Below are 144,179 nucleotides of genomic sequence, written 5' to 3'. Positions count from 1 at the left end.
GAGCAGGGCCCGCCGGAGTCGGGGCAGATGTGTCTTAAGAGATGATCTGTTTTCAGGGAACAGAACCCTGGGCTTCCTTGAGGAAGCTGCGTCGGCCCACAGGCCCCGCTTGGTTCACAAGGTTCTCAATTGGAATCTGTGCAGAGGCCTTGTTACCCATGTCGGCTGGAAAAGGTCCCACCTGAGTCTAACTTCTTCCTAGGGCTGCTCCAGCATTCACAGGTAGGAACATTGATGATGGATGATTGGGGACATTGTCTGCCCCACATGGGATGTCCCCCACACCAGTCCCAGCACGTTTTCTGAAATGTTCCCATTCCATACTGAATTCTTTACACTTTTTAGGATGATGGTATGTGGTGAAAGTTGCAGATTGTCTCTTTAAAATTTCCGTGTTTGCTTGCACACACGAACACCCAGAGCTCCAGAGGCTGCCCACAAGGCCAAGAGGCCGCGATCAAGCTTTTCCTCTTGGATTAAAACCACGCTGTTCTAGAAGCATGCCTTGAGGATGGAGCCCCCTGTAGGGTGTGGTACCCAAACGAAGACTTGGCCTTCCAGACGTGGCTCTATCAGAAATCAGCAAACCAGACACGGCTTGATTCTGACAGAGAACGGTTTCCTTGGCAGAGAAGAAAAGGCCTTTTAGAAGGAAAAAAAGATCCTGAGCCCCTGGCTGGGCTTCGGGATGGTGTCAGCAGACACCCCAGGCAGAGGCATCTCTTCCAGATCCTCTTTCCTCACCCCCTCCTTCCTTCCCACTCACCTTGAAGGCACCAAGGTCAAGCTGCGTGTGGTTCCAAGGACCACAGCCACCTTCTACACCCCAGACACTAGCTAGCTCTGACAGCACTTCCACCATTTTACAGATTAATAAACCAAGGCCCTGAAGTTCAAGTGGCTCAGGCAGGTCACCTAAGGAGTGAGTCACAAGCTGCAATTCAACCTTGGTCCTTCTTGGAATCAGCCTGCAGGTGTGTGCAACACATATGCAAGACTCAAGAACTGTCCACATAACTGAGGTGACATCACGAGCAGAACATGCCAGTACCTGCCCTTTTGAGGGAACTGCACTAATCCTACATGTGAAATAACTAAGAAATAAAACAGGTGGTAGAGTAGCTCTCCTTGAGCTATTTTCCATCTAATTAGGAAAACAAGATTAACCCACATGAACTTAGAATAGTGATTCACATCTGTGGCTTCTGTGATGGGCCTTGGATTTTTCAAAACTGTGCAAATATTATCTGGATTAACCATGGAAATAAGTAATTCCATGCAGTTCCGTTTTTACGCAGGACTGAAGAGAAGTTCGTGCATGACCTGGTAAGTGGACCGTACAGGATTTTTAAAGTCAACGTACCTGAGTGTAAGTTCTCACAGTGGTGGGGCTTCCTGAGGCCCTGTGGGCATTCAATACAGGAGTCTGGTGACAGTGAAAGGTGGTCTAGTACCTTGACGCTCCTTGCAAGCATGCTCACCTGTGGGCAGGAGGACTCCAGTCATGTGACACTAGGCAGGAGGACTCCAGTCATGTGACACCAGCCTGGAGTTAAGATTCTGATTGCTGCTTTTTTTTTTGTTCTTTTTACTTTCAAGCCATAAATAGCACTTGATCAACCTAAAATGAGGAGAAGGGAATGTGCACCTTAGGAGTGTTTATGCCTGCAGTTCTATGATAACCAACCCTTATGGGCTTCTGAATTGTACCTGAAGACGTCAGTCACTCTCATGTTAGTACTGATGATAAGTGACCCATGAATCATTCGGGTACAGTGGTATGTCACTGTGTTTTCTCACATAAAGTTGGCTCTCGACCTGTTCTTCTGTGAAGTCCTCCTATTCCTGCTAACCATCAACTAGCCGTGAATAAAAGTTGTTTGATAATTTTTGCACTAAAAATATAAGATGACACACATGAACTCCTGCAGTGCTGGCCTTAGATGTCGATGAGATTAAGGAGGATCATCTTCACCTGAGCCAGCTGCACTGAGGGGGTGAAACTGGAGTGCTGTGCGTTTGCATAGGAACTGATTGATGATTGATTGGTTGACTGGCTTGAACCGGACCTTGCTAGGCCAGAAGTGGCCACAGTCTAGTGGGGAGAGAAGGCACTTTAAGCGAAGGGGCTCAAGCCAGGATTTGGTAGAACAAGTGAGTCCTCTGCAAAGTGGTGAGAGGATGAGAGCCGTTTACCAGGAGCCACAGCCTGCCAGGAGTGGGGTGGGCAGTGCCCAGTGCGCACGTGCATCGTCCTGTCGGCAACTGTCCACCTGAAGCCATGGGACTCATTAACTGTCAACTCTACCTCCACAAGGTAATTGTGGGAGGGACTTGTCCACAGATGACCAGCAGTGGCCTTCTTTCCAGAAGAGTTAAAATAGCACACCAACCCAGTTGTAGCATTTGAGGGACTGTAGCAGGCCATCCCCCTCCAAGTGGGATCTCACACTGCCTCTGGGCCTTTCCCTTTGGGAGTGCAGCCCCTGAGCCCCTGGGAGCTGGGTGGGCACTGAGTGACAGACACATCTCAGGAAGGGAAGCAGGAAGAGAGGCTCAGGGGACACCTTTAGCTGCATTGTGAACCATGTGTGAGTTCGCCTCAGGGAGAAGATTCTCAGGGGCAGAGAGCATCTCCCAGCCAAGACAGCACGGGAGAGTGTCTGAGGCCGAGTAGGGAGTGAAGGGGAGGCAGTCTCCACAACTGCCCTTGAGTTTCCACCCCGAGCCCCCGGCCTCCCCTAGAGACTTCTTGGATACTGGAGGGGAGAGGGGAGAAAGACTTGAGATGCTCTGAAGAGGAGTTGGTACTTGGACAGTCTCTGAAAGGTTCAAATTAGGGAGTGATAGCACATGGTCTCTGTTTTAGAAGGAAATTCTGGAATTCTGATTCTGGCATATGATAAAACTAAATATCTTAATATTTAAGACTAATAATCAATTTCAGTAATTTTAGAGATGAGTTCTAAATCTGGTTTTGTTTTGCAGATCAGAATGCTGGTGAAATTCTGTACTTTCCATCTTTTTTGTTCAATACAGTAACCAGCAACTTCACATTCTGGACCACTTCACAAATGGACCACTGTGGGAGCTGTCTCCACGGCCTGCCCTTCTGTCTGTCTGTCTCTCTCTCTCTCCCTCTCTCTCTTTCCCCCTCTCCCTCATGTCCTAGTTAGTATCCCTGCATGCCAGACTTTGATGGAAAATTCCAGATGGTCTGAGAGGACTTCCTTCCAGCAGGCATTAATAGCAGGTCTACTTGATCCAATAATGCACTTAGAGTCTCGAGCTTGATTTCTCTGGGGGGATGATTTGTTCTTCCTGCTGGGTCCTCGCCTCCTGGTGTGATGGAGTCTAGGGTGTCTCTAGCACCCTGACTTCAGGGCCCCTCGCCAGAGGTGTAAGCCAGACCCCCTAGGAGTCAGCCCTGCCTCAGCAACCTCCTCTCTAGCATTGACCCTGAGACCTTGCTGCCACAACTCATCTCCAACATCTTCAATGGCTGGCAGTTTCTTTTATCCTTTATTGAGAGTTTGTGAATATTCTTGGTCAGAGATTTGGTCTGATATGATCGACTACATCACAGCCAGATACAGAGTTCCTGGTGCCTCTTCTGCCCCCTGGGGGTTTCTCTTCAGCTTGTTCCCATTTCATAAGGGCATTGCCCTTCTCTTATAATCCCAGATACATTTAAATTTGCATAACAGAATTTGTGTTTTGTATTGGAAAAGTCTTCTAAGGATAGATGGACAGTGGAAAGCAGTGGAATGTGTTACTTTTATACATTTTTATATGTCAGATATTTCATAACTCACAAAATATTTTATGATGGTGACTAGAGTATCATCAGGCAGTGGAAAAAACCTTTAAGCAGAAAGATTTTGGAATAATGCAGACACCTTAAAGGGAATGAATGAGGGTCATGATCATTAAAATGGAGTGTTTTAAATAATGAAGATTTTCAAAGGAGATCAATAGAGGAAAGGAACCAGGGGTAGAAGTCGGAGGTGCAGGGGAGAGATATTGGCCAGATTGTACTGTCATATTGTGTGCATGGGTGACTATGTAACATCAAATCCCATCATTATGTATAACTGGAATGCACCAATGAAATATGTGGAAAGAGAAAAGGTAATGAAGAATTTGGAGAGAAATCTTCTCTTAAGGTTAAAGGAAATAACCTTAAGAGGTTAAATTAAATGTGGTGGTTGGACTACTTAGGTCTCTAGAGGAAGAAGAGTGTGGGTGCTAGTAGCCCACGGGAAATGGAAGGTCTTTTTCCAAGATAAGGGGTAGTTCAGGAGGATTAAACGGCATGGAGGAGGGGTAGGGATGTGGGTTCACACTGCCCTGGAGTCACCTGCGGTGGCCTTGCTGGTGTTAGTGAGTGGTAACACCCCAGGTCTGGATGGTTAACAGAAGCCTGCCTTCTAGTGGTGTTGAGTCATGTTGCACGGAACTGCAGAAGACAGGCTCGGGCTGTGGGAGACAGGGGACCTGGGAGGGGAAGAGGAAGCGGGGATTTCAGCAGCAATTCACCCCAATGGGCAGCCACCCGCATTGGGGTTTTGCAAGATGGTTCCATGCGGTGTGTTAAGACCTCCCGACATCAGAGGAGGAGTTGTGTGTTTGACACTTCTTGGTCATTGCATGTTTGGGGTGACATGTGAACTGAAGGGATGCTAATTCTGGTCTTCTGATCTCCAGTTTCATATGGGCAGTTCCGCCCTTGCCTCCAGGCCAAGCCTTGGCTGTGCCATCACCCACCCTGGGAGCCCACCACCTACCACTTCCCACAAGCAGCCATGGCCACGGCCCTCCTGTCCCTGTCTCCTCCCTGTCCGTCACCTTTTCCCTCTTACACCCCCGCATGGCTGAGTGCTGGACCTCAGTGCTGCCCACAGGTCAGCTGCACAATACACGTTTGTTGGACAAATACACGGATTTTAAGCCTGGCTAGGAGTCCTACTGTGAAACGGTCACTGTCCTGGATCCAAGTTGAACTGGTGTGATTTTACCCAAACATGGAGATCAGAGTGCTGGAAGGAGAGGGCAAGGGGGGCTTCTCTGCCTTCCCCAGAGGGGCGGACCATCACGACACCCTGCCCCTGTGCTCAGACGAAGCCCTTGTAAGATACAGCTCGAGTTGGCAGCAGGTCCATAAAGAGGACTCTGTTCTCTTCCAGTTACTCGGAAAGAACGGAGATACTAATGGGGACAAGAATCAAAGTTGCAAGTAAGTACACAAAATATACTGCCAAGAGGCTCACGCTGAAGAACATTAGCCATATCATTAGGAAACCTGCTTAAATATTTATGTAGCTTCTTATTTTTATCTGAGGCAAAAGAATTCACAATAACTAAGACTCTTTTCTTTCTTTCCTATGAAAAAAAATGTGGGTGTCCACATTAGAATAACATAATAAGCCCTTTTATAGATATTTTATTCATGCAACTCTTGTGTTTATCCATATTTGCCTGGATTCTAGATATTATTTGTGCATGTCTTTTGAATGGATGGGTTTTATTAATATTACCAGTTCTGCTATGACCCTGCCCAATGCCCAGAGGTGGTCTTTTCCCAGGGCCAGTCTTCTGAACGAACCAGGGCGGGGACTGCCTATGTGCCCTACACAGACAATGGCCAGAACATCCCTCCACCGAGGAAGACCTTTCCTTGAGCCTTTGCAGTTTGCCGTGGGTGAGACACAATGACGGTGGCGGGTAACTTCAGGCTGAAATGATCTACAGACCTGGTGTGGGTCAGTAATGCCTAAGGAACAAAAGGAGATGAAACCAGCGAGCTGGGCTGGGGCCGTGTTGGGAACGGCTTTACAAGTCACACCGCGGAGCTTGCATTTTACCTTGCAGGTGTTTCAGAAGCCTCTGAGATGTTCGAGAAGCTCAGCTTTGCAGAGACGTGACTCTTTTTGCAATGTGAAGAATAAGAGCACAGGGAAGGTCTCCGGAAGGAATGGCGAGGCACTCAGTCAAGTCAGGGAGAGCGGAAACTGGGTAGATGTAATCCACCCAGGACATTCATGAATCAACAGTAGTAGATAAGGGTGAGGAAGCTGTGGAGAAAGACTTGGCACTTCCTAAGTGACCAGGCAGGTAGGTGGTGGTGTCATAAAAGGAGATGGAGAAGAAGACAGAGAATATTGGAAAGGGGCTCTTGGATTTAGGAGCGCCTGGTGGTGCCAATATAAGAAAAAACAATCTTAAGCTCCTTACATTGATCATTTAATGTATACATTCAAAAATATTTAAACAGTTTTGTTGAGATATAAGTGACATAATTGTTTTGTGCAGCTCCGCAAATGTTGCTGTACCACTGCTCCCATGACTCTGTGTTCACAAGCCACACAGGAACACCGCTGCCCTCCCCAGCTCTGCTCCCCTTCCCCTGGCCCACCCCAGCTGCTGAGGTGACCTCCCTCCACTCTCTGTCATTGCAAGCTTGTGTCTAGCTTCCAGAGCTTCAGGCAGGTGCGAGCACAGGCTGTGCACTCTGTTTTTGCACAGATTTCTCCATTTGTGAGCCTCAAAAGACATTCCTTTCTTTTCCAGTTCACTGTAATCCTCCTTTCCATCAGTCGTCCAGTCGCATCAGTTGGTTTTTGAAGGCTGAATTAGCTTTGCCTTCCTGGTCTGAGATGCACTTGCTCAGGACTCACTGGCCTGCTGTACACTGTGGGGTTTCTCTGCCAAAGCTTAGGGACCAGGCCTTGCTCTGTGTATGAGGGATGCTGAGCAGGAGTCTTCTTATTTCCCAGTGTCTTTATCTAATTCCGGAACCTGGGAAGTGGATCTTACATCTTCCTTAAATGTTTGCAAATGTTTGAAGCCATCCAGTGGGATTTCCACTGTGAGAAGGTTTCCTAAAGAGCAGGTGTGATTTCTTGAACAGATCTAGAGCTGTTCAGATGGCCTGTTCTTTTGAAGCGATGTTTAATGGACTCATCCATACAGCTGTCCATCATGTGCCCTGGCTCTCCTTTCTAATGACCACAGATCGTCCACATGACTGTTTCATTCCTGACTTTGGCAATCTGCATTTTCTCCATCCTTTTTTTTTCTATTCAGTCTAACTAGAGATTTATCAATCTCACACCTCTTCCCAAAGAATGAGCTCTTGATTTCATGGATTGTCTTGTTGATTTCCAGTCTGTATTTCCTTTTCTACTTTTATCCCAGTTGCTAAAGTAATTGAATTAAAGTCTAGTTAACATAGATGGTTATCACCAACGTTTTCTAAGCACCTTTTCCACAGTAGCCCCCAAACTTTGATAGATTATGAAAACACAATAGTTTAATTCACTTTTGCCAGTACACCTTTCGATTTCTTCTTATACCACTTGTTATTTAGGAGTGTGTTGTTTGCTTTAAAATACTAATGAATTGCCCCAAAATTTATTCCTTATTAATTTCTAATTTCATTCTTTGTGGTCATGGATCTCATTTCCATGGCTTGAATCCTTCAATTCAGATTAAGGATTATTGAATCCTTCAATACAGATCAATAAGATCTATCTTGGTCAACATTCTGCATGACTTGAAGGTAACATCTATGCTGCGTATTTTCAGTGCTAGCATGGTCAACGTCTTCCATACCTCCCTGCTTTAGTGACTACGTCTGTTAGCTTTCTGCTCCTGATCAGAGACCTGTAAGGAAAAAAGATTCAACATGACTCAGGGTTTCAGAGGTTTCTGTCCATACTCCCTTGGCCCCTGGCTTTGGCCTGTGGCACAGGAGAGCATCACATGGGAAGAATGGGGAGAAGGAGCTGCCGAGCACACAGCAGTTAGGAAGCAAGGAGAGAAGAGGGCTGGGATCCCAGAGTCCCTTCACAGTCCCCAGTGACCTGACCTCCTCCACCAGACTCATGGCCCAAGGCCTCCACCTTGCCTCTAACATGTGCCTTCTGGGGGCCATTGCAGGTCCAGGCCATAGCACTCTGTCTCCTTTGTCTTATTTAAAGATGAATGTTTAAAAACTCTTGTTGTGGATAAGGCTTTTAATTCTTGAATTGTTCTAGTTTGTGTTTCATATATATTGAAATTATGTTTTTTAATATTTTTTCAGTTGTTTATTCATTTATTTGTATGTGATGCTAAGAATTAACCCAGTGCCTCCCACAGGCTAGGTCAGCCTTCTACCACTGAACCACAACCCCAGCCCTGAAATTACGCTATTTGGTGCAGAAAGGCTTGGAAAGTCCTCTTGACCCCCTTTATCAATAAGGCATGGCTCACTTCCCCTCGTCACATTCTTTGATCTGAAATCTATTCCATCGGATATTAATATGGCCACTGCACCTTTCTTTTGATTTCATAATTTCCACCATTGAATATTTTTCATCTTTTTACTTTTAGTCGATTTTTATTTTTATATTTAATGTGGCTTTATAATAAGTAGATTGTAGTTGGGGCTTGCTTATCTCTGCCTTGTAGTGAGGTCATTAGGACATTTACAGTTAATGAGATGGTTTCTATTGTTAAATTGAAACACATTGTTTTACTTTTTAAAATATTTTTCCCATTTGTTCTTTGTCTCATTTCTTCTCTCTGTTTGCCTCCTTTTGGATTAGGCATATTTCGTAGCTTCATTGATTCTCCGTGGTTGGGTTAGTGCAGTAGTTACCACAAGGTGTATAGCACATATTTGTACCACCATAGTCTGTTTCTTTATTTGTGTTTTGTACCAGGGATTGAACCTGGTGGTGCTTAACCACTGAGCAACATCCCCAGTGCTTTTTATTTTTGTATTTAGAGACAGGGCCTGGCTAAGTTTCTCAGGGCCTCACTTACTTGCTGAGGCTGGCTTTGAACTTGTGATCCTCCTGCCTCAGGCTCCTGAACTGCTCATATTACAGGTGTGTGCCACTGGGCCGGGCTCTTAGCCTCGTTTTCACTGATAAGTGTACTACTCAGAGCACAGGGCATTTTTATCAGCACATTGCCACTCCCCAACCACGTTGCCGCTCTTGTCCTCTGTTTTACTTCTGCTATTACATAATAAATCCCTACATACATTGAGACAGGGGAGTGGGGGAGATTGGAGGCAGGGGAGGTGGGGGACACTGGAGGCAGGGAAGTAGGGGAGGCTGGAGGCAGGGGAGTGTGGGAGACTGGAGGCAGGGGAGTGGGGGAGGCTGGAGGCAGAGGAGGTGGGGAAGGCTGGAGGCAGGGGAGTGGGGGACACTGGAGGCAGGGGAGTGGGGGACACTGGAGGCAGGGGAGGTGGGGGACACTGGAGGCAGGGGAGGTGGGGAAGGCTGGCCCTGGGTGCTAGGCACAGTTAGAGGAGGGAGAAGCTCTGGGACAGGAGTGCACAGCAAACTGGAGCAGACAGCAATGACGGACTGTTTCAAAAAGCCAGAAGAAAAGAGTTTGGATGTTTTCCCATGAAGAAATAATAAATGAGGAGCAAACATTACGTAATATATGAATGTATTAGAATATCACGTGGTATCTCATAAATAGGTCTAATTTTTACATTTTTATATATCAGTTAAGATAAATCTAAATTCAAGTTTTTTAAAGAGTATGAATGCCAAAATTAAAGTTTCTAAGGATCTAGATTTTAATTGCCTATGATAAATATCCATTTTTATCAGAATATTTGGACATTGACTTCCAGGTAGGATACACAGAGAAGGAAACACCGAATAATTCTGTAGGGATAACAGGGGAGAATCCATGGGAGACTTGGAAAGCCCTGGCTGACGAGGGAGCCCGTGGCTGTCTGAGCCCAGAGCATCGGAAGGTTCTTCAAGAGGAGCCATGACAGAGAGCTTCCTTCAGATGCTGGCTCCTCCCGGGCAGTCCGTGGAGCGTGATTAACCCCATCCCTGGCTCTGACAGCTGTACAGGAGCAAGGCCTCCTTGGGCCCCTTTCCAGCTCTGGCACCTCAGCTGCAGGGGGATCCCCATGGTGGCAGCTGGGTCAGAAAGAGCTGCCCACTCAGGTTCCGGTCTGTACAGGTGAGTCCCACACCCTGATGGGCCCAGCAGAGAAGGGAACGCAGTGTGCATGGGGAGGGGCTTGGGTCCCATCAACAGGGTCCATATCAGCCCTGTGGCGAGGGGTGGGGGTGGTCAGAGGGGAAGGCAGTGTCCTCTCCTTCCAGAAGTGCCTCCACGTGGGGACCATTATGTAGCTGTTTTAAGTAGACATTCTTTATATATATATATTTTTTTTTCCAGTTGTTGGTGGAACTGTATTTTCATCTGTTTATGTGGTGCTGACAATCAAATCCAGTGCCCCCCCTGTGCTAGGCAAGCGCTCCACCACTGAGCTACATCCCCAGCCCCAGGAAACCTTCTGTTTACCTTTAAGGAGCGAACAGTGTAAATGTCCTGAGTTTGTCCACATTTGTCTCTTTGGGCCCCACTTTCCTCCACGGCAGCCTCCCTGAAGCCTGGGCTTTGGGAGGATATGTTCCATATACGTTCTGAAAGTGGAAGGAGAAACATGAGCTGGAGCCATTAGAAGAGCCGTCACCTAAGGGCCGATGAGCCCCTACGGTCATCCGGACTGATGCCCAGAGCCAGGTGGGAGGGGAGTGTGCCCAGGGGAGCAGAAATCTGGCCTCTCAGTGGGCTGACCCGCGTCAGCTAAGCAGAGGAGGAGAGAGGCTTCAAGGCCACCCTTTGTCTCCCACCCAGAGGGCACTGTTCTGGGGACATGGGGACAATATCTGGACTCCCATGCTCTGAGAGGAAACCTGGATACACAATCTGCCTTCGGCATCTCCTCTCTGCATTTTCTTTTGAGGAGTTTGATATGTGTGAACACATGCTGTACTTATTGTTTTTGATATGTCAAAACAAAAGATGTTTCCTTTCATCTAAGTTGCTTGTATTTACTGCAAAATCATTCAAATTTAGTGTAGAAAAGAAAAATATTGGAGTGAATACAATCGGGTCGCATTGTCTGCGCGGTTCTGTGTGATGGTTCCTCATGCCGCCTCCTTTTTGGCATCACACATCTCAGCCAAAAAACAACCCTTAGTTTTTCTTGGTGACTTTCTGCAGCTCGCCCTGCTTCCTGGGGGTGTGAAGTCTTGGGGTGAAGTGACAGACCGACCTCTGGTTGTCGAGGGCCTGAGCTCCCTTCCCCATGGGAGTTGTTCTGGGAGAGTCTGAGACTGAGTGGCCACATTGAGAGGACTGGGCTTTGTGTCAAGGTCAAGGGAAGTCCTGAGGACAAAGCCCCCACCCAGTGTTGGGGTGGTGGTCCTGACACTCATCCTGGCCGAGCATCCTTTCTGGGAGCTGTGGGGCAGGGCTGATTTCAGCAGGAAGAGGAGGACAGCACCTCACACCGACTTCATCAGGTGTGTCACGGGCACCACACTGTCCAAACAAACCTCAGTATGCTGTTGTGGGTGGGTCGATGGAAAGATCCACCCTGATGCAAGGGCCAGATAGCTAGCAAGTATTCTGCAAATCAAATAAATTGATGTGCAAAAGAAATAAAGGAAAGAAGGAAGTAAGAGAGAGAAAGAATGTGGTGTTTTCAAGCTTCAGAATATACCAAATGTTCAATGGAAGGCTTGTTAGACACTGACAGCTAGGTCCTGCTCCTGAGTTCTGGCTATGCTGCAGTGGGATTCTTCAGAAGTTAGGCCACAGCTGGGTGCACTGGTACAAACCTTGAATCCCAATGATTCAGGAGGCCGAGGTAGGAGGATGAAAATTTTGAGGCCCACCTCAGCAACTCAGAGTTCAATCAGCACCCAAAAAATAAAGACAAAGAAGTTCGCTCCAACAAGGTTCAGTGACACTGATACTGTTGACCCAAGGTCCACACTTTAAGAGCCCAGCCCAGCAGGTTTTAAACAGAAAGGTTTGACTCAGATCACAGGGGACTCAAAGTCTCCAGCCAGGTCAAGTCTGAGCATGTGAAATGACGTCACCTTGACCCTGGAAGCCCCACTCAGCATTCCCATTTTGCTCTCCCCTGGGTCCTGGTTTTATCCTCAGCCCTCTTCCACCTGTGTCACCACCCTGATGGCAAAACCAGTGTAAGCTCCAGGCCTTGCGTCTCCTCAGCTTCACCTCCATTAAGAAAATCAACTTTCTCTCTCCTAATATTAAACTAACATTTATTGGCTTAAACTGGAAAACATATCCATTTTCCCCTAAAAACCTCCAGAACCAAGGGATACTGGCTACAACCCGCGGGGCCAATCCTTGGTGCTGACGGAGGTCAGCTTTATTTCATCCCAAGAACAGAGCTGGGGGAAGGACGGTCACTGCGGAACTCCAGCACAGGGTTTTCCGGGACAAAGTGAAATGGATGGCAGCCACCTGGGCGGATGGGGCCACAACAGCTCTCCTCTGGAAGGCTCAACTGATCTTGCAGTAAAAGAGCAAGTGAACCAGTGTCAGAACCCGAGAGTTCTGCAAAGACAGCTCGCTGGGTAAGGACGGGAGGAGAGCGTCTTCCAGTCAGGGCTGGCTCTGGACACTGTGGGGCTCGGCAGATGGGGCTTTCTGGGAATTACTGGGCCTAAAGACTGTGGGTCATTGTGGTCCCCAGGCATGAGTTCCGGGCCTGGCCCTGACAGAGTTTTGCCGAATGCCTTCCCTGCCTTGGGGGAAGAAGGGCCATGGTCCGTTCCGATTCTCAAGGATTCTCTGTCACTGACACTGGAACCACTATCAATATTCACTTAGGAGGTAGGTCTCCACTCTCCCAAGCACAAGCGGAGGCTGGCAGTTTTCAAACGCCAAAGCCTTTCGGTGTGGATAACAAAATTCCTAACTCTAGGGGACAAAAAAGAGACATTCTGGGGGGGCAGCAGGGTGGGGAGTTGGCTGTCAGGACTCAGGTCCTTCCTGGCACTGGGGCTGTCAGCCCTCCAGATACCCTTCACAGACCCCCCCTTCCCCTAGGTGTGCCTAAGAAGAGAAAGAGTACCATGGGACCCCCATAGTAGAAATTACCTCACCACATTCACACAGACACCCACCAAGCCCCACTGTCACCAGAACGCACATCTAAGGGTAAAGCAGGTCTCCAGTGAGCTCGCGTGGCTGTGTTCCTGGCAGCGAGCTGGCTCCCTGGCTCCCTGGGGGCCCTCCTCTCATCCCACAGGATTGCCGCAGCCTTCATCCCTGTCTGTCACAGACACGCGGCTCTGTCAACCGCAGCCAAGCCACCATTAGGAAGCCGAAGAGCAGCCTCTTCCTCAACCTCCAGCCGGCTCCAGGCACCTCTCCCTCAAAGACCGGGGTGGAGGGGCCTGCTCTGTGCAAGCCTGCAGGGGTAAAGCCCGGGTCTCCCCTTCTTTGTTTCCCAGGGAGCTCCTGTGTGCACTCCTGAGTTGGAGCCCTGGGGGAAACAATGGTCGCAGAGGATCAGCCAGGAGGGGAGTAGGCATTGTGGGGGCCGAGCATGGATGCGATGCGGCAGGCGGGCAAAGGTGGCCGCAGATGACAGGGCTGAGCAGCCGCGTGGGCAGGAGGGAGATCACAGGCTCCGCAGTGAGGCTGCAGGATGCTTCCCTGCCTTCAGGTGGAATTTTTTCTTCATTCAACCGAAAAATACATCTACCCACTGTGGCAATTTTACAGCTATTAGATTTGAGCCAGGAATTTCTACCTTGCAGAGATGATGCAGTAACAGGGCCAGGAAATAAAAACGGAGAGTGGGAAGATCCGGTGCTATATGGAGCCTAGATTTCGCAAGGGGCTCACATACACTTTAGTATCTGTAGCAGAGTACACGCTATTATCCCAGCAGTGTATGCTAACTGCACACACCCAGGAAACAGAACAGGGAGTGAGGAGGAAAAACATACTCCTATCACCAAGTAATATTTATTTGTTCGTTCATAATCCATTCATTTTTCAATTCTGGGGATAGACTGAGGGCCTCATGCATGCCAGGCAAATTCTCCACCACTGAGCCCATTCCTCAGCTAGATAATTATTATAATTATTTTATTGTATTTCCCTCTAGCCCTTATACTATTCAAAAGTTGTTAATTTTTTTGTGGTTTTTTTTCACATGTTTAAGATCACATTTTTTGAGACTTAAAAAAGCAGGATATGAAATTGCAATTTATTACAATTTTATGATTAGTTCAGAGAAGACAATGTACTTCCTTCACTCTGAGATTACCCAGCGTCTTGGTTTGTGGTGTTGTGACTTGTCCAGGGGAAAACATCCAGCAGACCCTTCACACTCAAGAAGAGATTGTCTCAATTATTCACTATCCAAATTAGTAAAAGACTCACAAATTTTAGCAAATGCTCCATTAGGCATGCTTTAGCCTTAAGATAATTATCACTTAAGTGACCCATTTTGAATTTGCCAAATCTGGCAATAAAATTTTAAAAATTAAGCATTGATCCTGCCTCACTGAGCCCTGTGCAGTGAAGACCCCTGAGGACTTCAGCACTGTGTCCCTGCAGAGATTCAACCTTCTCAGAAATGAGAACAGCCACCACTCCCACCCCTGGCCTCAAGGTATTCCTCAAAGCCTGTCTCCCCCTGGCCCTGTGTGACCTGCTGCCACGTGGCATATTCAGCTGTTGACCATCGGCTCCTACACCACCCGGTCCTTCCTGGTCACCTCAGTCTGTAGTCCAGCACTGGAAGAGTCTAGCATACAAAATTGCCTCAAAAAATATTTGTTGAATAAAGACTGAATTTTTAAAGGATTTAATCTCCTCCAAGAATATTCCAGAGGTGGGTGGGAAAGGAGATTCAAAATTTTAGTCTAATCTGGTAAATTTACTTGGATGCAATAATTTAAGCAATGTCTTTAGGCAAACTCTGGCTCTTCAGATAAGCTGTTGTGGTCGGGATGTGAGGTGTCCCCCAAAATCTCACGTGTGAGATAACGCAAGAGGGTTCAGAGGAGAAATGATTGGGTGGCGAGAGCCTTAACCCAATCAGTGAATTATCCCCTGGTGGGATTAACTGAATGATAACTGCAGGAGGCAGGTGGCATGAGGCTGAAGAAGGTGGGGTATTGAGACGTGGCTTTGGGGTACATATTTGTATCTGTCTAGTAAAGATCTCTATGTCTGGGCTTTCTGGTCATCACCTGAGCTTCCTCCCTCCGCCACACTCTTGTCTTATGATGTTTGGCTTCACCTCCAGGAATGGAGCCTGCTGTCGATGGACTGAGTCCTCTGAAACTGTGAGCCCCCAAATCAACTTCTCCTCCTCTAAAGTTGTTCTGATTGGGTTTGTAAGTCACAGCAGGGAAAAACCTGACCAAAACATGAGCGAACCTTGTAGCTTACTTGTGTCCCTCTTTTCCTCTGAAATGGCGACTGAATCAAGGGGGACACGTCAGATATTCTCTTTTTAATCCCCAGCCCAGATCTATCCTCCATCCTTTTCTGGAAGGATGGACGCCCTGAAGGGCTCCACTGGGCTCCCCTGCATGCCAGCTTCTGGGTTTGACCAGTGGACGTCGCTGCCACGGGAAGGAAGACAGGAGAGATCATGCGTGGGGCACCTTCCTCCCACCCCCTTGCTCCTGACAGCGGCTGAGTCACTTCACCCCCCTCTTGGGCAGGCCTTCTTCCAGGGCTCTCACCCTCAAGGGCCATATCCCCTTCAGGCCTCCCACTGGCCCCAGAGGGTTCGACCTCTCTGCTGGTTCCTGAAGACTGCTCACCCAGCTGAAGCAGCCACATCATCAAATCCTCTTCAAGTTCTGACTTGCTGTACCTTCTCTTTCCTCCTGGAACCTGAAGGGCACAAGGAGCCAGGGGTCCTCCTGGTCACGTTGCCTCCTGCCTTGGTTCCAGTAAACTGAGAAGCAGACACCAAGATGAGACTGGGGGTGCTTGTAGGGAGGGTGCAGAGGAGGTGGGCACGTCTGTGGGGGAGAGGGAAAGAAACACTGGATCCTGGGTCTTAGACTGCAGTGCAGCTCCAAGGGCAACTGTGCTGGGCTGAGGAGTCCTCAAGCCCAGGTCCTCCTCCAGAAGAATCCCATCCTTTGCCCAAAGGGGCCTGCCCTTCCTGCCCACATCTGCTCAGCCAATGTCGGGGCAGTCCATGGAAGACATGGCTTCAGTGCTTAGGGTGAGGGACAAGGGCAGCAGCTGAGCCATTGGTCAGCTGTCCCACAGCAGAGGTCTGAGGGGCTGGTTTTGCTGCTGTCGCGTGGCCCATCAGTGCACCATCTCCACAAGGACGTAGCTTCACCCATGTACCCTCCATGTCCCCCACCATCCCAGTGCGTGCCTCCAGAGCCCTTCTCTACGCAGAGAGCTGAAAAGTGCTGACCATGCTGGGCTCTATAGAGGCTTTTTTTTTTTAGTTGGGAAGACAGTTTTTAAAAGTTAAAAGAAGAGAAATAACTTTCAAAGTGATGTTTGTAGCTGTATGTATGAGGAATTCCCAACTGTGAAATACCAAAGGGCAAACTGGAAGGAAAAGTGTTCCATTGTTGGATTTTGCTGTATGTTTTCTTACTGGTTACATTTACACTATTAATATGTGTAAAGAGGTGGCAATTTTCTTTTTCACTGGTGAAGATGGGGGCTATCTGAATGGACAGGTGAGAGGAGGAAGCGTTTACTGTTACAAAGGGTGAAATTCAGCTGTGGATATAACCCTTGACTGGGATTTCACTTTGGAATTATATGATTGCTATAAAGAAATTGCACCAGGGTTATTGAGAAGAATGAATTTGTCAGAATGTGCATCTGTTTACAGAAACAGTAAGTCCATGTTCTCACAGAAGTTGGGAGTTTTAGTTTGGTGAGCAGTTGTGTAATAGAGTCTGGGCTACATAGATTTATTTGTTTTTACTTTCCAAAACATTTTTAAATGTTTCAGTGTGATCCAACATTTTATTAGAGTAACCCTTCTATGGGCATTGGAAACCACAACATGAAGCCTGTTTAGAATATCCAGAACACGTCCATGCTGCCAATTCCCCAGACATATAAGCAGCACAAGTCTCATGGAACTGATTCCACTGTCGTTTCCTCCACTCCTGAGGGAGGAGAGGTGTTTGGGACCCAGGAAGGCCTGTAACAGTGTAGCTCCATATTTTGTGTGTGTGCACACGATGATTCACTGAACTCCACAAACCAGCCCTGCACTAGCACCTAGACAGTCCGGATGTGCGGACCTGGGTCCTGCCTGGTATTGGAAAGGTGGATCCAGATTGAGTTGTGTAACAACAACAACAATCCTAACAGTGGGAAACATCTTCCACACAGAAATGAGTCACTCGAGGAATGAGCCCCACACCACACTTATTTAGGTTCTCTACTTCTATGGGGAAAACTCCCAGGAAGTTAAATATGAGCCTGTAGCTAAGGGAGTGAAAATAGCCTCTTTATGTGATTTTCCAGCAGATGGGCCAGAAGTTGTATCCACTCTGTAAATACGATCAATATGGTGGGGAAACTGGGAATCCTTACCATGCAGGTTATGTGACAGTCATTACAATGACCCAACAGTGTTTCATGAAACAGATATTCCATTACCACCGAGTCTACTATCAAAGAAGAGCTGTCAGTGAAGCACCTGTTGATCACACTCCATTCATATTGCACACTGAGCTTGCCCGTGGCTGTGCCATACATGCAAACCTATGGATTTTTATCAGATTTAGAATTAGTAGAAATTTAACACTAACAGGAAATTTATAAAGAATTTGACCTTCCATTCTTTCCTACCTTGACTTCTGCCTTTGTTTCCCTAAATCTCTGCAGTCAATACTACCCTTCTGGGGAAAGTATTGGTGAGTCACATTTGTCTTTGACTTTGAGTCCAATTTATGTTCCCAAACCTTTGAATTTTTTTGTCACTCTCATCTCCCCCACACATACTCCCCGTGGCTCCCAAGGTCCATCCATTTGGCCTCATTCTTCCCCTTTTTAATTAAAATTGATAATTAGCTCCTGTATCATGCATATCATGATCCTGATATCATGCATTTCAAAAAAGTATCATCCAACAACTATTGAGCATTTACTATTGGAGCAAATGTCACCCTCCTGGAAGAAACAGAGAAGAAAAAATTCATCAGACCATAAAGCACTCTCTCTTTGATTACTAGATCCAATTCAGTCTCCAGAGGCCTCCTGGGACCTCACAGGAGTGAAGGCACCTAGACCCACCAGTCACCATTTTGAGGAGAACTGCCCAGGAAGACTGTCTGATGGGACGTCTGCACAGGAATATGCAAGAACAAGAAATAGGCTTTCACTTTTTTTTTTTTTTTGTAATCAGGGATTGAGCTCAGGGACACTTGACCACTGAGCCACATCCCCAGCCCTATTTTGTATTTTATTTAGAGACAAGGTCTCACTGAGTTGCTTAGTGCCTCACCATTGATGAGGCTGGCTTTGAACTTTTACCTCAGCCTCCCAAGCCACAGGGATTACAGGCGTGCATCACTGCACCCGGCCAGTCTTTCACTCTTCTAAGCCACTGAGCTTGGGGGCCAGCAGTCCCAGAAATCATGCTATCATGACCAGTATAGAAATTAGAACCAGGAGTGGGGTTTGGCAAGAAGTTAAGAAGGGAGAGAATATCTAAAATATAGGAAAATAACTTCATGATTGAGCACAAGGGGAAAACTGGCATAAGAATTATTGTACAGTAATAAACATTTACTAAAGCTGCTGCTTGCCACAGATCAGGGAGCAGACAGCGTGTCTACTGAGTCAGCAACCTCAGCTGACATGATTGGGAAAGATGAAAGTCCTGGTATGGGGACGTTTATTGGATGCATTTATCAAAGTGTCGTCAGAAAAACGTATTTCAAAAACCTATAACATGAGAAAGAGTTCAGAACACAGAACATGGAGGCCTAAATGGCTGGCCTGCTCCTGAACTCAGTCAGAGAGGAGGGGAGTCTTGGAGCAACACTGGGAGTCAAGCCCCAGCCTTCCCACAAAGACCATAACCACTTTTCCATTCTTCCCTGATGACCAAACTTGCATGAGGCCCCTTTAAGCCCTGTGAGAACTATGCTCCTATGGCCTCCTTGCACCTGGTTCCCCAGCTGAAGTGGATCCCTGCATGTCAAAGGCAGCCTCTGCTGCTCTCCGAATCCCAAGACTGTGTAAGAGTCAGTCTGCCCATAAAGCCCTACCCTGCACGGCTGAGCACTTCTAGGTAAAACGCTGCTGTGTCTCGCCCCCTGCTTCCTGCACTCTAGCCAATAGGAATGCCAGGAGAGAGCCCTATTCACTCAGAGAAGGAGCTGGTAGACACTGATCCTTTGTGACCCGTGTGAAAGGCACTGCATTTTACATTCTCCCTCTTACTGATGGCCAGACACCCACCCTACTGGAGGCCCCTCTGCACAGCAGCAATACTGCAGTTTACCTCTAAATAAGAGCAAAGCATGTGGACAACGTCTGCATTGAGTACTGGGAAATACCCCCTAGAAGGAAATTGCCAGGTCCAGAGCCTAGAATAAGAGTTGCACATGTTATTTGAGCAACTAAGTGATAGTCAATATAAGAGATGCAAAAAGAAGCCACAAAGTTGAGGGACAAAGCACTGTCATATCTAGAAATCATTTTCAGTTCAACCTGGGACTCTTCCCCTCACTGGTGGTCACCCCACCCTCCCGATGGAGGAAGCCAGTCTCTGACCTACCCCTCTCCTTTAGCTTAGAAGCATGGACTGTGCATATTATGTTACCCCAGAGGATCTGGATGAGAGTTTGTATTTCCAGGCCATAATTTACTATTTCAATATCAAGGTGAATATGTAGGTGTAAAAGTTAATCCTGCTTTGTACCTGGGAGAGGTTCCTCAGAACTTAAAGTGTCTAGTTAGGCATCACCTCCACAGGAGCATGTTCTGCCAGTGGCTGAGACGGGCCAGACCTGGGCTTCCCCCCACTCTATAGCTTTGGCTTACAGTAACTCAACAGTCTGGCTGTCAAACAGAGCTTTGTGATTCTGAGTTATCCTCTTTTTCTCTCTTCATATATTCTCAGTTTTGAAACTCTTTCTCCACTATGGATCAAACAAGTCAGTTTTCAGACTAAAATTTCATTCTGCATGCCAAAAGCTTAACACCATAGATGTAGATATATGGATGATGGTTCTATAGATAGATGATAGGTAGACGATAGGTATATAGAGAGATGATAGATAGATATTCTGTCTTTGCGTGTAGGTGTGACAATCCTAAAACTGCCAGAGGCAACTGAATTTCTCTAATGGAACAGGAGAGATCACCAACAAGGAAATGCAAAAGGGGAGTCTCTCAAAGTCATTTAGAGAAATGCTGTTCTTATTAAACTATGGTCAGTAAAATGCATATAATTCATCTTCTAAAACACATTGAAAATGGTAAAAAGCTACATGAAAGAGCTTCTCACAAATGAAATGGTAAAAGAAAGCCTAGTAGTTTATCACTGAGAAACTTTCAAGAGAAAAAAGTGGGGCCTTGGGGCCTTCGGAGATAAGACACTGACCTAGGTTTCCTCTTCCTTCTGATCATCAGGACTGAGCAAAAGATAGAGAGAAAAATTTCCCTGCTCCCCCAAATCCTAATTTAAGCTTTTGTTTGCATCCTGGTGCTGATTTCCGTAGGGACTAAAGAGTCACAGGGTCAGGCTGTCCACTTCTCAGTGCCGTGTCCCTGGAGTGGTGGGAAGCGGCAATTTCACCTTCAAGGGTGGTTCTGTTTGCAGCATCTGTTTTTCCATGGCCCGACTGCCCTGGCTCTTCGCCCCCTCTCTTCTGCTCTCAGGGCCCAGATCCCGTCCTGCCCCCGGTCACAGGAAGCAAGCACATTGCCTGCCATCTTGAGTGTGGTTGAGACTTAGGGAGTTTCAGAAATCATGGTGGAATCTCTTACCCACACACCAAGCAGCCATAGGGATTAGATGGCAAAAAAAAAAAAAAAGGGACGATTAAAAAACTGGAACTTACATATCCAAAGAAATGATTTTTTAAATTGATGCTGTGTTCTTTATCAGCATTGCTTGAGGCTCTGGGCACACTGCAGCATGCCTGGTTTGCCTCCCACTTGGAATCAATAGCAAAATGCAGTAGAGCTGTGGGGACTCTTGCCCAGGAGGCTGGAGTGAGTGACTTTGCTTGACAAAGGGGATCCCTAACGTTGGCGCCCTGGTCCTGCTGCCACTCTCCTCTTTCCACTTTGCCATGAGACCACAGAGCAAAGACAGGAGGGGGGGGGATCCAGGACTCATTGGACTCTGCACATCACCAACAATCACATTCTGAACACAACCTCCTCAGCTCTTGTGTGTTGCTGAGTGATGAGAGGAAGAAAAAGAGAGGGAGTGGGGAAGAGAGACAGAAGGAGGGAGAAGGGGGGGCAACAGAAGTGGAGAATGGACAGAGGAAGAAAGAGAAAGTTTTCCAAGGAAGTTCTGGGGTTTTTAAGTTTTGATGCACTTAAAGTTGATGAAAAAGTTAAAATTTCCCTATTTCCTATAAAAATTGGCCAGACAATAAAGAAAATCAAAATGTAGATCAAAGCACCAAGAATATATTGAAGTCAACTCAAATGCTATTTGAAATGTAATGTTTCCATCCGTGAACCAAAAATATCTTCTTGGGAACAAGAACTGTGGCAGGGAAGAGTCTGGCAGCCGACAAGCAGCCAGGGGACAGCAAGCCCAGAGTGCCCTTGGCTGTGCCACTCCCCTGGATGTGGTGCTAGGGCGCCAAGTCCACAGGGACCCAGGAGGCAAAGTGGAAAAAAATAAATGGTTTCCCAAGGTCGGGACATTGTGCCCCCTTCTTCCCTACCCATCAGCTCTAGAAGGTCACGCTCCACTCCCACTCCTTACTGCCCCCTCCTCCCGCACTCACCTCAGGCACAGCCCGTATCCCCAGAAGGTAAAGCCCGCTGCACTGTCACCCCACCCCAGACATCCCCGTGAATCACTACGAACACTGCTACAGATGTGCCTCCTGGACATGGCGTCTAGCCAGGAAGGCGAGGAAGGAGGCCATGGGCACTAAGCTGGTGTCTAAGGTTGGGAACACGAACTCACGCTGGTGGCTTGTTCCAGCAACACGTCGACAAATCACAATAGCAAGAACAGCTGCTTGCAGGAGAGAGGAAGGGACTCTGTGCATAGGAGGGAGGATAAAACAAGGCTTCAAAGACACCCAGGTTTGTGGAGATGACTTTGAAACCAGGATGATCATTTAGAAAAACATAAAAATACAATTAAGATTTTGAAAGTTGTAAAATACTTACAAATTAACTGTGAAAAGCAACAAATGAATTCACGTGTGGACCCAACTGACAGATGATCCCAGAGGCTCTCTGCCAGCCCCCCTAGATCACAGTAGTTCCCGAGGACAAGACGAAGAGTGGGAAACGCTGAACTCTTTTCTGTCATCTTGTTGGTGGCCTGGGGTGGCGATGGTGCTGTGGTTCCTGCTGTGGGACAAAGCAAAGCATTCCTTTGTTCACGTCACTGAGACTAGGATTTTTTCAGTAAGGGAAAAAAGAAGTAAAGATGTAAAATTAATAAAATAAACAGAAAGCAAACCAATTTTAACTAGAAATACTAATGTGAACTCATGATGTGTTGTACCTTTGAATGATTCCCTAACTCCATCTGCAGAAAATGTCTGCACGTTTTTAGACACTGGCAAACCCCAGAGCACAGAGCTCCCCTAGTGCCCGGAGTGTGACCTCCAGCAATTGCCTACTAAAAACCAGGGCTCTTTGGAGAAAAACAGATTCCATGTTTGTAGCAGAAAATATACCAGGTGAGCCTGCAACGTCTTGAAACACCAGAAAGCGAGGAGGATCACCAAGACCCCCAGGTCCTGGCCAAGGACACAGGAGCCATCCCTCAGGGGCTCCCATGGACCAAAAGTGGAACAGCTGAGCAAAAGTGAATAGCGATGACCATGGCCTGAAGCACACAGTGTTTAGGTCTGAGATTTGTACTGAGGCTAACTAGGTGGAGACCTGAGGAGGGTGTGACCATCTCCTTCCCACTGTCACTTTCTCTGGTTGATTCTAATTCCCTTCCTCAAGAGGCTTTCTCCCCACACCCAGGGCTGGGTTTGTGCCCTGCATAAGCATATCCTGTGGTCACTGAGTCAGTCAGTTTCACAACTGTGACTAAAATACCTGACAAGGCACGAGAGGAGGGAAGGTTTGTCTGGCTCATGGTGTCAGAGGTCTCACTCTGGCTGGCCAACTTCATTGCAGAAACACCATGGTGGAAGGAAGCACATGTGGAGGAAAGCTGACGGCTCATGGCAGTTGTGAGGCAGAGAGAGGAGAGGCCGGGACAGAGTAAAAGCCACGCCCCAGGCCCCACTTCCTCCAGCAGGCCCGCCGGCTTGTCCTTTCAGCTCTCCACAGATTCGTCCAGCAAGTGGGTTAATGCTCAGTGAGGGCTGAGGCCTGGTCTTTTCTAAAAGCCCCACTTCTGAACCTTGCTGCATTGGGGATCATGGTCTCGGCGCATGAGCTCTGGGGGGACACCCTAGATCCAAAGCAGACACGCAAGGACATGGTGGGTACTTAACAGAGCTCAATTTCAATTAATGACCAAATGAATTAGTTCCAGGAAGGAGCAGGGGAGGAGAAAGAAGGGCAGGAAGGAGGGAGGAGAGACAGGAACATTCAGGTGTTTAATAACCTGAGACAAACTGTGGTCTGGTAAATCCTGATTATACTAAAAACCAACATAATCCTCAACTACAAATCCTCCAGTAAGTAAATTTACAAATAAATCATGTGTAATTAGCATTAAATAATGTTGCCATATAATCAGGAGAATATTCTTAAAGTGTATCAAAGCTCTATATTCATTATTTCTGGATTATCTTTAAAAGAAAAGATCCTCAAAAATCTAAGAACAAAACCATGTAGTAACAGCTGTACCAAGTTGGTATTCAACTTTACCACTGGAACCGATTTCCTAACCTGTGGTTACTTAATGCATTAGTTTCTCACCAGCAGATATTCTTTATCCTGGTGCTGGCCACAGTAAGCACAGGGAATATTTTTAAATCCTAAGGAACAATCCAGACCAAAACCAAACTTGTTTTCTTTTTTATCAGTGCCAGCGGCCTGGCTTTTGCATCTGAGCTCACTCTGTGTGGTACCCTCATTGCCAGAGGAAGGTCAGGGATACAGCTGCACGTTCATCACCAAATCAGTATCGGCAATAAACAGCTTCAGGCTGCTCCGTTATTCTCCCATGCATGATCAGCAGGAAGAGAGAAATCTTTCTAGTGAGTAAAATGAACAGTATCACAATTATTACTGCCATTGATCCTCACCCACTGTGTGGGCAACAGTGAATCCTAGCCCAGCAAGTCACGGGCACTCAGAGAAACAGCCCCCAGCAAGTACCACTTAGGGTGCGAGAGGGGCCCGTGGAGCAAAACTGGGCACTAGTGCTGGGCATCAGGGAGGCAACAAGTGGGTGAGTGCAGAGTCTGGGCCTGCAGTGTGCAGGTGATAAAGGACATGCCTGTGTAGGAGTGACTGGGAGACAGACACAGGGGAGTCAGTCACAGGAAGCCAGGCTTCTTCCTGGCTGGGGGCTGAGGCTCCCTATGAAGGCTTTCCTGGGAGGGCTCTGTGTCTCACCTCCCAGGATGCAAGGGCCCATCCCAAGAGCAGTTTAGCATAGAACCCTGTGACTTAGAGCAGTGATTGTGAGCCCCATTCTGCAGATGAGAAAACTAATAATGAAGGAAGATAAAAGTGACTTAATTTTTTAATGATATTCATAGTCAAGCCTGGAGCCCAGGGATTTGGGCGTCTTCCCTGAGATTTCACAATACAAGGGTGCGAGCTTAGGCATATGCAGAAAGACCCAGTGCTCATCTATAGGGTTTCGTTTGGGAGAAAGGTAGGAAAGGCTCCATGGCCCACCCCAAAGCACCTCCATCAGTTAAGAACCATTATGTAAAGCTGAGAGGATCGTGGGGTGGAGGGGCCAAACTCCCTCAATGTGCTTGTCAGTCATTTGTCTCTTCCTAGGTTGGTTATGGGAGAAGATAGGAACCTTTTCCCCCAGAGTGAGTGGCATAATAGTAGGGAAGGCCCTGCACAGAGAGATATTTGTGCCAGGATGCTTGCAATTCCGATAGATGACTGGATCCTGGGCAGACAGATATAGGTAGACAGACAGTCCAGTACATGGATCATGGACAGATGGATAGACCAGATGGATGGATGAATGGATAGATAGATAGATAGATAGACAGACAGACAGACAGGTGTAGGGGGACACCCTAAATAGAAAAAGAAAAATAGATGATGGGTAGAAGGACAGACTGGATGGATGAATGGATAGCTAGATGATACGTTAATAAATAGTTAGACAGATAATGTATAAAGATTGAGCTGGGCCCTGGACCAGCTGTTTGTAGCTGAACAAAAGGTCATGTTAATCCATAATCAGGGATTGGGTATCTATGGAGACAGGGCTACCTGAGGACATTAGCATCTGGAAGCAGCAAAGAGAAAGTAAGGACATTAAAATGACTTGGGCACATTATGTACTGCCTCCCTGGGCTCCTACGAGGCCGAATTATGCTCTAGACCCTTTTCCTGCAGGTGTCTTAATTTTTAACAAGATTCCGGGGCAGCTGGGTGTTGATATTGTACCACAAGTCCATAGCTCCTGATGGGTTCATTTATATTTTACTGCAGTGATATCTGTGAAGCATTATTGGGCTGCAGCTAAGAGACATTTTTTCTTATTGTTTCTTCCTTCCATTCATCTAATTGACATCTGTGTTTTTTTCTGTATTATCTCTTGGTATTTTATGGCAAAATGCTCACATTTCTCAAACAGTTACCCCAAGGTGTTTCTTGCAAGCAAAGATGATTCTTAAGAGACACGGTTTCCCAGCTCCTTCCAATTCTCCTAGGGAGTGAGTCCCAGTCCTTTGTTCAGTGAGATTTTATAGGTTTTGGGGGGATACTCTATGCATAACAACAACATACAGCAAATCATTCCAAACTGCGGGAAAATCAAACAACTCTTAACATTGATTAGCACATTCACTGGCGGGAACAAGTTGGGTGAGGTGATTGGTTAGTACAAGAAGGGGATTCCTTTGAACTGGTGGGTTTAGGCCACGAAGGGAGTACGTGCTAAACTACATGGTTTCCCAACATGTTATCAACCACCATAAACTACTGGGGGGTCATCTGGCATCCCAGATATTTCCCTGTCTCATGATGTTTGGTGGTTGCTAAGAGGTTGCTATGGGTCCTCACCTAACCTGAGTCAGGGACATCTGGCACTGCAGATCTCTCCTGCAAACAACTCAGCAGGGTGGCTATCTGCCTAGAAAAGCTCTATGGATTTTTCCAAGGACAAGGATCACGCCCCTCCTTCCTTAGGACAGGCCTTGGGGTACAAGCTGCTGTTATTTATTTTCAAAAAAGGAGTCACATTAGTTTCTCACTTTCACTTAAGGACGAGAGCTGCTTAGGACTCCAGAGAGGTCTGGGTCCTACCCCAGCTCCATTGTCACGTCACTGATGGTAGTGCTGTGTGTCTTTGGGGAGGTTATTTACCCCTCTGTGTTTGGGTTTGCTCCTCTGCAGCAGCTGTCTTGCAGGATGGCTGGAAGTGTCAGCGCTGTCCTTCAGACTGGAACATCTCCCCAAGGCCTAGGTGTTAAAGTCTTGGTCCCTGGCGTGGTGAAGGTGTGGGTGACTGAAACTTTGTGAGCTCGAGCCTCGCGGGAGGCCTCTGGTCCCTGGGCATGCCCTTGAAGGGGACTGCGGGCCCAGCTCTGCCCTCTTCTCCTGTTTTTCACTTCCTAGCCCTGAGATGAGGGTTCTGCTCCAGCATCGGCCTCCATCATGATGCGCCGCCTCAACAGCTGAGCCCACTGATCATGAACTGAACCTCCAAAACTGTGACCAAAACAAACCTTTTCCCTTTATAAGCCAGTCATCCCAGTTATTTGTTGCAGTGACAGAAAGCTGACCAACACAGTCAGAGACTTGGCAAGTCTGAACTGTTGGGCTCTCTGCCTCCTGGCAATCCATCAATCAGTCTGCTCCCGTTGCTCCCACTCCCATGCCCCCTCCTCTCACTGGGCCTTCGCATATGATGTTCCCTCTACCGGGAATGCTTTTCCCTCCCTCTCTTTGCCTAATTAATGACCACTTATCCGTCAGGATCTCTAACACTTGACTGCAACCTTCATGAAGGCAGGCCTATTTTTGTTTCAATATATAATGCACCTGGCGCTTAGCACCACTGGCATTCAGTCATCATTCACTGTTCACCGTGTGAGGGAACGGCTGCATGAGTAAATGAAGGAAGAGATCCATTATTGCTAATCTGCTCAATCAATATCCTGCAAAGGAAGATAGTAGATACCTATCTCCTATCACCATGGGGACTGAGGGCATGCATTTAAAGTGTGTGGGGTGGTGAACACCTGTGATCCCAGCTACTTGGGAGGCTGAGGCAAGAGGCAAGTTTTTAGCCAGCCTCAGCAACTTAGTGGGTCGTTATTACTTATTATTATTTCCGACAGGTATCCAGGTGGCTTCCTGGTGGCTCCAGCTCTCAGCCCTGCTCAGATGGGAGGCCCCTGCAGTCCCTCCACACCTTCACCCTGGCAGCTGGTCCACTCACCCATCCCAGCAGCCTCAGTCACACTCCAGAGGAGAGGACTGTGCCAGTCCTGAGGAAGGGAATTCTTTTTTTTTAAAATATTTATTTCTTAGTTCTCGGTGGACACAACATCGTTGTTTGTATGTGGTGCTGAGGATTGAACCCAGGCCACACGCATGCCAGGTGAGCTCACTACCGCTTGAGCCACACAGGGAACAGGAAAGAGGAGCTAGGCAGGCCAAGAAACCCAAGTACAGGGACGGAGAAGCACCATCCGCTCACTACAAAAGGCTGAGTTCTCCTAGTAGAGAGCATCTTCTTTTCAGAAATAGAAAGAAAAGTGTGCATCCAGTGGGGAAGCAACAGAGAGAATGACCAGAAAAATACACATGGCTCCTGAACATGTCGAAAGAATGCCCACAGAAAACGAAATGCAAACTAAACTACAGAGACGCTGCCTCCCTCAGCGAGGCTGGTGAAATCAGGCACCACGCACTTTGCTGCTGGGGACGTGCATGGTAGGGCCAGTGTGGCACCATCTGGCAGTGTCAATCACCACTACAGAGAGGCACCTGTTGATTCAGAAAGTCCATTTCTGGTCATTTATCCTGCAGGATATGCTACAAAGCATAGAACAGCTATGCTTTGTAACATTGTTAAGGTAAAAAGAGGTGGGGTAGAGGCTTGGGGTGGGTTAGAGGCTGGGGGTGGGTTAGAAGCTGGGGGTGGAGTAGAGGCTGGGGGTATAGCTCTGCTGTAGAGCACTAGGCCACCAGTTCTATCCCCAGCACCAGAACAGAGTTAGGAACAACCCAAATGTCTATCCCAAGACTAGTTAAACAAATTACAGTTTATCCATAAAATTGAATGCTACATGGCTATAAGAGGAATCAGGAAAGTGTAAATGCACTGGCACATTATAGGAAGGGCAAAGCAAGATGATGCTTCTTGTGTACCAGGGTGAGAGAGGAGAATCTATATTTATATTTACTTTTTTAAAAAATATTCATTTTTTAGTTGTAGTTGGACACAATACCTTTATTTTATTTATTTATTTTTATGTGGTGCTGAGGATGGAGCCCAGGGCCTCACACGTGCTAGGTGAGAGCTCTACTGCTGAGCCCCAGCCCCAGCTCTTATATTTACTTTTATATGCATGAAAACTCTGGAAAAATCCACAAGAAATGAACAATAGTGGGGTGGGGCTGTGGCTCAGTGGTAGAGTGCTCACTTAGCACATGTGGGCATTGGGTTCGAAACTTAGCACCACATTAAAAAAATGAAATAAAGATATTGTGTCCACCAACAACTAAAAAGAAATTAAAAAAAGAGAAATGAACAATAGTGGTTAGCTGTGTGTGTGTGTGTGTGTGTGTGTGTGTGTGTGTGTGTGTGTGTCATGAGAGACTTGTAGAGATGGGAATCAGTTCAATAAAATAAGTGTGGGATGGGGCAGGAGTTGAAGCTCAGCAATAGAGCACTTGCCTTATACGTGTGAGGCACTGGGTTCGGTTCATAGCACCACACATAAATAAGCAAATAAAATAAAGATCCATCAACAACTAAAAAATAAGTTGATTTATTTAAACTGGATTTAACACACACAATCTCTCTCTCTCTTTCTCTATCTACACACACACACACACACACACACACACACACACACACATATATAAATGTTATTGAGAAACATTACCCATAGCATACAATGAATCCATTTAAAATATACAATTAAAAAATAAATAAACATAGGATTCAATGCTTTTTAGTGAATTCACAGAGTTGTGCAACCACCATCAAGTTTAGAACAATCAAGTTTAGAACATTTGCATCACCCCCTCCCAAGAAACCCCACACCCGTTAGCAGCCCCCCCCACCTCCCTGCATCCCCCATCCCTAGACGACTACTATCTATAGATTTGCAGATTCTGTACATTGCCTTAAATGGACTCACACAATCTGTGTCTTCTTTCACCCAGCATAAAGCTTCCAAGATCATTCCCATAGTAGCATGGGTCAGTTCTTTCTTTCTCTTTCTTTCTTTCTTTCTTTCTTTCTTTCTTTCTTTCTTTCTTTCTTTCTTTCTTTCTTTCTTTTCTTTCTTTCTTTCTTTTTCTTCTTTTTTTTTCTTTCTTTCTTTTTCTTTTTGGCTGAATATTATTCCTTTACACTGACATAACACATTTATCTGTTCATCAGTCAATGGATATTTGGTTTTATGTTTTTGTTTTGTTTTTTGGTACTAGGGATTGAACTCAGGGGCACCCCGACCACTGAGCCACACCCCCAGCCCTATTTTGTATTTTATTTAGAGACAGGGTCTCACTGAGTTGCTTAGCACCTTGCTTTTTGCTGAGGCTGGCTTTGAACTTTCAATCCTCCTGCCTCAGCCTCCTGAGTCGCTGGGATCACAGGCCTCGGCCACGGTGCCTGAAGTCAATAGATATTTGACTTGCTTCCACTTTTTGGCTGTGATATCCAGTGCTACTCTCAACTCTCGTGTATGGTTTTTCTGTGGACGTGAGTTTCCATTTCTCTTGGGTCTACACCTAGGAGCAGAATGGCAGTCAGGGTAGCTGATTTTAACAGTTTGACAAGCACTAGTTTATTTTCCAAAGTAGCTCCATGATGTTGTAACATTTCCCCCCAGCAGGGCAGGAAGGTTCTATTTTTTTGATACTTTTTACTTTAGTTTCTGGTGTCCTGCTGGGGTTGCGGCAGCCCTGGCATGGTAAGCATGAGCTCTACCCCTGAACTGCCTCCCAATCCGGGCCCTGCTTTCCTTTGTGCACAGCATTGCTGTGTGAACAAGGTGTGGAAGAGGTGCAGGCAGGCAAGCCAGGCAAGGCTAGGGCTGGGCCTTCTTTCATTTTTTCCTCTAATATTGATGGTTCCATTGTTGGTGTGTGCCAGGCCAGCCAATGTTACCCCGCTGTGGATCTCATGTCTCGTTTTGAGCCCCCTCTTTTCTCATAACATTATAAATATCAATTACCGACACACAGGAAGTTCTAATTCATTCATTGTAACTGCTGTGTGGTGTGCCACCAAGTGACCAACCCATATTTCATTCACCATTCCCCAGGGATGGGATTTCAGCTGCCTGCAGTTTTTACTGCCGAGCTCAACCCTGTGCGGGGAAGGGGGGGGTGGGGTTGGGGTGGGGTGAGGGGGGGCAGCCCTCTATGGCTCTTCTCTGCTCACTTGGCCAGAGTGTCTTTGGAGCACATTTCTAGAAGCAGAGTTTCTGTCAATTTCTAGATGTGAGCTGGTATCTCATTATGTTTTTAAGCACATTTCTCTGAATACTTCTGAGTGGTAGCAACTTTTTATACGATGATGAGCCCTTTGGGTTTCCTAGTCTCAACAAAATGCCTTTTGAAATCCTTTATTATTTGTGATTGGACTGATGCTTTCTCTTCATCTCTCTCTCTCTCTCTCTCTCTCTCTCTCTCTCTCTCTCTCTCTCTCTCTCTCTTTGGAAGGGGTAGGTACTGGAGATTGAATCTATGAGTGCTTTACCACCGAACTACATCCCAGCTCTTTTTATATTTTTTATTTTGGGACAGAGTCTCCCTAAATTACCCAGGCTGGCCTTGAACTTGCGATTCTCCTGCCTCAGCCTCCTGAGTAGCTGTTGCAGACTTGTGCCACCTCACCTGGCTGGAATATTGAACTCTGATGTAGACAAGTGTACTATTCTTCCCCTCATAGTTTATGTTCTTTGTGCCTGGTTTAAGAAATTCCTTTCTTGGAGTGGGGTACAGCTCAGGGGTATAGCACTTGCTTAGCTCCAGCACCACGAACAAACAAAAACAAACACATTTCTTTCTGTCTCAGTTAATTTAAAGATATTCTGGATTTGCCTTCCTTAAATCATCTCAGAGCTTTTGAAGACAAAATTTTTAAAAGTATAATGTGGTGGGCTTGGTGGTGTGTGTGCCTATAATTCCAGCTACTTGGGAGGCCCAGGCAGGAGGTAAGTTCAAGACCCTCCTGGGCAATTTAGCATAACCCTGGCTAGACAATAAAATTGCATTAATGATGCCAGAGGAATCTGTAAGATGCTCTTATATTCCATAAAAGGGCGCATGGTTTAAAAACTTGAGAAGCAACAGCGATCGCCTCTTCCCATCCTCGGGCCTGGGGGGTACCAGAATATGCCACTTGAAATGTGCTTCTTTGGCATATGGATATTCTGAGTTAAAGGTCACTGAGAACCATCAGAAAAGCTTAAAAATAGGAACCACATTTTCCTTTTGTAGAGGAAATTTACATGGATAGAGGAAATTTAGTCACTTTCCTGTAAATTGCCTCCCCTCACCCCCCCAGTAGCCCCCAAGCCCTTTGTTCTATGTTTAGCACATGTTGTCACTGAAGCCCAAGTTCCACTCACCCCTGAGGTCAACAGCACTGGGAGCTCCTGCGTACACGTTAATGAGCTTGTGTTCCTGCTTCTTGTTAGTTCATCTTGACTGGTCTAGTTTAAAGCGTCCAGTGAGGAGCCTCAGATGGGTAGAGGAAAAGCTTTCTTCTCTACAGACCTCGAGCTAAGGCCAGAATTGTATTCGCTGTCATGTGGATTTGATGGATGGTGGCTGGGCTCTGGGATGTTAAGACCCTGGACTCGATTCTCTTTCCCTGCCTTTGATCAACAGCCTTCATTCCCGCTTGTGACCCTGGGGCTTAGTTGGGCTATAACTCCCTGCTCTGGCCCCATTTCAATGCTCTGGCTGGCTCAGAGCCCTCCCCTGGGACTCATGGGACACTTGTGGGGAAAGGGAAAGAGAAGCTGAAACAGCTGTTGCTCCTTCCTGAGACCGTGACAATATCTGATTCCTTCAGACACCTGCCACAGCATACTGTCCTTGGCCAATCGGCTTCCACTGTGGCCACAGGGATGGCCTTTCCTCGAAGCTGGGTGCTATCTGGAGCTCGGTCCATCTCATGAGAGTCACTCGGTGGTGAATGAACTGGGCTTGGCTTTGGGTTGTCAGCTCTCAGGGACTGGGTTGGAGAAGGGGCCATGGGTGGCTTCAAAATGGGAACTTCCCATGGAAACTTGCCTGCAGCTTCCTCCTCTAGGGCCATTTCAGGATCTTCCTGGGCCCCTCGCATTACTTTTAAGTCCCTACCACATCCTATTAAGCCTAAGAAAATTGCCTCTTCACGTTGTCAATAGGTGCAATTAGATACAATCATCTGAATCCAGAGGCAGTTGATTGATACTACATTTTGTAGACATTTTAATTAAACATTGGTTAGTTTCAATTTTACAGTGTTTTGGTTTTTTTTTTTTTTTTGAGTCAGTCTTGGTCTCCAGGTCTCCCATATCTTTATGTGTCCTTGAAATGTTCACACAGTCAGGCTCTGACTTATGGAGTCTGATGGTGAAACGGTCCAGCCACCAACGTTCATCAGACCAGACTGACCAAGATCCTGATAGCCACAGAAACGCCAAGGATTCCCCAAGCACCTTCCTGGGTTTGAAATCATGGGCTGCTTCCAAAACCCTTTATACAGAGTAAGTGGATATTGCAGAGATTCTTTCTCCCCTTGGCAGAATCAAGGAATCTTGCTGGACCCCTTCATCTGTGTAAGATCTTGGAATGGGGTCTGAACCCCCTTCTACGTACGGATAAAACCACAGGATATTTGCAGACTTTCAGATTGTGAGTACAGCCGTGGCCTGTTGGCTAGCCTCCTCCTCTGGTGAGGGGCATATTTAGAGAATGGCCTCCTATCTCTCGCATCCTGAACGCACACAGAGTCCCCCAGGTTCATACCATGGGATCCCAGATCTAAAAGAGTCGAGCAAATGAACACCTTCCTCTTGGCAGAGTTGTTCATTGTGAGGAGTTCTCTCCTGTCTTAGGATCGCGGTGTGGAATCTGCTTTGACAAAAGGTCTCCACAGCCGGTCTCTGTCTGTAGAACTATGAAATACAATAAAACCTCCTCATTATGAAATCACGAAACATTCCTGAGTACTTCCTGAGGATAGAATTTGGGGGTCGTAAAACAACTTCTTCTTCTTGTATATAGAATTTTGAAGAATAGTTAATCATGGGATGTTTGCAGAGCCCCTTCTTGTGCCTTGAGTTTTGTTCTGTTTGCAGACCGCCTGCCTGGGTAGGAAATCATGGAACGTCCACAGAACCGCTTTCCTTATCATGATGGAACATCTGCAGAGCTTCCTCATCTGTGTGGATTGGAATGTTAGCAGAAACCCCTTCTGTGTGGAATTATGGGAGGCTGATTGAGCTCTCTCCCACATATGTGCTCCGGGAACCCTGACTGAGCCCCCAACCCTGTAGGAACTCCTGAAATACTGACTGAGCCCCCAACCATGGAGAGACTCCCGAAATGCTGACTGGTCTCCTGGTGGTGTAGAATCACAGGCTGTTACTTAAGGACATTCTTCAGTATAAAATCTTGAAGTCCTCAGGAGGGCTGGAGGAAGAGAGCAGACATGGGCCATGGCTGTGCTCTATTACATGTTGGAGAGAAGCAGAGGATACAAAGTGCGTGGCCAGATCATGGAGGGTCTTAAAGACCAAATGAAGGTTAGGAATAGTTCTACAGACTATAAAGAGCCACCAATGTTTTGAGGTAGAAGAATGATGTGATGCAAATTATATTTGAAGAAGCTTGGGGCTGGCTAGCTCCATTGGTAGAGTGCTAGCCTTGCATGCACAAGGCCTTGGGTTCGATCCCCAGCACCAAAAACAAAACAAACAAATTATATTTGAAGAAGCTTAATCTGGTAAGAGAAATAGATCAAATAAACTGAAGGGTGGTAGTTTATAAAAATAATTTTAAAGACAAAACAGAAAATCGATATTTACTAAGTACAATAACCTATTGTAAATACTTTCATGAAATAAAGGCTCATCCTCTAAAGTGAGGCTCAGCAAACAATCACCTCTGGGCAAATCTGGCCCACCACTTGTCTTTGTAAATAAAATTTTATCAGAACAGTCATGCACATTTGTTCATTTACTGTCTATGGTGGCTTTTATGCTACAATAGCAGATTTAAGTAGTTGTGCCAGGGATTGTACAGCTTGTTAAAACCAACAACATTTGCTATCTGCCTTTTACAAAAGAACTTGGCTACAGAGCTATAGAAAACTAAGAACAGGGCTGGGAATGTGGATCAAGCGGTAGTGCGCTTGCCTGGTATGCGTGTGGCCCGGGTTCGATCCTCAGCACCATATACAAACAAAGATGTTGTGTCCGCCGAAAACTAAAAAATAAATATTAAAAAAATTCTCTCTCTTTAAAAAAAAAGAAAACTAAGCAAAAAATTGTAAATGACTTAAATAGACCTCATCAGAAAAATGATTTTTAAAAAAGTGTGACCTAGTTATATGATAAAATATTATATAGAAGTAGAAATAAATAAACTCAATTTTCATGTATCATTATGGATACATGTTACAGAAATGATGTCAAGAGAAAGCAAGTTGCAGAAGAGTATATTTATATTCAGTTAGGATAAGCCAGGTTATGCTGCAGTAACAAACAGCCCTGATATCTAAAGCTTAAAACAATGTTTTCTTTCTTGTTCATGCTATGAGTTCATCGCTAGTCCAAGGCAGTTGGAGGATTCCTTTTCATTCTAGAACTCAGCTGCTCTGTAGAACATGATGGTTATTTGGTAGAGAGAAAAGAATGGCATAGGACCCACTGACTTTTATAGCTGCTGACAGGAAGTGATAAGTGTCCCTTCTGCTCTGAGTCTCATTTCTCCTGAGAGTGACCGATTAGCCATAGCTCAGCTTTAGGCTACCAGGGTGAATCTCAGGGTAAACCACTGCTCAGCCTTCAGGAGTTCTTGGCACTGGGAGCCCTTGATGGCTGCAGTTATATGCATGCTTGTGCTCTTTATCTGCTGCTGCTCCTGGAGTTTGAACTGATAGTCTCTGCTCTGTGATGTTATCTTACTCCTGCATGTTTATGGATTATGCAATGGCTTCCTCAGGGCATGGGCCTGGGACCTGCTGTAGGAGAGTCGGAAGGGGTGAGCAGGGCAAGGTGATACTTATGATTTTTACCTTTAGGCTGGATCCTTCTTTTTGTGTTTGGCTTGGGCTAACCTGCAGCTGGGCGGTTAGAAGCACAGGAGGCTCAACTATGCTCTCCTGAGATCTACTCAGGGGCCTCCCTTTCTTTAGGCCATTCCCCTGCTCCAGAACCTCCAAGGGCTCTGTACAGCTCACAGAAAACAGTGTAAGAACAGCAAGGCTCTCGTGGATTGAGCACTGTTACATGCCAGGAACTGGAGGGACTCTTTCCCGAATCCTCTTGGCAACTCTAAGGCAAGGAACTATAGGATCTCCATTTTATAGTTGTGCAAATGAAGGTCCAGGAGATGAAGCAACTGGTGTGAATGAAAGAGGAAGGCCAGGAGGAGGTAGGACCGGTTGATCACCAGATATGGCTGGCTCCAGGGGCCTGCTGAGCTCCAGGGTCAAGGTCTTCCAGTCTCAGTCCTCACCTTTTCCTGTTTCTTGCAGGAACCAGCTGCTGCAGCCAGCCAGGTGCCTCCGTCACTGCCCCTTGAGCAAATCTGTCTCATGTCCCTTCAAAGTCAGTCTAGAATTTCTCAGGTTGCCTTCCCTAAGGCCAGCTACAATGAGTCCTGCCTTCACCTCCTTGTCCCAGCTTGCTCACCTCCCTGTCATCCCACAGCAGGACTACAGGAACCTTCACTTAGTCATCTCTGCCCCTGTCAGGCCCAGCATGCGCTCAAAACACATCTGGTGTCTTTCCAGCATTTGTTCAACAATTATTGAGCACCTACTGGCTCTGGACACTGTGTAACATGCAAGAATATGGCAGAAAATGAAACAAAATCCCTGCCCTTGGGGAATGTAGTTTCTGATCTGGGAGACAGAAAAACGAACAAGTGAATACATGCATGGACCATACGATGCCAAGGGATGAAAAATGCCACAGATGGGCCAGGGATGGACAGAGAGGCTGGGGACAGGGAAGCTCCCTTGGAGGAAAGTCTTGGGAGAGGTAACACTCGAGCAGGAAGCAGAATTCAAGTCTGTTTGATGGAGGGATTGAGCAGTCCAGGGAAGGAATGAATGAAAAACGAATACCCAGGTGAGCTGGAAACTTAACTTGGAGATGAAAAAGGAGCATGATGGGGGGAATTGAGACAGGGACCCCGATATCTTTTTTCTCCCTTCTTCCATTAAAAAAAAAAAGTAACCTGTAATCCTAGCTACTCAGGAGACAGAGGCAGGAGGATTGCAAGTTTGAGGCCAGTCAGACCCTGGCTCAAAATAAAATAAAATAAGATAAAAAGAGCTAGGGATACAGTTCAGCTCCTGGATCAGTCCCCAGTACTGCCAAACAGGAAGAAAAAGAGGGAGAGATGTAACAGAGGTTGGTCATCAGTATTTAGTCTGGATGTAGCAAGGCCTCCTTGTCAAGGCCTCCAGAATAGACCAGAAATTATAAGGATATGATACGATTGCTAATTTACTTGTTCTTGCTGCCCCCATTCCCCCACTGGAAATTGAACCCAGGGGCAGGCACTGTACCACCAAGCTTTATCCTTTTTATTTATTTATTTTTAAATTTTGAGACAGGGTCTTGCTAAATTGCCTAGGTTGGCCTCAAATTTGTGATCCTCCTGTCTCAGCCTCCAGACTTGCTGGGATTATAGGCATGTGCCATCGCAGCCAGCAAGGATAACAATTGTTGAATTCAGGTGGAGAGTGTACAAATGTGTTGTATGGTTCTTTTTTTTCTTTTTTTTTAAAGAGAGAGAGAGACACAGAATTTTAATATTTATTTTTTAGTTTTCGGCAGACACAACATCTTTGTTTGTATGTGGTGCTGAGGATCGAACCCGGGCCGAATGCATGCCAGGCGAGCACGCTACCACTTGAGCCACATCCCCAGCCCTTGTATTGTTCTTAAAAGTTAACTTTTCTGTGCATCTAAAAATATTTCTTAGACATGGGTGTTAAAAAGGGTTATTATATTGGCTTAAGAAAAAGTATTCAAAATCAGATTAGTTTAGAGAGTTTGGTTCAGGGCCTTTCCACCCTAACCTCACCTAATCTACATCACATCCCTGTGGGGTAGGTGGCACGGGGTGGGGTGCATTTCACAAATGAACAGAAACTCAGAGAGATAAGAGGTTTGCTCAAGGTCACACAGTAAAGTTTAGGCCAAGCCGAGAGTTGAACCCACATCTATCCAAATCAAAATTCTCTGCTTCTCTTTTTAAAGCCTCTTCTCTCCCATCCCATTTCCCAGGGCTGTTGGATAAGGCGAGACCCATGTGCATTTACCATGTGTCAGGCATTGCATGTATCAGTCAAATCCTCACAACAATCTCATATGGTCATTACTAATGACATTCCCATTGTATTAAGGTACAGAGAGTTTAACTAACTTGCTTAAGGTCACAAGCTAAGAATGGAAGAGCTGGGAGTTAAAGAACCCCGGCAGTCTGGCTGTATAGCCTCCCCTTAAAAGGGTCAAGTTAACAGTGGAAAAAGTTCAAATTGCTTTAGGAATATAGAGTAGGATTAATTTTGGTTCTCACAGAATCCCTGAAAAGTTCCCCACTCCTGGCTTCTGACATATTCCAAGACAGGGCTCTGGTTTCAGATGTGCCCACATGGGGGACACTTGCCTCTTGGATTCATCTGGGAGCTTCTTGAAGATGGTGGGGTGCTACTGTCACTCCCCATGGGTCTCTAGCTATTGCTCACTGCCTTCTGAGGTGCTCTGGATCAAGGCTGGTCTTTAGATATGGTCCCGTGCTAAAGTGATGGGATAGGGCACCAATTTGCCAACAGAATGAGCTGCAGGGTCCAGAGAGACCACTGAGGCAGTTTACGGCTCAGTAGTCAAGGGCCTGCCTTCAGAGTCAGGCCAGTTTTGCGTGGAAGGGCGTGACTTGCTTCTCCTTATAGCAATGTCAGTTTCCTCTTTGGTTCCCTGTTCCGTGGGATGTGCACCTGTCTACAGGTCTCCTACTTTACTTGCTGGCCTTGGGTTCAACCTGGGGCCAGGGTGGGCTTTCTCCACCTCAGGGCCTTTGCCCTGCTGTTCCCCCTGGTGGCACTGTTCTGTCCTCACTTGTGGCTGGCTCTTTCTCACCCTTGGTCTCAGCTGATGTCAGCTGCTTAGGGAGACCTTCCTTGTCTACTGTAGCCTGCTGCCAACACATCCTCCTGTTTTATTTTGCTCATATCTGTTATTAGTACCAGATAATTATTGATTGACTTGCGTTTATTCTCCTCCACATGAATATGTTTAAATAAGACAAGAGATTTAATCTGTTTTGTTCTCAGCACCAACAACTGCATCTGGCATCCAATAAATAAATAATGAATTGATTGAATGAATAAATAAACGAATGAATGAAAGCCGAGTCCCCCCAAGAATTACAATCCCAGTTCTTCTGCTGCAGTGGGCTATCAGACGGTCAGACTTTGCAGATGGCCCCTTGGCCCCCTTCTTGAGGAGCCCAAGCGCGAAGCCGGCTGGCTCTTGAGAGACGCTCCCTGCAAGCCTGGGCGGTGGCCCTGCGGGGAGAGGGGCTGTCGTCATTTAGTGACGCTCCCTAAAGCCGCTGCGCGGCCTCGGGGGCGAGTGGGGTCGGGTGGCCAGCGCGCGGGTCTTTTGCGACGGTGCCCGGTGGCGCTGGCCCCGCCCCTCCGCCCCTGTGCGACCGCCCGCCCCGCCCCGTCGCTGCGCTTGCTCTGGGCCGCGCGGCCCCGCCCGCTTCATGTGGCCCGTCCCACGGCGGCCGTTGGCTGGGATCCGCGAGGCGGCGGCCCGTGAGGCTCCGGAGACGGCGGCTGAGGGCCAGGCAGCAGCGCACGGGAGCGGCAGGAGCAGGCCCGGCCCTCGAGCGGCCGCCCGGCTGCAGCATGTGCGCCCGCCCCGCCGGGGGGCTGCTGTGGCTGCCGCGCCGCTCGCTGCTCGCTGCGCTCTTCTTCTTCTCGCTCTCCTCCTCGCTGCTCTACTCCGTCTACGTGGCGCCCAGCATAGGTAGGAAGGGGCCTCCGGGACCCAACCCCGACCCGGGCCGGCGCGCCTGAGGCCGCCGCACCTTCCAGCCCGGCGCGCCGCGGACCCCTTCCCGCCCCCCCCCCCCCGCCCCGCGGACCCCTTCCCCCCCCCCCCCGCCCCGCGGACCCCTTCCCCCCCCCCGCCCCGCGGACCCCTTCCCCCCCCCGCCCCGCGGACCCGTTCCCCCCCCCGCCCCGCGGACCCCTCCCCCCCTCCCCCCCCGCCCCGCGGACCCCTCCCCCCCGCCCCCCCGTGGACCCCTCCCCCCCGCCGCCCCGTGGACCCCTCCCCCCCTCCCCCCGCCGCCCCATGGACCCCTTCCCCCCCCCCGCCCCAGCGCGGCTCCCGGCATTCCGCGCACCAACCTGGCGCTGGTGGCAGAGCCCCTCCGCCCGCGCATCCTCCCCCTGCGCCGGAGCCCCCTGCCCGCCCAAGCCGCCCGCGCCGGGTCTCCAGTCCCCCGGTCCCCCGGTCCCGCCGACCCTGGCCCGCCCGCGCTGCCCACTCCCCCGCTGCCCACTCCCCCGCAGCATCGTGCAGCCTCTGGCCCCCGAGTCCGAGCCATTTCATACAGAAAAGTAAAAACTGTAAAGGTCTCATAATACCAAGGTGCTGGTAAGCAACAGAAATTCTCATACCTGTGGGTAGGAATGCATATATTTTCCTCATAAAAGTCTTATGAATCTTTTATGAGATTTATTTCTATATATTTTTCTTATAAATGATATTTCAAAATCTTATATTATGTGTTGTTCTCTGTGAGAATGAAATTGATTTTTTGGTGATTGTTGTACTTATGTTTAGCAACTTACCTGAACTGCTATAATACAACTAATGAATTATCTATAAATTCTTAGGATTTTCTTTATAGATAATTGTATCCCTAGTAGGTAATCCTAAATTTGTTAGCTTTTTAATGCTTAGTCTTTTAAAAAATTTTATTTATCTTATTTTGCTGCTGGAACCTGTAGCACAATTTTGCTAGAAATAGAGATAGCAGGCATCTTTATGTTGTTGTTATTTGTTGAAATTTTTAATCTGTCCTTTATCTGATTAAAAAAAAAACAATTGTTGAGTGCTTTCCTGCATCATTTGAGATAAATACGTTTGGTTTTTCCCTAGAATTTTCAAATATCATGAATTACATGTTATTCTTTTTGTTGTAGTTTTCAATGCTGGGGATTGAAGGGCCTTGTACACGCTAGGCAATTGCTGTACCAGTGAACTACATTCCCAGCACTTATGCTGATTTTTAAATATAATATATTTGCATACTGAGAATGAACTCAACTTTGACATGTTTTTATACATTATTAAATTTTCTTTAGAAAGGATATACATTTATGCTTCTCACTGGGTTCATAATTGAGATTGGCTTATGTTCTTCCTTTCTCATGCTGTCCCTGTCATATTTTATATGCATTTTTAGATTTAATTATAATATACAGTGTGCAAGTCATTACAGCTTCACAAAGTGATCACATTTGTGTAACAAGAAAGAAGCAGAACTTTTCTAGGACACCAAGGCCCCTTCATGTTCTCTTCTAATCAGCACTGTTTCCCTGACAGTAACCAAAATCCTAATTTCTAACACTTTAGTTTTACCTTTTACTTTAATGTTATAAAAATGAAATCCTATATTTGAGGCCATTTTAAAAAATAAATGTTCCTTGTTTGAGGCCATTTTAAAGAATAAATGTTCCTTGAAAAGAATGTGTTTGTTAGATTCAGGATTCCTTATAGGTTCGTTGGATCAAATTTTTTTTATTACATTGTTCTTACTAATGTCTAAAAATTATTTTTATCAATTATTATTTTATTAAATCTACTGTTTCACTTGCATATTATTACTTTCTTCTTGTAATTTTATATACAGATTTAGAATCACCATAGTTATTAACCCACAGCTAATTTTGAACTTCTTGTCCTAGGTTCATGCTTTGAATATCCTCAGAGCCTTGTTTAGAGATACACCTCTAGGAGAAAATATCATTCCGTATGTTGCCGATGGAGCTAAGGCTGCAATTCTGGGTTTTACCTCACCAGTCTGGGCAGTGAGTACTTTTGCCATTTACTTTCATTGATTTAATTATACCTCTGATTAAGTTTTAATAAACCTTTCACTGGATGATAAAAAAATATATATTGCATTTTATCAAGGAATTTCTCTAGGGAATAAATTCTTGGATCAGACTATATTTTGATTCTTGATGTTTTATGGCTTCATTTTATCTCTTTTGTTGGTTTATTAGACTTAAGTCTTTTATTTTAGGTGCAGTAAGCTATAACTTTAACTTATCACAGTCTACCCTTGAGTGATATTTTGCTGTGCCACTTAAAGTATAAGAACTTAATATTTTGCTTCCCTTTTCTTCTTCCTATCTTGATGCTGCTATTGTTATACATTTTACTTTTTTTGTGTGTTGTAAGCCTACCCTAGGTTGTTATTACTTTTGTTTAAAGTCAGTTATCTTTTTTTTTAAATTTGCCATTTTAACCATTTAACTTGTCATAAGTGTATACAATATTCATCACATTACACATTTTCAGAACCTTTTTGTCATCCCCAACAAAAGATCTATACTCATTAAGTTTTGACTTCCTGTATTTTCTTATCCCCGGTAACCTCTGTAATACCTTTGGATTCTATGAATTTACCTGACCTAATATCTCTTATAAGTGGAATCATAACAATATTTATTAATTTATATTTGGCTTATTTCGTTTAATATAATGTCTTTAAGTTTCAACCAAGTTGTAACGTGTCAGAATTTTATTCCTTTTTAAGTCTGCATAACATTTCATTGTATGTGTGTACTTTATTTTCTTTATCTACTCATCTGTTGATAGATTGTTTCCACATTTTACTTATTATGGTAATTCAGCAGTGAGCATTAGCATACAAGTTATCTGAGTCCCTGCTTTCAGTTAATTTGGGTGTATTATAGGGTAATTCTATGTTTAACTTTTTGAGGAACCATCAAACTCTTCCATAGAGACAGTATCATTTTACGTTCATATCAGCAATGCACAAGAGTTCCAATTTGTTTAAGTCTTCACTTAGGATTTTCATTTTTTAAAATGATAGTTCTTCCTGATGGGTGTGAAGTGGTATCCCTTTATGATTTTGCTTTGCATTTCCCTACTGATTAGTAATATTGATCTAGAAGCAGACCAACTCTTTCTTAGTATCTTAATGTATCTCTTTTTGGATGTTGTAGATTCTGTATATCATATGTTGAGTGAGTGGTACCAATATATTCTATCAAAAGTTGAAAAATCAAGCACAAAACATTAAATAGAAGTCTAAATATTGAATCACTTTTTTTTCAATATAACACTGTCCAGAAACCATTTGACTTAGAACTCTGTAAAGACTGTGAGCAGTACCTAGTGTACTTCTTAGATTTAAGAAAGGAAACTTTCATGTGTCTTTTTTCATGATTCCTTGGAGAAACCCTTATTTTTTTTCTCCTATGTCATTGTGTCTTCTAGAGTAAAGGACAATAACCTATGATTCATAGGCGCTTGACATGTGGCTTTACAAAAATGCTTGGCAAAGGGGAGGGGAGGAGCAAAGAACCTAGGTCTTAAACCCACAGAGTGGTGGGGTGTGGTGGCGCATGCCTGTGATCCCAGCAGCTTCGGAGATCTGAGGCAGGAGGATTATGAGTTCAAAGCCAGCCTCAGCAACAGTGAGGCATAAGCATCTCAGTGAGACCCTGTCTCTAAATAAAATGCAAAGTATGGCTGGGGATGTGGCTCAAGTGGTTAAGTCCCCCTGAGTTCAGTCCTTTGTAACTCGCCACCCACAACTCCCACAAACAAAACAAAATCCACAGAGTGGAGTATTTACTAGACAGGCAGGCTTTCCAATTAGTAGGCTGCACAAACCATTCCGTACCAATATAATAAGCCTCTAATTGAGATTCAGTCTGTTGCAGTGGCTGCCAAAGGCACAGACTCCCAGTGTGAGGAACACTCCTCAAGGTTGCCAACATTTGCCAGACAATTGGGCATCTTCTTGTAAGAGATGCAGACTTTTGGAATTCTGTCTAGGAGCATTGCATAACTGCCCTTGAAGGCACAGCGTTTACCTTTTACATTTATAGGAAGTAGAACAATACCCGTATACCATCAGTGTAATCAGAGATGTAGGAATGTGGCTTGATCATCAGGAAAATTAGAGATGGTAAAACTGATTGCCAACAATATTAATATTGTTTTCTTCAAGTCTAATCCAGATAATACAAGAAATATTTTCTGTGAAACGGCTTTAGCAGTGTGAAATGTGGTGATTTTCCCAACTTTTTGCCAAAGCCAAAAGTGTCAGAAACAAATGATTCCTTTGTGGAAGTCCATTTGTGAGACCCAAAACAGTAATGCATATGCCTGAAAAATTTTTTAAAATAAAGGAAAACATAAGAGAAACCTTTAAAATGAGTTACCTGTTAAGCCACCACAGAGTTATCATGATTCTGATGCATATTTTTTATCCTGTGAGTTTTATGCATGAATACTATCAATATCCATATATATATCCACAAAAGCTTGTAATAATATAAATGCTTATGATAATTTTATTAACTGGAATCTTCCTTTTTTTTTTAAAGAGAGAGTGAGAGAGGAGAGATAGAGAGAATTTTTTAATATTTATTTTTTTTTTAGTTCTCGGCGGACACAACATCTTTGTTGGTATGTGGTGCTGAGGATCGAACCCGGGCCGCACGCATGCCAGGCGAGTGCGCTACCGCTTGAGCCACATCCCCAGCCCTGGAATCTTCCTTTTGAACACTGGTTTTATAGGAATATTTTGTTTCTATTTGCTGTTCTTGCTTTGTCAGACAAAGTAACATCATACCTGTGACAATCTATACTGTTGCCATAAATTTTTTTAACTTTATAACAACAGTTTCACAGACTCCAGGCGTAGCATTGGCTGTGTTCAGTTCTGGTGATGATCTTCTTGCTTGTAGAGTCCTGAGCAAGCATGGGACTTCATGTGGGGTGGGAGGGAGCTCATGTTGCCATATGCTGATTGCTGTATTTCCTTTCTTATGAAAACCTAATGAAATTATAAGTCAACATAATCACCGGCTATGAAGAAACCTTCATTTTACAGTAACAGTTTACTATAGCATTATTTGTTGAAGTCATTTTAAAGGGTGTTTTTCCCCTAGTGCTTGTGAAATATGGTTTGATTTACAGATATTTGATTTGTGTGCATCCTCTCAGGAATATACTGTGCCTAAAGCTGGCGACATCTGTACTTTTGACTTAATTGTTTTTCGTGATAAGTTGGAGAGGCAAAAACCCAGGTAAAGTGAATTATTTGCAGTAAAGGGCCATTTTTCAGAGAGCATTCATGTATAGATTTAATGTGTTTTTATAGATTACTGGCTATTTGTATTGAGACCTTACAGGTCTTTCAATCTTTGCTACTTGGTTGGAATTTTTTAAATACAGAGAAAATGTACTATTGTAAACATTGTAGGCATTAGGCATACCTACAGTGTAGTAGATGACATATTAAGCACTGGAAATACTAATATAAATAATGTACCTGGCATCATTTATATTACATTGATTAATTTCAGTAAACTTTATTATACTTCATATTTTATATATAAATAAAATAAGGCTAAGAGACGTGAAATACCTTTGTCTAAGAATGTGCAACTATTATCTGTCTGACTTCAGAATCTGAAGTGTGGTAAAGCAGTTTTGTGTGTGATAGGATTGCAGAAAAGTTCATTTTAGCTGATTTGTAGGGCTTGGGCCCTGTGTCCTCAGAAAGCAACTGGAGGTAAGGTTTTATTGAGTGGTACAAACCCAGAGCAGCAAGAATGAAAGAAAACAATAAATAAGGCAAGAAAGGAGGAAAGATGCTACCAAGTAGGCCCTAACCTTGCAAGTAAACTGAGCTGGTTGTCTTGTCACATGGTACATCTTCTACTACGTGAAACTACCACCTCTTAGAAGAGTCCCATTGCTTGTTTCTTGTTGGTCAGAGTTTACCCCTTGGGGCATTAACCCAACTTGAACAAGTGTTGGCATAAACACTTGAAATGCAACTGTGATTCCTTCTGCTATTGAAAAGCCTATTGAAAAATCCTTCACAAGGGGGTTTTATAGCAGGGAATGATGGGTTTTTTATTAATCTAGATAAATGGGGACTTGATTCTAAGGTGGCAAGAAGGAAGGAGGAAGACCAATCAGGAAGCTATTATAATAGTTCTGCCAAAAGGTGATGATGGCCTAGAATAGAGAAATGTTAGTAAAGATGGTAAGAAATGATTATGTTTGACGTACATTTTGTAGATGAAGTTAGTTTAGTCAAAATTTAAGTTACATAAAATGACTTATAGATACATATGCATAGATCCTTAGAGTTTTCTGGGCAGTTGTTCTTTTAAAATAGCATCTGATTCTCTTTATTATGTTTAGTGACTGTTGGACACCTGATTGCCTTTCCCTAGGCAGCTCTCAGCCTTTCCAATAGAGCTTGCCAAGCAACCCAACTAGGGTCCTCCTATGACCCATCCTGAGGTTATATTTTCATCTAGAACAGTTTTATCTTGCTTCTCTCAAGTCAGTTCTGATTCACAGCATGCAGGGGATATCAGAGGAATATACAAAAAAGACACTTTCAGATCTTCCTGGCAGCACTGCCACGGTTACTTTGTGTCTTGTTGGCACCAATGACTCTGCCCTCTGGCAGTTGTGAAGTTGCTATGAAGGTTCCAGGCTTAGGGCTGTGTAGTCTTGAAATCCAGCTGTGCTCCACTCATCATGCTATGTGCCTTGGAATGGAGCTTCATTTACTCAGAGGAAGAGGTACATTTTTTCTAATTCACTTATAGATGCTGTATGGATTAGTGGAAACCCTTTCTTTACTTTTGACCTCTCATGGGAGAAGTATCTTACAGCTTTGGAAGACAGTTACCAAGAACTCAAGTATTGCTGGTCTTCTCCTTAGAAGCCCAGAAAATATGGCATGGTTTTTCTGGATTATAGGTGTAGGATTTCTTCAAAGTCACATGGCTTAGAACTCAAATCTCATTTAATTTTTTTCAAAAAATGTCTCTTTCTGCTCTAAACCTGTATCACATACCCTGGACAGAATATTAAAATGTTGTATCTTGACCCTATCCTTGACTGCCTACTAGGGGTGTATGGTGTGTCAGTGATCATGCTACATAGCAATTGCACAGGGTGGGCTCCCCTTTCATATTTTTTGAATATTTGTTAAGGGAGTTTATATGTTATGTAATTAAAAAATGAGTGTACATATGTGCTTGTACACACGCATACAACCTGGTGTAACCTAATTTTCTAATAAATTAGAGCTAATAAATTCTTCTCTTATACAAGTCTATATATAGAAGCTTTCTTATGCCAAGAAAGAAAGAAAAAAATTATCTATTCAATGAATAGAAGAGAAATACTTTGGTAACAGTTGTCACTTTGCAGCTGACTACCAAGTCCCTGCCAACCATATGTTGGAGACTCAGTGAAGAAAGAGGTAGAGAGCAGGAAGTATTCTGGTTTTCCCTGATAAAAAGAATTGTTTATAGGTAGAATTACTTGACAGTTGTTCTAATCTCTGCATTTTCAACTTTACCACTAATTCTGTCTTTAATCTTTTTTTAACTTGCCTACTCCTTCATTCATTTTTCCCCAAAGGAATTTGCTTTTATTGTATTACTGTTGCTATAGTTTGGATCTAAGAATTTCCCCAGAGGCCCATGTGTGAAAGGCTTGATCACCATCCTGTGGTACTATTGGGAAGTAATAGAACCTTTGGGAGGTGGGGCCTAGTGGGAGGAATTTAGGTCATGGAGGCGTGCTCTCGAAAATCCTGTTGGGACCTACATCCCTCCTCTCTTTTCTTTTGCTTTCTGACTCCCATAAGGTAAACAGTTGTTCTCTACTACATGCTCCCTGCCATGATGGTTTGCCTTGCCACAGTCTCAAAAATAATGGGACCAACTGACCCTTTATAATAACTATTTAGTGGTCTGTTTTTTAACTTCTACAGTTTTAAAACAGTATACATCTCAGCATAGGAAATCAGCTAATGTAACATGTAATGAATAAAGGGCAAAAATTAAATGATGTTTAAGCAGATGTAGAAAAAGCATTTGACAATAATCTAATTCCATTTCATGATTAAAAACACTCAATGAACTAGGAATGGAATTTTCTCAACCTGATCAAGAACAGCAGTGGAAAACATAGCATATACTTACTGGTGAAAAACTGAAAGCTCTCCCTTAAGATCAGTAAAAGGTCAAGGGTATACACTCTTGCCACTTATGTTCAGCATTACATTAGAACTCCTAACTAGGGCAATCAGGCCAAAATAAGATGTAATAAAGGAATGTGTAACTGTTTTTATTTTCTGATGCCATGATCTTTTATGTAGAAAATCCTAAGGAACACACTCACATAAATTAGAGCTAATAAACAAGTTCAATGAGGTGGCTGAATACAAGATAAAAGTATCAAAATCATTTTTACTTGAGCAATGAATAGTCCAAACATTAATTCAAAAAGAATTTTTAAAAAAGAATAAAAGAAGAGAAGAAAATGTATGGCATATGTACACTGCTGAGGGCCATTGCCAAGTAGAAATGACGATTCAAAATCCTTGCCAGTGTACCCCATGTTAAATGGACTTGCCTTTGAAATCCGCTGTGACCTTGCATGTGTGTTTGAGAAAGGCGACCCTGCTCAAGGTGAATGAGGGTGGATCCAGGTTTGAGGAAGTATCCTGCAGGTTTGAGGAAGTATCCGGGCTTAAGATAATTTGGGTTTAAGGCATTCCCACTTTAAGACAATAGGGGTTTTAGGGAAGTTGGAGGTTGAAGATTATTGCTGCTGGGATTAGGGTGTTCCTGCTGCGTGTTCCTGTTGAGATTCAAATTGGATTTGGAAAAAGCCTCTGTGGAGTAGGTGATTGGGGGCGGCGGGATATTGGAGATTGGAGCAGAACATGTTAGCTGGAGGCCGGTGTGAGTTCTGGAATAAAGAATTGCTATTTGAATCTACAAAGCTGTGTAGTGGCTCGTGATTCAGTGCCAGCCGAGACACTGGCAGTACACAATAGAGTTCTACTCAGCCATCAAGAAGAATGAAATTATATCATTTGCTGATAAATGGATAGAACTAGAGAACGACATGCTAAGTGAATAAGCCAGACTCAGGGAGACGAGGGTCAAATCTTTTCTCTCCTGTGTGGAAGTGAAGAGAAATAAGGAATAATAAAAGGGAATCTGATGAAAACAGAAGGGAGACTAGTATAATAGAAGAAAGTCATTGAAGGGCAGGGTGGAGTGGAGGAAGACTAAATGGACTAAATTATGCTATGTGCTGTATGCATATATCACAATGAGTCACAGTTTTATGTATAATTATAATGCACCTATTAAAAATTAAATAAATAAAGGTAATAAAATAAATAGAAGAAAGATCAGTAGAGAAAGGGGATTCAGGAAAAAAGGAAGGGAGGGAAAGGGGAAGTCTAGAGAATGAAATGGAGTAAATTACAATATATGCATGTATGTACATGTCACAAAGAATACCACTATTATGTATAACTATAATGCACTAATAAAAATATAAAGAAGAATAAAATACTTTAGAAATAAATTTAACAGAAGATGAGGCTGGGGTTGTGGCTCAGTGGTAGAGTGCTTGCCCAGCATGTGTGAGAAACTGGTTCTATTCTCAGCACCACATATAAACAAATAAATAAAGGCCCATCAATAACTAATAAAAATATTTTTTAAAAGGAAATTAATTTAACAGAAAAAGTGCAACCTTTCACACTGAAAATCTGAAAACATTATTCAGAGAAATGCAAGAGGACCAGATATCCCATGTTCATTATTGGAAGACGTTCTATCATTAAGATGATAATATTCCCCAAATTGATCTACAGATTCAACATAATTTCTGTTAAAATTACATCTGAATATTTTTTGGCATAAATTAATATTTTGGTCCTAATATATGTTAAAAAAAATACAAGGGTCCCATACTAGACAAAACAATCTTGAAAAAAAGTCAAAGGGCTCATAGGCCCCAATTTCAAAAATTACTACTAAGCAGTAGTAAATTTGATTATGGATTTGACATCAGGATAGACATATAAATCATGGAATAGGATTGATTGTCCAGAAATAAATCTCCACAAAAAATTTAAAAAATAGTGCTCAAAGATCAATGGAGAAAGAATAGTTCTTTCAACCAATAGTACTAGTACCATTAGATAGCTATAATGCAAGGGAATGAATTTCATGTTTGAGGAACTAAAAATGGATCAAAAATCTAAATGTAAGAGCTATAAAAATTTTAGAAGAAAACTTGTGTAAGTTTTTCTACCTTGGAGTGGGTTAACAGTGTCTTAGATACAACACCTAAGGTACAAGCAACAGAAAATAACATAGGTAAATTAGACTTGATCAAAATTAAGAATATACAGAAAACTCTTAGAACTCAATAATAATAAAAAGATAACCCAATTAAAAAAATGGACAATTCATTTGAATATATTTCCCCCCAAAAGATATTCAGATGGTCAATAAGTACATAAAAAGATGTTTAGCATCATTAGGGAAATGCAAATCATAGCCACAATGAGATACCATTTTGTACTCACTAAGATTAAAAAGATGGACAATAAAAGTATTGAGGAAGATGTGCAGAATCACAGAATTGGTGAAATTGAAGCCCTAATATATTGCTAATCAGAATATAAAATGGTACCACCATTTTGGCAGTTCCTACAAGCAGAGTTACTGTAATAATTTACCATACTACTTCTGGATATATACTTAAGAGAAGTGAAAACATGTTGATACAAAAATTTGTGCACAGATGTTTTCAGTAGCATTATCCATAATAGCCAAAAAATGGGAAACAAGCCAAATGTCCCATCAAATGCTGAACAGATTTAAAAAATGTGATATATCTCTATTATGGGATATTACCATAAAAAGGAAGAACATATCAAAAAATGTTAGAATATGGGTGAATCTTGAGGATATTGTGCTGAGTGAAAGAAGGCTTACATAAAAGGCCATCTGTTTCATGATCCTATGTATATGAAATGTCTGGAATAGGCAAATATTTAGAGACAGAAATAGATCAGTGCTTTCCTACTATGGGTGGAGGGAAAATGATGACTAATGTGTGCGGGGTTTCATTTTGGGGCTGTGAAAATATTGTTGATTTAGTGGTGATAGTCTCCCACTTTAGAAATATAGTAAAAACCACTGACTTGTATACTTTAAAATGGTGAATTTTACAGTATGTGTATTGTATCTCAAAGAAGGGAAAGTCATTTTTAAAATATTAAAACCAAGTATTGGGGGCTGGGGATGTGGCTCAAGCGGTAGTGCGCTCGCCTAGCGTGCATACGACCCGGGTTCGATCCTCAGCAGCACCACATACCAACAAAGATGTTGTGTCCGCCGAGAACTAAGAAAAAATAAATAAATGTTAAAATTCTCTCTCTCTCTCTCTCTGCGCCCCCCATTCTCTCTTTAAAAAAAATAAATAAATAAAACCAAGTATCATCAATTGATTACTTTTGGAGGTTTGCTCTGCCCTGAATGGAAAATTGGTTAATACATGCAAATAATTCTGTATTGAGTGAACAGGGTAACCAAATAGATGATTAGGGAAAGTTTTTAAAATTTTTTCTGGGAATGTTAAGTAATTAATGCAGAAGTTCTGATAGAGTATCACCGTTTTGCTATATGTATCAGAATAGGTATTGATCATAATTGGCTACTAAATGGAGGAATTTTATAATGGATTTCTTGGTCTGTTTGAGCTGCTATAACAAAATGCCACAGAATGGGTGACTTATAAGCAGCAAAAATTTATTTCTCATAGTTCTGGAGGCTGGGAAATCCAAGATCGATGTGCCAGCAGATTCAGTGTCTCATGAGGGCCTGCTTTTTGGTTCATAGAAGGTGCCTTATCTTGTAAAAGGTTAAAGAGGGCAATGGATCTCTCTCTCTCTCTCTCTCTCTCTCTCTCTCTCTCTCTCTCTCTCTCTCTCTGGTCTCTTTAATATGAGAATTTAATATCCCATTTATAAGTGTAAAGATTTCATAACCTAATCATATCCTAAGTACCCCACCTCCCAAAGCCATCACTTTGAAGGTTAGGATTTCTACATATGTATTTGGGGAAGGAGGCACAAACATTCAGCCTATGCAGGATGGATCAAGCTGATAGTATTGATACCCATTGGTTCATCTTTTTTTTTTTTTAATTTAGAGACAGGGTCTTACTAAGCTGCTCAGGCCTCAGTAAGTTGCTGAGGCTGGCTTTGAACTTGTAGTCCCCCTGCCTCAGCCTTTGAACTTGTGGTCCCCCGGCCTTTCTGGGATTACAGGTGTGTGTCACTGCACCCGGCTCCATTTGTCCATATTAATATTACTAAAATGCATTATCTGTCTCTTGCCCTCAGTCTATTGATTAAAAAAAAAGAATTTTATTTCTGGGTTGTGCCTGTTTCACAAAGTGAAAAAAAAACCCTATGGTTTTTTTTAAAGTGTGTATTCTCAACATCTCCAGATGTTTAACTTTAGTGCATCTGGCAGCCTTTGTCAGAGAGTTTGGTTTAGGGCAAAATGGAATTTGTGTTTCTGTTGTGTTTTGTTTATTTTTTTGTTATTACTTGTGGTGCTGGGCAAGCACTCTATCACTGAGCCCTACTTTTAACCTTTCTTTTTGTGTTTTATCATTGTTATGATTTGAGGGAAGTAATGGTGTCCTAAATGTCCTTACCAAGCCTTCTGAGACTGAGTAAGATAATCAAGACCTGTGATAGGCAGAGGTGATACTGATATTGACAGGATGGATCTATTTGTTACAGTTTGGGCATATTAGGCAGGGCATGTAGTAGGGACTCCATTAATGTTTGCTGACTATTGAATGGACCTAAGTAGATCTGTCCAAGATTAGGGTTTCATTGCAATTTTGGTATGAATTTTATTTGGACTCTATGGTCATTTTTCCACCACCCCTTTAATTTGTTGCCAACATTTCAAAATAGTGAGATTTCACATAAAAATCATGTTTCTGGCTTCTGTTAAAAAAGCAGAAGATCTGGCAACATTAGGCTTGCATTCCTTCATGGCAGCTAGTCAGCTGAAGCTGAGCAGGGACTAAATTAGACACAGTCCACTGCTGCCTCTGTTGCTCCCTGCTTCTACTGGGCGTTTGAGTTTGTGACCCTTATGCAATGGTTTCAGGAAGTGGTTTTCTAAATCTCAAGTAATTCTTTTTTAAAAAAATCTTTGTTTATTAATTTATTTTTGTGTGGTGCTGAGGATCAAACCCAGTGCCTCACATGTGCGAGGCAAGGGCTCTACCACTGAGCTATGGCTCCAGCCTGCATTATTACTTTTAATGACTTTTCTGATTATATTGCTACTTAACATACCATATGATCACTTACCTAATTAGAAAATAAGCTCTATGATGGCAGCAATTGTGTGTCTTCTATTTCTAGATATTCTCTGTGGTGCTGGTATATTGCCTTGCACACCATAAGGAAGGCAGTACATACTTAAACCTCTCTACTCTGATTTGGCAAGGTGATTGAGGAAGACCAATAATGCTAGAATATTCAAGACAGTGTCGTGAAATTCCAAAGTATCTTGATGCATTGGCTTGGAAAACATACTCTGTAGTGTCTTGGAGAAATGATCCAAGTTTATTAACATTATTCTTGCCTCTTGTTTTTATTAATCAGTTCTATCATATAATTTTAGGGTTAATATCCCTTGGCTATATTATTGGCATTGTGAAGTTAATGACATTTGGAATATTAAGTATTTTCTTGACTATTTATTACATGGATTCTTTGAAATTAAGTCTTGCAAGTATTTTCTCACAGGTAGGTAAGTACAGAAAAATAAGTGAAAAGAGTTGAGGTCTAGAATAATCATTGTCAGGAAGGATATGAAAAATAGTTTTTTTTTTCTTAAAGTACTGTTTGGTGATTCAATTCAAGGACAAAATGAAATCAATTGATAATATTAGAATAGGAAAAAACTATATTGTGTTTGGAGTTAGGGCTTAATTTAAGAGTTCATTGAGTCAATTACTATTAAGTTTTTTTTTTAAGTTGTCTCATTTTGTGAAAACAAACCATGTTTTCTTTAGTCCTACACTAGCCAATGGTATAATGATTGGAATACCTAGTTGACCATTATACATGTTGATTTCATGCCATAAATATTCCTTGACCCATATTGTGTGTTTATTTTTATAATAGGTGAGAAATTCATCCACTCTTCTCTTTCGTTCCTTGATCACAAGAATTTTTGGAGTTAAAAGGGGAAAGGACGAACTTTCCAAAACAAATAGGTAAGTAAGCTTCATCTAATGCTAACTTTTCTTTTTACACAAAATTGTCCTGGCCAAAAATAATTGTCGAAATTTTGCTTACTTTTACAGATTCATCTGTAGCATAAAACTATAAAAATGGTATAATGAATTAACCTGTGCTGCCAAATTCTAAATCCTTGGGCAAAAATATCAACTGATTACAAAGTTGACCTTTCAAATCAACAAATATAAAGCAAGGAAGCCAGGGCTGAAATATAGACTTGTTTCTCACTGCAGTAACTATTCTTTTTTCTTTGTGTCTTCTTCAAGTATTCCTGAAATGTCCTACATTCTTTTTTCCTGATGTGTTATCGAGTATTTACTATCTGTGCAGTATCTTTAATCATATAGGCGAAAGTTTAAAAGATTGTGAAACTCTTATCAGAACACCTTCCAGACTACCTGTGCATTCATTACTCTCCTAAACGAAGGGAGAAAGTTGGAGATGTTGACTGTGTGAAATAAATAATGCATTTACTTTTTGGTCTTTAATTTACTCTGTTTTTTTCAGTAAGGCTTTTTAATGTCTGGAAGGAAATCTATGGAACCATTTTGGTTATTATTATTATTATTATTTAATATAATGCACAAGTTCTGTTTGTTCTTAAAGAGAAGCTTTGGATAGTTCTTCAGCATTTGAGGATTTAATAGTAGTGTAGTTGGCTTGCAGCTGTTAACACTAGATGTCACTGTCGCTGCATGTTTAATTACTCCCTTAAATTTTTAGAATCCAATTTGACATACAAGTCATTGTCTTAAGGACCTAAACATGAATTCAAGCCCAGCTTCTCTCTTCCCTAAACAAGTTACTATGCTTTTGCTTCAAATTTAGATTTTAAACTGGTATTTATTAAAATATGTCTTCTTGTGATGAAATTAAGTTTTAAGAACTAAAAGATATGATGAAATAATTTTTTGATATGCTTGTGGTAATTCTAGTGAAACCTGCTGTGGTGGTTCTGAAAATTGCTGCTTATCAGCCTGTAAAATTCACCAAATATTTCAAAGAAAGGTAACTGGCTCTAAGTTTGAATCCCCTGAGTAAATGCAGGAATACTAAGAGATTTTTTTTCCTCCCCTGAGTTGTATTTTTAAAATAAATATTACTACTTTAGTAGCATGATTATAATTTTTACTTTATAGCCTGTTATTTTTTTAAAATATTTTTAGTTGTAGATGGACACAATACCTTTATTTATTTATTTTTAGGTGGTGCTGAGGATTGAACTCAGTGTCTTACGCATGGTAGGCAACTGCTCTACCACCAAGCCATGACACCAGCCCCTTTAGCTCATTCTTAAAGTAATTTTTCCTGTCATTAACTGAAAATTACTAGTATTTGTTTCTTTTTAACTTTGTCTAATTTGTTAATAATTCTACAGTGTGCTTAAGTTTAAAATAGTTGTATCTTTTTATGAGACCATGATGATGTTTAGTAGTATGAATAAAATATGATATTAAGTAACAATTAAAGTTAATGTTAAAATTGCTCTTCTTGAATGTGTATATAAATTTTACTGTGCACCAGAGAAAAATGATCATTAATTTCATTTAGGTTGCAACTGAAAGAGGATAGAAGAATAAAAGGGCGATGAGATCACACAGTTTTACCCTTTTAGCTAAAGTCACACTGATGGAAATTCATTTCTTTTGAATAGAGAAGATTACAAAATTAATAACTTTCCTAGAAGAAGGGAAATGGAATATTTGTATAATTATTTTGACTAATGGTGGAAAGTGAAATGAAGGAATTAGGAAGTTGATATTTTACTTAAGTGTGGTGAACATTTTTTAGTAAGAGCCTGTATTTCAATAATCAGAAGACTGGCATGTGTCATCTCCTATACAGGCTTCTCTTTTCTATTTAACTCTTGAATTATCAGTTTCTTGGCAGGTCTTCTTAGAAGTTCTGCAAAACATTTAGTTTATTAAATTTGCAATTGTTTGTGATTATTCTACTTTTGTAGTTTATTTAATTTTGTCACTTTTTGTTGAAATATTTATATACCCATTTTCTACATATTAATTCCCCGAAGGATAGGACCGTTTCCATCTATTCTTTGTATATATAAAGGGCACTTTAAGAATGCTACTTACAATGTCTTGTTGGGTGATTACTCAGTCATCAAATAACTAACCTCAGCTGATGACACCTCACAGCCAGTTAAATTTGCTTTCACAACCACAGGTTGTTCTGCATGCAATCTTGCAAATGTGTGCTCTTGGTCAGAAAGGAACTGAACATAAAAAGAACATCTGCTTTTTTTCCATCTAGTGTGAAAAGAATGTCTACCTTGGAGTAAATAAACTTGGTTTCTAGGCATTTTGCTGCCACTGGAGATGACCTTAGTAGAGTCCCTTATTCACTCCATACTTCAGTTTCTCAATCTATATGACAGGAGTAGTAAGATCTAGATTTTATCTTCATGGGGTTATTAAGAGTCTACAACAAACTATTACAACTTTATTATTAATTTTTTTAAAAATTGAAGTCCTAAACAATTAGAGATATGGTTTGCTGTTTCTGTCTGTTGCCTTGCTGTTAGACTGTGCCTTTTGAGGACAGCACCAGGGTCAGAATCCTGTGTATCTGGTACCTTGTATACTGTCTGGTGTGTAGGAAGCATATAGAAATACTTGCTTAGTAGAAAAAGTAAATTTTATTACTGGGGAGGGGGGGATAAAAAGTTTGTTTTCTACTCCTGCCTTTGTTCTCATAAAGCCACAATAACCAACGAGGTTATCCTCTCTGTGCCTTGAGTTTCTTCTTGCTCAAATAAGAGGTTGGGCCAAGCCTGAGGTGTCTTCCCTCTAAAATATGAAGCTGAGACTTTATATAATGTTACTAGAATTGCATGTTTGATAAAGTGCCAATGCCTTAGACAGTACCTGACACATAGTAGGGACCAGAAGTTTTCATTTAATATGTGGAGAAAGGACCAGGGGTCTGCCTCTCTGTATGAGTGTGTGGAATGCACTTAAGATTGAGCTTTTGAGCCCATTGGTCTGATCTAGATGTGTTCTTTGGATTATGAACAGTGAGAAAATACAAGTTTTACAGTCATGTTATTACACTGTAATTTTCTAACACTCCTTTCCTTTCTGTTTGTTGTCATTTAACTGACTTAGTCTGACAGAATGAATAATGGATTCCATGTAAAATCGGAACATGCATAGCCATGTTTTCTGGGGAAGGTGCTGTGCTTTCTGCTTTTCTATAGTAGCTGCCATCTGTATGTGAATGGATCGTCCTTGATAGCTGCTCATTCTTTATAGGGTAGCAGCTAAACCAATTGCATCTTTAACTCTGGGGCCCTTGTGTGTCTTAACCTTCAACTATGTTAGTTGCAGCTAAGTGGCAAGTGCCAATATATAGTAGTCTGAGAAGATTTATTTTTGACTTTGTGGAGTGTCTGCTTTGCCAAAACTTCATACAGGTGCTCAGTGTGCAGAATTAAATAGTATTGCTTTTACATTTTCCTTTTGCTTAAACTCAACCTGTGAGCCAATAAGAACTTAATGATGAATAAGTACTTACCTTGAATTCAGTTTAAACATGAGGGCTCCAAAACTTGGGCTTTTGAGCTTACAGTTCAGCTGGGGAGAAATAAACTGTTACTTGTGAATCAGATGAAAATAGAAGATATCATATACTAATCACCTGTGCAATGTGATTTGGGTAATGAATGCCTTGGACATCTGTAAATGGAAAAAATAGAGTGCTGTATTTTTGGGGAAATAGTATTTCTTATAAGGCTTTGGGGAAGAGTAGATTTAAGGTCATGAAATAGACTGAAAAAGAGAAATGAATAAATAATTTTGTTTACTGTGTTAAGTGCAATTTCTATTCTGTATTATTAAGAAGAGCTCATATTCAAATTAAGAGCTTAGTACAGTTTACTATAATTTAAGAAGAAAATGGGTTTGTAAAAGCATCACTAGATCCAAATAAAATAATTTCCAATGACTGTATTGGGAGATGTTAGATTTATTTTATTTTCTTGGACATAAATGACAGAATTATTAGAATTATTTTTCTTAGTGGCATAGGTCTGGAGGAACCCTTCAAGGGGCATCTAACTCAGCCCAACTTCTTGCTTATCGGCAGATTTTGAAGCCATTTCCAGACTGACTGGCTTCTTTCCTGTTCTTTGTGTTTTCTAGGAAAAGAGATTCCACAAGTTTCTGTGGTTACCCACTCCATTGTTTAGGAAAGAATTGGTTTTTCAAAACTAAAATTGAGAGCTTTAGGGCAATTGAGTTTTTTATATTTTAGAGAATGTAATTATTAGAATTCAGAATAGCTTATTTGCTTTGAACCACATAGAAGCTTGTAGTAAACACTTACCTATTTGGCCAAACTGAAAATTGGAATTTTCTTTCACTGGGTCTGGGATAATACTAACATCCTCAGACCCAAAGAATTCTCATTTTCCCCATTGAATAACGTTCATTATGTTTTCAATCTGCTGGGTACTAGCATGCAGAGATGAATCAGAAATATTCTGTGCCTAAGGGGAACTGACAGCCCAGTGAAAAATATGGCAGCTATCTGTTGCATTGGATTCTGTTCAACTTACCTTGAGGGAAGGGAGAAGTTTTGTAAGGCAGATGGCATGTCTTTTAGTGTCTTTTGCCTATTCCATGGTTGGCTTGTGCCAGGCCATTTTTATGTGTCTAATTTAACTTTCATGAGATCCCTGCAAGGTGAACAATATCATCATCACCTTACAGTGGCGTAAAACCACAGGGAGTGAATTTTAGTTATTTGCCTGCTGTCGTATAGCCAGAAAGTGGCAGGACTGGAACACAAATTATTTTCATGTACAGGGCACTTATTTATCAATACATAGAGCCTGTCATGAGTAGTATATTACTTTTTTGGTGTATGTCTTTAGATTTTACATTGCCCTAACTGTGGGAGACAAGCCACTTCATTCGTTCATTCAGAGTCTGAATGTGGGCCAATAATCACATATTTTTAATATGGTATGTTGATTTCAGTGGGGGTGGGGCACAGGGGAGAAGTTTGCTTGAGTTGACTCTAAGACCCTTTCTGTGGGTGTTGGAAGACAATATGAATTATGTAGTTTTTTTCGTTCGTGGATTTTATGTTTTTGGTGGGGAAGTTATTAGAGCAGTTTATTGCAAGTAAGAAAAAGGCAAGAGAAAATACAGTATACCCGATAGAGGGGCAGGCAGGTAGGCTATGGATGAGAATGCCCATAAGTATTCTTTTTTTGAGTGAGCCTCACTGTTTTCATGTATATAAGAGATGAGGCAAGAGTAGGCCTTAAAGTTTCTAACATTATGCTGTTAAACCAGAAAGGTAAAAATCATACTTTTCTGGTTGGCAAGTAGGGAATGAATTAAATTAGCCCAGGAGGTTATCAGTTTTACTAATAAGAAATTTACCTTTTTCATAGTTAACTCTGTAAAAATCAATTGTTTGGTGCTATCGAGAGGGGATTTGGGGTTTACAAAAATTCTTGGCTGTGGTTCAATTTCTTTTAGACTTAATGTTTTACAGAATCTTTGGTTACATTTTTCACATCTTTAATTAAAATGACATAAATGATAACAATTATTATTTGTCTTTATTTTCTAAAGGACCTAAAAAGTCACCCAATCCCATTTTCATTTAACAGATAAGAAAATTAAGGTGCAGAAAATTAAGTGATTTGCTCAAGATCACAAAGCTAGCATTAATATAATTTAATGGTTATTTTTAGCTTACAGCATGACTAGAACATTTGAAAAAAATATTTAGAAATGAAGTTTCTATTAGCAACAATAATATTCATTTGAATTTAAATGATTCTAATGTGGAATATGAGGTTCATTCTCCCAAAGAGGCACTTTACTTGTCAGAGGATTTTAAATAATAATGATTTAAAGTTAAGAGCCCCATGATTTGATATAGTCTGGAGGTGTCATTCATGCATTTACCACAAATCTTTGTAGAACATTCAATCTGTTGCTTTAGCCAGGGTAGATAAATGAGTATTTTTGGAGACTGAGAAGTACAGTACAAGTCTTGTGTAACCTTGTTGAGATGGTCTAGTCAGAATTAAGTCTGTACTGACATTTTTGTTTACTGGAGAGTTTCATGTTTCAACGTTTTGTTCATTCATAGGTTCATGGATTATAGGTAGGAAGACCACAAATGAAATTTGTAGCCAAAAAGAAGTTCTTGAAAAGAAATATGTTCATGAACTTAAAGTGGGAATTACTCATTGTATGCTTAAATATTGACTCTTGCATGGACCAAGTAATCTTTGTTCCTTAGGACTGCTTCAGGCCATTGCTCTCTCTAATAACTGAGGCATTGTTGCTCTCGTTTGAGCTTGTTCTATGGAATCTTGGCAATGCATGCATCCTCTTTCTGCATGTAAAAGCATGAGTAAATATTTTTTCTTAGCTTTGATATTTTTGTAGCTTACATTTTATATGAGCCAGACTAATATAATGTAATACCAGGATTACATAATTTAAGACGTCAGGGTTGCTTCCAGGGCTATGCGATAAAGTATTCATTTATCAGGAAGTTTACAAGCTGTATTTGTTGCTCATTCACTACCTGTAGAGAAACACCACAGAGCTGTTTTCCAAATGAGAAAATGGAGTCAAAGAACTTAAGGCCAGAGGGAATGGTTTTCTTAGAATTTAAGATAACATTTATAATTTGTTCAGAATTCAGTCCTAGTAACTATTGATTTTAGTAACATATAGTTTTGAAATTCCAGAAATTTCCAACTATTGTTGTTACACACAAAACTATTTTTGATAAAAATGTGATCAATAAAATTTTTTATGTGTGTCTAATTTAACCTTCACGAGATCCTTGCAAGGTGAGTAATATCATCATCACCTCACAATGGAGTAAAACGACAGGGAGTGAATTTTAGTTATTTGCCTGCTGTCATATAGCTGGAAAGTGGCAGGACTGGAACACAAATTATTTTCATGTACAAAGCATTTATTCACCAGTACACAGAGCCTGTCATGAGCAGTATATTACTTTTTTGGTGTTTGTCTTTACCGTTATTAGAAGAAGATACTTTCCATTTTCCTAAAGTCATGACATGGGGAAGTAGCACCGCCAGTCTGGATGATGAACTGGTCAGCAGGCTGAGGACCTAATCTGTCAGACTGTGGTATGTGTACTTATGTGTTTGCTTGTAAGTGGGGAAGGAGGGGAGGCAAGTAGTGAAGGGGGAATAGAGTAGTAAACACCTTTGAAATATAATAGACTTTAGGATTCACTAGAAGTACTGAGTTCTGTACCTTGGGCTAGATGTCCTAGTAAAAAATTAAGTAGCTATAGGTGGACACAATATCTTTATTTTATATTTGTGTGGTTAAAAAAATTAAGTAGCATACTCTTGTCATTGTCATTTTTCATCCCTCAAATAATAGCTCCATTTTTTAATATTTAAATGTAAGTTTGAAATAGTTCAGACTTAATAGTAGTTAGAATGCTTTTGGATACAACTAATAAAAAACCCAAATCAAAATTTAAACAGGGAAAAGTTATTACATATGTAACCAGGATGTTTTAAGGGGGATTTATTTCTTTCAGGTTGAAGCATGTGTTTTCTCTGTGTTTCTACTGTGTCATCCTAGACGTGAAGGCATGGACCCAGGAGGCTTTCTGGATGGTTACAAGATGGCTGCTATTATGTAGATGTTGGAGCCATCCTCCAGATGTTAGAGTTGAAACACAATATTTAGAAGCCTTGTGTTTCTTATTTCTTTTTGAAAACAATGACACTTCCTCCTGTGTGTGTTTCTATGTCCCCACCTCCACATCCTACAGATTTTTATTCATATATTATTGACCAAAGTTAATTTTTAACATGTCCCAACTTAACCCGGGTGGGGGAAATAGATCTGCCATAATTAGCTTAGACAAATCAGGGTTCTTCAGTTGGGCCTGGAATATATGTTAGCTCTTCCTGAAGCACATGACTAGTCTGAGAATGGTAAATTCTAAAAGTCAAGTTCCATTAAAAGGAAGGACAAGGTCGGGGAAAGAGTGTGAATTAAGCAATGTGTGTTACTACATTGATGTCTGATGTTCAAGGTCATCTCAAAAGCATTGAAAATGTTTTAATTAGGAACAGTGATTTAAATATAGGAAGATAATAAATATATTTTAGCCTAATATGAAAATTTATTTTCTTTACATATTTCCTACATGTAGTTGTAAAGAAATATGAAATAGTACAAGGGTCTAGATATACGGTTCTGTATAATTCATTCTTTTTAATTTTTTTATTCTTTTTATATGACAGTAGAGTGTATTTTAACACTATACATACATGGTGTATAGCTTATTCTAATTAGGATCCCATTCTTGTGGTTGTACATGATGTGGAATTATACTGGTCATGTATTCGCATATGAACATAGGAAAGTTATGTTCAGTTCATTGTACTGTCTTTCTTATTCTCCTCTCCACTCCCTTCTCTTCATTCTCCTTTATCTAATCCAGTTGAACTTCTATTCTTCTCCTCTCCACTTTCCTTCACTGTGTGTTAGCATCCACGTATTAGAGATAACATTCAACCATTGGTTTTTTGGGGGACTGGCTTATTTCACTTAGCACGACATTCTTCAGTTCCAACCATTTACCAGCCAATGCCATAATTTCACTCTTCTTTATGGCTTACTAACATTCCATTTTGTATATATACCAAATTTTCTTTATCCATTCATCTGTGGAAAGGTACCTAGGTTGGTTCCATAGCTTAGCTATTTTGAATTGAGCTGATATAAACACTGATGTGGCTATAATTCATTCTTGTAAATAGCTTGCATTTAAAAAATTTTCATGTAATTCCTTAGTCCATTTCATGTTGCTATAACAGAACACGTGATGCTAGGTAGTGCATAAAGAAAAGAGATTTATTTGGCTCATGATTCTGGTGGTGGAAGGTGGTCCAAACAGCATGGTGCTAGTATTCTGGAAAAGTTCCCTCCCCCACACCCATGGCTATCACAACATGGTCAGGAAGTAGAAAGGAAACCAATGGACTGTGTAGAAGGGCCAATTGCATGGTGTGGCTTTGCTTTCCAATAGCCCAGTTTATCAAGAACTAATTCAGTCCCATGAGGTTTGACCTATTCCAAGACATCATGAATCCATTCATGAGGGTATAAGTAACCCTGTAACCTAGTTACCTTTCATGAGGCCCTACCCCTTAAAAGTTTGACTACTCCAACATCATTTTATTGGATACCAATCTTCCAGCATATGTCCTTTTGAGGGATAAACCATATCCAAAACCATAGCACCCAGGAACAAAGTATATGTATGTCTTCACACATGAACCAAGTTTTGTAAAACATTAAAATAGAGATTCTGAATCCAAGCTTGAAAATGCTCTTTGACATTATGAATTATCTTCCTGGTTCACAGCTCATCTCTAATAAGCTAACAGTGTTAACATGTTTGTTATCACAAACTCTGGTTTACTTTTGGAATTTGTCCCATATATTGGTTTTCTTATCATAAGGCCAAATAGTGTGAAGTCAAATGGTCTTTCTAAATTTATGGGAATTGGCATTTAATTATTTTTGTTTCTGTGTCAAAAATCCCTGTTCTATTTCAATTGAATGTGGTATTTTGATGTGACTTTTTTGGCCTCTGAACTCAAATTAGGCCAATTGTTCTGAATAATCTCTCTTTCTTTTTCTGCCAAGTTTCTTTCTTTTCTGTCCTCTGAACTCTAACTGCTTTGTTCTCTACAAACTGCCTCTATAGAATTGGAACATGAGGCTGTCTGGGTCAGGGCAAACCAGCTGGGCTTGACAGAAGTTAGGGTTAGATTAGCTTCATTCGACAAGGATCAGTACGTCTGATCCAGTTGCTAAATCTTGGAAGACTAGAATTTTCCATTCTATAAGCACAATTCCATGACATCTTGCCTTTCTTTTGCTCTTACGACATCTTCATCTTAGTTGTATCTATTTCTACAACCTCTCAAATCTGAATAATTGACTTAGATCCATCTAATGGTCAGCTACATACCCCTGTCCTGTAATTCACTTGATCCCCTCTGTCACCCCTTTAATCAAAGCTTTCCTATGCCTGTGGTTCCATTTCTGTGTAACTGGTGTCCAGGTTAGGCATTCTGACATTTTTTTTCTTCATCATTCATTCAGCAAGTATACGAGGTAGGTTCAAGCACTGAGGGGATGAGGGAATGACACACATTTATAAAATAGGATGCAAATCTCTGAAGAACAATGGAAGAGGAGAGGCAAGACTTGGACTCAACTGTAAAGTTACCTATAAAGCAAGGTGGGAAGCTGAAGGTAACTGTGGACTTTGCTCTCCCTCATGGGAAGAGCCTCATTCCCGCTGCACTGTGCAGACGTGGCTGTAGCAGAGCTCTTGCTAATGTCTTTTAAACACACTTTCTCCCTGTGTCTCTTCCAGTTCTTCCATTAATGTGGGAAAATCTTCCCTCACCTTTTGTTTATATTGCTGCTAGAAAATGTGTTCAACGCAGAGCAATATTGGTGCTCTGCCTCCCCTACCTGCATTTGGAAATGGAATTATGTGTATTAAAAATACTGTGCCACTGACTTCTAAGGGTCACAAGTGCCTAGTTTCCCCCAGAAACCCAGCACAGGTCATCTTCAACTCCTTAATGCTTTAATTGAGAACTTTCCCTGAAGCTTCTATATTTCAGAGAAAAGAAGTTCTTTTAGTGGTGTTCTCCTTGATTGCTTTCCAATATTTCAATGAACTAGTTTTCAATTATTTATCATTATAAAAGTATATTGTTCCAGTGGTGAAGTAAATAACTTCTGTGGGCTACCTGCAATGCCACCATTTATAATATCATGTATTTCATTTGCCATATGACTATAAGTTGTGGCCTTCCACCAAGGAACATACTGTCCCTAAATACTTGATTGTGTATATCCTTCCTGTTTTCAGCCCTGGCTGCATTTAAAATTGTGCCCTCATGCATTGCCAAACTGGTTGGCTTGTCCATGAAAATTGAATCCCGTGGAATCCCTGGCATTTTCTGTAGACGTTTCTTCCTGCTCCCATTAAATAGAATTTTTAATGGTTTTTTAGGGCCTTCTGTATAATAACCCTCTTTTCTTTCTTTCTTTCTTCCTTTCTTTCTTTTTTTTTTTTTGGTAGTCCTAAGGACTACACCTGGGCTTCATGCCTGCTAGGCAAGTGCTCTACCACTTAGCTGTATCCCCAGCCTTCTTTATCTTTTATTTTGAGATAAGGTCTTGTTAAGTTGCCAAGGCTGGGATCCTCCTGCCTCAGCCTTCCAAGTAGCTGGGATTACAGTCATGTATAGTGACACCTGGAGTAATGTCACTCTTCGTAGAATTATTTTAAAAAATCACAGTAGCAGAAGGAATCATGTTTCTCAATTTACCTTAGTCTGGAATGACTTTGAGCACCTAGCCTGATATCTATCAATAAATATGTATTAACTATCAACTGTATACAGGGCTTAGTACTAGGTGACACCAAAAAAGATCTAAGAACAGCCTATTCTCACGGAACATATAGTGTGCTTACAATGAAATAAACTAAAACACAATCAAGGAACAGGTCAGTCTTATTGTGAAGTGACAGCAATGATAAAGAAGAAGAGAGAGGAATCAAATATTATACCATTGTTCTGGTATAATCCAAGAGGCGAGCATCTGAGGATTCTTCCCGTTTTTCTCTATGGTATATGTGATATAGCTCATGTGGTAGGAAGTGCTTAGAGGTAGGCCAGCTCTTTAAGGAGATTTCTCAGAGGGACTCCCTGATTTCTAGTGTGTATTCTTTATAATCAGAGGTACTCTGTAATTGGCAATATCTTATTCTCTATGGGGAACAATAAATGATATGTCAGAGTATTTTCTCTTCTCCTTGTTCTGTATTTTTTGATTCGTTTACTTAGAAAAATCTTGAATCTTCAGAGACCTGGGTGCATTTGTGAATTAAAAGAAAACACTGGTACATTTTCAGTAGGTCTTTGGACTCCCAAATCTTTTCCTACACTCTTTCTTTTCCAACAGTCAGCCTTGTTTTTTGGTCCTTCAGGTACTTCCTGGTTTCAGTGCCATGGCTGAGTTTTCTTTCCTTATAGTCAAAAGGTTTGCTTTCCAACTAGCATCTCTCCTCTTTGTGGCCAGTGTGTCGATTTGACATGGGGTAGTTAAGTATGGGCAGAACCTTGGTGGGGGGAAGATGATGCTGTGGTTTCCAGGACTTCACTCCTACTCTTCTGTTTCACTCTTCTTCTCTCTTTGTATGTTGAAAGTAATATGTGCTTATTAAGAAAAATATGAAAAAGTTACACAGTTTTATTGTCTTCACCTAGGCTATTGCATTGCAGTTGTCATTTTGCTGTGTTTTCTGGACCTTTTTTTTTAATTCATGAGTATTTAGTTTTTATAAAATGTATTTGTAGTTATTCTACACACACCCTTCTTTTTTCACTGGTAGGAATCACTTTTCATTTTTGTTTGATAATTTGTAATCCTCCTAGTTTAAAAAAAATTAACAGACTGCTGTGTATCTTTGTTTATAAAGTGTTTTAATGTGTAAGTCTCTTTCTGCAAGTAGAGTCTCCTGTGTGTGATTTCTAGGTCACAGGACACGACTCGTTGTTGCATTCTATACTGTTAGGTTTTACATATTGTCATATTTCTTTTCTTTTCTTTCTTCCTTTTTTTCAGAGTTCTTTATTTTATAATTTATTTATTTTTTATGTGGTGCCGAGGATCGAACCCAAGGCCTCACTTGTGCTAGGCAAGGGCTCTGCCACTGAGCCACACCCCAACCCACAAGTTGTCATATTTCTTTTTTTTTTCTTAAGAGAGAGAGAGAGAGAGAGAGAGAGAGAGAGAGAGAGAGAGAGGGAGGGGAGAGAGAGAGAGAATTTTTTAAAAATTTTTTAGTTTTTGGCGGACACAACATCTTTGTATGTGGTGCTGAGGATCGAACCCGAGCCGCACGCATGCCAGGCAAGCACGCTACCTCTTGAGCCACATCGCCAGCCCGTCATATTTCTTAATAAATTAATTTTCTTGAAAAAACAGGTTCCATTTCACTTCCAGTCACACGTTTCACTTTCCATTTCACATAGTATAAAGTTTATTGCTCTAATTGGCCTTTTTTCTTTTTAAAAGAGTTATTTTTATTTTAATCAACAATCTTGAGCATTTTATCTGATTTTTCCCCACTATAGATAGTGATGCAAGGAATATTCTCTCATGAATTTTATCTTTGTTCTTTTTTAAAAAAAATTTGTTTTTTTAGTTTGTAGTTAGATACAATACCGTTATTTTATTTATTTATCTTTATGTGGTGCTAAGGATCGAACCTAGGACCTCGCACATGTGAGGTGAGCACTCTACCACTGAGCCATAACCCCAGCCCCTGTCCATGTTTTTATGATTATTGAAAGGGAGATTGCTGGACTGAAGAATATAAACATTCCATGAAACTAATAGCCAAGTTTCTTTTAACTGATACCAATTAACACATTTACCAGCATGTGCAATCTTCCTAGTACTAAGAGTAAGCATTTTTAAAAAATATTTATTTTTTAGTTTTAGGTGGACACAGTATTTTTGTTTCACATTTATGTGGTACTGAGGATCGAACCAGTGCCTCATGCATGCTAGGAGAGCACTCTACCATTGAGCCACAACCCTAGCCCCAGAAATAAGTTTTTTTTTAATGCAAATTTCAGGGAATGTGAGAAGGAAAAGACCTTGGTGTTTCAATTTACATTGCTTTTATTACTAGGGAGGCTGAACATTTGCTCAAGTTATTTGTTGGTTAATTGCATTTTCTTCAGCTTTGCTTTCAAGGCCCTTTTCACCTTATCTCGCATTATTCAAACTTACAAATATTTATTAAAGCCTGCCAACTACCTTCTCCCATTCCAAACATATACCCACACACTAATCAAGCTAATCTCCCTATTGTTCCTTTGAATGTTAAGCTTTTACTTTGAGTGCTTTTGTTCATGGTTTTTCTGCTCCTAAATGCCTGCCTCTCCCTTCTTCTTAAGCTATGCTGATTTCCATCCTTGGGTTCAGCCCAATGGTCTTCCTAAAACTGGTTTTCTGGAGAGCAGACTCTGGGGCTTCAGCTCTGTATTAGTCCATACTGCCTTCTTCAGGCTCTGCCCTAGGAGCAGGCAAAGAAGATGAATATAGAAATAGGCATGTCTACATTTGATTTCTGGTGTAAGTGACTTAGTCCCCTGAGCCTCCATTTCTTTGTCTCAGCATCCTTATAAAATGTGAATGACAATAGAGTCTGCCTCTGGAATTGTGAGGAGCAAATGTGATAAAGCTAAGAGGGCCTAAGGCTGGTGTAGAGGGCCTAAGGCTGGTGCTTAGTATATAGGAAACTCTCCTTTAGTGCCCATTGTTTTAATTGTCATCTCAGCATTTTTTGTTGTTGTTGTTGTTGTTCCATAGGACTCTCCTGTACCACCCCAGAGGCTGTGTACTGTCTCTTTCTTGTAAATTAGTTATGTACTCTCAAGTGAACACAAGGTTCTAAAGGGGAGGGATTGCATTTTAAGTCTTTGCATGTCCTAATGCACTATGCTGCTTGAGTATAGTTGGGTAGCTTTGGTAGTGGTGGAAATTAGAGGAAGGCAGTGATGAGGACCTCATTTTCAGCTTTTCATAAGACCTTTACTAGGAGAACTTTCTCCTAGGGCCTTTTAAAAAATGTTAGCTTTTGTTGCTTATTCAGCCAACTGGAGTTACTCAGTAGAAAATGTTTAAGAGATCCAGATTATACCACCGGATTTCACTTTTCCATATAGTGTTTCAAAGTGTTGTATTCATTAGTATTTGTCAGAGGGCTGGGGATGTGGCTCAAGAGGTAGCGCGCTCTCCTGGCATGCATGTGGCCCAGGTTGGATCCTCAGCACCACATACACACAAAGATGTTGTGTCTGCCGAGAACTAAAAAATAAATATTAAAAAAAATTCTCTCTCTCTCTCTCTCTCTCCTCTCTCACTCTCTCTTTAAAAAAAATTTGTGAGAAACCTATGGTTAATGTAAAGGGGGTCCGGCGGATCATTGGAGGGAGAGACCACACAAGAGACTTACTCCATGCAATTGACAAAAGGGGATTTATTGGGGATCCATTCCAGCGCACTGGGGCTCTGTGCTCACTAAAGGAGGGAGAGCAGCCGAGAGCCCAGAGCAAAGGTCAAGCAGAGCTTAAGTACACTTTTTGGAGAGGGCGGTGGGCTTTGCATACATCAGAACAAATCATCATGAGGCGCGGGGAAATTGAACAACAACTCTGAGACGTGATTGGCAAATCCATTGGCGGGAACAGCTCGGGCAGGGGTGATTGGTCATTCCTAAGCGGGGTACACATTCAAACTGATTGGTTCGGGCCCTGTGACAAACTGCACAGGGCCCTAGGCTAAATGGCTAGTAGGGTGTAGTCTTAACTATCTCAGGAAGCTGGGTGTAACAGAGGAACTCAATAATACCTAATCTTTTGCATTTTAATTCAAGCCTTCCAGCTTAGAAACTTTACCCTTTCAGTTAATACCACAAGAAGCCATAAACTAAACCAGATTCTTTCCCCTTTTAACTTTCACATGCCCTGGATTAACGGCAATGTTACTCCCTCATTTACACCTGGTATTTCCTAGCATTCTCAAAAAGCTGAAACAATGATTCATGTTTAGTCACTGTGTAACTGGCTATTTTCATTTATTTAAAATAAAAATAACAAAAAATATCCCGGGTAAAGATCTCCACGTATTTTAGCTAGTGACAGATGCTCTGATCAGTATTTCTACTTAAGTCAGGCATTTTTTACATACACCTCAAGCCTTGCAATTAAGCTTTATGTCTTTCCAAGCATAACAGTTAACCAATAAACCAAAATATCAGCCTGGTCTGGCTTAGCTCAGTGGTCTTTTGATTTCTTCCAGTCTGTTTGATGTGGAGGTTTATTGAGATTTATCTACTGAGCTGTTCATAGTTTGTAGGGCTGGGAGCATTGACTATATTATATAAGATTCCATTAGTGACAGAAGAGTGTGGACAGTCTCTGCAGTGTAGATAGTCTAGCCAGTTGTACTGGTCATGATTTTGTTGAAATTTTTAAGACTGTTGTCGAGCTTTTTATTAAATACTCAATGGTTTTTCTTATTTCCCAGTTTATACTCCAAGCCTCAAAGCAGATGTGCTTTGATTGGTTCAATTTAGTAGAAAGTTTCTTAACTTTCAGTATGCAGATTTAAAAACTTTTCCAGTTATTTGGACTAGTTATCATCAAGGGAAGTAAAAATAAAAATATATAGTAATCAATCATAAATATTGCTAGATGGGGAGGTAAACATCATTCCATTATATTGTTTAAGGTGGAAACAGCATTGGTGTATCCAACTTTATAACAAAGCCTGCAGAGGGCTTTCTTATACTTATCTTATGTATTCCTAATAGGAATGTTCAATATGGAAAGTATTATTGTCCTCATTCTAGATGACACACTTGGAGTTTAGATGATTAATTTGCTACATGCCTCATACCTAGTGTGAAGCAGAGCTGGTGTTTGAATTCAAATGTGACTCCTAACCCAGTTATTTTTCCATTACATTAAAGTTTTTTTTTGTTCAATAATATACAGTATTTCTAAAAGTAACAAGAGTTTTGCCAAGCAGTTTTCCAGTGGTTTAATCATGTCCTCTTTCCTGAGAAGTTGAGTAGAATTACTCATGTATACCCTGCAGGAGATAAAAAAAAAGTGTCATATTAGAGGAATAATGAAACTTATCCATTTTTTTCTCCTTTAGTTGCTTCATGTACAGAATTGGGAAACTACCTGTAGGGCTTTTGTTTGATTGAGTAAGTTAGGAGTTGGCATGAGCAAATGCATGTTAGCATTCATTTGCTCATGTAGGTTTATTGACGTACTCCTGTGTACCAACAATGTGCTAAGCATTAAAAGACACATAAGTGGAAAATCTTTGCTCTTAAGCATCTCAGAATCCAGCAGAGCAGATATGTTCCAAAGTACATGACCATAGTATGGTATAGAGATGGCAAGAAGAAATTTAAAAGCTTGAAATGGAGATAAATGGTATCTCTCAGACAGGCTTCCTATAAGAGTCAGGGTCTGAGCTTGAAAGATGAGTAGAGATTAGCTAGATGAAGAAAAAACTGTGGGAAGAAAGTGAGCCAGGAGAACAGGTGTGGCATAGATGGGTTGGTGTGAATGTGTATCTTCAACCCAGGCTTTCTTGAGCACTTTAATGTGAGTACTCATTTAAAATATTGAGTCATGGAATTCTTCTTGTGGGATATTTTGCAAAGAACTGTGTTTTAAAGAACCCATTTTGGAAAACTGGATGGACCAAGTGGTGAGAAAAGAAAGTTGTGCTTTGGGGAAAATTGAGGCAGGCAAGGAGGATGGAGAGGGATATTGATTACAAGAGAGAGTATAATAGTAGATTTGATAGGACTTGATGGAAAATGAGGGGACCAGGGAAGAGGAAAGATAGTGGAGTTTTGGCTTGGATAGTTTCTGGGACCATTTGTAAAGGTGAAGATTTAGAAAGAACAGATTGTTGAGGGAAGATTTCAAGTTCAGTTTTGCAACTATGTTTTAAGATACTGAGGCATGTGGAGTGGGTCATATCCATTTGGCAGTTAGATATGTGAGTGGAGTCTGGGCTAGATGAAGGAGTCATCTGTGTGGAGATGATATACCATACCAGGAGTGAATGAGATCACCAGTGGGGTGAGGATAGATGCCAGGAGACATCAGTAAGTAAGTGATGTGTGCAGGAAGAGGATCTGTCAGCTCACAAGCATTTCAATAATCTAAAATTGTTTGGGATATGCTTTTCTGTTTCAAGATCCATCAGTTGTGTTTTATTTTGTTACAGAGTGCCTGAATCCACCCATGAAGGAAGTCTATTCTGTGGATTTGCCCTCTCAAGATTCAGGGTAGTCGTGGAGGAGGTGCTTCACCCACACCCTAAGCTCGCCAAGGAGCACAGTGTGATTCCCACCCAGCCCTTCTGAATTCAGTGGGAAAGGTGGAGCCATCTTGCATTGTTAAGTTTTTGAGTGTTGGGTTCCTTAAATGTAACTGGAGAAATAATGAAAGAGAAGTAAGTATTCCACTGGATTAAATGACTTCAATGGATTTTAATTTTCTCGATAAACTGTTATTAAGAAATTGTTTTGGAGATTTACTCCCTGAGTAGGATTAGCTAACCTACATTTTTCATTTGGATAAGTAGTTCTTTAATTAGAAAGCAAGATTGGAGTAATAGTTTCTCCTTGCTTTAAATAGTGTAGAGAAGATATGTGAAACTGCCAAATGAAGGTTTTCCTCCTCACAGTGGTGTGAAGCAGGGAAAACAAGAGGAAGTTATAATGTTAGGGGAAAGGGTTCTCTTCATCCAGTGTACCTGTTTTTATCTTCAATTCTGGAAGTCTCTATGGAAGGGTTTTTTACCCCCTTATTCTTGTCATGCTAAGAGTTGCATATTTTCTGGCAAAAAGTTCATTACTGGCTAGGAGTGCACAAGAAATCCTTTGCCAGAGAATTAAGCAAGCAGAAGTGTGTCAAAACAAATATTCTAGTTTGAAAATATAGTCCTGCAGGAGGGGCGGGGATGTGTGGGTAGTGGAGGAGGCCAGGGCATGTTCTAAGATTGAGTATTTATTTCATAAGAATTCTGTGTTCTGAAGGACTGTTGTTTGTAGGAACTCTGGAGGAATCAGGATTGTGCTGCATTAAATGTACTGATGAGCACGGATAGTTTTTCTGGGATTTGGGGTTTGCTCTTGTGTTTAGTGTGCAGCTCATATGATGACAGCCTTTACTATGAGCGAAACATTTTGATAACAGATAGCCTTTTAAATTTAATTCAAGAGGCATTTAACAAAACTTTTGTTTACATGGAAAAACTCTGAGGCTTGAGAATATTAAACACACATAAACAAACATGCACATAAACACCAGTCCACTTCATAAGCATTTATTTGGCTAGGAAATGCCAAATTTATGTAACTCCAATCTTAAAAGTATTTGTTGATTGATTCTAAAAAGCAAAACCTTGTTTTTCCTTCTAACTTTTCCTTCTACCTTTTCCTTGTTACTTTAAAAAAATCATCATATAAATGAATAAGAGCATAGACTGGGTAAATAGAAGTTTTGTATACTTCCTTGCTATATAGTTGCTCAAAACAACTACTAGAGAAGTCACTTTTCAAATTGGAGAAACATTTTTTTAAGTTAGCTGACATTTTCTTTTTTTTTTTTTGTCAGTACCCACTGGGATGGGTGTGGGCGCTAACCATGTTAAGTAAGTTTCAAGATAAAAGTTATTGCTTGCAGAAATGGACTTGAGTTCTTCTACAGGATTTCCTGACTGTATATTTACCTGCAGCTGACATTATTTTCTGAGAGAATTTTTAAAATAAAATATCTGCCTTGTAATATTGCAATAAGTGATAACACATGATAGAATGTATAGATAAAAATAAGCCCTCAAAATAATATTAATAAAATACAGACCCTTCATTCTTTTATCCTTTTGGCAGATTTTAGGTCTGTTGCCATAAGCAGTTCAAGGAACACATGCTTGCATCCAGAGCACTGGGAGGAAGTCTGCCTGCACTTTGATTCCCTGATTTGATACACGTTAGATACTGGAAGAAAGATGAATTAATGTAAATTTCTTTAGTTTTAGTAACTCAGAAGAGTAAAAAATTGTTGAGGGCTTGAAAAGATCATGGTGCACCATTGGAATTTGACTTTAGTAAATGTAACATTTGTTTTCTAAAGAATTATAACAACATACTTAAATTCCAGAACAGTAAGCAAAATAGCTTAAGTTCACTGACTTAAAAAAACATTTTTTATACTGCACGGTTCTAAAATAAATACTTAAAAGAAACAGAGAACAAGCCATTCTATCTTGGATTTCATTTTCCTTCAGATAGAACAGCTAGAACAAACATTCTTGCTAGTTAACATTGCCTGTGTTTTTATGAAGTTAATAACTGACCTGTCAGTCACGCCCTATATAAATACGTTAGTTTAATGCTTTCTGCTTTAGAAGCACTTTTATTTACAAGAGCTGCCAGCCAAGATTTCCAAAGGACTCCATGGGCTGTTTGCTTTGATCTGTTTTGAGGGCTGGTCTCTTTATACCTGTTGGTTTGCTCTTTATGATACCTTTGTGTAATCAGGTATGGGGAGAGCAGATGTGCAGAATAAACACATCTTAAGGAAACCAAAGCTCAAGAAAAATCATGTAATTATGAACCAACAGCTCTAGAAAAGAGAGAGAGAATATTTTCTTAAATCAACTTAGTTGCTATTATGAGAAGAGAACAGATGTCATGATATTCACCCCAGAGAAGCCTCAGCTTTTCTTTTAAATCTCAGCTTCTAATGGATGGAGGTTGTGTGTGTCCCTTACCCCTTAAATTTGTAACTTGCCGAGATGTTGCAGCTCTTCTCAGTTGTCTTTTACCTTTGACCTTTTTTCATTTCCCTAGGAAATGTTTACCACATGTCTCTATCCAAATAATCATTGCTCAGTGGGAATCATTACCTTTGCATTTTGAACTGGAAATGCCTTTTAATGTTTAAGGGAGGTTTCAAAACAGGAGAGCTTTGGATTAGTTGTTTTAAGATTTTGATTTTTGACTTCCCCAGCACTTGAGGGTATTGAATGCTTGATTCAATTTTTTTTTAATCCTTCAGAATGCCATACATATTAGTCAGTGAATGAAAGAATGATGGAAATAAAGAGAAACCAGAGTTCTTGTTTCCAGAATAACCTATTCACCTTTCAATTAATTGTAGCCCTAACAATTCCTATGCATTATATTCACATATTACTTTTCTTTAGGAATCTGAATGTTTGGACATGTTAATTTGATTATTTTAGTTTGCTTAAAACAGTTTCCCTTACTTTTTTTTTAAACTAGGAATTTTATCATCACTTAACTGAGCTTTAGGAGGAAACGAGATTTCCAGGCATTCAGAGCTCCACTACTTTGGGAGGTTCTCTTTATGCATTTTGTGTTGATTTCACTGACATTTTTTGGTCAGCACTTTTATCCTTTTGTAATACTGGCGTCAATTTTAGATTTCCTGTGGAAGTAAAAAGCAGGTTTTTTATTAATCAGTTTTCTCCTTTCTTGCTCACAAAACTTTCAAACTCTAGTCTTTTAACAGTTATTGCATTTTATTTTGTTTCTAGTTCATATTTTTTAAATACTGGTATCTCTAGGATAACAAAGTATAAAATGCAGCCCCAAATACCCTTGGTTCAGCAGCTTTCCTCAGATAATCACTTGCCAGAGTCAAAGTATTTGGTGAATGTAGAGGTATGTTAAAGCCAGGTTTTAAACTTTTGTTTCCTCTGCAAAGCCTTTGGGGTCAAAGGTGGGAAAGCTCTGAGGTTGCCTGGAGCCAGTGCACAGGAGCACAGTCTTAGTTGTGCTGCCTGCATTGAGGCAGAAGGGTATATAAAACTCTAAAGGTTATAAAACTGCCAAAATTATGGTTTAGCATCTTTGGGCCTTTGGTTGCAGAGCCCTTTGTCAGAAATGGTTGTTGTAGGACAGTCAGAGATCAGGCCAGAGAAGCAAATTAGGAGTAAACTAGGGCAGGACATGCTACAGACAACAAGGAAGAAACTGCCTCTACAATGCACCCAGGGACGCTCCTGAAGTCGCATGGGTCCACTTAGTTGGCAGATTAGCTGCGAGTCCCCTCCAGTGTTTTCCTTTTGCATTCATCCAAGGTTCAAACCTATAATTAAATTTTCTGAACAAAGACCCTATTAACCCACACCATCCAGACTGATGACTAACAGCTCTTCCTTCCAGGTACATAAAGAAACCTGTAATGCTTAAAGGAAAATAAAGACCCTAGTCAGGTTTGTGGGGGAGGGTGAAGTGATGGAGTAGGTGTAGGAGGATTAGATTTGCCTTTCAGAAGTCATTTTTTAGTGCTGTTTAAAATGGATCTTTCAGTAGTTATAGCTCTTATTCAGATATGTATGATTTACTGCATGATCTAAAACTTAGTCACAGTGATATGACTTTATTTAAATATCTATGAAAATATGTTGGTTTTTCAACTTTTAACACATTAAAAAAAATTTGCTCTACTTCTTTTGTGTGGACAGTGTAGACTTACATGAAACTGTTTAGGGAAGACCCAAACACAGTTCATTGTGATACTTCTGGGCCACATCATCAAGTGTCTTACCAGTAATTGGAAATAATTCATTAGTTTGGAGTTTGAGGTCTCCACAGTCTGGCCTGCTCTACACCAGAGCCTTTTGCTGTAGCCTTCCCCACCATGGCTGCTTTACACATCTCTGCCTTAGCAGTGTGTCAGTCTCTTCCTTCTCCACACATTCTCCTCTTCTTCCTTCAGCCTCGTATGGCCCAGGGAGAGGTGATTCCCATCTGTCCTTCAAGACTGAAGGGCACCTAGAACAGTGTAGGGCTCTTCTCTGCTTTTCTCAGTCTGCAAACATCCTGGTGAGTCCCACTCCTTGTGAAACCAGCCTTGCTGAGAGTCCCTCTTTGGGCTCTCACCAATTGATTTGGCCTCCAGAGCAACAATCTACCACTTCTCTGGCTCTTAGAATGCCAGCCTTTCAATCTGGTTTGCATTTTTTTTTGTTTTTCCATTCATTTCTGTCTTATTTTTTAAACTTGATTTAAAGTTCCTTAAGGCTTAGAATTATGTCTTTCTTATATGTGTGACTATGCTTCAGAGCACTTAGCATAGTACATAATACTGGCTTGTCAGTTGGTTGATGGATTGGTGCGTGTCTCAGTCCCAAGGCTTGATGTATTTGCTGTCTTTAAAGATAGTGAGCTATTTTCAGAACCACGGGTACCTTTGTACCAGGTTTATTTTTTGGCTTTGAACTTGGTAGTGGAGATGTTAGGCCCCAGTTCTGCCCAGAAAATCTGTTTTCCAAATTTTTGCATGAACAGAATGGTGTTACAGTCACATCCTGGAGCAGTTTCACCTGGGCACTGCCAACTCTTACTTATGCTGACTGGCTGACCTGTGTTGAGTGTTCCTCAGATCTTATTTCAGCTTTCTGGGTTATTTTTATTTTTAATTAAAGGAAAGCTTATTTCTAAGACTTTCTTGGACCAAAGGCAAGTGAATATTCATTAAATGTTTACTTTCTTGACTTTAATTTACTTCAGCAGGTGATAACTTAGGTAGGATTAGGCCTTGACAGTGATATGACAGGGTCCTTGTTCATGGTAGTTATTGACTTTTCCAGTATTAACCTTTTATATGTAGCACGAAGCCAGCATTCTGGTGTCCAAACCATATAAGGAACTGGCTTTCTTTTAATTTTGTGTTTTGAGTTTGAGGAAGATGCACAGTATGCCAAGTTGGGACTTTCGAGACTTCAGTGCTTAACTCATTTGATCTGAAAATTACTGGTAAAATTATGACTTTTGCCAACTATAAAACCAAGTCTAAGTAGTGAATGGCCTGGTATGACTAACACAACATGCTTTAGGCCTCTGAAAGCTTAGACCAGACTCTGAGAAGAGGTTTTCATAGGCAGTAGACAATACTTCACATTCACATAGCATCTTTTCACACTGCTGTATTTATTCATTCAGTAAGTATTTTTTGAGCACTGGCTAGGAGCGAGGCATTGTCCTAGGTTCCTGGGATATGATGATGAGCAATCACCAAATATTCTACTTCTTTGCTATTATTTTGACGTTAATTTCTAGTCTGCTTCCTCTTACTAGAATGTCATCAGCTCCATGGGGAGGAGTTCTTTGTCTTATTCCCTGTTGTATCTCAAGCACCAAGGGCCGGGTCTGACAGAGCAGAAGCTCAGTATTTGTCAAATGTATGAATGAAGGTCTTCAAGGAAGGATTTAAGTGTTGCCATGAGAGCATGTGGGAATGTATGTTAGAGCACGTGGGAATGGTCTGGGGCATCAAGGAAAACACCCAGAGAAAGAAGTAGATAATGGCAGAGAAGAAGGCCAGGAAATGTTTGCCTGGGAGAGAGTGAAGGTGGGGGTGACCGCTTCTGTGTAAAAGCCTGGGGATGAGGTGTGCACAATGCAAGGAGGGACAGCCCGAGGTGAACAGAGGACCTTGTTAGCCAGCTGAGAGCAAAGAAAGTATTTCAAAGCACAGGTATAACAGGATTAGCTTTGTTTAGTATAATAATTGTGACGGCTGCATGGATGATACACTGTAGCTGGATGAGAAGTAAAAGTTGAAGACTGGGGACATCCATTTGTTTACTTGGATGGTTTTGTTTGTTAGAACAGTATTGAGTAAGATACCCAGATTTTGAACTTTTGTGCATCAGTATTTTTTTTTTAATTTTGAAGATCAACATAAAGAATCTTTTTTCTTTTTGCTTCTCAGACTTAATACTTTCAATTGTCATAACTTCAGTTTCATTGATCTTTCTTCCTCCTATTCAAATATGTCTTTGAATCCCTGTAATGTATTTTTCATTTTGGTTACTATAACTTAGTTAATATTTCCATTTTGTTAGTGTATCATTTTCTTGTCTTTGCTCATGTCTTCCTTTAATTCTTGGAGCATCTTTTTATTTTTCGAGCCACATTCCCAGTCCTTTTAAGATTTTTTTAAATTTATTTATTTTCATTAGGTATATATGACAGCAGAATGCATTTTGATTGTATAGAATGCATTGTACACAATTGCAGCACAACTTTCAGTTTTTTGATTGTACATGATATATTATCACATCATATATATGTTATATATATATATATATATTTTCACATCATATATATACATATATATACATGATGTATTGTCACATGTCCCTAGGATAATAAAGTCCATCCCATTCTACCATCTTTCCCACCCCCATATTTCCTTCCCACCCTCCCTTCCCTTCTCTTTACCCAAAGTTTCTCCATTTTTTACATACCCCCATATGGATCAGCATCCACTTATCAGAGAGTAGATTTAGCCTTTGATTTTTTGAGGATTGGCTTAATTCGCTTAGCAGGATAAACTGATTCTTTGAGCATCTTTTAAAAATTTTTTTTGTAGTTGTAGATGGATAGAATGCCTTTATTTATTTTTATGTGGTGCTTAGGATCGAAGCCAGTGCCTCACACATGCTAGGCAAGTAGTCTGCCTGTGAGCTACAGTTCCAGCCCTTCTTTGAGTATCTTTAAGTCAGTTGTTTTAAGGTTTTTCTAGCAAACCCACCATCTATATGGTCTTTCTCAGGGAAAGTTTCTGTTGTGATGATGTTGTTTTCCTTTGAATGGGCCACACTCTCCTGTTTCTTGGGATTTTTCTTTTTTTTTTAAATCTGGACATTTAAATCTAATAATGTAGCTCTAGAAATCAGATTCTGTCTCTTCTCCAGAATGTGTTGATTTTTTTTTTTATTGTTGCTGTGCTGGAGATTAGCCTGAAGTATAAGTTTAAGTTCTTTTCAGTTCTTTTTCAACCTGCACCTTTTATTGGATGTGTGTGGTGACTTTCTAAATTTCCTTGTATATGTAGTTGCTTTTTTAAAAATGTCTGACTTTCAATAGGGTAAGAAGTAAAAAATGAATGGGTAGAAAAAATGAATGGGTAGGTTAATAAAAGAAAGAAAAAGGTCTCTGGCTCATTAAATCTCCTAGATTTTTCTTCAATCAGAGGAGGAGGAACTTGGGGGAGGATTACAACAATGGCTGCCTGCCCATGGGTTTGTGTCTCTAAAATCAGAGTTGTATCTGTCAGTAATCAGTATGTAGATCCTCAATTTTTGGACAGAGTTCTTCTTGTCCTATAAATTTGTGCAGGCTCTCCCAGAGAAGATCTGTAGTTACCTGTCGTGAGACTGGTGCATAGGCAGGTGCTACAATGCTGTGAACTGAAATTGGCCAAAATTTACTACTCTCCAAATCTTAAGGTTGACTCCAGAGTTTCAAAATACTTACATTTGATACATTCTGCCAGTGCATTTGTTGTCTGAGGAAACAAGTTCCTGGTGTTTCTTACTTAGCTATCTTCCCAGAATCCTCTCTTCATTTTTTTAAAGAGTTTTATTTTTTATTTTTATTTTTTTATTATTTCATTTTTGTTTTTAACTATTGGGATTATATTTGAGTAAAGTAGTCTATTGCTTTAAAGCTTTAGAAAACAATAGCCTTGGACTAAACTAGTATGTTCATTCTTGTGCTTAACTCTTGTCTGAGCAGTTGTGACAGGCAGAGTAATGGCCCCTAAAGAGACCAAGTCTTAATTCCTGGAACCTGTAAACGTTACCTTGTATGGAATAGATGGAGTGGGGTGTTTGTTAATGTAACTAACTTAAGGGCCTTGAGATAGGGTGATGTATTAGTCTATTTTTTTTTTTGTTACTACAAAGAAATACCTAAGGCAGACTAATATTTGGGAGGCTGAAAGTCCAAGTTCAGGTGGCCCAGTTGGTTCCGCTTCTGATGAGGGCTTAATCGTGGACAGCATGAAATGGTAGGGAACATGTGTGGGAGCCAGAGATCACATCACCAAACAGGAAGCCAGAGAGTGATTAGGGGTCTAGAGATTGGGCTTGCTCTTATAACAACTCTCGGGAGAGTTCAGGGTTTTATGAATTCTGGGAGCAGCTACTTAATATTAATATCCTTAGGACCTTCCATTAGAGCCCCCACCTCTTAAATAGTGTCTCTCAGCTCCCACCTTGCCACATTGGGACCAAATCTCCAACACGTGAACCTTTGGAGGGTAATATTTTAAAACTATATCCAAGCCATAGCAGGTGACTCTTTTGTATAATTTGGATGGGCCCTAATGTAATCACTTATAGACATGAGGTAGAGGGAGTCTTCAGAGAGAGAAGAGGAAAAAAATGGCATGATTGCAGAGGCAGAGATTGAAACAATGCGACTTCTTATGGTTTGGATATGAGGTGTTCCCCAAAAGCTCGTGATCCTGGAATGTTCAGAGGTAAAATGATCAGATTATGAGAGTTGTGAGCTAATCAATGGATTAATCATTTGAATGGGTTACTAGGTGGTAGCTAAAGGCAGGTAAAGTTGGAGAGGGTGGGTCACTAGAGGTGTGCCCATAGGGATTATGTATTCTGTCCCTGGCTCCTGCTCTCTCCCTGCTTTCTGGCTGCCATCAGCTGAGCAGTGTCCTTCTGCTACACCTCTCTGCCATAATACTCTTCCTCACCTTGGGCTCAGAGCAATTGAGTTGACTGTGGACTAAAACTTTGAAACCATAAGCCAAAAATAAATGTTTTCTCCTGTAAGTTGTTCTGGTTAGGTTTTTGTTCAGCAAATGAAATCTGATTAACATAGCTATAAGCCAAAAAGTGCTGGCAGATACTAGAAGCTGGAAGAGGTAAAGATAAGATTCTCCAGTAGAGCCTCCAGAGGTGTCATGCTGACACCTTGATTTTCATACCATTGACTGCTGGCCTCTGGAGTTGTGTTCCTTATTATCAGCTTTTCTTTTATTTATTATTACTTTTCCCTGAAGTTTAACACAATGCTTTCAGTTTTATGACTATTTCACTTACATATTGCTGCATAACAAACCATCCCTGAGTTTAATGCCTTAAAATAGCAACAATTTATGATTTCTATATTTTTCTTGGCTGACTAGATTCAGCTGGGGGTGGTGGTGGTTTCTTCACTGTGTGATGTCCTATGGAATCACTCAGAAGCTGCATTCATTTGAGACCTCAACCAAGGTTGGAAAGACCAAGATGACTTCACACTTATGTGGCTGCAACTGGAATTGCAGGCATCAGTGACTGGGGACTGACCGGGCTTTAAGAGGATAAACACGGAAGTTGCCATGCTTATTAAGTCCTAAGCCAGAACTAACACAGTGTCACTTCTGCTGCTTTCTGTTGATTAGAGCAGATCACAAGGCATCCCAAGTTGAGGAACAGGGATGAAACAAACATACAGAAAGGAGGATTGTGGGGCTGGGGATATAGCTCACTTGGCAGAGTGCTTGCCTCAAATGCCCAAGGCCCTGGGTTCAATCCCTAGCATGAGTAAAAATAATAAATAAATAAATAAGGAGGTTTACACAAGGGAAGGTAGGAATTTGCCAGTCATCTCCAGAAAGTATACAACAGACTGTTTAGAAAATGGACTTCAGCAAGAAACATTTTTTTTCTTTCTTTTTTTAAAATATTTTTTGGTAGTTGAACACAATACCTTTCTTTCTTTCTTTCTTTCTTTCTTTCTTTCTTTCTTTCTTTCTTTCTTTCTTTCTTTCTTTCTTTCTTTCTTTCTTTCTCTCTTTCTTTCTCTCTTTCTCTCTTTCTCTCTCTCTTTCTCTCTGTCTTTCTCTCTTTCTTTCTTCCTTTCTCTCTCTTTCTCTCCTCTCTTTTTCTCTCTCTTTCTCTCTTTCTTTCTTTCTTTCTATGTGGTGGTGAGCATCGAATACCCAGGGCCTTGCACATGTGAGACAAGTGCTCTACCACTGAGCCATAACCCCAGCCCCTTCAGCAAGAAGCATTTTCTAAGAAATAATTTCTGGTGTGAAAACAAATCCATAGAAACTGCCTAAATAGAAACCTGCACACATGAGGCGTTTAAGAGATGCATGTTTTCTCTGGGTGCAGTGGTGTTTACCTGTAATCCCTGTGACTTGGAGGCTGAGGCTGGAGGATTACAAAGTTTGAGGCTAGCCTCAGCAATTTAGCAAGAACCTGTATCAAAATTAACAGCTACTAGTGAAGTGAGTGCAAATATGTTTCTAGGACTGCTTCTGGACCAGTGACTTCCTTGGCAAATGGCGGAGCACTTCCAGAACTAAAACCTTTCACTCCCTCCCTGGATATGGTATTGTGATAGCCAGTTTAGCCATTTGGAAATTCCCCATCTTGAGAGCAGCTTCTGAAAGGGAAGGGTTACAAAAGCATTCACCAAGTCCAGCAATTTCTCAGTCGTCTGCAGAGGATTAGAAGGGAAATGAAGAGACTGGGAGGACAGCTAATCCGTCAGCACTTAGAGACCCTGGAGCAGATCCTTTCCTGGGCTTCCTACATGGTTTGCCTGTAGCTGAATAAAGGGACTTCCTGGTAGAACCACTGCTTGGGTACAAGGGCTTGGTTTTTCTTTTGCTTTTTTATTGCTAGGGTTGAAACCTAGGACCTTGTGTACGATGCTCTTTACTCCTGAGCTATGTCTCTAGCCCAAGGGCTTTGTTGAGTATGAGATTCTGACTGTGAGACTCCTGATTTCTTTCTAATCATTCTTTTCAGTTTCATTTCATTTCATTTAAAAGAAAATTCTTATGTAATTGTTATTCACTCCTTCTTTTACTCATTGCTGCTCTGGGGAATATGTGATGGTGTTGCCTAGTCAGTGGTAGGGATAGGATTCCAAGAACAGAGTCAGAGATGTTCCTCGTGGAGAGTTTCCAAAGCCAAATTTCTCTTTTATGAGTTGTTTCTATTTTTTTATTTTGCATTTGATCATATCCTTTGAAATGCTTGTGTGTGCTTTGTCTTCCTTTGTACGTTTGTTTCCACTTGGAGGATGTTGTTTTTCTTAAGATGAGCTTGCTATTTTATCAGCAATCAGTGTGGCAAGGAGACAGGCCCTTTTGCTGATTTCTGTCCTCTGAGTTGGTTTTATTAGCCCAAATCTAGGGAGTTGCTCCGTTTTAATAGTTTATTTGGTTTCTATTTGAAACACCAACTGAAAAGCTCTAGGTTTTTGCCTTTAGCCATTGTTTCCATCTAATGACTAGATTTATAGTGTTTGCTCCATGGCCTGTGAATAAGTCCTGTCCTTTTCAAAGCTGGGCATCACCTATGCCTTTGCTGCTGTTGCCCAGCAGTTCCTCAAGCCTGCGGGGTTTTGTTTGCCTTCTCTAGTTTTTTCCTTTTATATCTTTGTGAGTTGCTCCATTGATCTTGGTTCCTGGGATGATTGAGAATGATGTGGGATGTATATATATATAGGGACTAGGGGTGAATATACCTTCTTTTTCCTTAACACATTTTGCAAATTCTTTGTTTTTTTCATTGCATAATTGTTTTCATCATAATAATGCTTTTGTTATGAAGCATATACTTCTGGCATTTTAACTTTTTCTGTTTATGGCCAATCTAGGTTCTTTGACTGGGTTATGAATTAAATTTACATAAGACAGATTAGCAGGACAAATGCTATTTTAATTATGTGCATATACATAGGAGAGTCCCACAAAATATGAGACTGGGCCAGATGACCGAAACTTATGAAGTTTCCCAAGCTCCAGAGAGGAACAGGGATCAGGGATTCTGGGGAGATGGGAACAAATATAGCAAGGTGAGAGGAGAAATTATATAGTGAATAAAGACTGTCTTGTGTGCAGATCAGCAGTGTCTCAGGTAATAAAAATTGTCTCTGAGCAGCCCTCTTCCTGAAATAGATCCTTTCACTAACGTAGATTTCCTTTATGGACAGAAATTATTTTATGAAAGCTTTTTAAAGTTATTCCTGTGACTGTAGTTTCTCTGAAGAACCAGATGAAAATATGGCAGTGAAGCGTATGTGGTGTGAAGTGTCTGATCTGTCCTCATACGTATAGTCATACTCTTGGGTGGGATTCCCTGGGCCCAGCAGTCCTCCCTCCCGTTGTGCCTGTGTATCCTCCCTGGGGGGCTAGGGGTTTGTGCACCTCTTTCACAGTCTGGCATCCTCAACTTAAAGCTGCCTTATTCTCACCCTGTGTCCTGGCTTGTGTGTTTTCACCTATGTCTGCCTGTTTATCCCATTTACAATTTTTGGTTGTCTTTACTCTTCCTGGGAGCTTGAACTTACAGAGGTTTAGCTTTTCCCTTTTGGTTATCACTTCTATTGTTTTCATGAAGCTGCTGAACTAGTTTTGACCATATAAATAAACAGGTTTGAAATGGCTGTCACTGGAGTATTCACCCCCAGGGCTTGTTATATCTTGTGGTGGTAACATCAGTCTGTTTGCTTGTTTGGATGAAATCAAATTGAACTGTTTATAAACTGGTGAGACAAGCTTTGTCTATTTGTGTTTAAGAAAATGTCAAGCCCTGGCAGGATACTCAATTTATTGACCCGAATTATGATTCTGAATGCCATTAGATGTGGCTAATTGTGAGCTTCATGAAATTATTCTGTTCCCATCTTCATCCTAATTTCTTTCTCTTGGTCTGTCTTAAGGACTCTGTCCTTTTGTTTGCTTCATGCAGTAAGTTTGCATTGGATACAGTTGTGAACTGGACATCATACTTAGTATCAGAGAGACTGTGGAAAAAAACATTAGTTAGAATCTCTGCCTGGGCCCAATTTATCATCTGGTGGGATAAATACACAAACAAAGAGGAAGTTCAGTGTATGACATGCTGCAAGTTCTGTGATGGGGAGAGCACAGGTTGCAGTGCAAAACCAAGGACAGGTACCTAACCCAGATGCTATGGTTTGGATGTGGTTTGAGCATGTCCTCTAGGGGTTCATGTGTGGGGAGCTTGGTCCTCACTGCAGCAGTGTTTACAGGTGGTAGGACCTATAAGAGGTAGAGCTTAGAGTGAAATCATTTGGGGGTACTGCCCTCAAAAAGGATTGAGGTCATTCTCCAAAGAGTGAGTTGTTGTAAGAGTGAATATGACCCCCAAATCACTCTCTGGCTTCCTTCCTGGTGTTTTAGAGAAAGACCTCTTATCACAACAGAGTTAGATTGAAGCCGGTGGTGGGAAGCAAAAAGGGTATTATAGCATCTGGGGCAGTAGCAGTAAGGATGGAGAGAGGTTGACTCAACAGACCTTCTGGAGGTAGAAGCAGCATGATTTGCTGGTTGATTGTGCATGGGGTGTTTCGTTTCTGACTTGGGGAGTCAGATGGCTACTGGGTAGGTAACAGTCACTGAGAGAAATAAAAGGGCATTGAAGGATAGGTTTGAGATCAACCATATTAGAAAATTTTTCTTCTCTAAGTTTATTTATTCATTTATTGCCAAAATATTTTCTGGCCCAGTGGCATTTATGTAATATTGTGTTGTGTATCAGGAGGGACGTGAAGAAGTGTGAGTTCCAGTCTTCAGAAATTCAGCCATAGTTGAGGTAGCAAGGTAAACATTTAGTGAGTGACTGTTGGGTCAGCAGTTTTCTACGCTCTCTCCCTGCCTCGTCCATCTTCTTTGTTTCTCTGTGTCCTGCTCATAAACTTTTCAGGCCAGGCACAGATTTACATTTAGATAGGAGAAATAAGTCCTGGTATGTGATCGCACAGTAAGATGACTATAGTTAAAATAATGTATACATATTTCGAAATAGCTAGAAGAGAGGATTTGAATGTTTCATCATAAAGAAATAACTTGTTTGGAGTGATGGGTAGATATGCTAATCATCCTGATTTGATCATTACATAGTGTACACATGTAATGAATCATTGCATTGTATCCCATAAATTTGTACAACTCTTGTGTCAACTAGAATTTTTTTTACAAGGGAAACTTTCAAAGCCAGTAAAACATAAGTGAAGCTGCTTAGCTTGGCATTCACATTTTTAAGAAACTTTTGCCAGTCTACCTTTTCTACCTTCTCTTGTCACAAAGTCCTTTTGTCTTACATCCAGCTGGGCCTACCCACTTTGTTTTATCTTGTTTTTAATTCAGTGTTACTAGTATTTCAAGGCTCATCTTGTTTTCCCTCTTTCCCACAAAACTTTCCCTAACCTTTTTACCCCCAATGATATGTTTTCCAACTCTGAACTCTTATTATAAACATCATTCATTTGACCCTGACATATATATCTTGTTTTCTAAACAGATTTTAAGCTCCAAGAGCAGTAACTATCTTATATTGTTAGTTATCTCCCACAGGATCTAGTACAGTGCTCAATAGGAAGCTTGTAGGTACTTTTAAAAAATATTTACTACCTTTGTGAGAAAATTACAATCTAATGATAATTTTAATTAAGTAGCAAGTGAAAAACAACAGTCAGGATTCAGAGGAGAAAGATTCGTATATGACCTAAAATGGTACCATGATCTTAGCCTTTTAAAGTAAGACTGTATTACAGACCTGTATCCAGGTATGGTCACACTGCCTATAATTCCAGCTTCTCTGAGAGGAAAAGGCAGGAAGATTGCAAGTTTGCAGACAGCCTCAATAACATAGTGATACCTTATCTCAAAATAAAAAATAAAAAGGGGATGAGAATGTCCCTTGGTGGTAATCTTCCCAGGTTTTAATTCCTTGTACAAAAAAAAGGCAGACTCATAGATACCCCCAAACTTTTGAACTACGTCCACAAAGAAGCACTATTGTAAGTAGTGACTTTGCATTCAGTGTGGCCATAGAAACAAATATAGCCATTGTTACTTGGAATCTGTTATTAGCAGATTATCATTCTAAGCTCTGTATTCAAGGTGCTGTAGACTTTTGGATTTGAAAGTTATAGATGAGTGAAGTTTGAATTAAGTCCCTAAGATAACAATATCTCCCTGTCCTCTACCTCTTGGGGCTTTTTATAATACACATAACTGTTAATATTACATATCTTTCAGGCACAGTATGTAAATATTTAGCCAAGTCTTTAGGAGCTTTTGGCAGATACAGAGTTGAGATGATGCTCCCTGGCAAGCACACAGAGCTCAGCTCTTTTGTTTGTAGTAAAATGGAATCCTGGTCTTTCAAGTGAGCCGAACCAGAAATAGGGTCAACATTTTCTTACAGGATGGAGGAACCTAAGAATGGTAGTCTTGAAGAACACCTCCTATGTTCTCAGAGTGCTCAGGTGAAGTTAAAATTCACTTTAGAAAATAATTTTGGTTTTCCTTAAACACTGATAAGTGCATAGTTAATTCTTGAAAGTCCTATGCCATCTAGCATGGTGACAATGATTTTAACAGTATATAGTCGGTTCTCTGTATATACAAGTTCTGCATTCATGTATTCAACCAAGGATAAAATGAAAATATTTTGGGGAAAAATGCATCTGTGCTGAACATGTTCAGGTTTTTCTTCCTATTAGCCCCTAAACAATACAGTGTAACAACTATTTAATACATAGCATTTATATTGTATGAGGTATTATTAATCATCTAGAAATGAATTAAAGAATACAGAAAGATTTACATGGGTTATATGTAAATACTATGCCATTTTATATAAGGCATCTATATAAAATGGCATTTCAGGACCTGTGGGGGTCCTGAAATAAACCTACCCACCATGAATACTGAGATACAACTGTGTACTTTTGAAAAAATGTTGTCAAAATCCTACTTAGCTTCTAAAATAATTAAAATATCCACCAAATGTTTACCTTTGAGTAATATACCTTCTTTATATATATATATCTTCCAAGATAAACTAGTTGGTAAATATTTGATAAGGTATCTGAATGAAGTAATTTACTATTTGGGACAGTTAGCTTTAATTCAACTGTTTTAGTTGAGTTAGTTGTTTTAGTTGTTTTAATGACTTCAATCTTCAATAGTAGTTCTGCAGCCCTTTTTCATGGCAGTATTGTGGTCAACAGAGCTAGTTACCTGTCAGGACACTTTCTTAATCAAAGTGCGAAATCATATGATCTGCACATGTACAATTGCTTATTTTTCTCTCTCTCAATCAAGAGATACCAGGCAACTAAGAAATGGCTTATTCCCTTAGACATTAATAATTGAGTCCTCAAGAGGACATGTCCACTGACCTTTTTAGTTGTATATGAAGAGTTTCTATTGGGCAAGTGCATTTAGAGATCCTTCTGTGAGTTGTGATTTTGATAGGTATGTCCATCTTTACATTGAGTTTATCTTTTGCTTATTGATTCATTAAAGTTCTTTATATATTTTGGGTATTGATTATGTAACTCTTAGATACATTTATTATAAATTATCTCCTTAATTGTGACCTGACTTTTATTTTTAATTAAAAACAGTTTTATTATGAGAATTTTCAACATATGTAAAAATGAAGAGAGTAGTATAATTGACCCTTACATACTCATCACTTGGCTTCAGCAGTTAGCAACATTTTGCCAATCTTATTTCTCCCGTTTTTTACCTTCTCATAAAGGAGATTGCAGATCCATGTCAGTTTTTTTCCTGTAAATTTACTCATTATGTATTAATGAGTGATAAAGAAGTTTAAGAAGAAATACCACCGTCCTATGATCATGCCTAACGAAGTTAATAATTCCTTAATATTCAAAATTTCCCTTTTGTTCTATAAATATCTTTTTACAGTTGATTTATTGGGATGAGGAGGAACCGAAACAACTTCCACACATCGCTTTTAGTCTTTAAATTTTTTTTTTCTTTTCTTTACTGTACTGGGGTTTGAACCCAGAGGCATTCTACCACTAAACTATATCCTCAGCCTTTTAAAAATTTTTATTTTGAGACAGGGTCTTAATAAATTGCTGAGGATGGCCTTGAACGTGTAGATCTTTCTTTCTCAGCCTCAGGAGCAGCTAGATTACAGATGTGCACCACTGTACCCAAAATATTTTATAGATAGTATGTATGCTTCCTAATTCATGAACCCTTTAGATGCATATGTCATTTTTAGTAATGCTGAGGTTGATCAGTGGATTTATTGCAGATTGTGTCATCTTGATCTTTTTACAAAATTCCTTTCACTTAATAGTTTTAGCGTCCATCAGTAATCTCTGCCTAGACTCATTAGTTTGTTTTTTTTCTTTTATCAGCTGTTGTAAAATGATGATTGTATAATTGTATTTTCTTTCAACATGTATTAGCTGGATGCCCCTCTACCCATACCCTCCCAGTACTGGGTGCTCTACCTGACCTACTTCTGTAGACCTTTTTCATTTTTTCTTTTGAGAATCTCACTAAGTTGTCCAGGCTGGCTTTGGAATTGAAATCCTGCCTCAGTTGCTGGGAATATAGGAATGGGCCACTGCACCTGGCAGAATTCTTTTATAAAGGAACTATTTTTCATCAATTACTTGTTCGTATATAATGCAGGTTTTTTAGGGAATGTAGGAAAATGCTTTTATTTTTTTATTTATTTATTTTTTTTTTTAAAGAGAGAGTGAGAGACAGAGGGGGATAGAGAGAGAGAGAGAGAGAGAGAGAGAGAATTTTAACATTTATTTATTTTTTTCTTAGTTCTTGGCGGACACAACATCTTTGTTGGTATGTGGTGCTGCTGAGGATCGAACCCGGGCCGCACGCATGCTAGGCGAGCGCGCTACCGCTTGAGCCACATCCCCAGCCCCCGAAAATGCTTTTATTACTAATTTTCTTCATTTTAACTTTCATAATATTAAGTTGCTGTCTTAGCAGCCTCTAGTAACCATATGGTCAGCAATTTTATGTTAGTGTCCTCAACTCCAGTAACCACAGGAAGTATGAAGAGAGACAGAAAGTACCTGTATGCTCAGTAGGTTGCATCACAGGAGTGGATCTCAGAGTTAAGGAACCAAAATCTTTTATAATGGGTAGTATACATGTCTGCCCTTTGCTCCAGATGGAGATATTCTGTCTCCTAAGGCTATTCATTACATAAACATCCTTGAATAGAGTCCAAAACATAAGTAGCCATTGCCTTACTTTTCAAGATGTGTAGTAAGGAGAATTTTCTCTCAATTTTATCCATCCCTCATTTCTATACTATCTTGATTTTTGCAGAATTTTCCCTTGAGTACGTCATGCTGTCAGCTCTTTTGATTAATTTGACTGAAAAATTGGGACTAAGCCCATTTATTTTATCTCATACAACATTTAGTTTAGGTTACTGTCAACAGGGATCCAAGCAGCCGGATAAGTATAACTTTCAGTATAACATCAACCATGCCCACCGGCATCTCAGATCCAATCAGTTGCACAAATTTAATAAGCCAATAGAGTCTTTGGTTTTCTCTTGAATTTTCTGTATTGACCTTTCCACTTAGCCCAAGGCATTAATCCAGATAGCTTAAAATGTATTAGTGATTGCACAGGGTTTGTCTTAACATGTAAATTGGAAGTCAAGGACAGTTTTTCATCCATAAGAACCCTGTTCATGATTTGAAGCAAACCTGAGTGACCTCAGTTGAGGTACAATGAAGACTTCAGTTGAAGTCAGATGACAAATATGTTGTTTTTTAATTTTTTAAAAAAACATGTTTTTTAATTGGAGGACTCTCATAGTAGTATGTGTAAAAATTGAGTGACTTACATCTTTAGGAAGCTTCTGTGAATAACCAGCATGGCCTTGTTTTGAAGTCATCTTCACAATCATTGGAGGGCACATGATCAACTGGTGGCATTCCCTTAAACATTTGAAAGTCTTTTACAACTGCGCCTAAGTGCATATTTTGAGGAGTGAGGCAAGTTAATGCCTGCTTTCAAAAAAGAAATACAATCCCAGGACACGCATGATGCCCCTGTAAAAAGATAGCATTTGGACTTTTTGGAGCTCTCCAGGATCCTTCCAACATTACCTAACAACAAGCTCTAAATAACAAAAAACTTTAGAGTTTATCAGTGAGTCCAAGTAATTAATTCTAGTCTTTGGATTTGGAGATACTGCTTGTAGGTGGTATGTCTAAGTTGTTTTGTTATACCACCAGCTGAGAGGCATTCACCTCCCTCAGACAGTGCTTGAGTGGTGGCCTCAGAAAAGGGGAAGACATCCGGAGTTTTTGACAGGTGTTTTGCATAGAAGGGTCTGCCATTGGAGGCAGGGCCATTATGTACAGTTTTTGATAGATTTTTCAGTAAGGTTAAGGGGAAAGGAAGTCAAATTGTGAGCAGATGGAGGCTGACAGACCCAGCAGGTGAATTTAAAGTGGTCACAACAGTTTGGGAGAGACATAGCAGAGCATTTTCCTAGGTGAGGAAGACTGTAGGGGCAGTTTCTTTCTTATTTTTTTTAATTATTAAAGATATTTATGGTCTAGGGTTGTGGCTGAGCTTTAAGACTCTCGCCTAGCATGTGTGAGGCTCGGGTTTGATCCTTAGCACCACATAAAAATAAATAAATAAAATAATATAAAGGTATTATGTTCAATTACAACTAAAAAAAATTAAAAGAGATATTTATTATTCCTGATTGCATATTATAGGTATAAGTGCCAGCTACAGAGTTTCTGTTTTGTGCTCTGAGTTATATGTATGAGAACCCTACACTTTCTTCTCATTACAGTCTGTGTCCGTACCTGCTAATCTAAATCCAGCAAGGAATTTATATGGTGTGACACAGTTGACTTTATAGAGGATGCTTCTTTTTGCTGCTTCTGTTTAAAATTTTTCTTCCATGATGTCTGTTTTCTGCTTTTCCTCTTTTTGGAAACTGATTTTTTTTCCTCCTGAAGCAGTTTCAAATGACACAGAACATTGGCATTCTTCCTTCTGTTGTATCTTCTAGGTTCAGGGATGTTCCCCTCCCAGGTGTCCAAGTTGTTCTCCCTCTACCTCCAGAGAATCAACTGCCCCACTTCGTAGTGTCACCTTTCCCCCATCATTCTCTACTGCAGCAAGGCTTTTTGTCTGGAATGGTCATGTACAAGAGGGGCAAGAAACTTTTATAAAACTCCACTTTATCCCACTAGGGCTACCAAAGGATCAAGGAATGAATCAGCAGCGTACTCACAAAAGTGGTTATTATCTTATGATACAAAACTCAGCCTCGGGAGAATTCAGATGTGGTTGAACAGAATGAAGTTTGAGTCTTCTGTACACCCTTTGGCTAGAGTATGCAGAGGATGTACCAACTAGGCTGTCTCAGGATATCCTTACTGGAAAAAAAGAAGCAGGCCAGGAATAATCAGGACAGAGCCATAAATTTCCAAAATAGGGAAAAAACTTTATTTATTATTTGTTATTTTACTTTATGGCTGTTTTTGAGTCTTCAATTCAATGGAATTTAATTTTATATATAGTAAGAGGGCAGGATCCAATTTTAATTTTGTTAGATAATCTATTACCATACCATCCTTTTCTATAATCTGCAGTATCAGCTTTTCTATTAATCAAGTTTCCATGTATGTGTCTGTCCTTGTCTCTTGATCCTTTTTTATTGGCTTAATAATTGTCCCCACACTGTCCTAATTACTAAACTTTTCTAATATTTCTGGCTATCTGATTGGTGAGTCTTCCAACCTTGTTTTTTAAAATTATCTTTGCTTTTCTTAATTCTTATCCCTTGGTGTGTCTATATTAATTTTGGAATCTGCTTTTGTTAGATCACTTTCTCTCTCTCTCTCTCTCTCTCTCTCTCTCTCTCTCTCTCTCTCTCTCACACACACACACACACACACACACACACACCCATTACTGTTTATATTGGAATTGCATTGTCTTTATAACCAACTTGGGGAGAATTTCATCTTTATAATATTAAATCTTTTAAGCCATGAGCACAGCACACCTCTCCTGTTTGAGGAACATCTCCTTAAAAACATGATATACTAGTGCAGGGGGGGGAAAGAACCTGACTTCTCTGTCACCCTATACACAAAAGTTAATTTTAGATGGATCATAGACCTCAACATAAAAGCTAAATCCATAAAGGTTCTAGAAGAAAACAAGAAATGTTTTACTTTGAAGTAGGCAGAGATTTCTTAGGCCATGAAAAGCATGAGACATAAAGGGAGGAAAAGAAGGTAAAGTATTAGACTTTACCAAATATCTAAAAACCTCTGCTTATCAAAAGATTTTAGGAAGAAAATAAGTTAGCAAACTACAAACTAGGAGAAAGTATATGCAGTGCATAATTATGACTATATAAGAAAGGAAAGAAGCAACCTGTTTTTAAGATGGACAAAAATCTTGAATAATGTTAGTCAGCATCTATATATCAGAGAGAACATTTGACATTTGGTTTGGGTGAATTGGCATATTTTATTTAGCATGATAATATCCATTTCTATCCATATACCAGCAAATGCCATAATTTCATTCTTCTTTATGACTAATATTCCATTGTGTATATGTAACACATTTTCTTTATCCATTCATCTGTTGAAGGATACCTAGGTTGGTTCCATAGCTTAGCTATTATGAATTGAGTTTCTGTAAACATTGATATGGCTGTGTCACTATGGTATGCTGATTTTAAGTCTTTTGGATATATGCTGAAGAGTGGGATGACTGGGTCAAATGGTAGTTCCACTGTAAGTTTTCTGAGGAATCTCCATACTGTTTCCAATAGTGGTTGCACCAATTTGCAGTGCCACCAGCAATGTATGAGTGTACCTTTTTCTCTATATCTTCACCAACATTTATTGTTACTTATATTCTTGATAATTGCCATTCAGTCAGGGACCATTTTATTTCACTGACTACATTTGGCAATGTCTGGAAATATTTTGATTGTCATGATTGGAAGGAGGAGTGTCATGCTATTGGCATCTATTTGGTAGAGGCCACAGAGGCTGCAGGGCACAGGACATAAATAGCCTGCAGTGCACAGGATGTTGCTCCGCACTGCCCACCAAAACATAGGGTTATTTGGTCCAAAATGATTAGTACCAAGGTTGGGAAACCTTGTTCTAGAACCTACCCTTATCACCAAAGCTGAGTCAGCATCAATCAGATTTTTGACTGTACACATAGTCCAAATCAATTGCTCAGACTTGGCATTTTCACATGTTAAGTATTTCTTCCTGACAGACTTAGTATCAAATTTTCATAAATATATGTAATCTGGGCTGGGGATGTGGCTCAAGTGGTAGCGCACTCACCTGGCATGTTTGTGGCCCAGGTTCGATCCTCAACACCACATACAAACAAAGATGTTGTGTCTGCCGATAACTGAAAAATAAATATTAAAAAATTCTCTCTCCGTCTCTCTCAAAATAAATAAATAAATAAATAAATAAATAAATAAATAAATAAATAAATGTGGCCCAGGTTCGATCCTCAACACCACATACAAACAAAGATGTTGTGTCTGCCGATAACTGAAAAATAAATATTAAAAAATTCTCTCTCCGTCTCTCTCTAAATAAATAAATAAATAAATAAATAAATAAATAAATAAATAAATAAATGTAATCTTAAATTTGGAGTTAAAAGTCCACAAATCCAAACATGTCCAAAGTCAAAATTATATGTATCATTTCTGTTAAATTTAAGTTGCTATAGGTTTTGTTTTTAACTTGCATTAAGTATCCAAACAAATTACCTTTGTCACCATTCTTTAAAGTGTATGTGAGGGGAATGGATCAGGGGAAACACATGATAGTAATTGATCTTTTTTCTTTCTCCACAGAATGACAGGCAGAGAGTTTTTCTCTTGTTACCCAGAACTCTATCCCTTCCTTCTAAAACAGCTGGAAGCTGTAGCCAGTACAGTGGACAGGTAAAAAGTTTTTCAGAAGCCCATGATGATTTCTTCTGTTAAGAGTTATTTTCTGCCAGGTGCGGTGGTACAGGCCTATAATCCCAGCAGCTCAGGAGGCTGAGGCAGGAGGATTTCGAGTTCAAAGCCACCCTCAGCAAAAGTGAGGTGCTAAGTAACTCAGTTAGACCCTGCCTTTAAATAAAATACAAAACAGGGCTGGGGATGTGGCTCAGTGGTCCAGTGCCCCTGAGTTCAACCCCTAGTACCACCCCCCAGAATCCCCCAAAAAAGAGGGCTTCCAGTCTCATCAGGGCAGTTAGAGAAGTTCATCTTTGCCCTTTCAACCACACCCTATCACTGGTAGTGGGATTTTTAGTATGGACATTAGAACATGTGCCATTATATTCTGCCAGGGGTATTTGCATATTGTGTGAATATATGTGAATAGTCTGTAATAGGAAAATAAAATTATATCAATGAGTTTTTCTTCTGTTTATGATACATTTCCTCATATTAGTAGTTTGTGCAGATAGACTTTGGCCCTAGTATGTTCATGCCTTAAATACATTTGGACACCAAAAGTTTCACATTTCATACTCAAGAGTAATAGACTCTGCTTAAGCAAATGACTGACTTTGAGAAGAAAATCATGTGCAAGAGCCCAATCCCTGATTTTTCCTAGAGTTTTTTCCCTTTTGATGAATACTAGGAAGATATGAAATGAATGGAGAAAAAAGTGAAAAAAAAGGAAAACTCAAAAGAGTCTCACTTCATATACAGAATTAATTAATTACTTAATGAGAAAGGGTTTGAAGATAGTGCCTCAATTATTAAAGTTCAGATCTTTTGTGTACATCCACTTTTTTTTTCAGTGATCTGGGGCAATTGGACCATCACCCAAGCATGTTCCTGTTACTTTTGGTGCTGGAGAGACTGTACCCCTCCCTGATGGATGGCACCTCTTCTGCTCTCAGCATGGTACCTTTTGTTCCCTTCATTATGAGGTAGTATCATCCTAAGTGAAAATACTGGGGGTGGTCATGGGAATTTTGTGAGGATATTTTAGTTTGTTTTTATTTCAGAAATTATTATATAATAAGAGATGTTAATTAATTAGTTTATGTTTTTCCTTGGAAGGGATCTTGTATAGACAGGAGCAGGAGGCTTATTGCCCCTGTCCCAGACTACCCTCCAGTGTTTTAGTGGAAGGTTCTTCTCTCCTGGGTGCACCCACTGTGTAAGTAGTGTTTTCCTTGGAGACCTGCCTGCTAATGGGTGTGTGGTACTGATACAAGGTACTCTTTTGAAAAACATAGCCTGGGTATTTGCATTATCCCTGTGTTGAGCTCACCCAGCATGGTGCAGACTTGCTCCTGGCATATAGCCCCTGTTGAGCAGTTCAAGAGGACATCAGGACACCTGGTTCTTCACTTGGAGGAATGTGCTAGGGCATGCAGGGGTGGCTTGTTGATGGCAATGCCATGTAGTACAAGTTCCCACTCATCTCCTTCAAGCTTGGAGTGCCTAAAAAATGAAACATGAACATAGAATATGCATGGAATTCAGAAACAGGCTTTCCTGCTTCGGGAGCCCCTGGCCCCAGTTTTCATTTTGGATTAAACACCACAATAAGCAGGCCTTCAAAAAGTATTCACATTTTCTTGAGAAACACTCTGGAAGCCTATAGTACTGGTTAACTTTTACCTTTCTGCTTACTTCTTGACAAAACGGCAACTTCATTTTATTGTATCCACTGAAAATTGAAATGGACTTGGAGCAGAAGGATAAGAATACCAAACTCAAGAGAGTGTGTTTATTATTTATGTGGTGCTCTGGGTTCTACTTCTGGTTTCACAGAGCCGACTTATGCAGTTTATTGTGAGAAACCATTAAACATGAGATTCTGACGTGTGATTGCTGTGGCCATTTGCTTGCAACAATTCCTGGCTGTGGCTCTGTTATCTTTGATCACAGAGATGACTCACTCAAGCTGGTTTTGTTTCCTGATACACAAAGTTACCAGTCTCCTTCATTCAGCATTTGGTGATTCATTTTAGGAATTTGGGTGGTCAGTTTTACTTTCAGGTTCCCTTTTATGACTATCTGGGGGAAAAAACCCAAGATATAGTTTTAGAAAGTTAATGTAAGGGGGAAACGCAGAGAATCTCAGTGTACATTACAAACAAAAATATGCCATGGAGGGCTGGAGATGTGGCTCAAGCGGTAGCGCGCTTGCCTGGCATGCGTGCGGCCCGGGTTCGATCCTCAGCACCACATACCAACAAAGATGTTGTGTCCGCTGAGAACTAAAAAATAAATATTAAAAATTCTCTCTCTCTCTCCCCCTCTCTCATTCTCTCTTAAAAAAATATGCCATGGAACTTGGTCATCAGTCTGTGTTGAAAACATTGTTTGCAGGAGTTTTTTTTTTTCTTTTTTTTCTTTTTTCTATCAGACTATGATGTGTTGGATCCTGGAAGCCACAAATTACTGCATTAAAAATATCTTTCTAAACTTATTTGTTTACATATACTCAGAATGCACATACTACTTATTATCTTAAAAGCAAATATTATATACAACAAAATTGCATTAATATAGAAAATTTAAATACTACTTTGGAGCTACTGTACTTAGTGTGTTTTTTAAAAAACAAAAACTAAAAAGACACAAAGAAGTTTTTAATCATATTGTCCTGATGAAAATGTTGTAGTCAATAGTTGCTTTCTGCCTGAATACAGATTTATAGTGCACCACCAGAGGAGAAGCTCTGCAGTGGATTCCTTAGTTGGTCAGTAGGCTGGGATTCATTGAGGGTACGTGTGTCATAAAGCAATGTTTCTCAAATTTTAAGTTATAAAGATACCACTTGGGAATCTCATGAATTCTGATTCAGTAGAGTCTGGGATGGGCCTGAAAATCTGCCTTTCAAACAGACTTCCGGGTAATATGATCCTGCTGGTCTAAGGACCACACTTTGAGTAGCGGGATTACATTTGGGATATTAAACATCATCAGAGTCATGTACACAGAGACATTTAATAAACTAGACAGGAGTAGGGTCACACTTGGATGTACTTGGTTAGGCTATTTAAGGAGTTTTATAAAAGTAGATTTTGACTCAGAAGTGTAGAATAAGCAAAGATGTATTCTGAGCAGAGAGGTCATTAGAAAAAAGCCTGCTTTTTTTTTTTGTTTACCATGACTTCTAGAGGAGGAGTTTTCACTCCTCTTTTTCCCATTGAGGAAATTGAGGTTCAGAGAGTGAGCCAGTTGCAGAGTTGAAATTTGAACCCAAGAGTGCAGGGCTTTGTCAGGAGTATTATATGTACTCTTTCTATTACACCAAAATAACCAGCTCCCTTTTGAGTTGCCATGCACTTAAGCCACATTGAATGTGCCTGTGAGGCTTGAATGTTATGCAATGAAGAGAGACTGAAGACTATGTCTCCAGTCACTGCATCTGAATACAGGTTGTTTTCAGGGTGTATCCATTGGTGGGATTGCACATCATTTTGCTTTTCCAGTACTAAAGGTTAGTTGATTGGGTTTATCAGCCATATGTAATCAGACACACATCTGTGGGATGGTGGTCCATGGCCAAATACACTCTTGTCCCTTGACCATCTACTGTGGTAAATGGAAGGAGCCTAGATTAAAATTAGAATATCCAGTTCTGAGTAGCATCAATTTGCTATAGCAACAACCTATGCTACCCCAAAATGTTCACTGGGGAGATGAACTATAAGTGGATCTTTAAAAAATAGCAAATTTGATAAAACTGCACACATTTGATTTAATGACCTCAGAAAACATTACTCATTAAGAATGTAAAAGATTGATTATGAATCCTATTATTCCAAAGCAATGTTTGTGGTTCTGATGAAGACTGAGCAGTTTTGATTTGGGGTAGCTGTTGAAAATATGGATGTACACATGGGAAATAGGTGGTGTTTTATCTTGATAGCATCCTTAATGGGAACATAAGTACTTAGAAGAGCTCTCATTAGACCCAAGGATACTCTGAATCTAGCTAAAGAGAAAATTTTCAGGTAGTGGGAGTTGCACAGTTGCTTTGACCATACTAAAGTGAATCCTACAATGCAAAGACGATTAAAAGCCTAACAACAGCTTTTATTTCCCTTGATTTATGTATGCTTACCTGCTATTTCTATCCTCTCTGCATTGCTAAGTACCATTTGTATTTTTAGTCCTTTGTTCCACATTTAAGAATATATTCAAGCTTAAGGTTTTTGTTGTTGTTGACTGAAATCTTAGAAATCTCTGGTTTGGATTTTCTAGTTGCGTGTATGTGCTTGCGTGCACACAGTTATAATTGTTGCAACATCTTAGGACAGAAATAATAATATTAATCCCAACATCTTGTTTACAAATTTTCTTTAATCCAGTGTATTTTATGTGCCTGATGTTTTGCTGGATCCAGGTCTGCAGTCCTTTAATATATTAATATGATAACTCCGATTTAGGACTATTCACCCTTCAGTTGAAATACCACAGAGCATAGTAATTCATGTTTTCAAAGGAAATGTGTCTGGCTTTGTGACACGCTCACTAGTGCCCACTGTCTGGGGCTTTCTAGACACTAGAAGTCTTTTCAGAGACTAAAATGTCTCCTGACATGCATCTTTGAATTCCTTTTCACAGGCAAGTTTCAAGTTTCCCTTGAAGAACTGTAAGAAACCACATATGCCCCAAACCTAGGATCCTGGAGTCTTGAACAGAGCAAAGACCCAGGACTCAAAAGACTGGGTTCTGTCCAGGTTCTGCCATTTACTAGTTGTGACACTTGGACAAAGCTCTTTATTCTCTGCAACAGCCTGGTGATCTGTTTGAGGGAGCTGGGGCAGTTGGGAAAGTGGCTCTGTTGCTGAAAACTGAAATTGGAGCATCTGATTAATATCTGTGGAGAAACTCTGTCGTTGCCTTTCATTTGCTTTTGTGGTTGCTTTTAAAAGGTCTTCCCTCCCACCCTCAGCACTACACCTTTGGGCTTATTTTCATTACAAATGACTTTCAGCACCTCTTTTTCCCAATCCATTTTAGTCATTGTTCTCTTAAAGAAGTTTTCAGTGTAATCTACTCTTTTTCTGACAAACACTAAAGTACAAATAGCAATACAGTCTTAAACACATGGTATAGGAATTACCTATAGGGACCTATGTAGTAGAAACTTGTTTAGATGAAATATGAAAATCTAGCTGACAAAGAATGGAAAAGTACATGTTTTATGTATTTTTAAAATATTTCATGGAAACTTCCTCTCTTATAAGAGAGGAAGGTGGGAATATAAAAATTGAGAGAAAGGATGGGAGAGGAGGGGAGGAGTAGTGGGGATAGGAAGGGCAGCAGAATAGAATAGACATTATGATTGATGTATGTACATTCCATGTATCTATTATATGTCAAATTACATTCTGCTGTCATGTATGACTAAAAAAAAAAATAAAAATGAATCGTATGGTTAAAAAAAAATCCTCTGCAAGATTACAACCCTCCCCCCCCAAAAAATAAAATAGTTGATTTTTTTAAGATTGTGTCATTGGGAAGTAATATTGACTCTTGTTTTGTTTTCTTTGAAAGTTATATAATTCAGGTATTACCACTTTAGTCCTTACCCAGGCTATGAAGTGAAACAGCTCATTTTCCACGGTAGTGTGTTGGGGCTTTTGCAGGAGGCAGTAGCTGACTTCTCCTTCTATTTGTGATTGTAACACTGGAAACTCTCCTTCAAGATTGCACATCACATTTCTATCGGCCATATTCCCAGCATCCTTGTAGATAAATAAAGGACAAGTTTTTTTTTTTTTTTTTTTACAGAGAAATAAAGAAGCAGAGTGGCTACAGCACTGCTGAGCTGGAAGTCAGAAAAGTCCTCATTTTCTGTCCATCTCAGCTCCGGATCACCTCCCCTCCTCTATAGCCTTTGTCATTAAACCTCTTTTCTTGCCATTCATCACAACTGTAATGTGCTATCACGCTCAGTCTCCCCAAGTAAATCTTAATCTCTTTGCACACAGAAATAGTTGTGGGGTTTCTGTGTTTTTTTGTGGGTTGTGGTACTTTTCTATAATTTGTTTGGATGCAGAGCTAGACAGAGTCACGTAAAAATGAATCAAATTTTGAAATTGTGACTTTTTGTCTGAGCAGTTGTGTATCTCTGAAGTACACAAGGGATTCCTAGTCCTACTATATTAGAGCCACATTTTGTATCCCACTGGTTACTAGTTATGTAGAAAAGAGGCCCTGATAAGTTTCATATTTTACCTAGCTTTTGAGGAGTATTATGTTCTAATATAAGCTCTGACATTTTGTTTATATTGTGACTTCCCCTCTTTGACCCTGTTTCCTTTTCTGTCAAATTAAGATATTGGCCTTGTTGTTACCTAGGTCTGCTCTGGCCTCATGAGCCTGTGACCTGAGACCTTCCTGGACTGTAAACTTCTCTCCCCTGATTGCTTTTTAGGGACTCCTGTGGAAGCCCATCTTTCTGTCCCCTGCTGCATGTTTTAGAGCCATATGAGAGAAGCCTGGATTGATAAGAGTAGGAGAGGGGGTATTTTTTCTGTTTAAAATCATAGAATTATAAGTAAGCCAAAACAGGTGGGAAAATCCTCTCAGATTAATGCAGCTTGAATGGAAGACTCATGCAGGAGAGCCCTGTGTGCTTCAGGCTATAGATCAGTGTGATGGGAATAAATAATTCTGCTTATGAAATAGTGCTCCTAAGTTTGCTTATTAAGAAAAATTTTAGAGAGAGGAAGGAGTTGGTAGTATAATGGAGAGAGAGGGCACTTCCTTAAATATATTTCTTCAATATTCAGTTGATAAATGTGTATATGTAATTTACGTAGGGCAACAATGTATCCTTTCAATACATGTATACATGTATACAGAGTTAATAATCAGATCAGGGTAAGTGGCGTATCCAACACCTTATGTTTCTTTGTGTTGGTAACATTTAAAATCTGAGAACAGACTTTTTCATCCTGCTTTGGCATGTCTCTGCTAATAAACTAGAAACTCCTGAGGCTAGAAAAGAGACATTGTGGCCTATGAGTGAGACCACATACCTGTACCCAGATAAATGATGTGCAAGTGAGCCCAGAATCATGTCAGTAATTTGAGGAAAGTGTAGGATGGGAATGTTATGCCTGGGGCCTACAGAAGGATTTTTCAATAGAAAGGAAAATATTTTATTAATGACCAAACCAGTTGTGTTGATATCAGACTGGATCATTAAATGTATCACTTGCTGAGAATTAGTAAGGATTCCCAAAGAGTAAGTCATGCCTGAGTCACCTCATTGTTAATGGGATTACTAGGATGGTGGATATAGATAGTGCAGCTTTATTTAATATTTGATTTACTTAAATGAAAACAGACTAGATTGCATGTTTATCAAATTTGTGTGTGAAGTAAACATTACAGGCAAGGGAATAGAAAATCAAAATAGTTTTCAAGCATAGGCATGACAAACACAATTTCAGCCTTGTGGCCGTTACCTCTGTGTGGCTATTACTTCTGTGTGGCTGGAAGGGAAGGGTTCAGTTGAAAGCCATATACTCTAGTTTCCATTTAATTTGTGATGTGTTGTTTTTGTTTGATTGTTTATATGTCTGATATAGTCCATAATTGAAAAGTAATATTCAAAATAGCTTTAGATTGATGGGCTGAGACTATCAAGATAACATTTAATAGAGATATGTATCATATTCTGATTTTTTCAATTAAAAAATCATACACATGCAAAATGAGGGATATCTGGCTTCATGGAAGTTTTTATGAAAAGTAAACAACAAAAAAGTCTTGTGGAATGGGATTTCCTTGTGACCTGTGACAATTGTAGTGTGACAATTGCCACTTTTTGATAGCAGAGGCAATAATCCCCCTGAACTCCGTTGCTTAAACTAAACCCCACATTATTCTGTTTATTATTCTGCTCTGGGATCCCAATTTTAGAAGGGTCATTGATAAACTAATATTTATCCAGGCGAGGTGACCAACATAAGGAGGAAGCTAAACATCTGGAAATCATTAGAATGGAGAAGACTTAGAGGCAACGTGGTGATTGTCTTTACATACTTGATTGTCTTTACATACTTGAGGGCAGAAGGCACACAATTTCTTTCTTTCTTTTTTTTTTCCTTCTCGATAAAATAGTTGGAGATTTCAGCTTTTAATATAAAAAAGAGTTCTGTGAAAGTCAGCCTTCTCCATCGAGGACATAAAAATTTTCCTAATGCTGAGCTGTCCATAGTGTTTGAGGAAAACTGATCATACGTTGAGAATATTTTCTGAAGGGTTTCTGCAGTGTGTCTGTATTTGGGTTAGATGACTATCCAAGGCATCTATTTGGGATGTCTTATTTCAAAACAGTGGAACCACTCGGAATTTAGTAGATTCTAAATGGGCAGTGAATTACATGTTAGAATCTTCCTTTAATGGAAGCATATTTGATGCATATTTGCAGATTTTTAAATGGATCTTCAGTTTCCCAAAGAAAGGGGTGCAGTTTTTAACGTGGCCTGCAAGGTTATGGTGATCTGCTCCTAAATGGTGCCCTCCAGGAATTAATTCACCTAAATTTAGCTTCTAAATAACTTCTATAACTTTGTTCTGAAAACATTTTTTGGCCTATGTGATGTTATGTCTGAAAAGCATTCCTTATTAATTTAATTATCTTTTTTTTGTGTGTGGTTGCTATATTTTTCTCTATTCCAGATGTTGGCTTAAGCCACATTTGTTTTCTGAGAAGCATAAGAAACATCTGAGTCTTTGAGAAGTTAGAGATGCTTTTCTGAATTGATTGAAATAGATAACTCTTTGTGGTCCAAACTTACCAGAGGAACTTTTTGAACGGAGATCCCTGCAGAGAGAGTAGCAGAGTCCTCAAGCCTTGCCCATTACAAAAGTAGAAACACCCAAGAATAGGGCTTTCCCAGTACTGTTAATGTAGAATATCCTCTTCCCCCAGCATAGAATTCCCAGACTCCACCCTTCCTGTGGTTACCACTGATTTCCAGGAGGCTTAGGGAAACAGGGTACAGGAAATGAGTCTCTCTACACCATCCTCATTTGCTAAGAGTTGTTGGTGAAAGAAGGAACCTGCTACCTCATCAGTCTGGAAACCCTGACCTCTTGGTTTAAGTAGTGTGACTGTGTGACACCAGGCCAGGCTTTGGGCCAGATGTCAAGGTGAGATGTTCATTTCTGCTCAAGGGGTTTTCAGTTGCTCACTCTTCCTCTTTGCCTATAGACTAAATTGTGCCCACTCTTTTTTTTTTTTTCACAGACATGTCAATGACCCCAGTGTTAGTTTCTTTGAGGCTGATTGTATCACAGGGACATATATTTGAAATAAAGCCATGAGACTTTGGTGATGGCATTTTAGGACTTAAATAAAGAAGACATAGAAGCAGCGTTTGGAAGGTTCTTTCCCAGTGCTGGTGGAATCACTCTGGGCAACTGCCTACTCTGCCTCCTTACTGTGGCTCTGCCTAGTCTTTATTTGGAGAGCTGTGCTTGTGGCCTTCCGAATTCTATGTAGCAGTAGCTGAGGTTCAGCATGTGAAATGAAATCATGTTTTTTGTATTCTATGGATGTTTGCATAAAAATATACTCTGTTGTCTGACACCAATTTTTTTCCCCTCTCGGTTCCTAAAGAGGGCCCAGCCAATTTCATCTCTGACAGATCTCTTTAAGACCTTTTTCTAAGTATGTCTTTGAGCAAGAGGAATGAGGAGTTCACCTCTTATGGAATGCATTGACAAAGCAAGCTAGAAAAACAAAACTTGTAGGGAAGAGCTTTTCTTAAATGTTATCTGTTACTTTAACAGGCCAATTCAGGTCATGTTAGAACAAGTTATTTGATCTGCAAACAATCTCATTCTTAGGTGAAATTTCTTATAATGATGATAATCTGTGGCCTATTGCTGCCATTCACTCTAAAATTTAGAATCCAATCAGTTGATTGTTGGCTAAACATTCCTTGTGTACTTAGTGGTGTTAGGTCTTGGGCAAAATGCTAAGTAAAGAAAAAGGTCTTCATCCTCAAAAAAATTATCCAGTCTAGCTGGTGAGATAGAACAACAGCCTATAGGCCTGACCATGTATAGTAACCACTTCCTTATAGGATATCTTTCCTAAGGATAAGGCTTAGTGGGTTCCAGAAAGTCCAGAAAGCTTCCTCAAGTAGCAGAGCAGGGGAAAAAAGGAAATTCAGCTTGCCATCTCGAGGACTTTTAGAAGTCACTCATGGTGATTTCATGTGAGAACAAAGTCAGGCCATGCACTCTGCAGACAGTGGGGCCCAACAAGGGGGAGATTGTGATAGAGCTTTATGATTCATAACCTGGAAGTCATCATAAAGAGCTTTGCTTCCACTTGAACCATGGGTGACCCAAGAAATTCACAAAAATAAATGGCTTATTGTTTAACAGGAGAAACCATTGATATGGAATAAGAACAGTATTTGCCCCAAAGACGGCATTTTACTCTTGTGGGAATACTGAATAGTAATGGGAGAAAGTTTAAATTTAGTAATATTAAAATTTTTAAATGCTTTAGCAATATTTTTCCAAAAGGAACTGTCATTTTCTTGGCCATAAATATTTTCTCAAAAATAGTAGACAAGGTGCTCAGCAGGCATTTTAAATTCTAACTTAAGGATTTCACAGTACCAAGTTCCAAATGCTGACAATATGCAGTTTTTTTTATCCTATGTAGTAGGGATCATTTAAGTCCAGAAGTATATATGTATATTTTTCTTTTCAAACAGATATGAATTAGGGAATAAATAGGCAGGCAAAGATTAATTATAGTAGGCTTCAAATGAAGACATGGAAAAATAACATTATAGTATGTTTTGGTTATCTTTCCCTGACTGGCATAGTTTTTTTCTACTCTGCTTCTGAGTCTTGACCCTTGCTAGACTATAGTACACCCTCCTGCCCAACTTCATTCTCAGGGGACAAGTTCAAAACCCCCACTGGTGCCTGAAATTATAAAGTACCAGATCCTACGTGTACTATGTTTGTTACTATAATACCACACACTATAGCTGTAACTTGAATTGTGGCAGAAAAACTAGCATGACTTTCTTTTTTCTCTCTTTAAAGTTTCACAGGGACTACTTCATTTGTTCTTATCATAAATCTTACCACCAACCTTATTATTCTCTTTCCTTATTAAGTTGAAAACTTCTACTTTTTAGGAATCATCTTATCTTGGGCATATCTGAATTTCAAGCATCACTGTTTTTATGACTTGAACACAAGCACTCATTACTGCCATGGTCAGTCTGATAAGTGAGGTGGCTGGCTGTTCACAGGTGGGTAGCATCTATATTGTGGATATGCTGCACAAAGGGCTGACTCACGTCTCTGGTGGAACAGAGCAGGGTCGCATGAGATTTATTCATGCTATTCAAAATGGTACACAAACTAAAACGTATCAATTGTTTATTCCTGGAATTTTCCATGTGGTCCCTCAGCTAAGCAGGGACTCCTTCATTTATAATCTAGTTAAAACAAGCTTCATTAGTCACATTGGCTGGACTAGATGCATTGTGACCTGCATGCTTTTGCTTGTTCCTCCTTAGCTTATTTTTCTCACTCACCTGGAACATTGAGACATTCCGCTGCTTGGCTCCCTCCAAGCCAGTTACAGACATCCTCTTTTTTATAGTATATGTTCTCTTTTTTATGTTTATGATCAAGAAGTTTATTTATTGGCATTGGAGAATGTTTGCACTATTGCATGACTACATGAATTGAAAATATGTAAAATATATATGAAATTGGATGGGCCCCTCTCATGAAAGAGAGAAAAGAGTAAATGGTCATAGGTCAGCATTAATAAGCATTTGTTTTACCATGTGTTCTCATATCACTTGAATTTGTGACAATTCTTCATCACCATTAAATATATTTACTGAGGGCCTGTTCTGTGCCCTTGTCTAACATCCTGGGTCTCATCTCTTGTTTGAAAGAGAAGAGAGGTCTGCAGTCCATCTTCTGTGGTCAGATGTTAGAAAAAGTTCTGTGTTCATAGGCTCCTACTTCCTCCCCTCCTAATCATTCCTCAGACAACTGCAGCCAACTCCTTCTACCACTGCGCTGAAACTGTATCTAGAAAGGTGAAATTGTAGTGACCTCCTAGTTAAAAAATCCATTAGATGCTTTGCAGTCATCTTTTTTGGTTTGTATCTGGAGTTGACACTATTGCAAACTTCCTTTCATATGATACTCTTTCCTCAGTGACCTTCTCTGGCCACTTCTTTCTGCTTCCTCCTGTTGCCTTTCAGACATTGATGCACCTCTTTGTCCTGCCCTCAGCCCACTTCTTTATCGATCTTATGCACTCTGGAGTTGCCACACACCTACACTGATAAGTCAATTCTAGATCTGGAACTCATAGAATCAAATGAAGCTTGCCCACCCCCCCCTGCCCCCCACCAACTGGGAATTAAACCAGGGGTACTCTACCACTGAACCACATCCCCAGCCCTTTTATTTTATTTATTTATTTTTTGGAGACAGGATCTCACTGAGTTGCTTAGGATCTTACAAAGTTGCTGAGGCTGGCCTCAAACTTGAAATCCTATTACCTCAGTCTCCCAAATCACTGGGGTTATAGTGATGTACCACCTATTGGACAGCTTCTTCTGCCTGTGCCACAGGCACCCATAAGTTAGCAGTTTCAGTTACCTTGGCACACTGAGGGCTGAACATCCAGTCCTCTCCTCGTCACATGTAATGCCTGACATCACACTCCATCCACCTGGCAGAAGTTCCCTTCTCCAAAGAAAATGATGGAATCTGGACTCACAGAGGCTTCTCCACCGTAACTGACTGCTCATGCTTGCTCGGTTTTTTTTCTTTTATTCTCTTCCTTCTCTTCCTCCTCCTTCTTCTTTCTCTTCTTCATTTTTTGTCCCTCTAGTGCTGGGAATGGAACCCAGACCTGATGCCTGCTAGGCACTGTACCTCTCAGGGGCACTCCACCACTGAGCTACACGCCCAGCCCTCCTGCCTACTCAATAACAAAGGAACATTTGTCTTTAAAAATATATATATCACTTTCTTCCCAAAGCCCTTTAGGGAGTGTGAAATGATTTTTTTTTCTTATATTGATTATCATCAGTTTGAGGTAGCAAGTGGCAGGCATTAGTAACTTTCTTTGGAGATAAAAAAAAAAAAGATGACACTCCAGAGTCCAGAAGGAATAAATCTAATGTGTCCACAGTGAAAAAATGACTGTGGAAGGAGTCAGGGACTATGAGTCACTCACTCAACAGATATTTATTGGGAACATCAAAGTGTCAGGCACTAGAAAAATGCAGTGTTGAGTCAGACCCAGGGTTCTGTCATGATGTGCTGTGACACTTCTTGTCCCTATCTTTTGTACTCTGATTTTTTTCATCCTAATTAGTGATTAATGATAACAATTAGCAAATGTTTACCATGGGCCAGGCACTGTTTTAGAACCTTACGCATACTAACTCATTTAATCATCACAAAAGTCACTGTGAGCTTATTATCATTGTTATTATTACTGAGGGAGGGCAAAGGCTGGGCAGAAGAAAATTTAGAAATATGCCCTACCTCAGTCTGCTGGTAAGTGATAAGGCATGGATTTGAATCCAGGTGATCTGACTCCAGAACCCATCTGCCATTGTCTTGGCTATCCTAACTCCTCACCCCATAGCAAGTCCTTCCACTAGCTATCCATGATGCTCTGTGATGTAAGACAAGCTAGTTCTCCACGTGCCAGAGTTAACCTGTGGTTTTGAATAACAAATATTTAGACTTTTCTTTCTTGAAACACTTGCCCCCTTGGGCATTGCATTGGCAGTGGTCTCTTTTTCTAATCTGAAATCCACAGAAAAAGAAGAAAAAGTTGCAGTTAGGTCCAAGTGGTTGTGACAGGTTGCTAAATAAAACTGGCTTAACTGAAGTTCTGAGAATTTCTTACAAAAGAAAATTTCCTTAGTATAGGAAATCATGGGTCATTGCAGTTATAAGTGTCTTAGTAAATAGAAAATGTGGCTTGAGGCTAAGAAGCATAAAATCTTAATGAGATTATTTGTGGGTTGCTATTTATGCATACATTTTAAACCATTAAAAAATGTTTCCTATCTGTCTTCAGTGTGTCATGTTAAGTTTCCACTGTTGAAATCTTACATAATTTTTGAGAATCTTCAGAGTTGCTAAAAGGAAAGAAAAAAGCAATAGTAACAAAAATTTATGTAGAATTTGAAATTTACAAAGTACTTTCACATACAGTAACCTTTCTGATCATCCCTGTTTTTATTCTCTTAGAAAATAGAATCACAAGGCTTTCAATGAAAATTTATAAAATTACCTATGTTTTCTTATATGGTAATTCTGAACTGATTTGGAAAAACTCAAATCTGAATCAGTGATGTGTTTAAATTACTAATGTTACTCCAAATTGCAGGTGGTAACTTTGAGGAACTTCTTTGACAGATACATGACAGGAGCATTTGGCTGACCATAAGGTCTATGAAGTGGTTAAAACCTCCTTTGGTTCCTTAGTTTTGAGTTTTCCTTGTGCTTAGTCCCACTTCCCTCCTTCACCAACTTGAGGTGAGGGCACACTGAGGGCGAGGTAGGCTCCTCTGAGGCTTTTGGCAGCAGGGAGAACACTTGGCTAGGCCATTTGTGCCCCGACTACCAGCTACAAGAAATCAAAGATTTCTCTCAGCTGTAGATGAAAACTCTTAGACACATAGGAAAACTTTATATTTCTATATAAATATCATGTGTGTGTGTGTGTGTGTATGTATATATATAGTTGTAGATGGAAACAATGCTTTTGTTTTTATGTGGTGCTGAGGATCAAACCCAGGGCCTCACACTAGGCAAGCACTCTACTACTGAGCCACTACCCCAGCCCCCATAGGGAAACTTTAGTTCAGCCTTAGAAAGAAAATTAGGCATGACCCCAGTAGTGAGATTTTCCTGCTCAGTATATAAAGTGAGAGCATTAATAAAGTATATATTTGTATGAAAGGTGCTGCTCTATAAATAAATCTGCTCTTTTTTGATTATTAGAACTGTACAGGAAGAAGTCATCTGTTTTGGCACAAACTATGGAAATATATCTAGGTAGCCAAGGAAAAACTGAATTGTTACTGAAGGATGTGTCACACAGAAAAGAAATAATTTTCAAAGCAGTGGCTGGAAACTATTTTCAAACATGAATCTAGGGAGTCCCTTGAGCTGTCTGTGTGGGTGATGGGTGAGTAGTATTGGTTTGGTTCTTGCCGGGCTACTTATTTATTTATTTTCCCACAAAGACTCCTTCTTTCCTGTGAAATGAGAGTTGAAGGTGCAGCTCCATTTCGGTGTAGATTAAACAAAAAGTAGAATTCATTTATACTTACTATAACTTGTATAAATCTAGTGAAGAGAAACAGGTTTTCTTGCTAAGCTTCAGTATTATATAATTAATATAATACAATTATTTTCTTTAACCTTTTTTTAAAAACTACATGATTTAAGATATTTAAGAATTTAATTCATAAGAGATTGAAACTGGACATAGGAGAAAGACTAGAGAAGGATCAGCATTCTGCTACCTGGTTGAACACATCTCTAAAGTGGCAGCCTTAGAATACCATGTCCTGATAGAACTCCCTATTGAAAGCCAGCCAGCAGAGCCACTTCTTTATGCCCTACTCCTTACCTGAAGCACTGTGAATTGTCACCAGGGCCCTGAGTATGAACATAAATGACTCCACAGGATTGCTACTCAGCCCGAGAGAAGGGAACTAGTGTCACTGGGCAATCCACACTCTGATTTAGAAACCCCAGGCTGTGGGTTTGGAATTGGCCAGATACCCTGGCTCAACCTTGAATAAATATTCCTGAGGCCTAAATAGGATAGGGAATTCAAAGCCCTATTTTTCCCAAGTTCTTCCATAACCAATCCATGGCTGCTTGTTGTGAGATTTAAGTGGAGAGGCCATGTTTTGGAGGGGAAACAAGGCGTCATTCTTTACTATAAATTAATTCTCCCATAGCAGTTCCCTTTTCTCTTAGAAGTGAAACCATTAGAGGGGCCAGATCAAACCCACTCTAGTCATTGACCAGGGCCAGCTTTATCACACACCCTGCCCAATGTAGTAACAACCTGTGTGAAATGACTTGAGAAATCTTAGGCAGTGCCCTCTCTCCACCCAGATATCTCAAATGCAGCCTTCATCTTAAGCCAGGTCTTAAAGACTCAGGTAGGCTTTTATTCTTTTAGTATTTGGATTTCATCCCTTCTAAGAAAATGGACATCACAGTGGGAGGTAAATGACTTTTATGTTATTATAGTCACTTATGCCATGATATAAATTAGTTTAAGTTTCTTTGGTTTTGAAAGAAAGATAATTAGATGACAATGGGGAGAAGGTGCAGAATTGGAACAAAGGCGGGAAGCACAGTCATCACTCTTGTGGCCTGGCTGAGGACTCTGTGACTTCTTTCCCATTAGAACTTGCTTCTATGCTTTCAGGGAAACAGGGCATCCTATTTTCCATTTACTTCTCCCTTCTGTCAAACAAAGACTTGGAGGTCTTTTTACGGCTTTGACTCTTCCTTACCCCTTCTAGATGTAGTTCTGTTTCCTTTCCAAGATGAAAGCATGTCTTTGTCCCCTCCCAGAATAGTTCCAGGCAGCAGAACATAGTGAATCCTTCCAGATAAAGAGGATGCTGATAAAATGCCAGATTGTTATCAGAGAAGCAAAGTGAGGGGAGTCAAGTCCCTACCATTAATTACGTAATTACAGCTTTGTTTATATCCTGTTCATTTGGGGCATGTTTTTCTTGGACAGTTTCTTGTCTGTGTTCTGAACTGCAGTCTGAAGTTTGCAAAACTCCCAAAGGTCAGGAAATAGTGGGTTTCTTCTTTGCTTAATGGCAAGGAAGAGAAGATCAAAGTTTCTATTTTCATCTGGAAGGAAATAGACAAATGCTTGGTTTGGGCAGCCTATTCCTCACCTCAGTAGACAACTATACTGTGCTGATTGAGCTCTGGCTCTGAATATTGAGGAAGTTACCTGGAAATAGAATGGCATTTATCTCTGTGAAGCCATGAGCATCAAGCAGTGATTGTATATCCAGACATTGAGGCTGGAGTCCAGTTGAATCTAAAGTAATACTACTAGGTAGTTTTAGTAAATATACTTGATGCCACTGAACTGTATTCCTAAAAATGGCTAAAATGGTTGACAAAGTTATGTTTCTTTACTAAACAAGTTCATATCTGACCTCATGTTGTTTTATTTGGTTTGGTCTGCAGCCCAACCCATCTTTGCTAACAAGACTATGGACATAATTCAACCCACCCTCTCAGCTCACTGGTGATGTGGGCTTCTGAAGACCAGAACATTGTGTTTTTCATAAGACAAAATCCTACAAGCATGTTATCTGGTAATATACCTGCAGTACGAATTTGAAGAATAAAAGAAAGAAAAAGCGAATAAGAGAATATACCTCATTCTAAATCATGAAACTTAGTTCTTATTAACTCCAAAAGCCCTCGCTCAGAGCTCCAATGTAAAGTGTCTTGTTTTTACCTTGTGTACATGTCTCCTGGTTCATCGCTGTCATCACTTGAAGTTAGCTGATAAAGTCAATTTGATTTTTGCAGGCGCTTGCTCATATTTAAATTTAGTATTTCCTTAGAAGAGGCTAGAAAAATGAGGGACTTAGGGAAAAGTTAAGGTAAATCTTGAGATATATAAAAGCTCACTTTGAGTGAAAACTAATTAAAAACAAGCCCTGGCCTTTTCATAGGCAAGAAAAAAATTGGAATGGCGACAGGGGATGTATTCTTTAGGAAATAAAAACTTTGCCAGAAATAGCATGGGTGGTTAAAGGAGTCTGGTGTGAAAGTTGCATCATTTAAAAAATAATATATCTTTACTTTCTTCTTGACTAATGGTTTTGTCAGAATAACTGTTTAGATAATAAATGAAGTACTTTGAAGTGCATAGGGGAATGAACATTTCTGTGTCTTGTACTAACTGGTGATACAGATTATAAACTAAATGATGCCAAACTTCATCAGTTTATCCCAGATCTGCACACCAGCAAGCTTAGTCAAAGCCGTAGTAATCTACTGAGGAAATCATGAAAATGAATGGAATTGATCCAGAATGTTTTAATTTTCTTCCGAAATGTTATATTTATTAGACCTCAACACCCAAAAGTTAAAACAGTATTGAATTTCACACATAGCACTTTATTTGTAATCTTAGGTTAAAGGTTATGGCTTTGGCATGACTGAAGAATAATGACTCATACATTTTACACTGACTTTATTTTATTTCTGATAGGCATAAATGAGAGCTAGGGAGTAAGATGATAGTGCATTAAGGCTGAATTTATTAGTTGATTGGACACAAATGGAAATACAGAATGTCACTTAATGATTTTTTTGTTTCTGTTGATATTTGTATGTATACTTTGGGTGAAGACTGTGAAATGCTAACTTATACTTAAAATGCAATATAAAATATCTCTTGACTATTAAAATTAGGAGTGAGAATTAACAGTGATTTTTTTCTAATAAATGTCTCAAACTATACATAGCTAAAATCTTATCATGTGGACATTTTGGAGAATGTGACCAGTACTCTGCATTTAAATGTGCCCCATCTTAAAATATAGTCATCATGAAATTAATACATTAAGGCATGGTCACAATCCAGGAAAAGACTTGAAGGTAATATGAGTCTCCCCATAATTAGTAACCTAATTAAATGCTAGATAGCTTCAGCTTTACAATAATGTACCATGCTTCTGAACAAAGATAACACCACCACTGAAACTGTATACTTGTAACACTAGTACATTTTTAATTAGTGGCAGGGTACGTGTGTGTGCTCATTTTTGTTTCATCTTTGGACTTTGCACAGCTGGTTCCATTGTGCATTCATTTGGACTATATCCAGTGAGGACAGTCACTGATTTGACTTGGTTTTTTCAGAATTTGGGATGATTCAAACTGGTTTGAATCAAAGTTACCTTTTTGCTATGGAAAAGGCAACTTTGGGGGATATTTAATATATAAAACTGGTTTAATCTACTCAAGAAGAAGAGAAAATCTGTTTTACCTTAATAGCTCACATGGAAAATTGTACCACCAAATGCAGATGAGTTTATTGAAGACGGTCCATCAGATTTGGCATCTCTTGGTTGAATAATTTGAGTTGTATGTACACTTAAAAGTAATACAGCTGAATTTCTTTTAATATATATTATTGCTCAATTCTTTGATGGTAAAAATGCCTTAGAATTGGAGTGCATCAGTTTCAATATTAGTGTAGGCTTTTTTTCTTTCTTTCTTTCTTTAGTTGTACATAATACCTTTATTTTATTTATTTATTTTTGTGTGGTGCTAAGGATCGAAACCAGGGCCTCACATGTACTAGGCGGGCGCTCTACCGCTAAGCCACAACCCCAGCTCCTAGTGTAGGCTTTTGAGTTAGAGGCACCTGACTTTGAATCCAGCTTGTTCACTCACTTCCTTTATGAGCTTGGGCAAGTTACTTAATCTCTCTGAGATTGTCTAGAAGAGAGCATGTGGAAGCTTCAGAACATTGTCCTAAAAACATTTTTGGTTTTTAGTTCTTATGTGATTATTAGGACTTAAGTATTTATTGATTTGATTTTTTAAGAGAGCACAAGGAAAAGTTAATTCTGGTTGGAAAAGTTTAAAAGAAATAACTGGACTTGTTTAATCTGAGGGAGAGAAGACAGGATGTTCCAGAGATAGGGCTAGAGGAAGAGAAGAGAAAAGAAGACAGGATTATACCTCAACTTTTCTAGTGGATATGATAGGATTTTCTTTAAGAACAGTTTCAGTGAGGTCTGACATAAACTGCACATGTTTAAAATGTATAGTTTGATAAGTTTATATACAATCTAAAACCATCACCATCGTCAAGATAGTGAACATATCCTTCACCCTTTGTAGTCCTTACACAGCCACTCCATTGCTGGCATTGGCTATACCGGGTTCTGTCACTCTAAGTTAATTTGCACTTCTTTGTATTTCATGTAAATTAAATCATACAGTACGCGTTCTATTTTGTCTGACTTTTTCACTCAGCCTAATTATTTTGAGATTCAGCCATTTGTTACACGTACCCATGATTTTTTTTTCCTTTTTATCATCAAATAGAATTCCATCATATTGATCCACCATATATTTATTTATGTAGGCAACTGTTTATTTATGTACTCAACCATTTTAGACATTTATCTTGTATCCAATTTGGGACCATTATAAATGAGTTGCTATGAAGAATTCATGTACAAGTCATATTCTAGACGTGCTTTCATTTCTCTAGAGTAAACATACAGAAGTGGAATACCCATTCAACTATATGGTTGGTGTATGTTTAACTTTAAGAAATTGAACAATTTGTTTTCCAAGGTGATTGTATTATTTTACATTCCCACCAACAGAGTATGAGAGTTCCAGTTGTTACATGTCCTAGCCAACACTTCGTGTGCTCGATGTTTTTCATTTTAGCCTTTCTAGTGAGTATGTAGTTATGTCTACTTGGGTTATTAATTTGAACTTCCCAAACAACTGGGGATCTTGACCATCTTTTACATGTGTTTATGTGCCATCCATATATCTTCTTTGTTGAAGTGTCTGTTCAGAGCTTTGACCCATTTTTTTTTAAAGAGAGAGAGAGAGAGGAGAGAGAGAGAGAGAATTTTTACTATTTATTTTTCAGTTCTTGGTGGACACAACATCTTTGTTGGTATGTGGTGCTGAGGATTGAACCCGGGCCGCACACATGCCAGGTGAGCATGCTACCGCTTGAGCCACATCCCCAGCCCCTGACCCATTTTTTTTAACTGGGTTGTTTGTTTTGTTATTTCGAGTGTATTCTGGGACCAAGTCTTTTAGGCATAGATTCATTTATTTCTCTGGCATGTAGAACCAGAAAAACAAAATTAAATTATAGCAAGAAGGAGTCTACTTACACAGAAGGAAGTACTTTTTGACTGTGGCAGTCTAAACATGGGCATGGGTCAACCAAAGGAGGATGTAAAACTTTCCCTGGACTTATTTTAAAAAGGGCTGGCTGTAGTCTATTTGGGATACTGTAGGCATGCAGAAGTATGACTCAGTTTACCTAACTGAAGTTTTCATTTGAGAGAAGATATCTTCCCTGGGATGGGTCTCTTGCTAACATCTTAGTATCCCTTGCTCTTTTGTGCTATTTTTTCCAGGCAAAAAAAAGTGCAATTTCTTGGGATTTTTCAAGACTTTTCCTGTACTTTATGATTTTTAAAAAGTCATTCTTTCTGATTTTAGCTTGAAGTATTGCTACGAAATATGAGGAAGGTCATTCGGGGCATTGATTAACTTCAGCAAAAACAATTGCAATCTCTACAGAGCAATCATATTAAAAGAAATGCTCAAATTTCTCTCATCCAGCAGTAGCACCAAGCATTGTTTTTGCTGATGGTATTGGACAGATTAATTCAACTCTCTGTAGAGGTAAAATAATTAACTAGATTCTAGAGAGGAGGTTTTCTGTGATTAAAGGACTTGGGTTGTTGTGGCCCTTGGATGGGAAGAGTCAGGGGTGCTTTAATGACAGGATTTCAGTAGAGCTAATGAAAGATTTTCCTGTATGTAGAAAACACTGGTCATTTGTTCTCCAACTCCACAGATTGCCCAAACTGGAGGATGTTGGCTCCAACTATAAGGAGATTGAGTATGGTTAGTGTTAGGCATAAAATTTTTATTATCAGCATCAATATTATTATGAGATTAAGCAATGGAACAAGTCAAGAGAGACCATGAAGATATGTGAGAATAATAATAATAAAAAAAAGATAGCCATCTGCCTGGACTGTTTAAATGCCCATTGATTTATAGGATCTTGTTATTGAAGGAAACTGTAGAGATCACTTCTCCTAAAATAACCTTTTACAGAAGGGAATATGAGAGGACATTATGTAACTTGCCTCTGGCTACATTGTTAGATACTAATATTTTAATTTTAGGATGTTGCAAAAGTAATCTCACTTAAAAGAGACACAAAGGAAACCATGTGTTTCTGCTTCATGAGAAGGTTTCACATGACCAAAATAGTCCCTTAAAGCTGATGACTTATTATTTTTTCCTAAGCCCATGAAGATTCTGACCTATGTTTATCTTTGCTTGTCATTAAAAATATTAAAGATTTTTATTCAGGCATTTTGAACTTCTCTCTAAATAAATATGATACTTCAAGTGACTGAAGGGTAATTTGACCTGAAGTGATCAATGATGATAGAGGACAGCAGGGGACATTGCCAAATCCTTTGTGGAACCTAGCCCAGTATGATATGGGTTCTATATTTTGAAGAAAGATTACAATTTGGTGGATGCCTTTGGCTCAAAGTCCTGTGACTGATTTGCCTTTTAAAAGGTAGTACTTTATAAAGCTGTAAGACTTTGTTTTGTTAAAGACTAATTGGATTGTTAGAAAACATATTTAGGCTGTCAATTCATTGTGAATGGGGTCTGCAAATACGAATTCTAACCATTGGAATTAGTGGGCTAAATTGCTTGTAAAGGATTCCACATCCACAGTCATGACAGAAAGAAATCAGTATAAGGCCTTTTATTTGGTTGTAGTTATGTTTTATTTGGACTCATCATTTTGTACATGTTCCCACTAAAGTGAAAAACCAACAAATATTTATATAATGTTGTGTACTTGTTGTATAGGGTTTATCTGAGTATAAAAGTGGGATAAAATACTTAAAAGTATCACCCCATGATAACCAATGGATTTATTTTCAAAATTGCATTTGTTGTTGTCTAGGCAAAAAATGATAAAAAATTTAAATGAAACATAATTTTCATACTTCATCTGTTTTGATAAGAATAAGTAATAAGGGATTAATATACAGAAATCATGCATCCTTTCATTTATTTAAGAAATATTTGACACAGTGGGCATCATGCTAGGCACATGCCTATAATCTCAGGATCTCTGGAGGTTGAGGTGGGAAGTTCACAAGTACGAGGCCAACCTGGGCTATTTGGTGAGATCTTGTCTCAAAATATAAAGTAAAAAGGAGCAAGGAAGTAGCTCAGAGGTAAGACATACCTGGGTTCAATCTCCCTTACTGCAAAACAACAATAACAACACAACAAAACGTGTTGGGGATGCAGCTCAGTGGTAGAGTGCCCCTGGGTTCAATTCCCAATTCTGCACAAAGAAAAAGGAAGAAGAAGGAGGAGAAGGAATATTAGTAATTCCGATTTTCTGTGTGTGGGGTGGGTACTTGGGGTTGAAACCAGAGCCTTGGCATACTAGGCAAGTGCTCTTCCACTGAGCTTGAGACAGGTTTCTCTATGTTCCCTCAGCTGCTCTTGAATTTGCTATCCTCCTGCATAATTCTCCTGAATAGATAGGATTACAGGTATGTTTCACTATACCTGGTTGTAATTCTGTTTTGTGGCTTTTTATCCAGCCCCCATACTGGGGATTAAACCCATGGCCTTGCACATACTAGGCAAGTGCTCTACCTCCTGAGCTACACCCCCAGCCCCTGGCTGTAATTCTAAATAATTAAAACACATTCTTCCAAAAGCTTTTAAAAATAACTACCACACTGTAAACCTTTCCCTTTCTTTGGTGGAAAAATTCCCTTACTTTATTTTCTTGCACTAAAAGGAATGGCATGAATGCTAGCAGCCATTATCTCTGTGACCTTGTGTCCTTGCCACATTATGTGGCTGAGTGCTGTGCCCAGTTCTTGCTACATTATGTATAACCATAGAAATGTGAAGTTGTGTTGCAATTGTGTACAATGAATCCAAATGCATTCTTCTGTCATATATATCCAATTAAAATAAATTAATTAATTTTTAAAAAAGAGAGAGATATATCAAGGTGATGGAAACCACTCCCAAGCTCCTGGCAGCTCCCATTTTCATAGCCTAGAATTTATATTCTGTGGCAGATCAGCCTGGACAAAAGCCTTGGTAACTGAGAGCCAGAGTCATGTTGGCCTCAAAATCATGCATCTGCTAAGGCCCAGGCTGCTGTTTAGCTTGTCCCATTTGGTCATGCACTGAAGTTTTAAAATATTCTATCATGGCTTTTATTGTCAGCATAAAATGTCACTGCCATAAAAGTATACTTTAGAAAGGTTTTAACATGATGAAGAGTCTTAATTTTTAAAGAGCAGTATTACTTTTGAGCTACTTGGTAGGTCCAGAGATTTACACTAAACATTCTACCTCAAAAGCATAATAGGTTTTTTTTTGTTTTGTTTTGTTTTTTAATATTTATTTTTTTAGGTGTAGATGGACACAACACAATGCCTTTATTTTTATGTGGTGCTGGGGATCGAACCCAGGTCCCGCCTGTGCTAAGCAAGCGCTCTACCACTGAGACACGATCCCAGCCCCAAAAGCATAATAATTTTTGCTTTATTTTGTTTGTTAGATCTAGAAGGCTTTCCACCCAGACTTTTGGAGATGTACAGTTTTTAGCTCAGTACTCTCTACTGTTCTTACTTTCCCCTTAATACCCAAATGAAGGACTTTAGAAAATCAAACTTGAAAAGTTCTGAACCCACTGCTTTTCTAAGAAATATATTTAAATAAAGAAATTCATGAGCTTTGCAGAGTGCACAATTACAGTAAATGCAACTTTTTTTGAGTTACAGGAAAGGAGCAATTAGTTCAGGTGGTGGTAGATCTTTTGATGACTTGAAAATGGGTCTAGGAAGGACAAGTAGAGAATCTGGCAACCTTGAACATTGCTGTATTCTCCAAGAATGCAGAGAATGGTTTTAGGGATGCCTGGAATTGCAACATGGTTAATAGTACCAAAACACAGAGAATGACTGCCTTTTCACATTCACTAGATACAAACTAATTTTTTTTAGTATTTCTCTTTTTTATACATGTATATGTATATACACATGCTTTTAAAAGCACATGCTTTCCTCAATACAAGATTTAAACCACATGAAAAAGAAGTCTGGTGGAATATCACCAGAATCAACAGAAAATAGATTTGGACTCTGAACCCAGAGAATAGTCAGTAGGTGCCAAAGAAACCCCAGCTTCCTGCCCCTTGTTGCAGCTCATTTGGTGAGGAGGGAGAAGGGTAGGTGTAGTAAGCATGAAGAGCCTCTTTGGTACAGGCAGGGCTGTTTCCTGGACAGTTGTTGAGACAGAACACTGGAGAAAAATAGAGAGAGTGTATATATGTTAATGGAGGTTTTAAGTTTTCACATTATTCCACTTACTAGATTTGATAATAGCTACCACTTTTTGATCACTGTCTGATAGGCATTGTGTTTTACATGCTTTATCTCATTTAATTTTTACAAGGCCCTATGTGGTATATGAAGAATTTAGAAAGTTTACTCGCTTGTACAGGGTCACACAGTAGTAAGTGGTAGGACTTGGATTTAAACTTAGGTCTGCTGGATTCCAGAACATGTTCTTGACTCCTGTCCTGTGTGCTCTATGAAGATCCTGTTTCTGCTCTCAAGATCATTTCATTCTAGTAGACATGATGGCCCGAGGGATACTGTGGGAAAGGTAGATGAGTCCTCCCCTGCTCTGAAAGCCAACTGTTCAAGTGCAGTACCTGCACAGTGATTGACTCTGAGGTCATTCCTTAGCAGAATTCAGATGAGATGTTTCCCAAGGATGCAAGGGTGAAAGGACATTCATTGCAAGTGTTCAGGGAATTACAGATTAAACGGTAGTTGGCTTGACAAAATAAATATAGGAAGAAAGTTTTTTTAAAAAACAAACAAAAACCAAAATGAGCAGTATGACCAGGAGGCTGCTTAGTCTTACCCTACCTTCAGCAAAAGGGTCATCCCAATTGTGGGTTGCCAGTGGGTGACCATTTCCCAAAACCAGGCAGCCATACCATATGAGAAATATTAATGGTCAGGCATTCTTGAATTCCCTCAGTAGGTATCGTGAGGGTAGTCAGACACAGCTTATTTGAACTCAGCTCTGCTCCCAAAGTGCTAACTTTGATTAAGTCGGGGCTCCTGTCCATCATCATCTGAACTTTAGGGACCTCTACTATATAGAGAGTATAGCCTAAAAATCAAAGCTCAGCACTGGAGGTAGGGTCTTGGATTAAGGAGGAACCAGGGGAGCATTAATAATTATGTTAGTGAGGAAGAGTCGAAGAGGATATTGGCTAGAGCCTGAAACCAACTAAGACTTTCAAAGACTGAGGTTCCTGTGGGTACTTAGCGGATCTCCCTATAGGTTGGGTGGGCAGAAACACTTTTGTTGCTCTGCAGCCACTTAACCTTTGAATTCTTTAGGAAAGGAACAATTCAAAGGGTGAATGTACAAGGGGAAACACCTTATAAGTACTCCGCTGCGCCCTGTGAAAGGGGAAATTAGAATGGTCTCTGCAGAATAGTTCTCCTGTGCTCAGAATACTGCATTCTAAACTTGCCTGGTATCTGAAGTGTTAGGTACAAAGGTTGGAAGGATGATATATACCTTGGTACTCTCTCCTCCAGAAAGCCATTCCAACTCTCTCTCCCACTTCCCTTTGTTATCCTTCTCCATAGCATGTGTGTCTCTGTGGGTACCACAGATTTGTGACCAGCATGTATTCCCTGAGCTAGTGGTTCCCCGTGAGCAGTGTCCTAATTCCATTTTTATATCACATGAAATAGAGCACACACCTGACTGCCACACTGTGTGGCCATCCAGTGTGTGCCAAAGAATCTGGGGATTCTTGACCTGGATAAACTATATGGGAAAGTGTGTGTGTGTGTGTGTGTGTGTGTGTGTGTGTGTGTGTGTACATATACATGTTCATAAGTCTCTCTTTTGAGGAAGTCCATAGTTTATATTAGGCTCCAGTGTGTTTTCATAATCCTGAAAATGTTTATAAAAAACTGAACTTATTTGGAGATTTTCCATATTCTTGTAAATGAATGTGTGTGTATGTGTTTGGGAAGGTGGATTGAACTCAGGGGCACTCGACCACTGAGTCACATCCCCAGCCCTATTTTGTATTTTATTTAGAGACAGGGTCTCACTGAGTTGCTTAGTCCTTTGCTGTTGCTGAGGCTGGCTTTGAACTTGGATCCTCCTGCCTCAGCCTCCCAAGCTGCTGGGATTATAGATGAGTGCCACTGCCCCTGGCATGAGCGTGTGTTTTTATATCTGGTAGATACTTTTATGCTTCCTTAAATTCCTGTTGTGAGCAACAGCTTGGGGTAGCCAAGGAACTCTCCCTTGGAGCCATGGATCACAATTCTGTCCTGGGCACTGCTGCTTACACATCCTGGCAGGGGGTCTACCTAACCTTCCTGAGTTTTATCTTATTTTTCACCTGATAATTCCCTCTTGTCCTACAGGAATGTTGCATTGTAAAGAGATTACAGGTATACAGGCATCTCATAAACTGCCAAGAACTATACAATTGCAGAATACAAGTATTGTAATTAAAAATACATCATTTTTCTTGTCACACAATGCCAGGATAACAAATATGTGATTAAAATGAACATTGGGCCAGGTGTGGTTGCACAGGCCTGTGTTCCCGGCTAGAGGCAAGAGGATCACTTGAGCCCAGAAGGTCAAGGCCAAACTGGGCAACATAGCAAAACCACATCTTAAATAAATACATAAAGTGAACATGGAATGAATTTATTGGAGTGAGAGACTAGAAGTTGAAAGGCATTAGTATCTGCATGTCTTGTAGGCTTTGTAGATGCCCAGAACGGTCTTAGAGTACACACAGGGCTATTGAGGAAATGATTTGCAGACAATGATAAAAGTTTATAAGACCTTCAAGACCTCAATTTGTTTGCTTTACTTTACAGAAGAAGTGGAGTCTGGGAGATGGAGGGTATTCTTTTTTTCAGAAAGGCTGTAGATGGGCAGGGGATATAGCTCAGTGGTACTTGCCTGGCAGGTGTGAGGTCCTGAGTTCAACCCCCAGCAGTGCAGCACAAACAGAGGCTGGAAACTCTTCCTCATCATTGTTAATAGAGGACAAAGAAAGAACCTGTTTGTCTTCATGTCATCAGTTTATTATCATATCTTTTTAAAACAGTGTAGAATTACCCCATGATTTTAAATCTCTCTTTGGGGCTACCTAGAGGCCAGCAGTTCAGCAGTGTGAGCACTTGGCAAGCCATGGGCACAGTGCATCGAAACAACTTTGTGTTTCCAAAGCACCTTCTTGGAGCGCTTCCTGGAGAGCACATCAAAGGGCTGGATGTAGATTACTGCACGCCTCTCAACTGGACTGAGACTCAGAGGTTACTGGGACTTGCCAACTCAAAAAACTCAGTGTCCAAAGCAGAGTGAAAACCCAGATGTTCCAATTTTTTATCCTGGTAGTCACTAGGTTCTAAATTTTCTCACTACTCCAGCTCCCTCCTCTCAATAGCTTGCAAAATGGTAACCTGGAAATGTGTTTTTGCTTAGTGTATATATATATATGTATATATGTAAATCCAACTATCATCTAACCTTCCATTTAAACAATTTGTACTAGAAGGAAATTTGAAATTACATTTAATCATTGCTTTATAATTAATGTCATTTAATTAAATATTACTTTAAAAAATGGCTTCTTCTTTGGCAATTACATTACCTTTTGAGCAGTTCTGTTTTGCTTTTTAACCTGGTTATGGGGTTTAGAGAGTACCCTAGTATAGGGTATCTGAAAGCAGAAAGTTCTGGCACTTTTCCCACTTTCCATTCTTTCTCCTGTATGGATGCCAGATTCCTTTGGGAAATCATCATTTGCAAAAGGTCAGGAGCAAAAGGAGGGGCATTCTTGAGTGTAGGGTTACTGCTAATTGGAAACTAAACATCTTTAACCATGTCAGAGTTATTTGTATTTGAAAGGAAACATTTATATATAAGAGCCCTTTCGGTAACATAAAATACACTATAACACAGAGTGTGTGCATTGGAGGGGTGGCGATGGGGTGGGGAAGGACAGCCAGGGAAGCTTCTGACAAATGACTGTGCTGTGCTGAGTGAGGTCACTTGCTAATTAAATCTCAAAGCATTTTCAAAGTATTTTCTTTTCTTTGTCAAATGAAGTTTTCTTCCCTCATATGCCAAAGCAAACAGTTTACTGTGTTTGCCATTTACAAATGAAACATTTCACCATTTTAATGGAAAAATAAGGAGAAAATGGGTGTGTGTTCAGAACCTAGTCAAAGACCAGTGGGAACTCTCTAGTTTCCTTATAGAACCTTAGCTCTCAGCGTCTTCCCATGGTATGATGTGAGACTGGTTCTTCCCTTCCCTGAAACTGTGTGCCCAAGGGCTTCCTGATACACCTACCCTTTCAGGAAAAAAAATCAAACTGTTTTCCACCTGTGCCTTTTTCTTCTTTCTTCCTAGTTTCTTCTTAGAATAAAATTTCTTGAGAATTCCTTTGAAGAAAGTCGAGAATCTACCCCTTTCCCCCGTAGAGTCTAACACCTTCTGTTTTTTCCCACCCTTGCCCTTGGCATCTAAGACATTTCTGTAATTTTTTTTAAAATTGGATGAAAGATCACAAAGTCGAGAGAACTTACTTAAGCTAGGACCTATCATATTGTATGAGCTACAACTGAAACCCCCAGACCTCTTATTTTTGGAGCTGTTTTCTGAAAGAACTTGTGTCCTTATTCACAGACTGTTTGAAGCAAAATCCAATCAAGGTTTTCAAACAAATATTAAATGTCTTCATGCAATTAACTTAAGCATCCTTTTCTTCTGCTTACCTCTCATTCTGTTATATTTGATAATTAAATTTTCCCAGTTCACGCAATGAAAGGTGAGGTAGCACTTTTGACCACTGTACGGTGGTCAAAACCTGAAGTTTGGGGCAGAAATTTCAGTTTGAAGGATGAAACCAGTCAGTTGGACTGATTTCAGATTTTCAGTAGGACCCAGTCCTGCCTTATGTGTTTTCTAGTTCCTTATTTGTGTGTTGCTGATCATGCTCCTTTTTTGTATGGTTTTCAGGTGGAGTTGGCATGAACTTAAAAGCAGCAGATACTGTTATTTTTTCTGACAGTGATTTTAATCCTCAAAATGACTTGCGGGCAGCTGCCAGAGCTCACTGAATTGGCCAGAACAAGTGAGTGAGTTAGTCATTGGCAACTTTCTGCTCTGTTGGCTTGCAGCTGTGGATTGGGGAGGAAGGTAGACCGTGTAGTGCTGACATCAGTGCCACATTGGAGTTAGAGTCCACTGGGTTTGAACCCCGTTGTGCTGCTGGCTTGTAGAGTCATGTTGGGGGATCAGTGGTCCCATGATCAGTTCAGACTCACTTTGTTGAAAAGAACAGTTAAATTCCAAAATGATTAGAAGAAACTTAGAATTTATTTAGTTCATGTTTCTCAGGTTAGATCCTAATTCAGTTTAAAAATGAAGTTAAAGCCAGTGGGTGCACATGCCTGTAATCATTATCAGCATGGGAGACTCAAGCAGGAAGATCAAGTTTAAAGCCAACCTTGCAACTTACCTAAACCCTGTCTCAAAACTTTTTTTTTTTAAGGCTAGGATTATAACTTCATGGTAAAGCTCTCCTGGGTTGGGTTCCCAGTATCACAAAGAGGAAACAAAGTTGTGTTCAGCTACCCTTTGACTTGAGGTAACATTCCTGCCAGGGGTTATCCTGGCTACAGATGAAGGCCCAATAGTGGTCACTTCATCTTCCTTCCTCTTCCTCTTTTGGGGAAAAGTTCAGGAAGAAGTTGAGGCCAGATTTCTCTAACAAATGCTCAGGTCCCAATGAGCAGTGTCCTTTTCATTGTTCCCTGAATGTGGCATTTGGTTTTGCTTCCTTTTGGGTGTATTTTCCTGGCATGCTTTTTTCCCCAGCTTTGCAGACTTCTAACACTGCTCTCATTTGACTCCCGTACAGGGCTGTGAAAGTGATCCGGCTGATTGGCCGAGACACTGTGGAAGAAATAGTTTATAGGAAAGCAGCCTCCAAACTGCAGCTCACCAACACGATCATAGAAAGAGACCATTTTACTCTGGGAGCCCAGAAACCTTTGGCTGATCCTGACCTCCAGGTAAAATGTGTTCCTTTTAGAGTCTCATGATTTATAACCAGTACTATCTTTGGATGAGAATGCAAATAAAAAGGACCAGCATTAACCACCCATTGTTGCAAATTACACATTTTTTTCATTGGACTAATTCTTACCCTCTCAGTACCTAACTACATGCAAGGTGCCATACAAGCTAAAAATGAGGGTGGCATTTAAAGGCAGAGAAAATAGAATAAAGAGAATGAGCTTTGAACCATCTAACTTGGATTGAAATTCACATCTTATCCCTTATTGGATGTATGACTTTGAGCATGTAACTGAACATCATGGATCTAATCTCTTTATGGCTTCTAAAGATGAGTGTGCCACGAGTTACCTCAGAGAGAATTTGTTTAAGTTCTTTTTTTTTTCTTCCTTTTTTTTAAATCAGTGATGATTAGTTCCATAGCTCCTCCTTAATCCCAGACGCTTTGAGTAGTGACTTACAGTACTCATTCCATACTCAGAGATGAGTGAACAAGATTAGGAATTCAAAATTATGCCATAGGATATAGGGATGAAAGCACTAGAGTTAATTTGTTGAAGAAGGAAAAATTAGATGGGAGTCAAATGCTGGCTTAGAATATCCTAGAGAGCTCTCTTTTGGTAGGAGGTTTAGAGTTATTCCTTAGCAGCAGCCTTTGAGATAAAATTGAACCTATATTATAATATACCCCAAGTCCTTCTGAGGGATTAGATGCAGAGAGATCAACCCCTAGTATATAGTATGATTCAAGCATGAAGAGAGTACTAAATGTCTGAGAAAAGGTAGTAGCTGTGGTAAAGTCTGCTGTAGGAAACTGCAGAGAAATGACAGGAGTTGGCTATTGTTTTGAGGCAGGCAGTGAGAGAGAGCAAGTTCCAAGATGGCTTTAAGCCTTTAAGCCTGAAAGATGAGAGTAGAAAGTAGGAAGACATGGATAGAAATTAGAAAGATGAAGATAATGTAGGCTTTAGTCAACAGAATTTGTAGTAAAAATCAATATACATTATTGTTAGAGGGAGACTCAGAAAAGAAAGGAATTAGAAAAATTTGCAAGAAAAACCAGGCTTTAAAAGGATCAGCTTATCAAACAAAAAATTCAAGAGGTATATGAAAGGGAAAAAATTACACAGTATTACAAGCAGAATCATCAAATTTACAACTAGCCCAAGCATGAGTTTAAAAATGGCAGTTTTCTCACATCTGTATCTTTACACATCATCAGCATTGCAGACAGAGAAGGTGCTGTTTTTGTTAGGGAGTCACTCACCTGCAGGAAAGGGTCACAGATTTGGGGGTACTAGAACCCGAAAGAAGAACCCTAGGTTTTGTTTGTTTACTTGACTTTAGTTTATCTTAGAGAGTAACTGGAGTCTTTGGCCTTTTGTGTTTTGAGTCTTCTGCATGCTCATCTGTCATGGTGGCCGGGCAGGCTGTGCATTTTATTTTCACACTATTGAAGAGGCAATTTCAAATGGAAGGTGAAAGCTTGAGAGAGAGGTGCGTGTACACTGTAGGTGTCTAAATATACTTCTTCACAGGACCTTGGGAGAGGAGCTCATCATGGGCTGTTGTGAAGGCACAGGCGTCAGGAGTTAGAGGAGATGCTTCCCCAGTGGAGGGAGCTCCAGACATTCAGTCAGGGGTTTCCCTGTGGCATTGGCTGCTAGCACATCATTGTGAAATGCACAGGCAAAAACTCTGCCATGGGACCAGATCCTGGGGCCAGTACAAACTATGGGCTGGTGGAGAGGACCTCGGTGGGACTTCCTGCCCAAGCCATGGCAAGAAATCACACTCTGGTTCTGTCTTGTTTCTTTCCTCCCCATCAGACTGTGAGTTATTTATGGTTGCCAGGAACAAGGGTGATAACTCACTGCCTTGTCTCAAAATACAGCAGGACATTTTTTTAAGTTATTAAAAGAATCTAATAGTAAAAGACGTGGTTCTGGTTTGATAAATCTAAGCAGTATAGAGCAGTGAAGTCCTGAAAAAGGAAAGCAGGTTCCTTGTTTTAGAAGGAGAACACAACAGAAACAAAGAACAGATAAAGATGTGGTGAACACTTATTGAATGCGTACTGTGTGCTAAGCATTGTGTGACATGCACTTTTTCCAGTTGTTTTAGAAGAATAACAAAAAAATGAGATAGATGTTGTCTTTACCTCCATCTTAAGAAATTTTCCAAACATCAGATTCATGACTCTAATCCGAGCACTCTTTAACTTCCAACTACATTCTCTTAGTTAGTATAATAAAGTGGTTTTCATTTAAAAAATGGGTAGTTCCTTAAAGACATGTTGTGAGTGAGCATTAGCGAGGGAAGCCAGGAGACATAGTCCAAGGAGTGGAAGAGGGAAGGGTCCCAGTATGGACTGAGCCTCATCATAAATACTTGGCTTTCTTCTGTTTTGGGTACTAAATGCCAAAGCCATTTGGCTTGGTTATATATATGTACACCAAAGTTAAATATAAATATAACAGGTATGGTTTTGCTTAGTTTTTGTCATAGTTTTCATCTCGGGTATTTTCAAGCTAAAGTTTCCAAGTTACAGAATAGGCAATCTAGAGATAATTAACCAAATCTAAAAGGGCAAAATGAAAATGAAGTCCCATGATGTGGATCCCAATTGGTTCAGAATTCCTAAGAGATAGTACTTAGGGAGGTGGAGAGTTGCAAGTAGCAAATGAAAGCCAGGTAACACTATCTAAGATTCTGGTTCCTGTAGCCATAGGAAGTAGGCTGAGTATATCCCCTAGGGGGAGCAAGAGGGCAGGATGGGGAGTGCCACAGGACTATCCAGGGAGATTGAAATTGAGAAAGGGCTTTTGGGTCTGGTGATCAGGGTGGTTATGGTTTTGCCAAAGTGGGTCCCATAAACCACTGTAGTAGCAAAGCGGCTTGGCAAGGACAGGTGGCAGCTCATGGTGAGATGAGGTATTCAGTGGCACCTTCTCTTTATAAGAGTTTGGCAGTGGGAGAGGTAAGAAGGTAGCCAACAGGTTCTCTGAGTTCTCTCAGGACTGCTGGAAGTGCCTGTAAAAAATGCTGGTGAGAAGTGCTATAGAAGATGCTGGAATCATTTTATCTGCCCCCACTCCTCAAAAAAATTGGAGGCCCCAATTTTTTTTGGTATTGTAAATAATTGTCAAAGTCAACATCTCTGATCATCATTTATCACCTCTCTGCTTATTCCTCATCCAACTTCAAAACAGCCTGGCAGGTGTCATTTGTGATGGAAGAGAAGAAAGTGCATCAGGGAAAGAATTACCTGGTATCATTTAGACACTTAGCAAGTCACACATCCTCATCTGTGTTTTCATGAGAACTAACTGGATCTCTCGTTTTCTTCATTCAAGTTGAGTGACATACTGAAATTTGGCTTGGATAAACTGCTGTCCTCTGAGGGGAGCACCCTGGAGGAGGTAGACCTGGAGTCCATCCTGGGAGAGACAGAGAATAGCCAGTGGGCCTCTGATGCCCTGCCTGCAGCTGGAGGAGGGATCAGAGAACAGGAGGAAGGAAGTGAGTTGGGGTTAGGTGAGCCAGTGACTTCATCACCTCAAGGTAGGGTGTGAGTGAGATGCGTCCCCACGGGAAGTCCTGTGTCCTGCTCTGGGACCTTTCTTTCCTACCCAGCCCTGTAGTCATCTGATGACATTCTTAAGGCTTCCTGGTCCAAGAACTACCAGAGTAATCCTTGTTCCCTTGAAGCTGGACTTTGAATCCAAGTGATGATGTTAATGTTTATGGTCCTGTCAGTCTCAAGGATTAAATTTGAACCTTTTCTCCCTTGACGCAGACATCTTCTCTGGAGTTTATTTGGTAAACCTCCTATCTTTATGGTGGTGCTTTGCACAGTGATTCCTCTTCTCAATAGTAGAATGTTTTTTAAATTGCAACTGATATTTATGGACATTTATTGTGTTCATCAACAGTACTGACTATGTCATGTGCTTTAGGTCGTTTAAGACCCATGAGGTGGGGGGCTGGGGTGGTGGCTCAGCGGTAGAGCACTCACCTCGCACGTGCAAGGGCCTGGGTTCAATCCTCAGCACCACATAAAAACAAAAGTAAAAATAAAGGCATTGTGTCCAACTTCAACTAAAAATATACATATTAAAAAAAAAAGACCCATGAGGTGTAGGAGATCATTTTGTCTTCCTTTTTCTTTTTTCTCAAATTTGGTGTCCCCCCCTTCTCTCTCTCTCTCTCTATATATATATATATATAGTTGTAGATAGACAGCATGCCCTTATTTTATTTTTTTTAATGTGGTGGCTAAGGATCGAGCCCAGTGCCTCACACATGCTGAGTAAGCACTCTGCCACTGAACTACAACCCTAGCCCCAATATTTATCTTTTTGTGCATTTTCTGTTCTGAAATATTTGAATTTCAGACTTGAAAGGGTTTTTTTTTCCTCATGATTATTTTTAAAATGACTGTTCTCCTGTATCAGCAAGAGGGAGTCAATATGGGCTGGTGTGAGAGGGTTTTACTGACCTTTTTTAAAAATTTTTATTCATATATGACAGCAGAAAGCATTATAATTCTTATACATATAGAGCACAATTTTTCATATCTCTGATTGTATACACAGTATATTCACACCCAGTTCCTGTATTCAAACCTGTACTTTGGATAATAATTATCACATTCCACCATCATTAATAACCTCATGCCTCCTCCCTTCCCCTCCAACCCCTCTGCCCTATCTAGAGCTTGTTGTTCCTCCCATCTCCCACTCTCTATCCCACTATGAATCAGCCTCCTTATATCAAGTAAAACATTCAGCATTTGGTTTTTTGGGATTGGCTAACTTAGCATTATCTTTTCTAACTCCATCCATTTACCTGCAAATGCCATGATTTTATTTTCTTCTATTGCTGAGTAATATTCCATTGTATGTGTGTGTGTGTGTGTGTATGTGTGTGTATACACACATACACACACACATCCCACAGTTTTTAATCCATTAATCTATTGAAGGGCATCTAGGTTGGTCCCACAGTTTAGCTATTGTGAATTGTGCTGCTGTAAACATTGATGCATCTGTGTCCTGTAGTATACTGTTTTTAAGTCCTTTGGATATAGATTGAGGAGATGGACAGCTGGGTCAGATGGTGGTTCCATTCTCAATTTTCCAAGTAATCTCCATACTGCTTTCCATATTGGCTGCACCAATTTGCAGTCCTATCAGCAGTGTATGAGTGCCTTTTTCTCCCACATCCTCGCCAACACTTATTGTGGTTTGTATCCATAATAGCTGCCATTCTGACGAGTGAGATGAAATCTTAGAGTGGTTTTGATTTGCATTTCTCTAATAGCTAGTAATGATGAACATTTTTTCATGTATTTGTCGACTGATTGTATATTATCTTCTGAGAAGTGTCTGTTCAGGTCCTTGGCCCATTTATTGATTGGGTTATTTTTTTTTTTTGGTGTTTAGCTTTTGAGGTTTTTTATATACCCTAGAGATTAGTGCTATATCTGATGTGTGAGGGGTAAAGATTTGCTCCCAAGATGTAGGCTTTCTATTCACCTCACAGATTGTTTCTTTTGCTGAGAAGAAAGAAACTTTTTAGTTTGAGTCCATCCAATTTATTGATTCTTGATTTTAATTCTGGCACCAAAAGAGTCTTATTAAGGAAGTTGGAGCCTAATCCCACATGATGGAGATTAGGGTCTACTTTTTCTTCTATTAAACGCAGAGTCTCTGGTTTTATTCCCAGGTCCTTGATCCATTTTGAGTTGAGTTTTGTGCATGGTGAGAGATAGGGGTTTAATTTCATTTTGTTGCATATGGATTTCCAGTTCTCCCAGCACCATTTGTTGAAGATGCTATCTTTTCTCTAGTGCATGTTTTTGGTACCTTTGTCTAATATAAGATAATTGTAGTTTTGTGGGTTAGTCTCTGTATCTTCTGTTGTGTACCATTGGTCTACCAGTCTGTTTTGGTGCCAATACCATGCTGTTTTTGTTACTGTTGCTCTGTAGTATAGTTTAAGGTCTGATATAGTGATGCCCCCTGCTTCACTCTTCTTGCTAAGAATTGCTTTAGCTATTCTGGGTCTCTTATTTTTCCAGATGAATTTCATGATTGTTTTTCTATTTCTATGAGGAATGTCATTGGGATTTTGATTGGAATTGCATTAAATCTGTATAGCGCTTTTGGAAGTATGGTCATTTTGATAATATTAATTCTGCCTATCCAAGAGCAAGGTAGATCTTTCTATCTTCTAAGGTCTTTTTTTGATTTCTTTCTTTAAGGTTCTGTAAATTTCATTATATAGATCTTTCACCCTTACTGAGATTCTTAATTCAAGAGTTCCTTCTAGCCTGGCACAGTGGTGCACACCTGTAATCCCGGTGACTCCAGAAGCTGAGGATCATGAGTTCAAAGCCAGCCTCAGCAAAAGCGAGGCACTCAGTGAGAACCTGTCTCTATTAAATACAAAATAGGGCTGGGGATGTGGCTCAGTGGTTCATGCCCCTGAGTTCAATTCCCAGTACCTCCCTCTCCACCCCACCCCACCCCGCCCCGAAAAAGAGTTCTTTCTCTCATCAATACAGAGAAGCACAGTGGCTTCAGTAGGGTGCTTTTTTTACTAGTAGGGAAAGGGCTGGGCGAGGCTTTTGGTTTTGTCCTTCTGAATTTTCTTTCATTGCTTCTCTCTCTCTCCCTGCCATAGACTGTCGAAGGCTGTCTGCATTACCCCTTTCTCACCCGAGAGCAGAGCGTCCCTAGATGTCTGACTGCGTCTCCTTCCAGCCCTTCCTTTGAATTCCTAAGCAGCCACTGCTCTGAACTACCAATCTCAGTCATCCTGGGGTGACCTCATTCTGGAGGATGAACTTCATCTGTCTGGCACTGCTGGAGCCCCACTGTCCTGCTCCTGTGCAGTCTCTGTCTGCCTCCCCAGACCAGTGAGGGCTTCAGAGCTCAGCTGGTTTGGGATGTTCATTCTCTGTTTACCTTCAAGTGGAAGTTTATACTAGTTCCCGACTCCTAATTTTGTGGTAGGCTTAGATTAGGGGTGGTTTGATTATCCTTGTTGACTGGTGTGGTTTTTATGGAATATATGGAGAATTCAAAATCTAGGCAATTGGCATTATTTTACAGAACACAGTTCTTGGACTTATTCTTGTGTTTTATCTTTAAAATTTGTTATGATAGTATCACATTTATATTCTTCAAGAACTCTTTCTTGTTCTCAGCTTGTTGTTTTAATCATATCCTATTCCCATTTCAAGGATATAATATCCTCCCCGAGGACATTTATTATAGCTTTTTAAAATATATCTCAGGGAGGATATTTATTATATCTTTTCAGAAAGTGTTACCCTGCCCACTGTATTATCTCTTTTTCCTCTATTTGCTTTTCCTTCTTCCTCCTCTTTTTAAAAGTTTTGTTTTGGAGTCTCTCGTTCTTGTTAGCAGTTTATCTGAAACATCTGGTGTCCTCTGATCATCGTGCTGGTGAAATTCCCCAAAGCTGACATGCAGCTCTGTTGTGAACAGGTGGGTGGCCTTTGGGCCTCATGCCAACAGCACTGGTTGGCAAGCCAGCTTTTGCACTGGGGGAGTCAGATTTGAAGATTTCACTGGAAAACTCATTGTATCCTAAGACGAGTCCTATACCATTACAGTGAAATTGGTGGTTTAAATTGGAAAGACAGGGAGCTGAGGGCACGTGGTACTCTTGGTGTTTGGTGTGCGGATCCTCTCAGTTCCTCCATACTGTGGTGCCTGTGCTTGTGCATCTGAGTTTTTGGAGAACTGAAAGGGTTTCAGTTCCTGCAGTCAGCCCCAGCTAGATACCAGTGTTTTGGTTCCACAGCTCTTTTGAATCTGTTGTCCTCTTCTTATCCACTTTTTATCTTCCAAAGAATTCGTGCACTGTTTCATCTACCATTGCCTCATATATCTTTTTAGAAATCTGTGTATTGTCCTTTAGCTGTTTTGGGTGAGAGAAAAAATAGATGTGTGTGGTCATATTTTTAAGTTGTATTTGATTACCTTAGTACCAAGTTTCCACCCTTTTCTGTACTCATCTAGATTGACTTTATTTACTAGAACAAAATAAAATTGCAGTGTTTTCAGAAAGATAATTATATATCTCAGTCTACCTACAAAAAAAATTACATTTTTGCAGACAGTTTAACTGTTGGATTCTCTACTTGGATAAAAATTTGGAATGTTGTCTTCGATGACTGTCTTGATTCTCTTTGTGGTAGATGGTTCCTCTGGCAGGACCCAGATGAGGGTCTAGACCTGTGGGCTCCAGCTGCCTCTTCGAAACAGAGTGAAGACATAAAGCATGGTTAAAAATAACAAATGAATATGAAAGAGGAGTAGTTAGAGCAGCCCATTCACAATTAAGTATAAAGTAAGGTTGCTTTATCTTTAATGCCAAGTTTTTTAAAAAGCACAGTTATATGGTAAGGTGAGCATGCCCAGAAACCTGCCTTGGGAGCATGTGCAAAACCTAGCCCCGCCCAACTCCTCCTTTGAAGGTGGAAATAAAGTTGCCCGCCCCTTGAGCCGGTACTGGTTAATGGAAGTGAACCAGGAACTAACAATAGGCTGCTAACTTTTCATTTGTTTGGCTAGCGATTTACATCATTCTGTCTCATCCAGAAGGTGTAAGATTTCCATTGCAAATAGAGATTGTGGAGAGGGGTCAGCAGCTGTACTAGGGGAGTAAGATGTTACTTTTCCTGGTGGTCCTTTGGATTTTGCTTCGCTTTCCAAACGGAAGCATGGCTGATGGTTCTTAGGAGAAAAATACATGAATAGTCTTTTAATTGGTTCCTTGATCATTCTTTTTTATTACAATTTTAGCTTTTAAGTGACTCGGCTGCCTTCTCTACTATTTGGTCATGAATTTCTTTTTTTCCTTCTCAACAAGGATTGTTCTGGGGACCCAAGTGCTGTCAGCTTTTATAAGGAATGTTGATTACTTTATATGAAATAGGATGGAAGGAGGTTGATTAAACCCTGTGAAATGAGAGACAGTTGGGGAATTCTGTGAAAGATGGCCATGGACAAAGATTTGTGGGATCACAATGTACTTCTACAATATTTGTGAGAGGGATGTGTGAGATAAGGATCAGATTTTTTTTTTTAATAGCATCAGGTATCAACCAGCACTAATGAGTGAAAGCTAAAGGGAGGCAGCTTGAAAGTCTTTGCAAGAAAGGATTTTGTTCATAACTATGACTTCACAAATAATGACTCTCCCAGGATTCTCTGAATTTTCCCTCTGAGAGTGGACCATTTGAGTAGAACCAGAGTATCAAAGAAGAAATTTTAAAGTCTAGTAAAAATTTATATGTGGATTTTTCAAAATGCTACAAATAGTTGATTCTTTGCTGTCTTTAAACAATATACAGTAATCACAAGAAAAGTTCCTTCTGTTCTTTGTGTCATTAGTTCTTGGCCTCACTCAAACCTAAGTGATGATGTGGAGGAAGAGAGCACACAAGATAACATGGCTATTAGCTTCCAGTTTAGAGGCTTGCCCTGGCGAACATTTCTTCTCTTTTCATGAGGTATAAAAATATAACCAAAACCCATCAGGACAGATTTTATATGGCTAAAAATTCATGAAAATAGGAAAGAGTATTTCTGATTTTTCTTAAAGTTCTCAAATACATCTAAATAGTAGATAGAAAAGACAGTGGAATGAGATTACCATCATTACCCTAAGTACACATATAAAGACACAACTAGGGGCTGGGGATGTGGCTCAAGCAGTAGCTTGCTTGCCTGGCATGCATGCAGCCCGGGTTCGATGCTCAACACCACATACAAAAAAGATGTTGTGTCCGCCGAGAACTAAAAAATAAATATTTAAAAATCTCTCTCTCCCCTTCCTCCCTCCCTCCCTCCCTCCCTCCCTCCCTCCCTCCCTCTCCCTCTCCCTCTCCCTCCCCCCCCTCTCTCTCTCTTCAAAAAAGACACAACTGATGTGACTCTGTATACAACCAGAGATATGAAAAATTGTGTACCATATGTGTAATATGAATTATAGTGCATTCTGCTGTCATATATAACAAATTAGAATTAAAAATAAATAATTTTTTTAAAAAAGATTTTAAAAAGTGGGAAAATCAGAAACTAATATCGTTCCATGCTGTACATATCACTTCCCTTTCTCAAGTACAATCTGGCACAAAATGTGTTGAGAAGAGATTCCCCTCCAAAAAAAAAAAAAATCCACTGGGGCTGGGGATATAGCTTAGTTGGAAGAGTACTTGCCTCACACGCACAAGGCTCTGGGTTCAATCCCCAGCACCACCAAAAAAAACCCAAAATCTGATATTACATCCAATGGCATGAACAAGATTTAAAAAGCCACATAACCATAATGAGAGCACAAAGCACACAAAAGGCTTTCTAGATTCTAATCTAGAAAAAAAAAACATATCCCAAGGAAGGAGAACAATGTTCTTGCAATTACTTTTCTCTAAGGAGTGTCTTAGTATGGTGATGAATGACCTTTTTTAACCCCCAGCACTGAGGATTGAACTGAGGAGTGCTCTACCACTGAGCTACATCTGCAGTCATTAATGTTTGTTTTGTTTTTATTTTTCTTGAGACAGAGTCTCACCAAGTTGCCCAGGCTCTCCTCAAACTTACCATTCTCCTACTTGTCAACCTCCTGAGTAGCTAGGATTATAGGCATGCACTATTGTACTGGCTACAAATTATTTGTTTTTAAATCAGGAAGTTGTCATTTAGAGAATATTATTCCCATAAGTTTTTTCTATATAAATTATTATAGAGCAAGCTTCACACAACCAATTGAAGAGACATTATCGTCAATAGATTATCCTATATTGTAGTTAATTGTATGGAAAAGAAACAATGTAGCAAAAATGAAATCATGAAAACAAAGACATTTCACATAGTAATGTAGATTAAAATGTCATCCAACTATAAATTCCCCCAAAATGCATGGACCAAGATCCTACCCAAGATTGAGACTTGAGGAAGGACTGACTGTATCCTTTAAAGGCACAAACTCATTTTTTCTTCTCTGTGGTACCCTGTGCCACACTGTAAAGAAGCCCAGGCTATCTTGCTGGAGGGAGAGTCCATTTGAAGAAAGCCCCTGACATATGAAAGACCACATGGAAAGGGAGACTACATAAAGCCAACAGTCAGCACCTTAGTTCCGGACATACAAAGCCATCTCAGACCTTGTAGTCTAAATCAGGCGTGTGCTGTATGGGTGAGCCTAGGTGACACTGGAGCAGAACCTTGGTTAAAGTCTTGACTTACAAAATTATGAGAAATAAAATGGTTGTTTGTTTGGTAGTGGGGATTGAACTCAGAGGCTCTCGACCACTGAGCCACATCCCTAGCCCTATTTTGTATTTTATTTAGAGACAGGGTGTCACTGAGTTGCTTAGTGCCTCGCCATTACTGAGGCTGGCTTTGAACTCTCGATCCTCCTACCTCAGCCTCCTGAGCCACTGGAATTACAGGTGTGCACCACCACTCCCGGCAAATGGTTATTTTTTAAAGCCACTAAATTTTGGAATTTTTAAAAATATAACAATAGATAACTAAAACACTGTTTATTGATGATTTGTAGGGCTTTTATTTAATGACCAGTTTTATTAAAGAATACCCCATTTATTTCTACTGTGATCAGCAAACAAACTGAAATTCAATATTTAAAATTTTTTGCCAAGAATATAACCTATCTTGCAAGTTTCCATGAGGACTAGAAAAGAATATATATTCTGGAGTTTTTGGGCATTGTCAGTCAATGTCAATAAGGTTAAGGTGGTTGATAGTTTTGTTCAGACTCTTGTGTATCATTAGTGATTTTTTTATAGTGTTACTATCAGTTGTTAAAAGGGTGTTAAAAATTCAAAGTATAGATTTGTCTCTTCAGTTTTGTCAGCTTTCATATATTTGGGGCATATAAATGTTTGGTTGTATGGTGTCGTGTTTCTGTGTTCTTAAAAACACATTATGGTATTATGAAATGTCTTTCTTATCTCTTATAAAACTCTTTATCTTGAATTAAATTCATCTGATGTTAGTATAGCATCTACATTCTTCTTGGCTTACTATTCATGATGTATTTTTATCTATTTCTTGTTTTCGTTCTATTCATATTTTTATTTAATGTAATTAAATAAAATTACATTAAATAAAAATTAAATTTTATTTAATTTATCCATTAGCGTTTAGCTTTATTGCTTTACATTATTGTTTTAGCAATGTTTCCAGGAATTATGAAATGCATTCTTCAATTTATCACAGTTTTCATAATTTAAATTGTGATACTTTCTCACATCTCCCCAAGTCCTTTGTGCTTTGTCGTCATACATATTACAGCTGTATGCCCTATGTTTTTTACCTTAGTCATGTTTCCAAGTAATTACAAGAATAAATATGTATACATATTGCCTTTTATATTTACCTACATTTTAGTATTTCTAGTACTTTTCATTTCTGTTTATGGTGCATTGTCTTTAAAAATATCTACCCCAAATTCTCCACATTCCTGTATCATGTTGCTTCTCTCATTATGAAGTAATATCTATTTTCCCACCCGCTGAGTCTGGGCTGGTCTTTTGTCTTGTTTTAATGAACAAAATATATTTTTGGTGAAAGTGATGCCATGCCAATCCTAGACCTAACACCTTGGGAAGGTATATACCTTCTACTTTTATCCTCTAGAAATCTAATCAACAAATAAAAAATTTTAGAATGACTGAATGACTAAAAGCATTTGAGGAGATAAGCCTGACCCAACCAGTTGAGCTAGCAGACATGTAAACAAAGCTATTTTGTCAGTTCTACCTTTGGTTAAACAATCCCTGCTAAAGGAAACCACATAAGCACTAATAAATACCTAGAGCAAAGGACCCATCAGGTTATGTAAAGCCAAATCATAGAATAAGGAGAAATAACAAAGAATTTTTATTTTAAACCATTAAGTTTATTACACAGTGAACTAAAACACACAGTGCATCTGTTTCTACCTGATGGATCATCTCCTTTTATCCTGAAGAGGTTCTTTTAGCATTGTTAATAGTAGAGATCTATTGGTATTGAATTTTCTTACTTTTTATTTATTTGAAAATGTCTATTCTGCTTTCAGTTTTGAAGAGTACTTATCCTGGATTAGCAGTTTTTGTCTTCTAGCACCTTAAACCTTTCCGTTAACTTTAATCTCTCATTTCTGATAAGAAGTCAGCTATCATTTTAGTCATTTTTACCTATGCGTAACACACCACTTTTTTCTAATTGCCTTCAAGACCTTTTTTCTCCTAATTGATTATTTACAGTTGACTCTGGTGCATCTAGATGTGATTTGCTTTGTAACTAACTTTAGTATTCACTGAGTTTCCTAAATCTGTTAACATCTTTTTTGTTAATTTGAGATAATTTTAGCCATCATTGTCTTAAATATTTTTTCTGTACAATTTATGCCTCTATTCTTCTAGAAATCTAATTATATGTATGTTAGGTCACTTTGTCCTGATAGTAACCAAGTCTCTATTTTTTTTCTTTCTGATTTTTATACCAGATAATTTTTATTGGTCTATCTCCAAGTTAACTTTTTGCTGTTTTTGCACTATATAATCTGATGATAGATTTGTTTCATGAATTTTTCATTTCAAATACTATACTTTTTATTTCTTTTAAAAGAAATTTTTCATTTATATGTTGACACCCATATCTACTTATTCATTATGATTAAGCTTTTCTTTAATTCCTTGAAATTAGTTATAAAAACTTTTTAAATTTTTTTTCTGCTAATCCTAACATCTGGGTCAGTTCACGGAACTTTTTTTATATGTGACATTTTCTCTTGTGGTTCTCATTTTTCTATCTTCTTTGCATTCTGGCAAAATTTAATAATATTCTACATGCCTATAATCCCATCGACTCAGGAGGCTAAGGCAGGAGGATCAAGAGTTCAAAGCTAATAAATTATGCATGGCACACATTGTTTAATTTTGCATGTAACTTCTTTTTAGTGTGTCAATGAGGTTTTAGTGACATTGTCACCCAACACTTGGCCTTTGTTGTTCAGGGAATGCCTTCATGATTTTAATACTGGTTTTCCTATTCAGACTGTGGATTGGGTTTGAATATACTGTTATCAACCACCTGGTCTTTTAATTACTCATCCCAGTAAATTTATAGTTTGTGAAGCATTTGTTTCTCAGATTCATGACACTGTTAGAACCTGAAGTAGTAGCTGATGGGTATCTGTGAATTCTTTTTTTTTTTTTTTTTCTTGAAGTAGATTGTCTGAAATAGGCATATTCTCCTCTGTGTTTATCCAAACCTCCCTGTTATGTGCACTACAAGTTACAATTTGGAAGTTACTGTATTAAAATTCTGTCTGTTCATGGTTCTAGAAGAGTGATATTCTCTCCCAAACACTGGTTACTACAGCAGCATTTTTAATGTTGTAAAATAAGAATAAAGGCTCTGAAGGCCAAAGATTTTAAAAAGTCATTTTACAAATGTTACGTTAAATTAAACCTGAGCTTTGCTGTAATACTGTTTTCTCTTCAAAATGTGATGGTACAGGAAAGGTGTTATATGAAGGGGTGGTATTGCAGGGGAGCATTTTAAATTGCAGAAGTAAAAAAGTTATAATATTTATAATTTTGATGAGTTTATTTTTATAGGGAAGATTTTTCTCCCCTGAAATTTTTTCTGGAATAGCAAAATGTTTCCATTATTAAAAATTGAAATTGTTAAAAAAAAAAAAAGAGTTCAAAGCTAGCCTCAGCAACTAAGGGATGCACTTAGCAACTCAATGAGAGCCTATATCTAAATAAAATGCAAAAAAGGGCTGAGGTTGTGGCTCAATGGTTAAGCACCCCTGGGTTCAATCCCTGGTACCAAAAAACAATTTTTAAATTATATTCTGGTCATTTATAGATGATACATCATAGGAAGTCTGGATTATATTGTCTTCCTATAAAGGATATTCTGTTTTATGTGTCATGCAGGCTAATTACTGGTGAATTGTTTTGATCATATTAGATTTGGTATTATTATTATTATTATTATTATTATTATTATTTGGTACCAGAGATTGAACTCAGGGTACTCAATTACTGAGCCACATCCCCAGACCTGTTTTGTATTTTATTGAGAGACAGGGTCTTGCTGAGCTGCTTTAGCACCTCGATTTACTAAGGCTGGCTTTGAGCTCGTGATCCTCTTGCTTCATCTACCTGAGTCACTGGGATTATAAGCATATTCCACCTCACCTCACTAGGTTTGGTATTTTTCTTTATTTCCATATTTCATGGTGCATTATACTTGTACATAATGGTGGGATTTGTTGTTATGTTTTCATACATATGTACAATATAGTGATAAAACAGCCAATATCATTCTCGAGTATTTCTCTTTTGCCTGCTTTCCTCTCTCCCCTGATCCCTTTCCTCTATTCTACTGATCTCCCTTTGATTGTCGTCAGATTCCTTTCACACACACACACCTTTCTTTTCCTTTTTTCTTTCTGGCTGCCACATACATTTTCAGCATGAATCAATTTTGATTTCAAATTTAGGTCTACCATTTTTCCTTTACTCTTTTGTGTGTGGTTCTTTTTGCTAAGGCTTATTCCTGAACTCTTAATTAAGTACCTGATATATTAATGAAGCTGCTGCAACCTGACTCTGCTGGAAACCATTTCTTCCAACATTGCCATTTAGCATCATCTTCAGTCTCCTTTATAGTAGTCAAACTCTGCTAAGCCTTAAAGAGTCTCATCTGGTACATTCATATCAAAAATGAATTTCCTCCAGGCTTTTAGTATTCTCTCTCTAACACACACATAATTACATTGCACCCACCATAAATAGCTCAGACATTCTTGTCCACAAAATTCCAACCACTATGATAATCTTGCACTTTGATAATTTTCTCCTTAACTCAGTATGACCACCATCTTACTTGAGCTTCATCTCCCTAATTGTGTTTTGTGCAGCAGGCCTACAGTCATGTCTGAAATTAATACCTGAAAATGTTTAGTTTTTCTAGTTTTATACTCTTTTGTGTCAGGAAAACAAATCAAGTACATTAGATCTATTACAGTTTCAAGTAAAAATACTAACTTACTTTTATCTTTGCCCATCAATAGTGGTAGAGACACTTAGGTCAACTTACATAGAAACTGCAACATCTTATATACATACCAAAGAACACATGTGTATGATTACACTGTATAAAGTAACAAAACAGGCAAATCTAATCCTTGTTATTAGAAGTGAAAATAGTGCCTAAGTCTGGGGGAGTGGAGGGAATAATTAGGGGAGCAATGAGAAAGGGCTCATGAAAGTGCATTTGATGTCCAATTTCTTGACCTGGGTTAGGGTTCAGTGGATATGTTTACTTTGTGATAATTCATTGTGCTATACGTGATTTTCTTTTGTCTGTTATATTTAATAAAAGAGAAGCTCTATTAACAGTAAAAAAATCAATCTCTACATTCAGGTAAGAGTTAGTAATCAAATGTCTATTATATGGTTAATATGAGTATAAGGGTTCTGAGGCATGTAAGACAGACATGTTCCCACAGTCCAACATTGGAGATTTTTTGACTATTACAAATAAAACCACCATGAATAGTTGTGCAAAAGTCTCAGTGTGGATGTATGCTTTTATTTCTCTGGAGTAAATATCTCGACAGATTTGATTTAATTTGTAAAGCAACTGCCAAACAGTTTTCTAACAGTTTGTGCCATTGTTTATACTACATATTATAGTCTGCAGTTCTAAGAGAGATACCATAGTCTTCATCTTTGTCAACATTTGTTATGATGAGTCTTAAATTTTGTCCATCCTACTGTATGTGTAATAACATTGCAGTTTTGATTTACATTTCAACTTATGTTGGATATCCTTTCATGTGCACATTCACCATATTTGTGTCTACTTTGGTGAAGAAAAAAAGTCTTCTGCCCATCTTTTCAAATTGGGTGATTTTTCTTATTAATAAGTTATAAGAATCATTTGTATATCCTAGATATCATTCTCTTGAGAGAGATATGTTTTGCCAGTACTTTTTCGTAGTCTGTCAGCTTACCTTTCCATTTCCATAACAATGAATATACAATAGACAAAGTTTGTTGTTGTTGTTGTTTTTGGTACTGGGGATTGAACTCAGGGTCATACCACCACTGAGCCACATCCCCAGTCCTATTTAGTATTTTATTTAGAGACAGGGTCTCACTGAGTTGCTTAGTGCCTCACTTTTGCTGAGGCTGGCTTTGAACTTGCAATCCCCCTGCCTCAGCCTTTTGAGCCACTGGTATTACAGGTATGCACCACCACGCCCAGCATGAGACAAAGTTTTTGAGGAGAGGAAAAAAGAGAGCGTGAGGCAGAGAGAGCTAGTTAGTTTTAAAAGCCTCTGCCAAGCAGCTTTTTATATTTTCTTCCAGAAGTTGTATAGGTTTAGCTGCTACATTTAGGTCTGTAGTCTATTCCTACCAGTAGTGTGTGAGGGCTCCCATTGATCCACATCCTTGCCAACTTATTATTATCTTTTTGATTATAACCATCTTGATAGATGTGAAGTAGTATCTCACTGAGGTTGTACATTTCCCTAATGGTGCTGGGTATCCTTTTATTTGCTTATTTGCTTTTGCATATTTTCTTTGGAGAAATGTCTATTCTAATTTCTTGCCATTTGTCTTTTCATATTGAACAATAATAATTGCTTGTA

The 144,179-nt window shown here is 40.1% G+C and overlaps 1 protein-coding gene across 2 annotated transcripts; it reads left to right on the top strand.

The window, feature by feature from the left end:
* Nucleotides 1–40,156: 40,156 nt before the first annotated feature.
* LOC144373518 (tRNA (32-2'-O)-methyltransferase regulator THADA-like) lies at nucleotides 40,157–113,963 on the top strand. Of its 2 annotated transcripts, none has more exons than XM_078036565.1 (7): nucleotides 40,157–40,241; nucleotides 41,558–41,680; nucleotides 53,932–54,023; nucleotides 71,970–72,197; nucleotides 95,265–95,354; nucleotides 96,209–96,340; nucleotides 112,674–113,963. In XM_078036565.1, exons 4-7 carry the CDS (start codon nucleotides 72,187–72,189, stop codon nucleotides 112,690–112,692), a joined length of 252 nt encoding a protein of 83 aa, XP_077892691.1. In that variant the 5' UTR covers nucleotides 40,157–40,241; nucleotides 41,558–41,680; nucleotides 53,932–54,023; nucleotides 71,970–72,186; the 3' UTR covers nucleotides 112,693–113,963. The 2 variants fall into 2 exon arrangements, with proteins under 2 accessions (XP_077892691.1, XP_077892690.1); XM_078036564.1 differs by lacking the exon at nucleotides 112,674–113,963 and adding an exon at nucleotides 110,436–111,095.
* The last annotated feature ends 30,216 nt before the right edge of the window (nucleotides 113,964–144,179 follow it).

The sequence above is a fragment of the Ictidomys tridecemlineatus genome, unplaced genomic scaffold, assembly GCF_052094955.1.
Source record: "Ictidomys tridecemlineatus isolate mIctTri1 unplaced genomic scaffold, mIctTri1.hap1 Scaffold_42, whole genome shotgun sequence".
Lineage (NCBI taxonomy): Eukaryota > Metazoa > Chordata > Mammalia > Rodentia > Sciuridae > Ictidomys > Ictidomys tridecemlineatus.
This window is presented reverse-complemented; position numbering and strand designations above follow the sequence as displayed.

Excerpts from the sequence above, each read along its gene's own strand:
- LOC144373518 (XM_078036564.1), top strand. Across the intron at positions 95,355-96,208 it reads GTAGCCAGTACAGTGGACAG|TGATCTGGGGCAATTGGACC; the intron begins GTAAAAAGTTTT and ends TTTTTTTTTCAG. Across the intron at positions 96,341-110,435 it reads TTTGTTCCCTTCATTATGAG|AACTGTACAGGAAGAAGTCA; the intron begins GTAGTATCATCC and ends TTTGATTATTAG.